General features: G+C 45.5%; 1 protein-coding gene across 2 annotated transcripts; it reads right to left on the bottom strand.

Annotated features, from left to right (window-relative positions):
* Nucleotides 1-59,320: 59,320 nt before the first annotated feature.
* ANGPTL5 (angiopoietin like 5) lies at nucleotides 59,321-139,405 on the bottom strand. Of its 2 annotated transcripts, none has more exons than XM_066586544.1 (8): nucleotides 139,193-139,405; nucleotides 121,969-122,143; nucleotides 120,126-120,229; nucleotides 117,823-117,916; nucleotides 97,426-97,526; nucleotides 90,451-90,571; nucleotides 63,557-63,742; nucleotides 59,321-62,437 (listed from the first exon to the last, which is right to left on the bottom strand). In XM_066586544.1, the coding sequence occupies exons 1-8, from the start codon at nucleotides 139,289-139,291 to the stop codon at nucleotides 62,121-62,123; spliced, it is 1,197 nt and encodes a 398-aa protein (XP_066442641.1). In that variant the 5' UTR covers nucleotides 139,292-139,405; the 3' UTR covers nucleotides 59,321-62,120. The 2 variants fall into 2 exon arrangements, with proteins under 2 accessions (XP_066442641.1, XP_066442648.1); XM_066586551.1 differs by lacking the exon at nucleotides 139,193-139,405 and adding an exon at nucleotides 124,298-124,321.
* Between the last annotated feature and the right edge of the window lie 4,774 nt (nucleotides 139,406-144,179).

The raw sequence follows: 144,179 nt of genomic DNA, 5'->3' as shown, positions 1-144,179 counted from the left end.
ATGGCAGAAAGTGCATCCAGTAATCTATCGACCACCCAGACTTCTGCGCCGTCCACTGCTGCAACTCTGAATCCTCTGGCTGCTGCTCCTCCTTCCTCCCAGCCTCCTCACTCCATTACAATGACACATTCTGAGGAGCAGGCAGACTCCCAGGAACAGTTCTCGGGCCCCTGCCCAGAATGGGCAGCAATGGTTCCGAATCCTCTCCCACCGGAGGAGTTTGTCGTGACCGATGCCCAGCCTTTGGAAAGTTCCCGGGGTCCGGGGGATGAGGCTGGGGACTTCGGCAACTGTCTCAAGAGCTTTCAGTGGGTGAGGAGGACGATGACGATGAGACACAGTTGTCTATCAGTGAGGTAGTAGTAAGGGCAGTAAGTCCGAGGGAGGAGCGCACAGAGGATTCGGAGGAAGAGCAGCAGGATGATGAGGTGACTGACCCCACCTGGCTTGCTACGCCTACTGAGGACAGGTCTTCAGAGGGGGAGGCAAGGGCAGCAGCAGGGCAGGTTGGAAGAGGCAGTGCGGTGGCCAGGGGTAGAGGCAGGGCCAGACCGAATAATCCACCAACTGTTTCACAAAGCGCCCCCTCGCGCCATGCCACCCTGCAGAGGCCGAGGTGCTCAAAGGTCTGGCAGTTTTTCACTGAGAGTGCAGACGACCGACGAACAGTGGTGTGCAACCTGTGTCGCGCCAAGATCAGCCGGGAAACCACCACCACCAGCCTCACCACCACCAGCATGCGCAGACATATGATGGCCAAGCACCCCACAAGGTGGGACGAAGGCCGTTCACCGCCTCCGGTTTGCACCGCTGCCTCTCCCCCTGTGCCTCAACCTAACACTGAGATCCAACCCCCCTCTCAGGACACAGGCACTACCGTCTCCTGGCCTGCACCCACACCCTCACCTCCGCTGTCCTCGGCTCCATCCACCAATGTCTCTCAGTGCACCGTCCAGCCGTCGCTAGTGCAAGTGTTGGAGCGCAAGCGCAAGTACGCCGCCACGCACCCGCACGCTCAAGCGTTAAACGTGCACATAGCCAAATTTATCAGCCTGGAGATGCTGCCGTACAGGGTTGTGGAAACGGAGGCTTTCAAAGGTATGATGGCGGCGGCGGCCCCGCGCTACTCAGTTCCCAGTCGCCACTACTTTTCCCAATGTGCCGTCCCAGCCCTGCACGACCACGTCTCCCGCAACATTGTACGCGCCCTCACCAACGCGGTTACTGCCAAGGTCCACTTAACAATGGACACGACACGTGGACAAGCACAGGCGGGCAGGGCCACTATATCTCCCTGACGGCACATTGGGTGAATTTAGTGGAGGCTGGGACAGAGTCAGAGCCTGGGACCGCTCACGTCCTACCCACCCCCAGAATTGCGGGCCCCAGCTCGGTGGTGGCATCTGCGGCGGTGTATGCTTCCTCCACTAAACCACCCTCCTCCTCCTCCTCCGCAACCTCTGTCTCGCAATCAAGATGTGTCAGCCGCAGCACGTCGGCAGCAGTCGGTGTCGCGCGGCGTGGCAGCACAGCGGTGGGCAAGCGTCAGCAGGACGTGCTAAAACTACTCAGCTTAGGAGATAAGAGGCACACGGCCCATGAACTGCTGCAGGGTCTGACAGAGCAGACCGACCGCTGGCTTGCGCCGCTGAGCCTCGAACCGGGCATGGTCGTGTGTGACAACGGCCGTAACCTGGTGGCGGCTCTGCAGCTCAGCAGCCTCATGCACGTGCCATGCCTGGCCCACGTCTTTAATTTGGTGGTTCAGCGCTTTCTGAAAAGCTACCCACACTTATCAGACCTGCTCAGAAAGGTGCGCCGGCTCTGCGCACATTTCCGCAAGTCCCACACGGACGCTGCCACCCTGCGCACCCTGCAACATCGGTTTAATCTGCCAGTGCACCGACTGCTGTGCGACGTGCCCACACGGTGGAACTCTACGCTCCACATGTTGGCCAGGCTCTATGAGCAGCGTAGAGCTATAGTGGAATTCCAACTCCAACATGGGTGGCGCAGTGGGAGTCAGCCTCCTCAATTCTTTACAGAAGAGTGGGCCTGGTTGGCAGACATCTGCCAGGTCCTTGGAAACTTTGAGGAGTCTACCCAGATGGTGAGCGGGGATGCTGCAATCATTAGCGTCACCATTCCTCTGCTATGCCTCTTGAGAAGTTCCCTGCAAAGCATAAAGGCAGACGCTTTGCACTCGGAAATGGAGGCGTGGGAAGACAGTATGTCGCTGGATAGTCAGAGCACCCTCCTGTCTATATCTCAGCGCGTTGAGGAGGAGGAGGAGGAGCATGAGGAGGATGAGGAGGAGGGGGAAGAGACAGCTTGGCCCACTGCTGAGGGTACCCATGCTGCTTGCCTGTCATCCTTTCAGCATGTATGGCCTGAGGAGGAGGAGGAGGAGGTGGATCCTGAAAGTGATCTTCCTAGTGAGGACAGCCATGTGTTGCGTACAGGTACCCTGGCACACATGGCTGACTTCATGTTAGGATGCCTTTCTCATGACCCTCGCGTTACACGCATTCTGGCCACTACGGATTACTGGGTGTACACACTGCTCGACCCACGGTATAAGGAGAACCTTTCCACTCTCATACCCGAAGAGGAAAGGGGTTCAAGAGTGATGCTATACCACAGGACCCTGGCGGACAAGCTGATGGTAAAATACCCATCCGACAGCGCTAGTGGCAGAAGGCGCAGTTCCGAGGGCCAGGTAGCAGGGGAGGCGTGGAGATCAGGCAGCATGTACAGCACAGGCATTGGAACACTCTCTAAGGCCTTTGACAGCTTTCTGGCTCCCCAGCAAGACTGTGTCACCGCTCCCCAGTCAAGGCTGAGTCGGCGGGAGCACTGTAAAAGGATGGTGAGGGAGTACGTAGCCGATCGCACGACCGTCCTCCGTGACGCCTCTGCCCCCTACAACTACTGGGTGTCGAAGCTGGACACGTGGCCTGAACTCGCGTTGTATGCCCTGGAGGTGCTTGCTTGTCCTGTGGCTAGCGTCTTGTCAGAGAGGGTGTTTAGTGCGGCTGGGGGAATCATCACAGATAAGCGTACCCGCCTGCCAACCGACAGTGCCGACAGGCTTACACTCATCAAGATGAACAAAGCCTGGATTTCCCCAGACTTCTCTTCTCCACCAGCGGACAGCAGCGATACGTAAGCAATATGTAGGCTGCACCCGCGGATGGAAGCATCGTTCTCTATCACCATTAAAAACGGGGACATTTTTGCTTCATCAATCTGTGTATAATATTCATCCTCCTCCTCCTGCTCCTCCTCCTGAAACCTCACGTAATCACGCCGAACGGGCAATTTTTCTTAGGCCCACAAGGCTGTCATATAATTTTTGTAAACAATTTTTATACGTTTCAATGCTCATTAAAGCGTTGAAACTTGCACCTGAACCAATTTTTATTTTAACTGGGCTGCCTCCAGGCCTAGTTACAAATTAAGCCACATTAACCAAAGCGAATAAAGGGGTTGTCCCGTGCCGAAACGTTTTTTTTTTTTTCAATAGCCCCCCCCCCGTTCGGCGCGAGACAAACCCGATGCAGGGGTTAAAAAAAAAACGGGTAGTGCTTACCTGAATCCCCGCGCTCCGGTGACTTCTTACTTACCTTGTGAAGATGGCCGCCGGGATCTTCACCCTCGGTGGACCGCAGGTCTTCTGTGCGGTCCATTGCCGATTCCAGCCTCCTGATTGGCTGGAATCGGCACGTGACGGGGCGGAGCTACGAGGAGCCGCTCTCCGGCACGAGCGGCCCCATTCAGAAAAAAAGAAGACCGGACTGCGCAAGCGCGTCTAATCGGGCGATTAGACGCTGAAAATTAGACGGCACCATGGAGACAAGGACGCTAGCAACGGAACAGGTAAGTGAATAACTTCTGTATGGCTCATAATTAATGCACGATGTACATTACAAAGTGCATTAATATGGCCATACAGAAGTGTATACCCCCACTTGCTTTCGCCGGACAACCCCTTTAATGGGTTTCACCTGCCCTCTTGGTTGGGCATGTACTGTTGGTACACCAATTTTTTGGGGCCCTCGCCTACAGTGTAATCCAATTAATTTTTTGCCCACCTGCATTAAAGCTGACGTTACCTCAGCTGTGCTGGGCACTGCAATGGGATATATTTATGTACCGCCGGTGGGTTCCAGGGAGCCTCCCATGCTGTCGGTCCACACGGAGTTGTAACTGCATGTGTCCACTTCTAAAGAACCCCAGTCTGACTGGGGCATGCAGTGTGGGCCGAAGCCCACCTGCATTAAACATGACATTACCTCAGCTGTGATGGGCAATGCAATGGGATATATTTATGTGCCGCCGGTGGCTTCCTGGCACCCACCCATGCTGTCGGTCCACAGGGCCTTCACAATAGGGAGTTGTACCTGCCTGTGTCTATGAATTAAAAACCACGGTCAGGTTGGGGCATGCAGTGTGGCCCGAAGTCCACCTGCATTTAATCTGACATTAGCTCTGCTGTCCAGGGCACTGCAATGGGATACATTTATGTACAGCCGGTGGGTTCCAGGGAGCCACCCATGCTGTGGGTGCACACGGAATTCCCATTGCGGAGTTGTACCTGCCTGTAACTATTTATAAAAAACCGCGGTCTGACTGGGGCATGCAGACACCTTGACAGAATGAATAGTGTGTGGCACATAGGTTCCCCATTGCTATGCCCACGTGTGCAGCTCCAGATGGCGGTATCACAGGATTATATTTCTCATTGCTTCTGTACAGCATTGTGGACTATCGCCCCGCCCCTTTTAAAGAGGGTCGCTGCCTCGCCGTGCCAACCCTCTGCAGTGTGTGCCTGTGGTTCCTCCTCATGGCAGACGCACTTATAAATAGACATGAGGGTGGCGTGGCATGAGGGCAGCTGAAGGCTGCGCAGGGACAATTTGGTGTGTGCTGTGGACACTGGGTCGTGCGGGGGGGGGGGGGGCAGCATGTAACCCAGGAGAAGTGGCAGCGGAGTGTCATGCAGGCAGTGATTGTGCTTTGTTGGAGGTAGTGTGGTGCTTAGCTAAGGTATGCATTGCTAATGAGGGCTTTTCAGAAGTAAAAATTGTTGGGAGGGGGGGCCCACTCTTGCCACTATTGTGGCTTAATAGTGGGACCTGGGAACTTGAGATGCAGCCCAACATGTAGCCCCTCGCCTGCCCTATCCGTTGCTGTGTCGTTCCCATCACTTTCTTGAATTGCCCAGATTTTCACAAATGGAAACCTTAGCGAGCATCGGCGATATACAAAAATGCTCGGGTCGCCCATTGACTTCAATGGGGTTCGTTATTCGAAACGAACCCTCGAGCATCGCGAAATTTTTGTCCCGAGTAACGAGCACCCAAGCATTTTGGTGCTTGCTCATCTCTAATAGATAGCTATGGGATAGATAGATAGATATGAGATAGATAGATAGGTAGATAGATAGATATGGGATAGATAGATAGATAGATAGATAGATAGATAGATAGATAGATAGATAGATAGATAGATGATAGGTAGATAGATAGGGGATAGGTAGATATGGGATAGATAGATAGGGGATAGGTAGATATGGGATAGATAGATAGATAGATAGATAGATAGATAGATAGATAGATAGATAGATAGATAGATAGATATAGATAGATATGAGATAAATAGATATAGAAATATTGCACGAGATATAAGATACATGCAGTCTCAGTTGCCATAGAATGATATTCTTCATTGCCTTCCCCCTGCCTGTATTTGCTTGTGGTGCCTATTCAGTGGTTCCGGCATACACCCTTGTGTATAACATTGCCTTTACAGTATTTCCCTGTCCAGTATAATATTTCCAGCTTTCTCTGTCGTCCTGTGCGCTATCAGTATCTTTAGCTTTATTTGTTATAATATGTGGCATCGATAATCCAATGTTTCTATTCTATAGACAGCGATGCTTCCTGCACTATTTCAGACCGTTCTCCTTATACTCCTGTTTACATTCAGGAACATAACACTGGCTTTCAGCTTCTTATTTTCGGCTGTCCCTCCATAAGCCACTGAGGTCCCCAGAGAGTTTTCCCACAGGCATCAGCCATTTCCTGTTTAAAGGGACATGACCTTCCCTGTGTGCCGGCAGCATCCACATTGTATCAGTTTTCTATATCCTCTTCTGTCAACTATTATTCTAAGGTTTCTTTGTATGTGAAAATGTTCTTAGTGTCAGCGGTCCATTCCACGAGGCCCCAGACATTGCAGTCACAGACATAGCATTACTCGCATGCTTCATATTCAGGGCTATATCTGGATCTGTGGAGACCCCAGTACAAATGCTCAGTCCGATCTCTCTCATGTACTACTCAAATATAACGCCATTTAGTGCCTAAATAGTGCCGCCTTAGTGTGCCTAATATTATGGCTATACACATATGATGGCGGACTACTGGTGACCATGGAGGAACAAGACTGCGGACAACGAAATATACATATGATGGTGGACTACTGGTGACCATGGAGGAACAGGACTGCGGACAATGGGATACACATATGATGGCGGACTACTGGTGACCGTGGAGGAACAGGACTGCGGACGATGGGATACACATATGATGGTGGACTACTGGTGACCGTGGAGGAACAGGACTGCGGACGATGGGATACACATATGATGGTGGACTACTGGTGACCGTGGAAGAACAGGACTGCGGACGATGGGATACACATATGAGGGCGGGCTACTGGTGATTGTGGAGGAACAGGACTGTGGACAATGAAATACACATATGATGGCGGACTACTGGTGACCGTGGAGGAACAGGACTGTGGACAATGAAATACACATATGATGGTGAACTACTGGTGACCGTGGAGGAACAGGACTGCGGACGATGGGATAAACATATGAGGGCGGACTACTGGTGACCGTGGAGGAACAGGACTGTGGACAATGAAATACACATATGATGGTGGACTTCTGGTGACCATGGAAAAAACAGGACTGCGGACAATGGGATACACATATGATGGCGGACTACTGGTGACCGTGGAGGAACAGGACTGCGGTCGATGGGATACACATATGATGACGGACTACTGGTGACCGTGGAAGAACAGGACTGTGGACGATGGGATACACGTATGATGGCAGACTACTGGTGATCATGGAGAAACAGAACTACAGATGATGGGATATGCATATGATGGCAGACTACTGGTGACCGTGGAGGAACGTGACTATGGACAATGGGATACACATATGATGGCAGACTACTGGTGACCGTGGAAGAACAGGAGTGCGGACAATGGGATAAACATATGATGACGGACTACTGGTGACCGTGGAGGATCAGGACTGCAGACAATGGGATATACATATGATGGTGGACTACTGGTGACCGTGGAGGAACAGGACTGCGGGCGATGGGATACACATATGATGGTGGACTACTGGTGATTGTGGAGGAACAGGACTGCGGACGATGGGATACACATATGATGGTGGACTACTGGTGATTGTGGAGGAACAGGACTGCGGACGATGGGATACACATATGATGGCGGACTACTGGTGACCGTAGAAGAACAGGACTGCGGACAAAGAAATACACATATGATGGCGGACTACTGCTGACCGTGGAAGAACAGGACAGCAGATGATGGGATACACATATGATGGCGGACTACTGGTGACCATGGAGGAACAGGACTGCGGACGATGGGATACACATATGAGGGGGGGATACACATATGAGGGCGGACTACTGGTGACCATGGAGGAACAGGACTGCGGACAATGGGATACACATATGAGGGCGGACTACTGGTGACCATGGAGGAACAGGACTGCGGACGATGGGATACACATATGAGGGCGGACTACTGGTGACCATGGAGGAACAGGACTGCGGACATTGGGACACACATATGATGGCGGACTACTGGTGACCGTGGAGGAACAGGACTGTGGACGATGGGATACACATATGATGGCGGACTACTGGTGACCGTGGAGGAACAGGACTGTGGACGATGGGATACGTATATGATGGAGGAGTACTGTTGGAACATCCAGCGCGAATGTACAGGAACATCTCATTTCAGCAAATCATAGCAATGTAGTTTCATCGACATCTCATTGAAGAAACTCTCGTTATATTTGTGTTTTCGGCTTCTTTGGATTCATCTTTGTACCTTCAGCTTCTGAGCGACGGTCATTATATGCATAATACAATATGTGTACATTTATATGGACATATGTCATAAGCAGACCTGATGGAGAAAACTAATGTCATTTTCAAAATCTATGACCCCAAAAAGTTTTTTTCAGTGAGCACATAAAAGCCAGCGGATTGGCTGTAGAGCTCCCCGTATACAGTTGGCCTGGCTTATGGGGACGAATGATCACACTATCAATCATCTATCCCCAAAGCAGTGATTCTCTGCCCATGTAACAAAAGCAAACATGTGTGGATCATTTACATCAGGACAAGAATCAGCCCATGTAAAAGGACCTTAACCCTCTAAGGACACGGCCTATTTTGGCCATAAGGACACATTGAATTTTGTGAGATTTTCAACTCCACTTTTCATAAGCCATAACTTTTTAATTTTTCCATCGACATGGCCGTATGAGGGCTTGTTTCTTGTGTGGTGAGCTGTAGTTGTTATTGGTACCATTTTTGGGTCCATATAATGTATAGCAAAACTTTTATCCAATTTTTTGGATGGGCAGGGAGAGAAAACAGATCAATATTGGCCTTTTTCCACTTTTGCGCAAAAAAAACCCTTATTTTCGGATATTTCTTTCACATTATTGCATTCAGAGTCCCATAACTTTTTTATTTTTCCATGCACAGATCACTATTATTTTATTAGTTTTTCTGGCAGGCAAAATGAGCAAAATAAGCATTTTGCCTTCTTTTTTTTTAGGTTTTTGCGTTGCAGGATAAATAGTATGTTCAATTTATTGTGTAGGTCATTGCAGATAGGATGACGCCAAATAATGGGTAATTTATTTTTATACAAACAGGGGAAAGTGCCCCAAAAAGTTTTTTAAATTATATTTTACATTTTTTGTACACTTTTTTAAAGAATTTAAACCATAAAAGCATTGATTGTATGATAATGCATTGCATTACCACTCACAATAGCAATCACAGGCCATGGCGGGTTCAGACACCAGTATATGGCGTTTGGTTGTAATGGCAACCCATCGGCCCTCCACTATCCTATTTGTAAACCTTTTACATACCGATATATATTTTGATCGCAGCATGTAAGGGGTTAAAAGCGATGATCGGTGTTCTCAGTGATCCCAACTGTTGCAGCGGAAGGCCAGCTATCAGAAGTGAGCCTGCGCCATCCACAGGATGTTAGTTTACGTACCGTTACATTAACTGCCCCCCACCAAGGATGTAAACTTATGTCCTGTGGTGTTAAGGCGTTAGGATAAATCAGATATTGCTAAACTTTTTAATGGACAGTATCATTGGACTGGCAACTTCATAGAAGGCATTATTATCTCTTCCCGTTTGCATAAACTTAAGCCAACCCATATTAAAATAGAAATGTCAGTATATCTTGTGGGGTTGCGTTACTTATCAGTGACTGTCACTTTAAGGCCTTGTTCAGACGAGCGCTGTTTTAGCACAGTATAGGTGCGTGAAAAGATGGCGGCTACACTGCACTAAGGATCACGAGAATGGGTTAATTCAAGCTATTTGCATTAGCCCATTCACATGATCCGAGGTGCGTGGTGCGTGTTGTCCAGCTCCCATAGGAGTCTATGGAAATCACGCACCAAAGATAGGTCAGGTCCTATCTTTATGCGCACCACAGACCTTAGAAGCGAGCTTTACAGTCTCATATCCTAACTTTGATTGGCGCGAGAATTTAGCGCATCTAAAATTCCTTCATGTGAACGCTTCTATACTATAGGTGACCATTGGTTCTGATAGAAGCACTCTTTTCACGTGCCTCTAATGCATGAAAACAGCGCTCATGTGAATGAGGCCTCACCCCCATACTGATTACCCCAAGCTCTGTTCATTCTGCAGGAAAAGGACATTATAGTTCTGAATAAACAAAGCTTGTTTTACTTCAAACGGCTGTAGTTCCAACAGGCTTTTTCTTGGCTCCAAAATAAGACCAAAAGCTTGTCTGTGTCACCCACATAACTGGAGCTAGAGCCGTTTGAAGTAGGGTTGGGAATACTGAATTTGCAGTTATCATGACTGTGTGCAAAGTAGAGGGGTCAGCGGTGGACAAGCAAGGAATGATCTGTGATTCTCTTGGAGTGTTCTTCATGTTACCATCTCCCTTATCAATCAGAGACCATACTTGCTCTCTGATTGTCACAAATTACGGCCTTTTTTTCCCAGAAAAAGTGTAAGAAGATGAGCTCATTTCATCACTTCTGTACATTTTTTCAACCCACAGATGTCCCTGTTAGTGTTGACTGCGGCATCTAAATGTGTTTTTATAGGAAAAAGTTTTTTTTCACCTTACACAATGTTTTAAATATTTTAAAATTAACAGAACAAAAAAACTACACATCGTTTGTATCGCCACATTTATACCAACACTAGTAAATGTCATATCATTTATCAGGTATGGTAAATTACGTTAAAAAAAGAAATGCCAATATAGCCGTTTTCTGTTTGTCACGCTTTCCCAAAACAAGAGTACAAAATAATCAAAAAGTTGTATATAGCTCAGAATGGTACCGATAAAAGTTATTCATCATCCTGCAATAAATGAGCCGCCTGCAACTCTGCTGATGGAAAAATAAAACTGCCCTGATCCTGCGATGCGGTGCCATTAAAAAGTCATCGTATCAAAAAAAGTGCTTATAGTATGAAAAAACAGTAAAACATAATAAAACCTCTATAAATGTGTGGGGGTGGGGGGGGGCAGCTTGTAATCGTAATGACCTGTAGAATAAAGGTAACGTAATATTCATTCCACAAGGAAAACATTGTAAGAACCAATCCTAAGGGCGATGATGAAATAGCTTTTTTCTTTGCATGTGCCACCCTGCAAAAACTAATAGAAGTTATTCATACGTACCTGAAATTCCTTTCTATAAAAACTGAAACCTGTCACGCAAAATACAAGATGCCATACAGCTACACTGATGAAAAAAGTTTTAAAAAGTTATGACTGATGAAACTCAAAAGGGGAATTGATTTACAAGTTAATGAGGCAAAAATTAGTTATGTCACTAAAGGGTTAAAAATGCACTCAGCTTGTTTACAGGAGCGTATATCAGCCCGGCTTTTTCACGGCCGGCCGCTATACGCTTCCATCTGAGCAGTTCCCCCTTCCCTCCTCCTCACCGGCACTCTGCTTCTCTCCTCCACTCAGACGTTTGCAATGAGAGGGGGCGGAGCTAAGCTGCGTTCTGTATCGCCTACTCCCATTGCTGGCTGTGGAAAAGGGGCGGTAGCTTAGCTCCGCCCTGTCCTGTCCACTCCCATTACAAACAGCCGGAGAGGAGAGAAGCAGAGAGCCAGTAAGGATAAGGGAAAGGGGGGACTGCTCAAATGGAAGCGTATATCGGCCAGCCGTGAAAACGCCAGCCAATATACGCTCGGTCGCCTGTGCGCGCTGTAAAATTGCATGGATGAAGATTAGCCGCGATTAAGTCCCAATCTTTAGCTGCATATTTTCCGCCGTTCACACGGGGTCTGCAGCGTTCGGTAAAAAAATACCTTGCAGCATAGAAATCCCTCGATCGGCAGAAACCATTGGAATGACTGCTAATGCTTAAATAGAGTCAGCTGTCTTCTTTTCCCAGCATTAGATGCAGCTAAACTCCCTCCCCCTCCCTTTTTTTCAGCTCCCATAGTAATTTATGGGAGCCTCCAGCGTATCTCAGCCAAAGACAGGCCAAGACTTATTTTGGACGCAACGTATAAAATCGGTGACAGAAAACAGGCGCTGATGTATGATTTTTCCTGGCGCGATTTTTTTATGCGGCTAAAAACCGGCCATCCGAATGAGTATATTGGAATCCAATGCGTGTATACGGTCGTGTAAATAAGGCCTTAATCGGATTGTTGTGCAGTTTGTTGACTCACAAATGTATATGGTAGATTTTGGCTGATAAATACGTGCAGACACGCTGGGTGTAATATGTCACCCACGATGACACAAGCCTCGAGTAGTTTCTGGGAAATATCTTTTGATCCAAATGAGAAGATCGTCATGACATGAAGCTGGCTGAGCAGGAGATTGGACTGCGACAGAAAAGAGACAGACGGGAGAGTGTAGAGAGCTACATGTAGAGTTATAAACTGAACAGATTTAACACTGATAAATGTAAGGTTCTGCACATGGGCAGAGGAAATACATGTCAGCATTACACACTAAATGGGAAACCACTGGGAAACACTGGCATGGAGAAGGACGTGGGAGATTTAGTTAACTTTAAGCTTAACTGGAGCAACCAGTGTCAGGCAGCTGCTGAAAAGGCAAATAGGATCATCGGGTGCATCAGAAGAGGTCTAGGGGCACATGATGAGAACATTGTTCTTCCTCTTTACAAGTCACTGGTCAGACCACACATGGAATATTGTGGACAGTTTGGGCACCGGTACTCAAGGAGGACATATCAAAGTTTAAGCAGGTACAAAGGTGGCCGACTAAAGTAATAGACGGATTGGGCGGACTACAATACCCAGAGAGGTTATCAAAATTGGGGTTATTTTGTTTAGAAAAAAGACGGCTGAGGGGCGACCGAATAACTATGTATAAATACATCAGAGGACAATACAGAGATCTCTCCCATCATATATTTATACCCAGGACTGTAACAAGGGGCGCCCTCTACGTCTAGAGGAAAGAATGTTTCTACAACGATAAAGAAGGGGGTTCTTTACTGTAAGAGCAGTGAGACTATGGAACTCTCTACCTGAGGACTTGGTGATGGTAAATTCGATAACAGTTCAAGAGGGGTCTGGATGTCTTTCTTGAACAATACAATATATTTCATATTATAGTCATTAATTTCAAAAGGGTCGGTGATCCGGGGATTATTCCGATTGCCAGAATGAATTCAGGAAAGACTTTTTCCCCTAAATGGGGAAAATTGGTTTCTACGTCATTAGTTTTTTTTTTGCCTTTCTCTGGATCAACATTACGGGGGTACTAGGCTGAACTGGATGGACAGATGTCTTTTTTCAGCCTTACATACAATGCCACTATTTTACAATGTGCGCAAAATAATCACATCATTACAGTTGAGCTCTGATTAGCTGCTTCAGGGCAGTACTTCTGTCAGACTGTATTAAAAAATATAGCCCAATGATTTGCATTAATTAATAATAGCGTGTTTTGTTCCTGTGTATTTTGAGAGAGAAGATGGCGAGAATTGCGTATAATTTTTTAAAATGGCACACACCTCAAATTCATTAATTTGAATATTGCTTGAAAGGCTATACCGTACACAGGCCTATGGATGGTGTTGGGAAAAAATCAGACCCTTCTAATGTCATACAGCTATTTTAATTGATCTTATGGGGAAATGTAAAAGAGTTGTACAGAATCACAAAAACATGGCTACTTTCTTGTAAAAACAGTGCCACATCTCTCAACAGGTTGTGTGTGATATTGCAGTGCAGCTTCATTCACTTTCTTGAGTGTAATAATATTACATGTTATAGTCACTAGATGACTTCAGAGGGTTCGGTGATCCAGGGATTTATTCTGACCGACAGATTTGGCATCAGGAAGGAATTGTTTTCTTACAATTATGAAAAATGGCTTCTACCTCATGGGTTTTCTTGCCTTCTCTGTATCAACATTGCAGTATAATAGGCTGAACTGATGGATATGTGTCTTTTATCAGCATTACACGCTATATTACTAGGTTATGTTACTTCAACTCTCATTATTACCCAGATCTAGGATTACCATCAAGAATACTTAAAATCAAACGATCTTTCCTTTGCCCGCATCCTCCACCATTTGTGTTGTTCTCCATGAGTTACATTTGTAAGGCACCTGGATGCTTATGTATAAGGTGATCCTTATGTAGTATAAATATTATTTTATATGCTTCCTGAAAACCTGAGCCCTTGTGGGAGATGGATATAACCTTTATGCACCCTTTTGGCCTATATCGTATATTTGATAGGACCATTGGGGAATGTGCAATAAACAGGTGATAACGCTATCAGGAGACCAAGTAATGGAACACAAAAGGGGGTCCAAACTCATTTGTCAGTTCTCATCATACAGCAGCTGATAGGTGTGTGGGACCCTTTTTTTGAGTTTCTTTGTGTGGCCCCTTTACAGTACCACCCATATTACCCTGAAGCCAGCTCCTGATGGTCAACTCATTATCAGAAGCACTGCACATTCACCAGTACCATTACTAACTATTGCACTGATGCTGCCGCCACCATGTAGCCTCCACCTGATGTCTGTCAGTGTATCATACATAATGCAAGGTGAATGAATACAGCGCCATAGTTCATTCATCCCTGTATAATTAGAAGCAATGCAAGCTCAGGGTAAGTGAATTACTATTAAATGAGTTGAGAAGGAGGGAAATGCAGCAGACTGGATGCTCCCACGAGTACTCGGCACTAACAGAAGTGTGACATCTGGGGCAGCCGTCACTTTTAGCTGTGATGTTTCCTGTCAACTATGGGAAAAAAAATAGCATATAAAAGTGGTACATGAACAGTGTGGGGGATGGTGAGCTGTAAGGGACAATTACACTACTGCTCAATCATTTATCATATTGTCACAACAGCCATTTAGTCACAGCTTTTATGGCCCTTCATGCAGTTCCTAAAATCTAGGTTGCTTCTATAAACATTATGCACTTACATATTATTTTACAGTAAATTAGAAGACATGTAGAAAGGTGCTACATACGGGAGGTATTCTGTTTTTACAACTTTTATTAATGACAGTTCTTTTTAGAAAATATTTTTTGGTTCTTTAAAGCTTTTTTGTAATTTCTTTCTGTAAGTAGAGTGCCTCGGTGTTGCAGGGGCTGTCCGTGGTATTGTCACTCTCTCTGCTAGAAGGCCTATCCGTTTAAGTATGCACACTTGTTGGCTTTTATTGAGGCCAGCCTCACTTACCGTTGATGAGTTTTTAGACATCTTCTTCGGGCTCTGATCCAGTTATCTGGCAGCGTAGTCACATTCTTTCTCAGTACTCCAATCATTTTGCTGCTTTGACTCCCCAGTGGTCTCTCAAACAATGAAGCAGCCACAAGCGGTTCAGTCTCTCTGTCTCTGCAGTCCTTGTGCTTCCAACACACCCTCGCTCTTCGGCTTTGCAGACTAATCAGAAGTAGGGGCACATCCCAATCCAACCCAATCTCTGCTGAGTGCGCTGGGTTCTCCACGAGAACTACTGACTTAAGACATCAGAACTGTTACGTGTGCTGCTGGGATCTGTTGTACTATGTACTCCTAGCAGCACTCTCAGGGTTAATTGAGCTGGCTGGGTGTGGTACTTCCTGCTAGCCAATCTCCTGGATCTGTGCTCACATATAGCCCAGCTCCTGTCAGTCTCTGTGTGGGTTCCCTAGGGTGAGTACTCTTGTTAGTTCTGTGTCCTGTAACTTGTTATCAGTCATGTTCAGCCTGTTCCCACTTGGATCTGTATTTGCAAGTAAGTCTATTGTGTGGCTCTGCCTCCTCAAGATTGTCTGGACACCTGTCGTCCTAGTCTGCAGTACATGCAGCCCCCTTTCCCTTCCCCCTGTTCAGGTGCAGCCTCCAGAAATCTTATGTCTTACTCTGGGTGTCAGTTGGTGTAACTGGACACTCCCTTATGTCAGCTTGTGTAGCTGACTGTCTATTCCCCCCGGTATGAGGACGCATAGACTTGCTGTGTGTACATGTGAGTTCTGAGTGGAGTCTGTCTTGCTGTGTTCCCTGTTCTCTGTCCTGTTCCTGATGCAGCTGGCTGTGTGTCCAGTGCTCTGTTCTGTCCTGTTGCAAGCTTTGCTGAGTGATTCCTGTCTTGCTGGTTCATGTCCGTTTGTACGTTTAAATTCTGTCAGTTTCTTGTCAGTTTGCTGTGTAACCTGCTTTCTGTGTCCTGTCCTGTTCCAGCCTTCTGTGTGAACTCTGTCCGGTTCTGTTGGACTCCTGGTTAGTGTAGGGACTAGCGGTATAACCAGGAGCCGTGAAGTGGCCCGCTAGCTTCCACATATTGTACAACATGTCAACCAATACCTGGTATTTGTATTCAGCTTATCTGTTACTAGTAGTTTCATTTTGGCTGCTGTATGCGGTGTGTTCTGGCTCTGTGCATCCTGTGGTTCTGTCTCTGTCCTGTAGCATGTGTATGCCTCCTGTTGTGTGGCGTGGTTCCTAGGATCAGCTAGGGCCGAGTTCCGAAGACCGCTGGGCTGCCCTTATTGGGGCAATGTTCCCCGCTTAGGTAGGGCCATGCCATCCTCCTGGTAGACAGGGTCAGTTGCCTGAAACCTGTGTGAAACCTGTGTGACCCTGGTGCTACCTGTGTGCATCCATTACATTTCCCATTCTTGGGTGCGATCGTGTGGGCTCCCATGCTTAGGTTGCCCACACGATCGTAACAAAAACTTTCTTACGGAGAAAAGTGAGATGTTTATAAATCACTACCTAGGTTCATGTATGGAGTCTTGAAGCCGCCACGTAGTCTACCTCTCTCCCAGGACAGTGTTCTGTGAAGAATTACAATCTTACGCTGTTTCCTTTGCTTAATTAAAAGATGGTCCTGTTTGAAAGCAGCATCAGTCAAAGCAATGTCCTTGCCGAGGAGAGTTAGGTTGGTTGTAGCCATGCCTACTTCCAGCAGTACCCAGTGAGGGTAGACTCATTCCCACTTCCTCCGAGATCACCAGACCTCCTGCCTCCCACTGCCTCCATACCCTCAGTCAGTTCCCTGTGCCTATCATAGGCACCAGATACCATCTAGGGGATCCTCTTTTCATCTACCCAGTGCGAGGTTCTAAATCCCGGTATGCCCTGTGATTGGGCTTATGCTGACCTGGATACCTGTCCCGGTGATATACCCTCTAGAGACTGTCCAAGAGCCCCGAGTCTTCCCTGGATTTCCCTAACCTGCCCAAGCCCTTATTGCCAGAGGACTCGCTTGCCTTTCTGATGTGCAAATAATTAGGTTCACATACAAAGGCTGAACATAAATGAAGTTTATTAAAGTGCAAAAACTGAAAAAAACATAAAAAATATCAAAAGAGAGATACAAGATAAAAGAATACAAACAGAATATACAACTAGCATACCAACAACATACTGAAAAGCAATACTATATAATAATTAGCATCCATGATATGCAGTTAGCAATCTAGGGAGAACCCTGATGATTTATCCGCCAACTTTTGAGTTAGAGAGCATGACGCTGTCTGTTATTTTACTTGTTACCTCGGACAGGTAAGTCCTGTATATTATAAAGGGCTGTGGACAACCAGGAGGGGGGCTTCCCAAAATAAAGAAAATAACATGGACAACCCTTTTGAGTTTCCTGTCTCAGTACATGATTGGGCTGTCAGTGTGACTGCCCAATCAAGGGGATGGCACTGCCACAATGTCATCATACCCAAGATGTAATTTAAAGTGCTTCTGGCACAGGCAGTAGTCCATTTGTGCGGACGGAAAGGGGTTAACTTACATATTCATTTCCAGTGAGGTTCATCAGTAACAATTACTGAAATTTCTAATTTAATGACTCCCAGCTCATTCCTAGAAATGGGAAATGTCAGATGTAATGAAGGAGAAGTACATGTCAATGCGCAAGGCTCCATGTCAATATAAAAATTGAGTACAGTGAGTATCAATGTGAGAGCTAAATTACATGTATCGTTTGGGTACAGCAACTAATAGACTTGTCCTTGAGGCATTCGAAATTTATCATGACTCAGCAGTAATGAGGAAATGACTAATGGAGGTGGAACAGAATGCTTCGGAGATTAAATGGGATTTAGGTAATTGGACGTGGGTCATTTATGGAACATACGGTTTTTGTGAATCTGCTAACCTCCAAGACCCCCAAATTAGCTATGAGACTCAGTGCTATACAAAATTTAAAGGGACACTGTCATTTTCATTTCACTTTTTTCAAGCATTTTTTTTTTTCGTAGGCAATCACGTCATGGGGCGGATAACCGCAGCAGGAGAGGAGTGGGTTGTTCTTGAGGGAGGCAGTGATCTGTCCATGTTTGTCCTAATGGTAGTGAGAATAGGGCTACATATGACAAGGACAGTGGGGGAGGATAGGATAGCAAGCTGCCAATCAGGTCACAGGAATGATGATAACAGCAGGAGAGAAGCCTACTGATCCTGCTGGAGGAAGTACCCTAACAAATCAGGTGGTTATACACTCATTGTCAAAAAAATCAAGTGCCAAGAAGGAGTTCTGGTTTTGCTGCAAAACTCGTCATGCAATTCCATCTCAGGCGGATATGCAAATGAGGAGAGTTGTGGTGTGATTAGATGGACAGTCTTGCCAACTGAGGCCCTAAAAGTGGTTCTCCCCTTGGCCTATAAGAGGCTCTCGGAGGCTCCTTGTGTGTAGTGACCTCTTCTTCTGCTTGTGTAGAGCTTGCTGACCACCAGACACCTCTACGACGCAGAGAAGAGATTTCACCCGTTACCAGAGTCTGAGAGGGAATGTGAAAACCTAGATAGTTGTTTTGAAAAAATTGCCCAACACCTGGGCTCCTCTCTCCTGACTGTTAGGAGTTGTTGGGACCAGTGGATGCGCGAGGGCATGCAAGGTGACCAGGCTCAGGATGCTCTTGACAGACCAGCAGTAGAGATGATCGTCCAACAAACATGAGCAGCTCCAACTGTTTTCATTGTCCACCATCCAAAGACAGGTGGCTCCATCGTTACGGGCCCCTGTGTCTGTCTGAGCCATTTCCAGGCACTTGGCTGAAGGACATTTGGCCTTATTTCACCCATTACGTGTACTGCCTTTGACATCCACCCACCGTTGCCACCGTTTGCAGTGGTAGCAGAAACCAAAAATGGCAAAAGCAGTCAAAATAGATTTACTATCAGAGGTATACATACCTATAATCAATACTCTAACCACCTTAAATAATGCAAGGTGCTTGGTATATAATATGATCAAATTATATTGGCCCATCTACCAAGGCCCAGGTGACCAAGCTTTCAGATGGGTCCTAACACTAATGCTGGTAATTCTCAACCTGGGAAAGTTGGGTTCCTACCTCTCAGAATGCTCTTCTCTTGGGACTAAGCCTATAAATAAAGCCAGGGAGCATTCTGAGAGGTAGGAACCCAACTTTCCCGACAGAATTCTCCTCCGTAAATATACTGTATAGTAAATCTGACAGGCATGCATGACCTAACCCTACTCTTGACATGCCTTCAAAAAGTTGCAATTTTGGCCCATGCTGCAGAATTTCAGCTTTTTGCGCCACAGTTCTGATATAAGAGATAAATTGAATATGCCACAATATGCGTAAATCAGGACTTAGATTTGTCAAAATTGATTTATGTTTATATTTCTAAGCTGCAAAAAAATATGAATAGGTGCTATGAAAAGTATAGTTTTTTTGAGGAGTGATATAACATCATTTAACATTCACATTCAGCATTAGCATTTATTATTATTAACATTATTTCAGTTAGAGGAGTACAAAATGAGCAGCACATTCCAACTGATGCTGCCAGTAATGTACATTTACTGTAAGTGCTGCAGAATTTGGCTTAATCTGGGATAAATACAGATTATCCGAAGAAAAAAAAATGCAAAAAACAAAAGTTGACCCAAATTTGCCTTTATGACATGAGGGTATGTATTGTCCAGAGGCAGCGCAGCTCATAGATCACTCTTTGTCAAAAAAAATCCAGGCCCTAGAAGAAGTTGTGGCGTGATTAGATGAACGGTCTTGTCACCTGAGGCCCTAGAAGTGGATCCATACTTGGCCTATAAGAGGCTCTCGGAGGCTCCTTGTATGTAGTGGACCTTTTTTTTGCTTGTGTAGAGTTATTGATCACTAGACGTGCCTAAGATCCAACAAGCATGAGCAGCTACAACTGTTTCATTGCCCACCAACCAGAGATAGGTGATGCCATCGTTACCTGTGTCTGTTGGAATCATTTTCAGGTTCATGGTTGAAGGACATTTGGTTCCACCCCACCCATTATATGCATTGCCTTTGACAACCACCCACCTTTGCCTCCATTTGCAGTCGTGTCATGAAGGCTACAATCACACATATAAAGATTCATTCAATTTCGACAATTCCTTCTAGGTGCTTGATTCTTTTGAGTGTAACATGAATACAGTGATGTACATAGAAAAGAGGAGGCCCCAAAGTAAAGATCAAACTATCCCCCCCCCCCCCCCCCCCCAATTACGGTGAGGTTGTGTCCTTCGGTGCTCTGCTTTTAACCCTTTCCAATCCAATTTGTATCCTAGTTTTCCCAGGGGGCTTACTCTTTTTCTGCCATTATACAACAGCGCTATCTGCTGGCTAAAGCCAGTACTGCATGAGGTGACACGTTAGATAGGCTCCGACAGCAGAGAGGCTGGTGATATACAGTAACGGAACCCCAACAGGCGTCTGCCAACATCGGAGCTGTACAGCCTGAAATCCTTATGTCTTCACAGGTCAGACATTGGATTGGAAAGGGTTAAAGCTAAGTATTAGTCTTTTTGTTTATTTCTGCTTTATTGCAAAGTAGTACGTTAGTTGTCTGTTTGTGTTTTCTTTCTGTTAGGTGTAAGAGTCAGTGGCCAAGGCACGGGACATGGGGCCACCTTTTTTTAAGGCGATCCCCTCGCTTTTAGGTAGGGCTATTCCTTCCTAGAAGTCAGGGTGAGGTAATGCCTTCGTTCTTTTGATTCTATTGTTTCTTCACTCCGAGCCGTGGTTTGTCCCCTATGTGAATATAGCCTTGCGTTTCGTCCTGGACATGGAGTGTTTTATGTTCAGGGAGAGACTTTTTGATTACTTTTTATTGCATTTTTTTCTTGGAGACAGAGTGACCAAAAAAGCAAAGAAGTACAATTCCAGTGTGCTTTTTTTCTGATGGCATTCATTGCGTTATTTTAATAGATTTGGGCTTCTACATGCGCAGCAATACTTAATATGTTTATTCTTTTTATATGAAAATAGAAATTTTTTGGGAGCCATTCGGGGAACAAAGAGTGCCCCCTCCCTCTGTTGCGCCATTTAAATGCCACTTCCAGAATTTGCAGCAGCAACACCTAAATTGTTAAAGGGGTTGTCCCGCGCCGAAACGTTTTTTTTTTTTTTTTTTTTAACCCCCCCCCCCCCCCCCGTTCGGCGCGAGACAACCCCGATGCAGGGGTTAAAAAAACCACCCGCACAGCGCTTACCTGAATCCCGGCGGTCCGGCGTCTTCATACTCACCTGCTGAAGATGGCCGCCGGGATCCTCTGTCTTCATGGACCGCAGGGCTTCTGTGCGGTCCATTGCCGATTCCAGCCTCCTGATTGGCTGGAATCGGCACGTGACGGGGCGGAGCTACACGGAGCCCCATTCAGAAAAGAAGAAGACCCGGACTGCGCAAGCGCGGCTAATTTGGCCATCGGAGGCCGAAAATTAGTCGGCACCATGGAGACGAGGACGCCAGCAACGGAGCAGGTAAGTATAAAACTTTTTATAACTTCTGCATGGCTCATAATTAATGCACAATGTACATTACAAAGTGCATTATTATGGCCATGCAGAAGTGTATAGACCCACTTGCTGCCTCGGGACAACCCCTTTAACTGCTGCAATTGGAGTTCTCTCTAATCATGGGTATTGCGGTAGAGTTTCTGCTGTCAAAGATAGCCAACACCCACCATGTATGCAGCAGGATCGCCTCCCGGGTCAGCTCCATACACCTCCCGCCACTCCTGCCTTTATTCACTTCATTGGAACGGAGCTGCAGCACCAGACACAACCCTTGGTCAGGGGTGGTGCTCTTTTTGGAAGAGAGCAGCCATGTTTCTCTAATTCTGTACAACCCCTTTAAGGGAAGATAATAAATACCCGACAAACTGTGAGATGAAAGCAGCTGAGGTGGTGAATCCTTCCCAGAGACACGAGAAGCTGCAGGTGGCGCAGACACTTAGTCATAATTGCAGCTGACTGACTAAATGTGAAGCAGTCAGAATTGAGCAATAAATAGAATCTGCGGCCCCAGAGCGAGATCTGTTACAGAAGATGAGTTCTGACATTGATGCGACGCCATCATGACGATCGGGATGAGCAGTGTGTAAAAAAAGATACACAACTACAAAGACGGAATGCTTTAGTATTCATCATACAAGCGACACGATCAGCTCCTCAGCAATCACAGTGATGTGCAGCGATCCCCAGACCGCTCGCTCCCGCAGTCTATAGGAAACATACAGAGAATCCAGCTTGTGGATGTGAAATGTATTTACCAGGTACCATATAATGACAAAAGCCATGTCACTCCATGGCGGAGAGAGATGAGATGTTTTGCAGTTTTGTAACTGAAAAAAGAAATATGTCCATCCAGTTCAGCCTATTACCCCCCAATGTTGATCCAGAAAAAGGCAAAAAAAAATGAGGTGGAAATCAATTTTCCTCATTTAAGGGAAAAAAATTATTTCCCGACTCCAATCTGGCAATCAGAATAATTGCGGGTTTATCAACTCTTCTAAAGTAATCAGTGACTAGAACATGTAATATTGTATCGCTCAAGAACGGCATCCAGGCCCCTCTTGTACTCTTTTATCGAGTTCTCCATCACCACGTCCGCAGGCAGAGAGGTCCATAGTCTCATTACTCTTAGGCTGCCTGTCCACGGGCGCTGCGGTATCCCACGACGGATCTCCACCAAGGAAGCCACTGCCCAGGAGCAGGAGCCGGCAGACGGATCTCCGCTGGCTGACCGCGGAGGATCGCGGCAATTCGCAGCATGCGATTTGCTGGCCGCGAGCGGAGAATCGCAATGATTCTCCGCTCGTGGACAGGAGGGAAGCGCTCTCCGTAGCAACGCTATGGAGAGCTTTCACTGCGTTCGACACAGCTAGATATCGTCGTGGGGAACGCAATGAAAACCCGCCCGTGGACAGGCAGCCTTACAGTAAGGCCTCCTTCCCACGGACGGATTTCCGCCACGTAATTCGCGGCGGAAATCCGCTGTGTCGCTCGCAGCTATTGGGTTCTATTGAACCTAATAGCTCAGGGCTCACGGTGCGGAATTCCACCCCGTAAAATCTCCCGTCCTCACCCGCGGCATGCTCTATTTGCCGCGGATGTACGTGCGGACGGCTTCCATTGCAGTCAATGGAAGCCGTCCATTCACGCTATCTTCCACTGTAGCACAGCGGAAGATAGCGTGAAATCGTCCCTCTGCCTACCGCCGCCGCGTCATGTGACACGGTGGGCGTGTCATGTGACATGGCCGGCGTGTCACATGACGCTGTGCCGCATCAGGCTGCAGCGTCCTGCGGGAGCGAAGACGCCGCATCCACAGGTAAGTTTGGGGGGCGCCGTGACGGGCTCCACCGCGGAATTCCACAGCGGAGCCCGTCACGGCCGTGTGCAGCCGGCCTAAAGAACCCCCTTCTATGTTGGTTTAAAAACCTTCTTTCCTCTAGATGTAGAGGGCGCCCCCTTGTTACAGTCGCAGTCCTGGGTATAAACAGATCATGGGAGAGATCCTTGCATTGTCCCCTGATGTATTTATACATAGTTATTTGGTCGCCCCTCAGCCATCTTTTTTCTAAACCAAATAACCCCAATTTTGATAACCTCTCTGGGTATTGTAGTCCGCCCATTCCATTTATGACTTTTGTTGCCCACCCTTGTACCCGCTCAAGCTCTGATATGTCCTTCTTGAGTTCTGGTGCCCAAAACTGTCGCAATATTCCATGTGTAGTCTGAGCAGTGACTTGTGCCCCCAGGCTTCTTTTAATGCACTCCATGATCATATTTGCCTTGGCAACAGCTGCCTGACACTGGTTGTTTCAGGGGTTTTGTCATTAGAAAAAAAAATTCAATACTTGCCTATTTATCCCCATCAGTCTTCTTACCACATGTTCAATCTTCTCCTGGCGCCTCTAGTCCTCCGGGTCACCTCACCTCTAGCTGTCCGGATCCTCTTCTTCCTGTTGTGGGGCGTCCATTAGCTGCAGTTCACGTCCTGCAGGGCAGTGAATGCTATGTGTGATGTAGCGTTCACTGCCTAGCAGGGAACAACAAAACATGGTCAGCCTGCTTTAGATTGTATGCTTCGTCACCGGAGGAAGAGGATCTGGCAGGCTGGAGGTGAGGTGACCCAGGGAACTGAAGGAGCAAGGAGAAAATTGGGGAGGAGAAGATCCAGTAAGAAGACTTCCAAGGGAGGAATAGGTACATATAGAATTTTCTTTTTCTTTTTTTTTAATGACAGAACCCCTTTAAGCTTTCAGTTTACTAAGATCCCCAAGTCCTTTTCCATGTCAGTGTTCCCCAGTGGTTTCCCATTTAGGGCTCGGTCGGATGAGCGTGTTTCACACGGTGCTACAGCAGCGTGTAAAACCATGCTTCTATAGCAACTAGTAGGTTCCTATGGGAGCGCTCACATGGACCCTTTTTAGAAGTCCAGAATCTGTGCTTCTAAAAAAGAACAGACAGCGAGTGCCCAATCGCCTGTCAGCTCTGTGGTGCTTGCTGTCCAGGGTGCTTACCATAGGCTCCAATGGGAGCCATGGAAACAGGCAGCCTGCACTATGGACGTGTGACCGGGCTGCTCCACGGAGCCAGAGACAGCCTAGTCACGCGATCTTTTCCTGCATGTCAGGAATGTGATTTTACACATTGCTTAGCAGCTTGTAAACCACGCTCATCTGACCGCGGCCTTAGTGTGTAGTGTGACATGTATTTCCTCTGCCCATGTTTATAACCTTACATTTATCAGTGTTAAACCTCATTTACCACTTTTCTGCCTCCAACTTATCCAGATCAATCTACAATCACATTCTGTCCTCTCTTGTGTTCATTTCTTTACATAGTTTTGTATCCTCTGCAGATAATGATATTTTACTGTATAATTCTTCTACCAGGTCATTAATAAATATATTATAAAGAATAGGGCCCAGTACTGCCCCCTGTGGTACCCCACTAGTACCGGTGACGCAATCAGGTTATGTATCATTTATAACCCCCCTCTGCTTTCTATCACTGAGCAGTTACTTACCCACTTACACACATTCTCGCCCAGACCAAAAATCCTCATTTTATATACCAACCTTTTATGTGGCACAGTATGAAACGCTTTGGAAAAGCCCAGATACACAAGATCCAATGACTCTCCCCGGTCCGGTGTAGTACTTACCTCCTCGTAGAAGCTGTTCAGGTTGGTTTGCCAGGAGCGATCTCTCATAAACCCATGCTGATACGGAGTTATACAGCCATTTTCCTTCTGGTGCTCCAGGATTGCATCTCTTAGAAACCCTTCAAACATTTTACCCACAGCACAAGTCAGACTTACCGGCCCGTGCAATTCTGAAACAGTTTTTGGCGTGCGGAAAACTTAGTAAAGAGAAAAATCAAAACAAGTTAGTTTAACCCCTTAACGACCAGCCCATAGTGTTTTTACGTCCTCCCGAAGTGGGCTCTATTCTCTGAGGACGTAAAAACATGCTTCCTGCAGAGAATAGTGCCCCTCGGGCTGTGGACGTGACAGCTCCATGCTGTCGGTGTCCGCAGGTAGCTGACAGCATGGAGCTGTCATCCCGGGCTGTTCGGAGCCCCCCCCGGCATTGCGATCGGCGCTATGCAATGTATAGCGCCGATCGCAAAAAAAGTAAATAAAAGTACATAAAAGTTAAAGATTCAGCTGCTCTGATGGATCGGATCCATCGGAGCAGCTGAAATTACTCACCCAGGTCCTGCACGCTGCTCCCCGCTCTCCTGCCGCTCCGGGGCCCGAAGCCGGTCTTCTGCGCATGCGCGCCAGGCGGCATTACGTCAGCCGCATGCGCAGAAGGCCCGGCGGCGCGGGAGATTTAAAATCTCCTGGCTCCCGGCTCCTGTAGGTAGCCGGGAGGCAGGAGATGTCAGCGGGGACTGCGGTGAGCGGTCCCCGGTACCGCGATCGCCGTTATCCAATGGTTAGCGGCGATCGCGAAAAAGTTAAAAAAAAGTTTAAAAAAAGTCAGTTTCACCTCCCCTCATGGATCGGATCCATGAGGGGAGGTGAAAATACTCACCCCCAGTCCTCAGCGGTGTCCCGATGTCCCGGGACCCGAATCCCCGTCTGCGCATGCGCGCCCGATGATTGACATCGGGCGCGTGCACAGACGGGCTCGAGCCCCGGGGAATTTAAAATCCCTCTGCTTCTGGCTGCCATGTGTAGCTAGGAGCAGAGAGATTATACCGGGGACATGATCACTGTCATCCAATGGATGACAGTGATCATGTAAAGTGAAAAAAAAGTGTAAAAAAGTAAAAAAAAAAAAAAGTAAAAAAAAGTCTTTAAACGTTTAAAAAGCGTATGTTTCATCTCCCCTCATGGATCATATCCGTGAGGGAGGATGAAAGTACGTACCTAAGGCCCCCAGATTTATCCGCGGACCTTACCACAGCTTCTGCACACGCGCCCGTCGCCAAAATGGCGGGCGCATGCGCAAAAGCTGTGGATTGCCAGGATAATTTAAATTCTCCCTGCTCCTGGCTACAAAACGTAGCCAAGAGCATGGAGATTTAATGGGGGTCCGCGGTGAGCGGTTCCTGGTCACGTGTTCGCCATTATCCAATAATGGCGATCACGTAAAAGTAAAAAAAAAAATTTGAAGTTTCATCTCCCCTCACTGATGCGATCGGTGAGAGGAGATGAATCTTTTTACCGGAGGCCTGCGTATTTGAATCCCGACGCGATCTTCCTCCGTGGACCTTCCAGGATTCTGCACATGCGATTGCCGGCAAAAAGCCGGACACATGCGCAGGAGTCAGGGAGCCCAGGAAACTTAAAATCTCCTTGCTCCCAGCGACCAACGGTCGCCGAGAGTCTGGAGCAGTGACGGGTGGCCTCGTTGAGCGGTCCCCGGTCACGTGATAAAAAGGTAGCGATCTACCATAGGCCGGTCTCACATGACCGGATAGGAATGACGGATTCCGCATGCTTCTGATCCGCGGTAATACGCAGATCAATCGCATTGGATTACACAATTCCGCTCACATTAGTGGGTCAGAATTGCGTAATCCACTCGCAGAAAAGAGAACGCAGCAGGTTCTATTTTACTGCGGAATCGGCAACATGGAGCCCATTGTGCTCCATGGTCGCGGATATACCCGCTGCCCATACGCAACTACATTGTATACGGGCTGCCTGTACCCGCGTCATCGCTAAGCGATGGTGCGGGAAATACAAACAAAGGTGTACTGTGCATGACTGCCTGTGTGAGTAGGCAGTTATGCGCAGTACATTACGCAGCCGTACGCAGGGTCACAGCCGGGCTCACAGATGGGATCCGCTGTGGGCCTCCGCAAGCGGATTCTGCCTGCACCCGCGTGAGCCCGGCGTTATTCAGACCGCTACCTGTGATACGTATTTTACAAGAAGCCCCAAGAACGCTCGCTTTCCTGCAGTTCCAGGAGCACCTTGTTGAGCGCCTTCTGTGTGAGACCGCCGCACCTCATCAAGCTTACGGAGACTCACGGAACGCCACTTTTTACACCCCATACCCGCCACTGAGGTCATGAAATACCCCCAAAAAGCATGAGAGGGGGGGGGGGGATACCCCGTTTTATTGCCCCATGGGCCCATTCCAACCAGCCTCCGTAATTACCCCTGTCTTCGGAAATACTACACAGTTCACATTTTTACTTTTATCTAAGATTTGCGAACGCCAAAAAGGGCGTGGAGGGGGAGGGGGGGAATTTTTAGGGAGTCAATCTTTATTCTGTACAAATAAGCAATGGGGCCTGGAATGTATTCAGTTGTGCCCTAAAATCCAACGGGTGTTCCGTCCTTTATAGGCCTTGCCATGCGTCCTGTAAGTAGATTAGGGCCACAATGGGTATGTTTCTGAACTCGGGACAAACGGGGGTATCCATTTTGGGGTAAACGTCTTCATTCCTATGTACACTGTACAAAAAAACTGTTTTTAAATTGAAAAAATTGCCAAAAAAATTGAAAATCGTAACTTTTTCCTTCTGCTTTGCTTAGATTCATTCAAATACTGTGGGGTCAAAATACGCAGTACACCCCTAGATGAATTCGTTAAGGGGTCTAGTTTTCAAAATGGGGTCATTTGAGGGGGTTCTTTATAGTTTTGGCCGCTCAATGGCTCGATAAGTGGGCAATGGGGCCTGAAATTTATTCAGTGGTACCCTGAAATCCAACGGGTATTCCTTTCATTGTAGGCCTAGCCATGGGTCCTGTAAGTCTATTAGGGCCACAATGGGTATGTTTCTGAACACGGGACAAACAGGGGTATCCATTTTGGGGTGAAAGCCTTCATTTATATGTGTGCTGTACAAAAAAAACTGTTTTTAAATTGACACAATAGCCCAAAAAATGAAAATCCTATTTTTTTCCTTTTGCTTTGCTTGAATTTATTCAAAAACTGTGGGGTCAAAATATGCAGTACATCCCTAGATAAATTCGTTAAGGGGTCTAGTTTTCAAAATGGGGTCATTTGTGGGGGTTCTATATGGTTTTGGGCGCTCAAGAACTCTACAAGTGGGCAATGGGGCCTAAAAGGACTTCAAGCAAAATCTATGTTCTGAAAGCCACCGATTACTCCTTTTATTTTGGGCCCCGTTGTGCATGCGGACATAAGATTAGGGCCACAATGGGTATATTTCTGAAAACAGCACAAACAGGGGTATCCATTTTGGGGTGTAAGTCTTCCTTCATATGTGTGCTGTACAAAAAAAGCTGTTTTTAAAATGACAAAATTGCCAAAAAAACAAAAATCCAAATTTTTTCCTTTTGCTTTGCTTGAATTTATTCAAAAACTGTGGGGTCAAAATATGCAGTACACCCCTAGATAAATTCGTTAAGGAGTCTAGTTTTCAAAATGGGGTCATTTGTGGGGGTTCTCTATGGTTTTGGGCGCTCAAGAACTCTACAAGTGGGCAATGGGGCCTAAAAGGACTTCAAGCAAAATTTGTGTTCCGAAAGCCACCGGTCGCTCCTTTCATTTTGGGCTCCGTTGTGTATCCAGACATAAGATTAGGGCCACAATGGGTATGTCTCTGAACACGGGACAAACAGGGGTATCCATTTTTGGGTGCAAGTCTTCCTTCATATGTGTGCTGTACAAAAAAAGCTGTTTTTAAAATGACAGAATTGCCGAAAAAACGAAAATCACAATTTTTTCCTTTTGCTTGATTTGAATTCATTCAAAAACTGTGGGGTCAAAATATGCAGTACACCCCTAGATAAATTCCTTAAGGGGTCTAGTTTTCAAAATGGGGTCATTTGTGGGGGTTTTCTATGGTTTTGGGCGCTCAAGAACTCTACATGTGTGCTATGGGGCCTAAAAGGACTTCAAGCAAAATTTCTGTTTTGAAAGACACTGACTACTCCTTTCATTTTGGGCCCCGTTGTGGACTCAGATATAACAATAGGGCCACAATGGGTATATTTCTGAACACGGGAGAAATAGGGGTATCCATTTTGGGGTGTAAATCCTGATTTTCATGTAAACTATAGGAAAAAAATATGTCTTTAAAATGACAGATTTGCAAAAATATGAAATTTTACTTTTTCTCCTCTAAATTGAATTAATTCCTGAAAAAAAACTGTGGGGTCAAAATACTCATGACACCCCTCAGTGAATACATTAAGGGGTGTAGTTTTTTAAATGAGGTCATTTGGGGGGGTATCTATTATTCTGACACTCATGAGCCTTTCCAATCTCGGCTTGGTATAGGAAAACAAAGTGTTCCTCAAAATGCTAAAAAGTAATGTTAAATTTGTACGTCTCCTAAATAGTTTAAAAAAAACGAAAGTTTTTCCAATGTGCGCCCAAAATAAAGTAAACGGGTGGAAATATAAATCTTAGCAAAAATTTCTATATTATGTTTGCACATATTTAAGATATTGCAGTTGGAAATGTGAAAAAATGACGATTTTTTCAAAATTTTCCCAATTTTGGCGCTTTTAATAAATAAACACAATTTCTATCGGTCTATTTTTTCCGCCTAAATGAAGCACAACATGTGGCGAAAAAACAATGTCAGAATCGCTTGGATATGCAAAACCTTTCTGGTGTTTTTCCATGTTAAAGTGACACATGTCAGATTTGCAAAATTTGGCCTGGTCATTAAGGCGCAAACAGGCTTGGTCACTAAGGGGTTAAACCAGAAAAGAAAATGTTAAACGCGGATGCAGCTTTGAGGAACAATTGTAGCATATGCCAAAGTAATACTTGGTGTGCAACATCAGTTTATTTAACGCACTGAACAATTCAACAAGTCCCACTATTTGCATAGTCATTGAAATATAATTACTGTCGGGCTACACAAATTTTGTAGGCATGCTATGATAACAATGTAGCGCACAGCAAAATTCAATTTAAGAATTGCTGGATCTGTATGCTCACACAGTGGATTTTGTCATGGATTTCACACCGAATCTGCGTGGATTCCGCACCAATCGCACATCATGCTATGCAGGAAAAAAAATTGCATCATGTTCTATCTTTTTGCAATTTTGCCCATTGTTCGCAATGGGGCCGGTGGCAGCAGCACTGGCCCCATTGAAGACAATGGGAGAACCCTGCGATCCTCTGCCGCTGGGACAGCTGCAGCTGGAGATTCCTTCAGCCCCGCAGTGATGCAAGGCTGTTTTCAGATGAAAATGTCTCACATCCAGGGGTTCACATAGATTGAGAGGATGAGATCGGGCCATGATTCACCGCCCAATATCGCCCTCGCCAGTGTGAAGGAGCCCTAAGGTAGTGAAAGGTTCACTGACTTCAGTGATATGTCTGTCTTATGTATCTGAGAAGTAGTTTGTCAGAATCTTCCATCTTATCAGTAGCAGCACGCATAGAGGACTACAGTAAGTAGTCTTCCATTTTCCTGAGCTGCAGGCTAGCCCTGCCCTCCAGCTGCTAATTGACAGGTTGCTCCCTATTATTATGCATAGTGAGACAGCTGTCAAACAGTGGTTGGAGGGCGGGGGTAGTTGGCAACTCTTGAATATCAGGGACTACTTACTGCAGCCCTCTATGTGTATATGCTACTATTAAAATGGAAGATTCTTGAAAACTACTTCACAGATACATATAATAGACATACAGCTGCAATCAGCATGCCTGTCACTATTTTATGCTGCCCTCAGAGGGGGGAGTTCTTACAGAAAAATCAGGAACGGCGAGGGGGTGCCCCGTCATGCCAGGAGATTTTATACAATCCTAAGGCAAAAAGGGAGAGAGAGACCCCTTACAAAATAGCGCAAGACATAGAGGGCTTCTATGTACCGTGCTCCCATATACAGCGTCAGATAGTGCTGGCATATACTGCGCCACCTACAGCACATTCATTGCGGAATAATTAGTTAGGAATGTATCAAGTTCCCCATGTTAAGCTGCCCTCCAACCTCTTTATTGCTTTGCTTCTCTTGGATCTCCACCACTACGAGCCATGTAAAGCTGCCAACACATTCAACAACTGTTTACCCCAGTTGTCCCATCCATAGGGAGGGTAAGCTGTAGTCAGACAGCTTTGGCGATGGCTTATCTCCTGGGCAACAAAACGATCAGGCGTTGAAATTCAGCTTCCTTGATCCTTTTTTTCCCCAACATCATCTGTTGGGGAAAGTTGAGTCGCCCCATCAGAGAGTCGTCCGGCTCCGCCATTAGGGGCAGGTACAGAAGACTAAAGTCTGGTGTGTATGGGGGCCTTTATACATCTAATCAGCTGGTAAAAATAGGTGAAGACTTTACTTCCGCTCTATTGTTGTTCAGATTTCTTCCTCATTTGTCTATTTAGAGAATGCTTTTCATCTCCAGACACACAATAGCGAGATGATTCAAGATGTGTATATTGGGCACCACTGGCACTCATACAAGCTGCCAAATGTAATTTTAGAAAACACGGGACATAAATCACACTTCTTCCAAAACCCCGGATCTCTATTCAGTTACCCCATTGGCTAAATATTATTATAGATTTGTACTTTATTTCAGTTTCAAAACTCTATAGTATTTCAGAAATTCTTCACTTCAGTATATAACTGTGGCTTATGGGACAGGCAAACCTGGTGTGAACTGAGGATTAGCATTTGGAGAGGAGGGAGTGACTTACCAGAAATCATGTAGTAAGAGGTTTTACTAAAAGTCTGATTTTCGACTAACAAATAATGGCTGAGGCAAAAAAACCCACTGCACCCAAGGCCAGTTTTAGAGTGACAAACCTGCAATTGCTTATGTAAAGGGTTAAATAGCTATGTGTTTGTATATATATATATATATATATATTATTGCTAGACTTTATATATGTACCTTCTAGAACCTTTAGGGAGGTCACATGACTGTGTTTTGTTTATTCTAACTCTGCTGCTGTGGATTAATGGACTGAGATGCCCATTGATTGGTTGATGGGCTAGATATGTAACTTAGCAGTTTTACAGAGAGCCTTGAGAGGAGTGAGCTGCCCCAGTGCTGCTGGAGAGCTGAGTTTCCTATATCACAGAAAGAGAGAGAATTCAACTCAAATTCCTGGAGTGGCATTTCCCTAATGTTGCAATGCGAGTGCCAAAGAGGGAGAGTTATTGTAAGGTACATGCCTTACTGCGAGGCAGAGCATAAGAGAAACAGATAGTGAAATCAAAGTTGAGTGCATGAGGGTCAAGCCTTGGAGACCGCAAGAACGTGTATATGAGAGATGGAGGAACTCTATAAGGCAACACAGGCTGTCTTACCTGGTACACAGGGAGAAAGGAAAGACCAGCATCTTTTGTCAATAAATGTTCCCAAGTTCTTCAGCAAGGATGGAGTCTGAGTCTTCTTCCTGAGGTGCATCCCCTACCAACACTGATGACAACCGGTATGACAACACAGGTGACATTCCAGTCAGTAGTCCAGACAGTGAGTATTTGTCTTGTGGTCCAGCAACTGGATTGGGCAGAGGAGATGGAGCAGGAAGAGTCCTTTGAGAAGGACAGCCATCAGGACTTCAGTAGGCCCCTGTCCCCAGGTCCTAAAGCTCCTGCACAGGATCCCCAGCAGCCAGTGCTTCTGAAACAGGAATAAATCAGGTCATACTAATCGCTCAAATGATTGTTGCAGCCAATCACTGGCGTCATTGATCATGTGCCATTCATATAGGCATGGTGCTATTATTTGTGTATTGGATGAAGATATTGTGTGAGAAATATATTGCAGTGATTACATATTACTACCATACAGTAATTAAATATCACCACCATACTGTTATTAGGTATTACCACCATGCAGTGATTATATATTTCCAACATATAGTGATTATATATTCCCAACATACCGTGATTACATATTCCCACCATGCAGATATTATATATTACCACCATACTGTTATTAGGTATTACCACCATACAGCGATTAAATATTACCACCATACAGTGATTATATATTACCACCACACCGTCAGTATATATTACCACCATACCGTGATTACATATTACCACCATACTGTTGTTGAACAAATAGCACTATATAATGACCAGTATGCCCAGTAATACCACCACACCATGACCATTACCAGTACATAGGGAGTATTATCAGAACATAGGGAGACAAGTGTATGCAAGTGAGGAAAAAGCAGCTTGATCAACTGAAATCTTGAGACCCCTTTACACAGGACAACTGTCGGCCAATGATGCCCGACACTCATCCCCATGTACACTCGCTCCCAGACTGTTACACAGGAGCGAGTATCACTGGATCGCTCACAGTGGGGCCAGCAGGGGGCTGGGGCAGCTGGAGGAAAATTTCTCTCCCCGCCCCTCTTCATTCACACAACAGCCGTTCAGTATTGAGCAGCTGCTGTTTACACTGACCGATCGTCTTTCGGGATTTTAAGCTGCTTAAAACTGAACGACTAAACAACTCTCGTCCAATCATTAGCTTCTGCATGCTTTTACACGGGACAATTATCAGGGTTTTGAACGACCAGAGCGATAATTGTCTCATGTAAAAGGGTCTTTAGGGGTTGTGATGTAAGACAGAGCCTATTAACAATGGGTTGCCCAACACAAGCTATTTATTTATTGGGGAGGGGGGGATTCGGAATAGAAAAAAGATCAAGTATTTTACAGTTGATTTTTTGGGATTTACCTCTGCAGTATAAATGATGTAGTGACTTTATACATTGTTACGATTACACCAAATGTATTTTTTAATGCTGATGTACAATAGAACATTATTTCATAGTTATATTATTATTTCAAGGGTATTTTTGTTATTATGGCACTGGACAATTTTTTTTTTTTTCATTTGCACTAGGGGAATTAAACTTACAATCCTCCAATTGCTCCTATAATAGATCACAAATACTACCAATGCATTTCTGGCAGGGTCTAATAGGTCCAAAGACATGAGAGAACCAAGGGCCTTTGTTAGGCGACCAGCTGCCATTATACCCAATTGGTAGTGGGGATGTTGATGCATCCATGGGGTGAATGAGGGAGCCCTCATCTTCTGTAAAACCACTCAAGTGCTCTGGTTAATAGCAACCGCATCTGTGTGGTTACATGGCTGGGATGAGATTTACAGGATATACAGGAGTGTCAGCTGTATATTAATGCAGCTTAATGGTTCAGTGCAGAAGTCAGGTTATTATTATTAATCCGGGTATATAGATTGTGTGTGATTAGTGGAAGAATGATCAAATATTATTAATGATTGAGATAAATCAATATTCACTAATCAAAAAGTTTACATTGTTAAGATTAGTTAAGCCATTTGCCCTCCGCTGGGTAATTCAGCTCCATATAGTCAGCGAGCCGTAAATTCTGAGCTCATTTCTACAGACAGCATCTTTCCATCACCTGACTGTCTCCACCACATCACCGTCTCATATAACCTTTCACAGTTTCCATAATTATCCAGGTCCCAGCTGAAATACAGGAATGGAAATCGCGCCATAAAGCGGAAAGCAAAGTGTCCATACAAGAAAGTGAGATGCTGATGCTCAACTCAAGGAGGTACGGCACTGACATCTATATCATTCCAGTAACAGCATTCTATACACCCATCATGTCAACAGTCTGCCATGATCCATGGGGTCTAGTGACCAGATTATCCTTAGAGTACGTCCAGTAGAAAATCTGACAATAGACTAATTCGGACGTGTTAGGGTTCTTTCACGTGATATTCTCTGCTCCGTTCCCATCTTCTATGCACAGTGTTCACTGTGTGAGATGAAGACCTCATGCGGTATCATCCTCATTACTTTTCTATCCAGCCACAATGACTAACCGGGATGGAAACCATGTGAAATGGAGATCAAAGAAGTCTCCATCTCACCCATGAAAGCTTATGGTTCCATCGCGGCTCCATCCTGGTTTCTGCCCCTATACTGTTTTTTCCAAAGCTGCAAACTTGAGGTGGAGAGAAGGATATAGCCGTTTATTCTTCACCACCGTAAGATCTATATTATATCTTCTATGATGGCTTCTCTTGGCGTCAGCATCTACATAACGCTGCGTCCGTAGCACATCTCGCCAATGTGACAGTCCCTTAATAGACCGAAGTACCAAGTCCAAAGATGGAATGGATGCCGGCGGACACGGGGAACCTCATCTGTGTGCACTGACTCTGGAGCCTGCGGTGCGAATATAATGGCAGCCATAAGTGATAAATGTCATACAAGGAGTCTGCGCCTAGGAGGCCGACTAGAGGAGCAGCAGCCGTCACGTCTAATATGTCCTGCGCTGCCTGTCAAGTCTGCAATGTATTATGTCTTTTACCACGAGGACCACGGTGACCCCGCTGTATGGTTTCAGGAGGAAAACGCAAAGACTGGCAAATTGTTAATTGTGAGCCTAAGCTGTGAGTGTTCGCAGAGTTACCATGTCTATTTATGGCGCTGTAACCCAGCGATTCATATTATGGAGCACCTAGAAGTCTCATGGAAATTGTGCTTTTCAAGCTTCCTATCGGTATTATTTAAATTTTGCTGCCACCTTGTGGCTACTTTTATAACTGCAGCAAGTACAGCAACATATTTACATAGACGATGCACAAGACTGAATAGGAGGAAAACAAAACATTCCAATCTAGTTTTTTTTTTATTTAGGCTATGTACACCTTTGTACTTATTTTAACCCTATAAGAGCCTTTTTTCCAGTTTTTCCTCCCCACTTTTCAAAAATCATAACTCTTGTGGGATGAGTTGTATTCTTCAATGCTACTATTTAATGTACCACATAATGTACTTTTTATGTACTTTAAAAATGTATTTTTTAAAGAATTCCTAGTGGAGTGAAGTGGAAAAAATTCAGCTATCTTAGAGGGGGGGGGGTCTTGTTTCTATGGTGTACAAGCTGCAGCAAAAGTGACATGATAAGTTTATTCTATGGATCAGTACAAATACTACAATACCAAATTTATAGTGTTTTTTTTTTGTTTTTTTTGCTGTAGTACTCTTAAAATAGAAAATCTCTTTGGAAAAATAATAAAAAAACATTTTGCCGCCATCTTCTAAAAGCCATCCTTTTTTATTGTTCCGTTGACCTAGTTGTTCGAGGGGTTGTTTTCTGCGGGACGTTCTCTAGCTTCTTTTGGTACCATTTTGAAGTACATATAATTTTTGATCGCTTTTTATTACATTTTTTCTTGGACAGGAGGTGACCATAAAAGCACAATTCTGATGTTGTGCATTTTTTTTCCTGACAGTGTTCACTGTGCGGGGTAAATAGTGTTACTTGATAGATCGGACTTTTATGGATGAAGCGATACCCAATATGTTTTAGGAAGTTTCAATTTAGCTTTCTTTATTATAAATATGTGGAAATGTTTAGTATTTTTTATTTTTTGTTAAAAATGTATAATTTTTTGGAACTGATTTTTACTTTTTTTTTAATCCCCAAAGGGGACGAGAACTTGCAATGGTTTGATCACTCCTGTAGTATGATGTAATACAATAGTATTACATTATACTGCAATCAATGGCAGCTCTGGGAGCTTTCAGAAGGCAACTGAGCAGCACCCGGCAACTCCGATCGGGGCATAAACACTGATGTCAGAATTGACAGCAGCATTTAAAGGGTTACCAACCGTGTTCAGTGGTAGCGCTGATCGCAGCTGTTGTGGGCTGGTGTCAGCTGTAAGTAACGGCCATTACCCGCATTGTACAGGGCGGGATCAGCTCCCAATCCTCCTCCATACAGACCCAAACCTTCATGATGTAAGTGTATCATGGAGCGTTACGAGGTTAATGAATTTGTTTTCGGAAATGAAGATTTCCTGTAATTGGTTTTCATTAAAAATTTCTGATTGCTTGATTTTTATGCTTTAATTGTTTTCCAAGGTGCTGCAAACTGGAGGACTGCAATCTTAGCAAGTTCTGTCTTTCTGAGAATACTGACAGCTCCTCCCCGAGCCTGCTCCCCTGTTTTGAATGTGCATTCACTGCCTTTCCACTGAGATGGTGGAGGAGATGAGGAGAACAGAGAGCAGAGAAAGCTACTATTACAGAGGGCTGTAATTCACTCCATGTGAATTTTCTGCTCTTATCAGCAGTAAGGCTGGGTTCACACAGGGCGGATTCCCGTCGGAAATCTCGCGGTTTGGCCGCAGCAAAAACCGCGAGATGTCCACCGGGAGAACCGCCGCGGTTTAAGCCGCGGCGGCTTTGAAGCGGCCCGGCCGCTCGCTCTTTTGCTGCGGCCGGCGCTCCCATAGAGGAGAGCGCGGCCGCAGCGGAATGAAAAAAAGAATGGACATGCTGCCTCTCTTGAAACCGCGGCTGCCGCAGCCGCGGTTTCAACCGGATTTACCGCAGCGGATTAGCCGTCCCGTGTGGACGAGATTTCTGAGAAATCTCATCCACATGGCTGGCTAATCCCGGGATTAGCGGCCCCGGGCGGTTTTGCCGCGGGCGGATCTGCTGCGGCAAAACCACGGCAAATCCGCCCTGTGTGACCCTAGCCTAAAAGCGGTTTAGCCGCCTGCACATGCCTGGGCACCGGAATCCGACCCTGTGCCCGGCCGATGACCCCACATATCTGTCATTTCTTGAATTCTTCTGTACTACGAATGGTCTGTCTGGCTCTCAATCAGACATGCGCAGTACAGACTTTCCTACGCTGTTGCTAGGCAATGATGAGCGTCCCACGACCTTTAGGCTATGTTAATTGCAGAAGGGCTGCAGGTCGGATGGCTTCTATTGACTTCAATGGAAGCCGCCCGTGCGAACACCGCATAAAAATAGAGCATGCTGCAGTTTTTCCTCACCGAACGGAAAATTGCAATTGTTTTCCACCCGTGTGCAGGAAAAAGCGCTTTTTTCATAGCATGCTACGGACAGTATTTGCTGCGGAACCCGGAGGCGGATGCCCGTCCCAGATTCCGCAATGCAAATATGCCCGTATGCAGCCGGCCTTACTCAGAGAGAGGATCAGAGATAGCTGTGTCGTATTCAGTGGGTGTGATTATGCTACGCAGCCTCTGAAAAATGAGAAGGAAAGAGGAGCTAAGCTTGTGCCCATTCATGAGAGAGATTAGCTGATCAGTGCTGGGAACTCTCCTAGGCCAGAAACCTGAATGTAAGAGAGCCTGCAAACCAAGTATGAAGCTTTCTAAATGCATGAGAAGGAAAACTTAATGTAAAATAAACAGATAACTGCATCATTTTTTCTGCAGGGACTTAGTAAGATATGCATGTATTGTTTTTTATTCACAAAGGTTTCCAAAGCTTTTAACCATGTCATTATTGTTATCTAAGAAAATGTTATCTAAAAGACAACTGCAGAGTTTACTGCTCAAAACATTTCAGCCTCTCAATCACTTTTGCTGCCCATCACCACCCTCTACAGCAACGCAAGCATACTTTCCTTTAACACTGCTGTCCTGCTGCTACAACCAATACCCATGTGTCCTATTATTGTATTGCTGTAGTGCTGCTCAATGCCCCCAAATACTGTACTACCAAACTAGTATCGACTGAGAACAAGGATACAGATGGAAGCAGAATCATAATTAAAAGATATAGGTCCCATAGCAAACTTTTAAATACCTCAAAATTAATCTAACCCCAGATGAGATACCTACATAAATTCAGACCCCTAAACTAATTCAAAACTAAGACCAGACTCCAAAATAAATTCAGACCCCAAAAAACTAATTCAGATTTCAGACACTAAAATGAATCAGATCCCAGGTAGGCCCCTAAAGTAATTCAGACCCCAGTGCAGATTTCAAAATGAATAAAAAAAAAACAGTCAAGCCCCCAAATTTAATTAGACAACAGACTAGACCCCTAAATCAATTAGATATCAGAAAATTAAGCAGACCCCAGAATGGATCCCGCAAATTAATTAGACCCAAGCCTCCCTAACTTAATCAGTTAGCATAACAGCCCCCTAAATTAAAGGCTATGGTCACTTTTGCACTAAATCATTTATTTGCTTTCTAAATAGTGTTCATTAAACATATGTTAACATTTTGCTGAATGTGTGTGTAACTCCCTCACCTCGCTAGATGTACGGCTGCATCTGACATACTACTTTACTGGCTCTCTCTACTCGTCCTCCCCCCTCCCCTTCTCTTAGTATTAGAAGTAACTGTAGGGAGAGGGGAGAAGTTGTACATGGCAGATCAGATTTTGGACAAAGGGAAAAGCATCCAAGTTATCAGGGAGGGAAGATCACACAGGCTGTAGACAGGGAGGAAAGCACACACAAGGCAATTTAAAAGGAACAGCATGAGAGTAAATCACTGTGTACAAGTGTAGAGAGAAAGCAGGACACCCAGGGCAAACTCTGTAGGGAAAAGGGGATCCCACACTCCTCAGCATCAGTGTATGTCAGCACAAGAGACAGGCGATCCGTCAAGTGCTGTTTTAGGGCCTAAACAGATGGGCGTGATTTTGTCCCATCATCCGGCCCTGATAATTACAGCTGCATAACAGGACAAAACTTAACCATTGATTGCAGTAGTTTTGTTTTCACTAGCGGTACTCTTGCCCATTAATAGTACAGGTGATAAAAGATAGGACTTGCCCTATCTTTCCTGCATGTAGTTAATACTACAGGGTAGGGCCTATCTTGCCACTTTTTATTTCAAACTCGAGTTTGAAAAGTCCGGGGGAAAAAAAATAAACTGGTCATGCGCAACTAGACTCCGTAGCAGCAAGTTGTGCATACACTCCTCTAAAGAAGCTCGTATGAGGGGAAATCAGTACAGTAATAAAGCTGCCCTGATATCGACAGCCAGAGGTAGCAGCAGCATCCTGGACACACAAACCTCACATTCAGCATGTATTATCGGAAAGGACATACTGTAATTTCAGCAGGCAGTAAAGTGAGCATGATGGAGTCTGAAAATTAATGGAGAAATGAAGATTGCAGCCTGAAACGTAGAGCAGCTTTTTAACTCAATGTAGCCACTAACATATGTAACAGTCATTTTTATTCATGTCAAAAGGTGGTTTCACATCTGTCTGCTGCCCCCATATACGTCATGGAGTCATCCAGCTCCGCCGTTACTGGCAGGTTTGACGGACTAGAGTATAATGTGTATGGGGGCCTCTATACATCTGATGAAATGTTAAAAACAGCTTAAGACTTTACTTCAGCTCTGTTGTTGAGATTTGTTCCTCTTTGTTTCCTGCTTTACATTTGTCTATTTAGAGAACGCTTTCATCTCCAGGCACACAATAGCGAGATTATCCAAGGTGTTTATATTGGGCACCACTGGCACTCATACAAGCTGCCAGGGCGTAGAGTTCACTTCTTACAAACCCCAGGGTCTCTATTCATTTGCCCCATGTGCTAAATATTATTTATATCTATTTATACTTTGTGTTCAGAGATTCTATAGTATTTCAGAAATTACTTACTTCAGTGTATGACGAGGCTCATATGGGGCATGCAGTTCCCAGTGTGAACTGAGGATTAGGATTTAGACATGTGGGAGTGACTTACCAGAGATCATACAGTGAGAGGTTTTACAAGAAGTCTTATTTTCTGCTAACAAAAAAAATCAAAACTCACTAGACCCCCCCCCAAGCCAGTGAGTGGCAAACAGGGAAAGGATCAGAGCCGGCTCCAGGTTTATGTGGACCCTTGGGCAACAGAGTTTCAGTGGGCCCTTTTGCATTGTGTAAAGAACATGCCACAGTAAATCTGCAGCAACGCATACAGCAGCCATATAACAGTAGATACCAGCTCTATACAAGTGTTTTGAAGACCATCTATGTGATTACAGTACTGTTATATCCAATGATTACAGGTGACGTCCTTTCTCTGACTGGAGTCGTTCAGTTCTCCTTTTCTTCTGTATCCATCCCAGATCACCATGACCACTTCTCCAGGCCACAACTTGTCTCTGTGGAATTCAACACACAGACGTCTTTCGCTCCTTGCATTTTATCACCCTCCCTACGTTATCTACACCTTTCCATAATTTCCCCTTCTACAGTACCAAGGATAGTACTAATGCCACCTGTGGTACCCAATGCAGTAGCACTGTCCCTGTTTTGTGCCCCTATAGGCCCTGCACAGTAAATGCTACATATAGTGACTCTTAAACAGTAAAAGTGCCCCCACTTAGCAATAATGCCGTCTTAATGTCCCCACACCGGGCCTGCGGTGGAGGAAAAAGTAAGTGAACTGTAGCCATCACTATTAGCTACAGAAGATAGATAAACAAGTCCAGCAGCACTCACTTGGATATCTCGTTTGTAGGGAGGGATGATAAAGATTTGCAGAGCCACATACCAGGAGTCATGGACCTCCAGCTCCTTCCATAATCCAGAACACACAAATAGTGGCAGCAACAGGGGTGTATTCAATAGATAAAAAGAAGTTTTATTGCTCCATATTAAAAGGCAGGCAACGTTTCGACCCAGGGGCGTAACTATAGGGGATGCAGTTGCACCCGGGCCCAGGAGCCTTAGGGGGCCCATAAGGCCTCTCTTCTCCATATAGGGAACCCAGCACTATGAGTAAAGCATTATAGTTGGGGGCCCTGTTACAAGTTTTGCATCGGGGCCCGAGAGCTTCAAGTTACGCCCCTGTTTCGACCCTTTGGTCTTTCTTAAGCCTATCTACAGAGTGACCCTTAAAGCCCCCATACACCTTCCAAAATGTCGGATCAACAATGGCCCATTAACATGAATGCTCAGCTTGGCCAAACATTTGTATGTTTAGGGAGGTAAAGCTGCAGCCAGACACCACGGCAGCTTATCTCCTGGGTAACAAAAGGAATGAACATTGACATTCAATTTCCCCAAATTTTCTTTCCCCAACATCATCAGTTGGGGTAAAGTAGCACCTCTCCCATATACATTAGAGGGTCTTACAGCCTCGCCCATAATGGCGGGTTGCGATGACTATACTCTAATGGGTATGGGGGCCTTTAGTTATCTGAATCAATCTTTATAATACAGATATAATCCTGCCTCATAATGGTAATGAGATGACTGCCAACCTCCAGGATACACAGAAGAAACTGAAAAGTGACTGTAGTTTTCAGCAGATTGCAGTCATTCAAAGGATAGCGTGAACCCTACAATATATCGAGATTTTAGAGGGAGTATCGGCTATATGTGATTACATTCCGAAGTGCTGACCCCTTTCTTGTTTTTTTCCTCAGTTTCTTCCTGGGGTTGGTGTAATATCAGGTTGGTATTTGAGTATTATAAGGTGACTGCTCTATACAGAGATATACTAGAGCTGAGCCGCTGTACGTAAGCCCACCGTGTATATATATGCTGTCACTAATATGGATTTTTTTTGGTGGGGAGGCCAATTCTTAGTTTTGCTATGGGGCCTCATGAGTTCTATGATACGGTACCCCTTGTTGCTAAGGTGTATTTTAATTTTTCACTGCCAACATAGCCAAAACTCACGGACTACTGGCATTTTACTAACTAAAACCCTGTGTCCACTATTGGAGACATTGTTTATGTATGTTTTCCCACCAGTATTTTCATGCATACATACAAACTAAGTAATGCCACCGCTATAGCTCTTCTAGGCAGAATTATTGGGATGTGTGCGTCCGCTATAAATCAGCGATAAAAGTAACAAAACGAACTGTTGGTACTTCTATAAGTACAATATAGAAACTAAAGTAACAAAAATATTTTTTTTTTATTGTATCCTATGTACAAATATTCAAATATAGGGGTGGGCCCACAAACAACATTTATCACCTATCTATGAGAATCAGAGTCCTGAGTCCATCATTTGAATGGAGCGGTGGTCACACATGCAAACCTCTTTATACACTGTCTATGGGACTGCCAGAAATAGCTACGTATTGTCCAAGTGCTCGGACCCATGCATTCATCATCTATCCTGTGGACAGTCAATAGTGGTGGTAATTATGATAGTGACTTTCTGCAGTGGCGTAGCTATAGGGATCGCAATTGTGACCCGGCCCTTTTACTAGGGAGGCCCAGAGAACACATCTCAGTAGCCAGGAGTGTAGCTAAAGACTCTACGCCCAGGTGCAAAAGTTTATCTTGGGGGCCCCCCCAACTTCTCTTAACCCCTTAACACAGAGCCATAACCTTAAGCTCCTGGGCCCCAATGTAAAACCTGTAACAGGACCCCAACTATAATGCTTTATTCATAGTACTGGGCTCCCTATATGGAGAAGAGAGGCCTTCTGGGCCCCTAAGGCTCCTGGACCCGGGGGCAACCGCATCCCCTGCATCTCCTATAGTTACGCCAGTGGAATTTTCTAATGTTAAAAATGCATCACAAGTTTGTCCTTTGCGTTTTTTTTTTGTTTTGGTTTTTTTTTGCGATTCGTTATCAACATTAGAAAGTCCCATTGACATTTGCGGGGAAAAAACGCAGCGTTGACAAAACGCAAGTGTGTGGGTGTATTTATACAGGCGTTTTGTCCTGCATGAGTTCTGTCCAGTTATGATATGGATTGAATTCACATAAACAGAACCCCTAAACTTCAATGGGTTAAGGGCAAAAACACATGGGCACATGCGCGATCGCCACTACAGAGCGAAGTTGCGCATACACTGGAGGTTTTTTTTTTTATTGGGCCATTCAAACTCTGTGCCATAGCACTCGGGTTTGAAAAAAAAACTGCAGGAAGATAGGCTCCGCTCTATTTTTCCTGCATGTAGTTAATACTAGGACAAGTCCTATCATTTCTGGCCTGTACTATTAACGGGCGAGAACACAGCTAATGGAAACCAAATCATTGAAATCAATGGTCTCATTTTGTCCCATTATGCGACCGTGATTATCACAGCCGCATAACAACACAATACGCAATCCTATGCAGATGGCCGCGGTTTGTCTGCGCGAAATCCCACGCAGAAAACAAACCGCGGCACGTTCTATTTCTGTGCGAGCCCCGCACAGAAACGTCACTCACCCGCCGCCGGCTCCGCTCTGCGCATGTGCCGGCTGCCCGGCAGCCGGCACATGAAAGAGCCGGAGCTGCAGGAGCGGGTGAGTTCCGCACTGCTCTCTGCAGGCGCTCAGGTCGGGTCCTGATGCGAGAATTCTCGCAACCTGATCCGACCCGGCCGTCTGCAGGCGGCCTTAAAGAAACAAAGCACTTGCAAAGAAGCGTGGTTACAGCACAAAGTGGCAAAACATGACTCCACATGGCCAGTTCTAGTTGACAATTGAAGTTAGTTGTTGGCAATAGCATTCAGTTCAGACATGTACTTTATAAGGGGATGCAGGTCATGGCTGCAGGTGGTTTATCTTAAATTCCCTCTTAAAACCTCACTGTTCCCTAAGGACACTCTCATTTGTCTAGAAGCAATCAGACAATGATCTAAAACACAAAATCAAGTCTACCATACATCTAAAAATGAAATAATATTTTTTGGTTTGGCCTAAAAAGCTCTTGACTCCCAACATAAAAGGTTCTTCAGTCTTCTCTCTGAACATGAAAGGTTCTTCAGTCTTGTAGTCACATTACTTTCTTGATAGACAATGTCTATGACAGCTTCCCAGATGTCTTCTGTAGCGTCGCCACGTCAAGGATGAGATCATCTCTGCATATCTCATTCCATTGTTTTGTATCCCGTCTCGAAAAAACTCAACCAGGGCTGGAGGTGCCGTATAGTTCTTTCATTGTGCATTAAAAAACAATCTTGTACAATCTATCTAAAATAAATCACAGCCTGGGAGTCCTAATTTCCCTCGTAGACTTTGTTTTTATATGAGCCACATTTTTGGAAGCAGCCATAGAATAGACTGATAAAATGTTTTATTATTATTGTTTTTGGGATATCAAATCCATATGTGTTGCTGCTATTGAGTTCAGCGCATTTGTGAACGCTCAGATTTTCCCATTGCTTGTCTCAGTAACACACATCCAAAATTATATAATACATGGCACTGCTGGAGGACAAGAGAGGCAAATAATGAACTTGGTTTAGTGGATTCAGTATTCTAAACATCATAAGAAATGTGCCCCTTTGGCATGGAAAAAAGTATCACAAGGTTTGAATATGAGTACATGAAGAGGTTCAAATGGCTGTTCTGTTTCTTCTTTATTTTTTCAAGTCTTGCTCTCCTCGATATTTCTGCTTGTGGAGCTGCAAGTTCAGAGCTCAGTGGGTGTTCCTTTTCCCTATGAAGCTCCTCTCCCCATTTCTTTTCCCAATGCTCTAGTTTGTGTGTGCTTGTGTCTTCATCTCTCTTTCAAACTGAAGCTATGATTGGTGGGTACGGAGTATGCTTCATACTTGGTGGTCATGTCCGGAGGTTGAAAAACTGTGGTCACAAGTTCATAACTTATTAAACCATCTGTTTGCGAGTCCGATACCTAAATCTCCGACAGAGAAGCTCATTCAGTATATCTGTATGACCACAAGGATCCATATCTCTTCTAAATGGAAATCCCCTACTCTTTGCTTCCCTGAGGTGATCAATAGAATATCTATAATTATGTTATACGAGAGGATTCACACGATCAGAACAAATTAACCAATTTCCTAAATATGTGGCAACCCTGGATTAACTACCTAGAAGTCCCAGGGGTACGTTATAATATATAATCTACCTAACTACCTCACCAGAAACCAGCCCTGGTTATTTACTATGCATATACCAGGCAAGAAAATAGCCTCATGTGGCGCAGAGTGTTAAGGAAGTAGAAATGCAGTCCTAAGCTCTCGCTCACAACCTAAAGGTTGCAGGTTTAATCCCTGCTTGGTTCCAGCTCAAGTTTGACTCAGCCTTGCATCCTGGCGAGGTAAGTAAAATGAGTGCCCAACTTGCAGGGGGGTAAAAGATGACTGGGGAAGGCAATGGCAAACCGCCCCTGCCAAAAAAGATCAGTCATGACTCGGTGTTTGAATCAGGTAAAGTCCTTACCTTCCCACCAGGGAAATGATATAGATCCCTGTTTTATTTTATTATCCCTTCCCTGTACTCCATTTCTATGAGTACAATATTATAATAAAATCTATAGTACCAGGGGCGTAACTATAGAAGGTGCAGGGGATGCGGCTGCACCCGGGCCCAGGAGCCTTAGGGGGCCCATAAGGCCCATGAGCCCAGTACTATGAATAAAGCATTATAGTTGGGGGCCCTGATACAGGTTTTGCATTGGGGCCCAGAAGCTTCAAGTTATGTCTCTGTGCAGCATGGTTTAGGTACGGGTACAGATACAGATAGAGAGGGGGCCCCAGCTCACATTTTGCATCAGGGCCCCTGAGCCTTTAGTTACGCCCCTGTATAGTACTCTAAATAAGCAATAATTAGCCTCCTTCGCGGGGACTTCAGAATGTTATACATCACTGCTATATTTCTGGAAATCCTTAATAAAACCCATTGAAACAAGCTATGATTGGTGGACGTAAATGCAGCAAATAAATCCCTTCAGGTATATGCACATGGCCGAGCTGGGCTATGTTCTGCCATTGTCGGGAGAGATCACAGAGCTCTGGGCCACTACACATATATATATATATATATATATATATATATATATATATAAAACATGCGGTGCATGAATAATGCAGACTTGAACTGACCACATACGTGACTACAGGACCTGGGTTTATTCTAGCAAAGAAGAGGAGGAATAGATATAATTGCAAGATTAGACTACCTACTGTTTATAGTTGCTAACCACAGAGCCATCAACCCGTCCGCATAGCTCTACATAGCAGCTGTTTACACCAAACAATGGGAAATTTTAACTTCCTTTAAGTTCATTTTTAAGACTATTTGCAAAGTTGTGTAAGAGTGAAAAAGCCTTCCTTTTGTCCAACTTGGGGGAGATATATAGGAAGTGGATTTATAGACTGTGGCAAGTGATATAGACTGCTTATTATATAATGTGGAGGGAAAGAGAAGGTAGTGTGGTGGGATTTACATAGTGTGGAGGGACACATATGTATTGTGGGGACTAGAGACATATACTGTTTATGCCCCAAAAATTGATAAAAGTTTTGGCAGTAGTAGGAATTGCTATAATGGCTCTGTTGGCATCTTCTAGTATATTGCCTGATGGTACTTTTCTACCAGTCTTGGAAACCAGACTCTACCAGAACATAAACCAATAAACTGGTATATGCTACAGCTGCTGCAATCCTGGAAATGTTTGGATGCACAATCTGGAAGAAGAGTCGTACATACCCCCATGGAAAATGAGATTGGAGGCTAAGATCAAGGCAACCCATAGAGAAGTTAGCCAGCTGGTGGAACTGCAGAAGGATGTGGAAATTAAGGATAAGATTCGGCTACTAGACAAATATAAGGGCCTGACCCCATCTGACGTGCTAGAGACTGCTATACAAAGACTCATGTAGCACTGGCTGCCAGACTAAGGAGATACACTAGAGAAGAAGTCACCAAAAAGATAAATTCTATGTTCTCCAAAGAACCATCCAAGGTATACTCCCAACTGCAATGTAACTATCCAGTGAACTCGGAACCACCAAGAGTAGAAACTAAACAATACTGGAGGAACATATGGGAAAAAGGGAAGATTCATAATGCCCAATGCAAAGAGGCCGCAGAACCTCAGAGCCGAGCACAGCAATCTCCTATAACAGTAAACAGGGACCATCACAGTAGCAGAAGTCCAAGAGCAGATCAAAAACATGAATGGGCAGCATCTGACTCGGACATGATGCACACCTGCTGGCTAAATAAACTAACAGCAGTACAGGAACATCTAGCAGCACAGATGAGCCAGCTGATAGTAGCATGCTCCCAGCCAGCCTGGTTAACACAAGGAAGGACAGTGCTGGTCATGAAAGATCCCCACAAGGGAACAGCAGCATCCAACTACTGGCCATAGCTTGCCTCTACATAACATGGAAACTCCTATCAAGCATCATAGCCGTCAAGTTACAGAATCATATGGGTCAGTACATTAACACAGCTCAGAAGGACATTGGAAACAACACCAGAGGAACCAAACACCAGTGGCTCATAGTTAAAGACTCACATGGATCTGTGAATGCCTGTTGCTCTACAAAGTCAACAGGACACTAAGAACCTACCTCAAAAACTCAATAAGACTGTGCAAGACAACACTGGAAGTCAACTCAAGACAGCTAGCACAAGTGACCATCAAGTGAGGCATATGCCAAGGTGATGCACTGTCTCCGCTGCTGTTCTGCATAAGCTTGAACCGCCTCAGCCAGATAATCACAAGAACTGGATATGGATACAAGTTCAAGAGGGGAACTACCATCGGCCACCTCCTCTACTTGGATGACATCAAGCTGTAGGTTAAGAGCGAACAAGACATCAACTTGCTGATCCACCTGACACAGATTTACAGTGAGGACATTGGAATAACATTCAGACTGGAGAGGTGTGGCCGGATGGTAGTAAAGACAGACAAGACTGTTAAGACTGATGGGGTGGAATTACCAGCAGGGCACATAGCAGACCAGCTACAAGTACCTTGGTATCCCACAAGCTCATGGGAACTATGGTAAAGTGGCAAGGAAGACAGAAACATCCAAGTACCACCAAAGAGTAAGACAGGTCCTAAGGAGCCAGCTCAATAGGAAGAACAAGATCCATGCGATCAACATCTATGCCCTGCCATCTGGACCTTCTGAAGACTTGGTTCTTACTGATAAACATCCACTACAGGAAACTAGCCATGCTTTCTCGAGAAGCTATGTCAGCTAAATGTTGATGACACATGGCTGAGTCGAACAACATCTACAAAAGATAGACATCAGCCTAGAAATAATGATACCATGAAATGAGCAAGAGCTCCCCCGCAGTACAGGGGATTGATGCTGACAGGGACTGAAGCTGTGCTCCATTAAGATCTGTTCCAGTACAACCCTCCCAAAGAACTGGAGAAAGCAGTCTGTAAAGTGTGTGTCTTGGAACGTAGCCACAACTAGATTCCAGCAGCCTGTCACCATTCCACCAAGATGCAGGACAAGGGAGGCACCACTGCCAAGTAGGGTTGTCTGAGCACCAAGTGGTAGCAAGCACAGTAAATGTCACATCTAAGAAGGAATGCTATCTTTTCTCCTTAGGGAGAGCATCTACAAGGTGAGTGAGAAGACTTATAAGGCCATGCATGCTCCTCTGGGTAATATGCAAATAAGGGAGATGGAACAATACCTCTGCAGCACCACCTATTGGAAGACTCTTTATACAAGCCTTGTAACAATGACTGGGAATTGCAGGAATGCTGCCTTCCAATAGGTAGCACTGCAGAGGTATTGTTCTATGTCCCTTATTTGCCTCTAAGAAGGAGTCACAGTCAGGTGTCATCCTTATAACTAAATACAACAGGTGAGCAGGCGCTACTATACATAGGCATTGTCCACCAGGCTTGTATTGGCTTAGATCTTAAATCCTTTATGTTTCTTATGTCGAAGCAACTACTTTCAGTGGAAGCTTCTGTTCCCACCAAGCAGGCAGCAGCAAACTATATGGCGCTCAGAGAGAACACTACATGTGCAAAGTACCAAAGAGTGTTTGGATTTACACCCCAGTAAGTGACACTTATATCTATCAATATTCCACCAATCAATAACTGGATGAAAGGACTTTTACCGTGTACAGTATGTTGGTAATAGAAAAGATATACAGATGTAGAAGAGCTGACTTTAGCATTCTCCTACCAAAGTGAGTTGCAGATCTAGTGAACTTTCAACTGAATGTGAGAGCTTTCTGCAACAAGTTATCTTATCTTAAACAATTGAAAGGTATTGTTATCTTATCAGTCAAGTCATAGAATCGCTATTGAAGGGGCAAATAAACACAGAAAGTTATTGTAAGCAATTGAGAGTTAAGTTAAAATTTGGCTGCATTCATACAACCATATTGGAATTGTGTATTACGCAGGCTCTGTACGCCCGTGATATGTAGTAACTCACAGGCAATCAATTACATTGCCCTTCCTGGCGGCCTCTCCTGGTGGCACCCCATCCAGCACTGCAGCCCCGGTGCCCACCGCACAGAACCCGGAAGAAGTAGCAGGCCCTTATGTGGTGTTTATTGTGCATGTGACTGCTCAGCCAGTCAGCAGGCTCCAGTGAAGCCTGGGGACTGGCAGAATCAGAGGCGTACCTTGAAGCTCCTGGGCCCCGATGCAAAACTTGTAACAGGGCCCTCAACTATAATGCTTTACTCATAGTACTGGGTTCCCTATATGGAGAGGAGAGGCCTTATGGGCCCCCTAAGGCTCCTGGGCCCGGGTGCAACCGCATCCCCTGCATCCTCTATAGTTACGCCTCTGAGCCGAATAGTCACATGCACAATAAATGGCACATGACGGCCTGCTGCTTTTTCCAAGTTCCGTGCGGCGGGCACCAAGGCTGCAGTGCTGGGTGGGGAGCTGCCAGGAGCCTGTATAATTGTTTTTTTTAATGTCTTGGAAAGCCCCTTTTAAATTACAGAATAAATAGGTTTTCTAGGCATTTAAGCCCTTTAATATCCAGGATAGGTCATCAGTAGTTGATCAGTGGGAATGTGCCGTTTAAACCCCGGGCAATCTCAGCCTCTGCGGTCACTGCAGCAGGCCGTTGTGAATAGTTCCATCTGCATTGGGCTCGCAGCAGGAAGTGTAATGGAAGGCTTCTCTTCCTTTAAAATCAAGGAGAACTATACCTCCTATAGGAGTACTGGACAAAACCCCAATGCATATGGAGCCATCAACATCCAGCCCGCTGCAGTGAATACAAGGGTTGAGATCAGGTGATAGCCAGGGGGCCTGAGCGGCGGACTCCCACAAATCAACTACTGATGACCTATCCTGAGGGTTCCAGCTTTGATGCCGGATGCCACCCTACATTGCATGCAGTGCTTTCTGTCCGGTTATGGAAACTGGACTGGAGCACAACGTGCACCAAAAAGCATTGGTTGCATCCAGCTCTAGCATGACGTCACCGGCCAAACACAACTGATATATGGGAACTCGGCCTTCATCTATTTTTACATCGAAAACTTGGAGACATGCTCAAAATTTTCTACAATCTTTTTGTATGCGCAGAACCACCTGGGTTCATATTTTTATATTCCAGACGCACGTATTTTGCTCGTATTTACAGTCGATCAAATATTAATAATGATTGATAATATATTATGCTAGTCTTAGTTAACCATCAATTTTTAATCACGAGGCGCCTGAATCACTGCTGGAGAGGTGACTCCCTTCCTAGCTTAGCTTGCTCTATGCATAATTTATCCGCAGTGTAATGGACTGCGCAAATATTTAAAGTTTTGACGTTGACTTGTGATATTTTTGTAACATTAAAGAGAGAACTCGAATTCTCTAGAGCAACTTCACCTCTGACGTGTTTATACAAGGATGCAATTACCATCCTTGTAGAAATACACCATAAGGCCACTTTCACACGGCCCAGACGCACAAATCTCGTGAGGTTTCCCATTAAAAACAATGGAAGACACTTTCCAATCCTCCCAATAGTGTTGGGACCTTTGCTTTCGGTGCAGTTCTGACACCAGGTCATGTTGTATGGCCCTTCCGTTTTCCATGACGTCATCACAGGAACCTGGCTGTTTAGCTCATTTCAATAACTAAGTCAGCCCCATTCTCTGATTCCACATAGCCCATGAAAAAACAGGGTTAGCTTGGTGATGGAAATGAGCTGAACAGCTAGCCACATGCAATGACATCATGGAAAACAGAAGGGCCATATTACATGATTGAGTGTCACAACTGGGCCACAAGTGGAAGTGTCTACACCATTGGACTGAGTAATATTTCTCCTCACTCATGACCTGAAGGTTGCGGGTTCAAAGCCTGTGTGGTTCAGGTAGCGTAGATCGGTAAAGTGAGCACCCAGCTTGCTGGGGGGTAAAAAGATGACTGGGAAAGGCAATGGCAAACCACCCCACAAAAACAGTCTGCCAAGAAAATGCCCCAATGTGACGTCAACCTAGGAGTCAGTCATGACTCGGTGTTTGCACCAGGGGACTTTACCTTACTGTTACAGGTCCCTACTACTTATCATCACAATGGCACAAAAAGTTGTGCTACTTAGCTACTAGAAGTGCCGAAAGAATACCCTTGATGCTTAGTTTTGAGTTCTGATCATTCCTAAGGATATTAGTGCCTCAGGGCACTAGTTGACAGGCTGCTGCGTATGTACATAGAGGTATGTATTCTATGGATCACAACAATTAAATTGATAGCAAATATTTATACAGTGAAAACTCTTTGAGATGACCGCCCAAAATAGTGTTGGGTAGACATCTCAGTAGGCCATCTCTTCTTCGCAAAGATGACCAGTATGCATATTATACAGTTCAACTGAAAGCCTATCACAGGAAATCTGGTCTGAATGAGAAGGCTGTCTTCTCAGAGATGTGGTCTTTTGAAAAGGTTTCCTTGTAGTTTATTTCATGTTTTAGCACTTGTGCGCAATAAAAGAATGTTCTACGGGGGAAAAAAATTGGACGCCACATTCCAAAAGCCAAAATCTTTTTATTTTTCGATCAGCATAATGACGGTAGAATGAGGAACCAACCGTAGCACCGTTTTGGGGTGCATTATAATTCATTGATTGAACTTTATTATATTTTTTTGGAGGGATGGGAGAAAAATGTAAACTTGCTATCAGTTTTGGGGATTTCTTTACATCATAGGTTGTGCGGTGTGAATACTATGTTAACTTTATTCCAAGGGCCGTTGGGATATTGGTGATGCTTTATAGTATTTTTTATAGCGTACTATTTGTACTAAAACTATTTAATAAAACTCTTCATGTTTCAAAAATTTATTAGTTTTTACAATAAAAGAAGTAGTAAACAATTAGCTTCCTGCAATGTTATGATGTTTATAGGGATCAGAAGATCCGATCTCTGTGATAGGGAATAGTGCAGGTTGGTTCCCCGATCTGCTCCCCTAAGCGTGGGAGACTTCACGCCTGTAGATGCACTAGAGAAGAGCTGGAGCTGCATCTTCATCCAGACGGACAGCAACAGGCAGCAGCACAGAGGCCTAATGCAGCAGAGCTGGTTATGTAGGCCGCAGAGGGGATTGCAGAATTGTGCAGATGGTCATTGTAAGCTGCGTCTGGAGCGCTGCCCCTATGTTGGAGTGCAGTGCATGAAAGACCATTTTAGGGCCTTATGACCAGGGTCGAATACGGACAACCAACAGAGCCTCGATGACTGAAAAGTAGACTGGCATGAGAGATCACTGGGGCAAAGGACCATGCAACGCTTAGGAAGGGAGGGAGTCTCCTTCCCCACATGGGTCTTGGTCCCCTGAAGGAAGGGAAAATGCCATGTCTGGGAAGAACCATTAAGCATCTGAACATGTGAGACCGGTCTTACTAAGAGATTAACTTTGTGGACTATGACGGACGGACGGACGTGACAAGTTGTTATGTATTAAGTTGTACACTAGTAATGTGCGGGTTAAGTATATGTGTGCTGGTTTTTTGGGGTTAATGATGGCAATGTACCGTGATAGCAGGGCACTTCACAGTGGCGCTATGTGCGTAGGGAAGCTACAAAATGGAAAAGATGTACCGCCTTTAGTGCGACTGTACCTTTGGTCAGGCGGTCCGCAAGTAGGCAAAATTCCGAAAATCTATGAGTTTTGGTCTGTATTATGTGCAGACAGCACCTGTGGTTCATTGAGGCCGCGACGCTCGTGTGTGCTGTGGACCTCCAGGAATAAAGTATGCAGAGTACAATGAAAATGAACAGTTTTATGAGAGACTGAAGTGTCTTGCCGGACCGAGATTGATGGGGAAATCGAGCAACTGCTACCAGGATCCTATATAGAAGGCAGCGGATCACTTTACGACCCAACACCAGGTCAACTTGTGGTCTCCTTATCATCTGTAAAAACTAGACACCACCAAAACAGAGAACCCTTTTAACTCGCAGAGTTGTTAAAATGCCAAAATCTGTAAGTGACATGATCAAAAGAAGAAAATGGGTTCAAAGTTATAAGTAGAGCTGACCACAGAATATAGAGGGAAGATCAGAGAAAACCACAGCAGAAGTGTCCGTGTTATTCGACGAACCCTTTAATGCAGGAAGGGCGTCATGTCTCACATCCAACTTGGCCTTCACTCGATTCCCTTTATCTCGATTTCATAGTTGTATCGGAGGAAATATTTGTTTCTCTGGCCAAGTTGTGCTTTAATGTATCAATCATCAGTGGGAAGTTGTGACATAACGAAAGATGGAAATACAAATAAATGTAAAGGAACATAAGGTCCTGCAGACACGGCAGATGCATGACGACATCCGTAGATACATATAGCATTGTTTCCAATTATCCCCTTCCAACATCTGTACACAATTAAGACACAAGAAAAGTAACGCTTGTCCTGAGGCGACACCAAGACATATGACATGAGAAATGAATTACATGTGCTTTTAATAGCTTTTTCTGTGTCTGTTTAGCCTGGATATCAGTGACATCATGTACATATAGGAAGTGGCTGTTGGAGATCACAAGCAGGTCATGTATGACAGATCATGTTGTACAATGTACTATATTTTCTTGCGTACTGCCATGTATCGAAATTGTCCTGTTGTTCACATGAATGTGTTACGGTATACTACCCTTAATACGCCAGCCTGGGTGCCCTAGATCTCACCCACAACCCCTGTCTCTGCCTACTTGCCTCCACTCCTGGCTAACTCCAGGCAGGCAACTGGGGGGCGATCCCGACTCTCACTAGGGACCGAGAAGGGACGCTGGTGTACCTGGATGGAAAGGGTAGAATACCGACAGAAAAGGCAGATGTAAATAACCAACACAAACAATACTAAGCTGAACTGAGGCAGACGGAAAAACCTGGCGGATAATAGCAAAGTATAGCAGACAAGATGACAGAGGCAGGAAACCAACAGAGGTAGACTAGCTAGCACACTGAGGAGGGAAACCAATAACTGGCAGTGATTGCAAGTCTCTACCCGACCTTTAAACAAAAGTCCTACCACCCCGGTAGGACCAACAACCGCCGCATGGTAACAGAATGTCCCTAAGAAAGGAGTGGCACCTATGCAAAGGAGTTCGAAAATTGGCATTTCTGGGTGGTTTTGTGGGTACTACCGGGTAGATCGGGGGGTCCGGCAAATGGTGATTCAAAAGCATGCTAGAGCTACATATAACATGGTACGGTCCTGCTGTAATACCGCAATTCCTATAATACTCAAGTAATTATAGTTAGCAGCTTGTATAACTCGGAGCTTGTATGCAATAAGGCCGTATGCATATGTAAGGAGTCAAGAATGAGAAAATGGTGCCCTTATGCCATGCTATATTTTCTAAGTGCCCTTATGCCATGCCATGCCTGTTTTTCTTTACAGGTGGGGTTGCAGAGAAATAGCCTTTTGACGGCTTTAGGTTAGATGCAACCTGTGCGGAATTTTTCGGGGCGTCCCTGGTAGGCAGTCTGCCTGTATTTTGCTTGTACAGAAACAGCAAGATAGCAGCATACCCACACTGGAACGGTTCAGTGAATAATCACAGTACCAAAACCAAGCTCAATACATAAGTTCAGACCCAGAACTAAGCTTATTATATAAATACAGCACCAGAACCAAGCTCATAACATAAATACAGCCTCAACATCAAGCTTATAATACAAATACCGGAGCAAAACTAAGTGATTGTGTTGCGGGAGTGCCAGTGGGCTGACAATGGTACCTCGTAAAACCAGAAGAGGAGACAGAGCCAGGAGGAGGATGATTCATGTATTTCCACAAGAAGATGCCACATGGGTTAAAGAAGATCATTCAGCCAGGCTGACCTAATGGGAAAAATTTTTATCAGTCTATATCTGCCTAGTGGTCCTCTACAATCTGGTGGCTAGTGCACATAGTATGTAACTAAGGCCAGCCATGAAATAGCCTTGTGTTTTTAACCTGTGTACTCTACTTGTCACAATGTTATTTGACAGAAACCCATGTTGTGTATGTTGTGAGTTGCAGTGGTTCTCGGGTTGCATTGTCAACCATACACTTTCCAGTATGGCACTGAAGAATAACAACTCCAGGCACCATGATTATTGGGGATTTTATGGTAGTTAGCCTCAACCAGCATGAGAACAGAAGGGCGTCAACGCAAAGTGTTGCTCATGTGGAACTGTTTTGAATCTATTTTAAAGAGTCGATTTTCAGCCAAGCCAGTGGAATCTGGAGTGTCAGTAATAGTTGGAGTTAGTGTGAGAACTTCTAATAAACCTGTAGCACAGTAACCCATGAGGGTTAGCTGGTATCGTAGCTATCTTCGGGCATACACCTTTGCTACATGTACCTTCCCTTCTGAAGAGTGGAGCAGCAGACTTGGTCACATAGAAGACTAGGGGCAACAGTTGAGGGCCTACATCAGTCAGGACTGTTACCAGAGCTACTGGCAATGTGTCGAAGAAGGTTTTGGATAGAGAGAGGTCTCCAACTGAGAACCAAGTGATTGGGAAGAACTGTGATCAAGAATAATGAGTTGAGTTACACCCTGAGAACCACAACTTTCATCAGTTTGTCATATCGCAAGTACTGTGCCTCTCCTAATGGAGAAGACTGATCATCTGCTGAATATTTACAGTATAAAGACTGTCCCTGAGTGGCCGGTCCTGGCAATTAACTTCATTTACAACATTGACCATTTTGCTTCATCCAATAAAAAGTTTGAAGACACTTTCCTTTCTTCTTGCACCTTCAGGTGGCTTTACAGAGGATAACTATAATCCAAATAGTTGCTCAATACAGCAAATGTAAGCGACAATTGTTCCATGTATATACGACCACAAACCAGGTGATGAGCGAGAATTTATTCACTAGTTGTAAGTCCCTATGTTTCAGTTCACCTAAAAATAGTCAGTGGTTGATTAATTACTGTCTGATGTAAGCCAGTAATCGTTGTCTTTCCATGACTGGCTAACAACTCTGCAGGGAGGTGTGCCCTTGTTCAGCATGTGCCTCCACCAAATGCTGGTTGCCTCCCACCTTTTTTGAACATTGTCCTCCCACTTGATACATGTTGGTTCCCGAAAACACATAAAAACATACGAGTGATCCTCGATTGAACAGTCCCTTCCAGTCTTTGAAAGAACACTCACTCTTAGAGTCTCTGGCTGGTTTTGGTCTTCAGCCGGAGTGTTTAGTTGAACCAGCGAAAGTCCACAGCAGCAAATGTTCACTTGAAGGCCACTTGCACTACTCTGTTCAGTAGACTTAGCAACCAATGAACGTGGCTGGGGGAGGAGTGGAAATTTTAAATACATGCCCGCCAAAGAATCTCACGACCAGTAACCAGTCAACCAATGATACCTTGGTCTGTGTAAATGCTCCCAACAAGTTATTAAGCGATTGTGAAATTGAACAAGTGAGCAACAATAGTGTAAAAGCTCACAAACTACATATAGTCATTCGCATGCTTTTTAGCGACTTTTTTGAGCGACTGTTCAGATGATAGTTGCCCCGTGTAAAGTCACCCTTACTCCGTCACGATCTGGGGATCCATGCCCCCCCTTCAGAAGTCTGCCTATTACTAGAGATGAGCGAGTATACTCGCTAAAGGCAATTGCTGGAGCGAGCATTGCCTTTAGCGAGTATCTCCCCCGCTCGAGACGGAAGGTTCAGGTGCCGGGGGAGCGGTGAGTAGTGGCAGTCAGCAGGAGGGAGCGGGGGGGGGGGGGAGAGGGAGAGAGAGATCTCCCCTCCTTTCCGCCCCGCTCTCCCCCGCAGCTCCCTGCCCACAGCCGGCACCCAAACCTTCCGTCTCGAGCGGGCAGGTACTCGCTAAAGGCAATGCTCGCTCAAGCAATGGCCTTTAGCGAGTATACTCGCTCATCTCTACCTATAACGCTTTACATATAAGTCCCTACTGTGTAACAATGCCTTATTCTGTTGGATACAGCGATGTACTAAGAGTCACCATATACTATTACATAACTTACAGAGACCTTCTATTTTAGGAGCAGTAAAAATGTGTTTTCGTTTTAGACCAGAAATTGCTGCAATTACCGTTCTATTACTAACAGACCTTGTACAGTAAACCTTCTCAATCTGCAACAGACCCTCTGAAACATGCACTATAATAATGTGATAAATGACAACTGAATCTTCATATGATGGTGTTACATTTCCAACAGTAACTAAAAATGGGAAAAAAATAATTGGGTGATTTACAGTTTCGATTTATTGAATTTAGAAAATGAATAAAACATAAGAAATGTAATTAAAACGATCTTGCAGTTAAATATTTTCGACAGGAGCCGTTAGATTTCATTAAGGGAATGTCGGAAGAGTAAAACAAAATCATTTTTTAGAAACATAAAAGTACATTCAGTTTAATACATACATTACTTTATGATCAATTAGATTGTATTAAGAAAGCAGGAGCTAAAAAAATAGGGCGCGATCAAAAGTATCTAAATCAGAAGAGGATGACCCCACAAGGGTTCAAAGGACATTGATGTGCAAGATTTTGTAAGGTGAGGAATACCTAAGCAAAGATGTAAAGTATAAATCATAATGTACTAATGAGTATGAGGGGACTAGAGATGAGCGAGTATACTCGCTAAGGCACATTACTCAAGCGAGTAGTGCCTTAGCCGAGTATCTCCCAGCTCGTCTCTAAAGATTCGGGGGCCGGCGCGGGTGACAGGTGAGTTGCGGCGGGGAGCAGGGGGGGAGAGAGGGAGAGAGAGATCTCCCCTCCGTTCCTCCCAGCTCTCCCCCGCCGCTCCCCGCCCCCCGCCGGCCCCCGAATCTTTAGAGACGAGCAGGGAGATACTCGGCTAAGGCACTACTCGCTCGAGTAATGTGCCTTAGCGAGTATACTCGCTCATCTCTAGAGGGGACATAGCAAAAGAGGCAAAATCAAAGGTGTACACACTAGGATGCCACAGTAGGGATTAAAATGAGTCCCTCCAGGATGGCACCAGGTTTTCTCCCACTGAACAGAAGGGTAATAATGTACTTGTTTCCCCTCTCCTTGGCATCCCTATACACATTAGACATTAGTCTAAACCCACTGGGGGCGGCTCAACTTTACCCCAACAGATTACATTGGAAAAAAGAAGGATCAGAGCCGTTGAATTTACTGTAAATAGAGTGGACAGCCGGCACAAGATGTTTTCTAACTTCAGCTTACCTCCCAAAACACATGAAAATTCGGATAAGCAAAAAGCTCATATGTATGGGAGAGCTGGTGGAAACAGCTGTTGGACAAACGACTGTTTGTTCAACAGTTGTTAAATACATATGGCAGATTTAATTTTAATTTTCATGACTCTTAGGTCAATTCCCCACCCCTATGTCTGCAAACAGTTTAGTTGAACCAATGTAGAGCCCTGAACAGGTTTTCACCACCCAATAGTACATAGGTGGCTGGGTCCACTCTCTCCAAGGGCTCCGTAGTCACTGCATTGTCTGCCTCTATGCCCTTAAGGACAAGAATACAGAAAATGCCAAAACAAAAGGAAGAACAAAACGGAAAGATAAGAAGTAGATGAGAAATTCAAAGAGGCTGGGTAGGAACTCAAAGAGGCAAAGCAGAACCCAGATGGCATTTGGGTTGGGATACAATGGCCTTAGATAAAACACTCAGGGTAAATTTACTGGCCCTGAGCCCAAGTGACCAAGTTGTGGGAAGGCGCTCCAAGGTTGTCATTGGATCATGAATTCATCTGCATGCTTGTCTTCTGTATGTTCTGTATATCACTGTATGGAGAAACTTCACACTGAGTCTCAATAGGAGATCCATGAGTGAGGCTGGCCTGATCTCTCCTCTCCTGAACGTTCTTATCAGCTAGTTTATGATAAACTTTGTTGTGATCATAAATTAGATAAATTAAACTCTATTGCAAAAATGCTTGTCAGCCCAAAATACATGTATTTAAGTGGAGGAAAAAATGCCCCCAAAGGTGGCCTTTTAACTCTGAATAAAAAAGGCAGGGTGTTATATTTTGCTCCTGGGACCTGTAGTTCTATGGGCTACCAAGAGTCCACAGGTATGGGATGATTGTGTGGATTGCTCCAGACAGCCAATCACCATTGGCCTGTGCAGATAAGTGCCAGCCCCTTTTGCTAGAGGGTGCTGAACATTTATCTATTTGTATCATCCCCTCTCGCTACTTGGTGTTTTGTGTCACGCATGTTGTTTGAGTCGTTTCCCCACCTTCCTTGAAAATGGTCTGAACACCTGATCTCCTTGTCTGTTCTGAGGGCCCCTGATCCCTTTTATTAGGTGTGGCCTCCGGACACCAGATGTCCTGTACATTGTCAGGTGGGTGATATGTGACACTATGTTACTTTTACATCAGATTGGTGTCTGACGCTCTTTCCCCTTTCTCGGTGTGTGGACACCTGAATTATCTCCTGTTTATCTATGCATGCATGAGGTTCTGAGTGGGGTTTCCTTCTGTTTGTGAGTTGAGCAGACTTTAGGTGTGAACAATGACTTGTTCAGTGTATGTCTGAAGGTGTGGTCTACGCTTGGTGTGAACAAGGTCCTGGTCAGAGTATGCCTGAAGGTGTGGACTACATTAGGTATGAACAATGACTTTTTCTGTGTGGTATTCCCTTTATGTTGCAGTCACTTGGTGGGAACAGGGTTGTATTCTGTGTATGTTTGTATGTTTTGACTATACTAGATGTGAACTGTCCTGTTCAGTTTGTATTATGTTGTATTAACCTTGTCTGATAATCCTGCTTATTACCATTTAGGCTGAGACAGTTTGCCCCTAGGTTCCAGTGTGGGGCCGTCCTTATCGGGACAACTGCCCAGCTTGTAGGCAGGATTCCCTTTCCTTTGTTGTAGTTGTCTTGTTAGTGTAGGCACTCACAAGACGAGGAGCCTTGACGTGGGCTTGTGAACTTATGTGTTTTAGCCAAAATACTAACCAATACCTCGTACCTATTTATAGATATTGCCGTGTGTATGGTTCTTTAGTACATTGGTAAGTATGAGGTTGTTCGTGTGTTGTTGGGTCTCATGTCCCTGTTTTCCATGTAGGTCTTTGTATGCACATGTGATTTATGCTTGTTTGATGTTCATGTACAATCGTATATGCATGTCCCAACTCCCCTTTTCCTTTCTAGACCTTATTTAGGTTGCGTTCATGTAGGTTGTTGTTCCCACGGCCTGCATAGACGAAGGAAACCTGTCACATAAAAACAATGTCCTCTTGCATCAGTTCTTCAATGAATGTTGTCCTTCAGAACGGGGTTCATCAACTCTTAACATCAGTATCTGGTTCTTCATGGCATCATTTTAGTCTTCTGTTTTTTAATCCCAATTTCTCATACAATTTCCTTCCTGTTGTGTGAGTGGCCCTGGATTCAATCCTGCGCAGCATGAAGAGGAAGTCTCTTATGTAGAAGGAACTTCCTGTGACCACTTTAGCACATGTAGCTGCAGATACTTAATAGTAGTAGACAGGATGTACACTCATATGCTATTGTAAATTCTAAGTGGGAGCTGCAAGAAGAGTAATAAGCATTGCTGCATCAAAGATATGTAATACTTACTGGACTATGTGTATCATATTATAGTAGAGATGGGGATTTAAATACATTCTATCATTATGTTATTAAAAAAACTAAAAACGCAAATTACAAAACTATTCATTTAAAAGGGTAGTGAGTTCTCTTAATTTTCATAGAAGCCGATTTAATCTTAATCGTTGTATTGTTCTCTTTCCATGTGTCCCACTGGATGCCTGATATGTCCACACCTCTAGTCACCCGGTGAACGCCATTCAGATTGGCTAAACCACATTGGCTGAACCACCAGCCGCTCCTGCTCTTCTCTTGGCTGCAGCTGGTTATTTTGGTGCCATTGAAAGAACAAGCAGGATAACAGTTATCATTGTCCATATCATATGTGCTAAAGGGCAGAGCATTTTGATTGTCCTCTTTCCGGTATCCTCGTATAGCGTCACCTAAACATGAATGGATTATCAGGAACAAATTTTTGCAATGCAATTTTAGTGTATAATACTGTACATGCTTCAGTGAAAAGGAAGGGGTTATGCAAATCACAAAAGGAGAGCAGTTATGCAAATTTTTATTAAGATGGGAATTTTTGAGAAATTTGTGGGCAGCGTTCCAAACAGAAAGGAACATCTGTTATTGATTATTGCAACTAGTTTCTGATCGGCCTCCCCTGCACCAAACTCTACCCCGTCCAATCCATCCTGAATGCGGCAGCCAGGCTCATCTTCCTGTTCAGCCGCTACTTGGACGCCTCTGCCCTGTGCCGGTCACTGCACTGACTGCCCGTTAAATACAGAATTCAACTCACTACCTTCATCCACAAAGCCCTCCATGGCGCAACGCCACCCTAAATTGCCTCCCTCATCTCAATCCATCACCAAGCCCAGGCTCTCCGCTCTGCTAACGAAACTAGACTGCACACCACTCTAATTCGAACTTCTCATTCCCGCCTCCAAGACTTCTCCAGAGCAGCACCGGTCCTCTGGAACAAATTATTAAAGGCTACCCGGGCAATCCAGGACTCGCAGAACTTCAGGTGTGCTCTAAAAATGCACCTCTTCAGGGAGGCATACCCTAAAACTCCTTCGTACCCCCCCTGATAACATGCTCCTTGACCTATTGACTGCAATCCCTGCTAGCCATCATAAACCGCTCCTGCAGTCATATGGCCAAATGTCTGACCATTGTCTATGTGTATAGTATCCCTCACTCTCCACCTCGCCATACCATGCACATCTCCAGCCCTTTACCCTGTGTATCACCCCATTATTTGTAGTATGTAAGCTCGTTGGAGCAGGACCCTCACCCCTATTGTATCAATCAACTGATTACTACATGTAACTGTGGTTCTGTAATGTTTGTATTTTTTGTCTTTCTGTATTCCCCTGTCTATGTAAGCGCTGTGGAATATGTTGGCGCTATACAAATAAAGATTATTATCTTTTTGACCTTCATGGGACATACGGACAGGGTTGACCTTCATGAGACAACCCCTTTTAAAAGTTCTGATTGCCAAGAAGTCTTTGCAAATGCTGAACATAAATCATACCTGATAACTATTTTACCTGCAGTTCCAAAGTAGCGACCGACATGCATTATAAATGCTGTCTTCTCATCTTCAATCCAAAAGTTATCATACGTTGCATATGCTGATGAGCCGTCTTCTGCCTCTAAGGCTATATTCAGCATAAAGCTTGTGTTCTTCTGGTTGAGAATGCAGAATGTTTTCCTCAAACCTAGCCAGAACTCACCTGCAAATATCCAAATAATAGTAAGGAAATACATTTGGATTTGCTTAAATACTTCAAGAGGTTTTCCCAAGACTTAAAATTGCTTTACAACCACTTTGTTCTTCCTGGTTGCTGCTGTCTAGGACATGTGACTGCTGAAGCCAATCGCTGGCCACATCAGTGATCTTCTATAGACAGTGATTGGCTGCAGTTGTCACATGTCCTGGTCAGAAGCAAGCAGAAAGGTCCGAGTCGTTGTGATACATTTTTAAGTCATTTAAACCCCCTCAAAGGCTCTTCTACTTTAGGTAATCCTGTTTTGTTGGAAAAGCCCCTGGAAATAAGTTCATCATAGGGTGTCCCGCTAGTGCTAGGATACCAGGTAGTCAAGAAGGTGTTCAATTTTCCTGCAGCACCTACACTGGGGAAATGAAGCATTACGAGGCAACCATTGAAATCAAAAGGCCATCTGTGTAGGACATTGATAAGCTTGGTCCTACAGTGAAAAATACACTTTTCATCACCACTCTACTCTCTGGCTAATTGGTGGAGGCCATGAGTGAGGAACCTTATTCTATTAACTCAGAATGTCTAAACAAGGTGAATGAAAAACTAGACAAAATCTTAAAATATGGTTTTGGTCCTAAATGAATTAATTGTAATGAATTGTTTGCTCCTCGGGACCTGGACACTTTGTGATCATTGAGGGAACAATGAATTCTAAGGTGTATCAAAACACTTTACAAGACAATGTAAGGGCAACTGTCCATAGCCTCAAGCTGAAGAGGCATTGGGTGATGCGGCAAGACCAGGGGCGTAACTATAGAGGGTGCAGGGGATGCTGTTGCACCCGGGCCCAGGAGCCTTAGGGGGCCCATAAGGCCTCTCTTCTCCATATAGGGAGCCCAGTACTTTGAATAAAGCATTATAGTTGGGGGCCCTGTTACAGGTTTTGCATTGGGGCCCAGAAGCTTCAAGTTACGCCTCTGTGCAGCATGGTTTAGGTATGGGTCCGGGTACGGATACAGATAGAGGGGGGGGGGCAGCTCACCTTTTGCATCAGGGCCCCTGAGCTTTTAGTTACACCCCTGGGCAAGACAATGAGCCAAAGCATACAAGTAAATCAACTAAAGAATGGTTGAAGAAGAAAATTTGTGTAAGGTTAGAGTCCTGACTAGAGATGAGCGAGCACCAAAATGCTCGGGTGCTCGTTACTCGGAACGAACTTTTCGCGATGCTCGAGGGTTCGTTTCGAATAACGAACCCCATTGAAGTCAATGGGCGACCCGAGCATTTTTGTATTTCGCCGATGCTCGCTAAGGTTTTCATGTGTGAAAATCTGGGCAATTCAAGAAAGTGATGGGAACGACACAGCAACGGATAGGGCAGGCGAGGGGCTACGTGTTGGGCTGCATCTCAAGTTCACAGGTCCCACTATTAAGCCACAATAGCGGCAAGAGTGGGCCCCCCCCCTCCCAACAACTTTTACTTCTGAAAAGCCCTCATTAGCAATGCATACCTTAGCTAAGCACCACACTACCTCCAACAAAGCACAATCACTGCCTGCATGACACTCCGCTGCCACTTCTCCTGGGTTACATGCTGACCAACCTCCCCCCCTCCCCCCCACAGCGCACACCAAAATGTCCCTGCGCAGCCTTCAGCTGCCCTCATGCCACACCACCCTCATGTCTATTTAGAAGTGCGTCTGCCATGACGAGGAACCGCAGGCACACACTGCAGAGGGGTTGGCACGTCTAGGCAACGACCCTCTTTAAAAGTGGTGGGGCGATAGCCCACAATGCTGTACAGAAGCAATGAGAAATATAATCCTGTGCCACCGCCATCAGGAGCTGCACACGTGGGCATAGCAATGGGGAACCTATGTGCCACACACTATTCATTCTGTCAAAGTGTCTCTGCATGCCCCAGTCAGACTGGTAATATGTACCTTAACAGTAACCGCGTTGGTGGTAATGTGGTGGTGACTGCGGACCTAGTAGCGCGGTTTTATTTTGTTGGTTTTCGGAATGTGGCCAGGATTAAGTGGGCCGTGGCGGGGGGATGGTGGGGGGGCTCTCTTGTAGTGTCGGTAAAGGTGAAATTCTTGGACTGGCACCAGACGAACCAATGCAAAGGCATTTGCCAAGAATGTTTTCCCTGTTGGAGGAGGAGGGGGATGTTTTTGAGGCACTACGTGTCCTCTCCACGTGTCCGTGGTTATATGCACCTTAACAGTAACCGCGTTGGTGGTAATGTGGTGGTGACTGCGGACCTAGTAGCGCGGTTTTATTTTGTTGGTTTTCGGAATGTGGCCAGGATTAAGTGGGCCGTGGCGGGGGGATGGTGGGGGGGCTCTCTTGTAGTGTCGGTAAAGGTGAAATTCTTGGACTGGCACTAGACGAACTAATGCAAAGGCATTTGCCAAGAATGTTTTCCCTGTTGGAGGAGGAGGGGGATGTTTTTGAGGCACTACGTGTCCTCTCCACGTGTCCGTGGTTATATGCACCTTAACAGTAACCGCCTTGGTGGGAAATGGCCTCGCCGCCATCATGTCTTTGGGAAGCCTCTGTTTCCACACCCCAGAGACATACCATTAGCAGCGGTATAGGCAGAGCCCAGAATTCGTAACATTTCAGCCGTAGCATTAGGACAGGCCCCACTAACATATCACTAGCAGCATTATAGCGGGAGCGCAGTCTTCGTTCCATGTCAGCAATAGTAGCACTCAAGACAGGCCCCAGTAACAATTCCGAAGCAGCAGTATAGCGGGAGCGCAGTCTTCGTTCCATGTCAGCAATAGTAGCACTCAAGACAAGAAAGTGATGGGAACGACACAGAAACGGATAGGGCAGGCAAGGGGCTACATGTTGGGCTGCATCTCAAGTTCCCAGGTCCCACTATTAAGCCACAATAGCGGCAAGAGTGGGCCCCCCCCTCCCAACAATTTTTACTTCTGAAAAGCCCTCATTTGCAATGCATACCTTAGCTAAGCACAACACTACCTCCAACAAAGCACAATCACTGCCTGCATGACAATCCGCTGCCACTTCTCCTGGGTTACATGCTGCCCAACCCCCCCCCCCCCCCCCGCGCACGACCCGGTGTCCACAGCGCACACCAAAGTGTCCCTGCGCAGCCTTCAGCTGTACTCATGCCACACCACCCTCATGTCTATTTATAAGTGCGTCTGCCATGAGGAGGAACCGCAGGCACACACTGCAGAGGGTTGGCACGGCTAGGCAGCGACCCTCTTTAAAAGGGGCAGGGCGATAGCCCACAATGCTGTACAGAAGCAATGAGAAATATAATCCTGTGCCACCGCCATCAGGAGCTGTACACGTGGGCATAGCAATGGGGAACCTATGTGCCACACACTATTCATTCTGTCAAGGTGTCTGCATGCCCCAGTCAGACCGCGTTTTTTTATAAATAGTCACAGGCAGGTACAACTCCGCTATGGGAATTCCGTGTGCACCCACAGCATGGGTGGCTCCCTGGAACCCACCGGCTGTACATAAATGTATCCCATTGCAGTGCCCTGGACAGCAGAGCTAACGTCAGATTAAATGCAGGTGGGCTTCGGCCCACACTGCATGCCCCAACCTGACCGGGGTTTTTAATTCATAGACACAGGCAGGTACAACTCCCTATTGTGAAGTCCCTGTGGACAGACAGCATGGGTGGGTGCCAGGAAGCCACTGGCGGTACATAAATATATCCCATTGCATTGCCCATCACAGCTGAGGTAATGTCATGTTTAATGCAGGTGGGCTTCGGCCCACACTGCATGCCCCAGTCAGACTGGGGTTCTTTATAAGTAGACACAGGCAGGTACAACTCCCTATTGTGAAGTCCGTGTGGACCGACAGCATGGGAGGGTCCCAGGAAGCCACAGGCGGTACATAAATAAATCCCATTGCATTGCCCAGCACAGCTGAGGTAATGTCATGTTTAATGCAGGTGGGCTTCGGCCCACACTGCATGCCCCAGTCAGACTGGGGTTCTTTAGAAGTGGACACATGCAGTTACAACTCCGTGTGGACCGACAGCATGGGTGGCTCCCTGGAACCCACCGGCGGTACATAAATAAATCCCATTGCAGTGCCCAGCACAGCTGAGGTAATGTCATGTTTAATGCAGGTGGGCTTCGGCCCACACTGCATGCCCCAGTCAGACTGGGGTTCTTTAGAAGTGGACACATGCAGTTACAACTCCGTGTGGACCGACAGCATGGGTGGGTGCCAGGAAGCCACCGGCGGTACATAAATATATCCCATTGCAGTGCCCAGCACAGCTGATGTAACGTCAGCTTTAATGCAGGTGGGCAAAAAATTAATTGGATTACACTGTAGGCGAGGGCCCCAAAAAATTGGTGTACCAACAGTACTAATGTACGTCAGAAAAATTGCCCATGCCCAACCAAGAGGGCAGGTGAAACCCATTAATCGCTTTGGTTAATGTGGCTTAATTTGTAACTAGGCCTGGAGGCAGCCCAGTTAAAATAAAAATTGGTTCAGGTGCAAGTTTCAACGCTTTAATGAGCATTGAAACGTATAAAAATTGTTTACAAAAATTATATGACTGAGCCTTGTGGGCCTAAGAAAAATTGCCCGTTCGGCGTGATTACGTCAGGTTTCAGGAGGAGGAGCAGGAGGAGGAGGATGAATATTATACACAGATTGATGAAGCTAAAAGGTCCACGTTTTTGATGGTGATAGAGAACGATGCTTCCATCCGCGGGTGCAGCCTACGTATTGTTTAGTTATCGCTGCTGTCCGCTGGTGGAGAAGAGAAGTCTGGGGAAATCCAGGCTTTGTTCATCTTGACGAGTGTAAGTCTGTCGGCACTGTCGGTTGACAGGCGGGTACGCTTATCTGTGATGATTCCCCCAGCCGCACTAAACACCCTCTCTGACAAGACGCTAGCCGCAGGACAAACAAGCACCTCCAGGGCACACAGCGCAAGTTCAGGCCACGTGTCCAGCTTCGACACCCAGTAGTTGTAGGGGGCAGAGGCGTCACGGAGGACGGTCGTGTGATCGGCTACGTACTCCCTCACCATCCTTTTACAGTGCTCCCGCCGACTCAGCCTTGACTGGGGAGCAGTGACACAGTCTTGCTGGGGAGCCATAAAGCTGTCAAGGGCCTTAGAGAGTGTTCCCCTGCCTGTGCTGTACATGCTGCCTGATCTCCGCGCCTCCCCTGCTACTTGGCCCTCGGAACTGCGCCTTCGGCCACTAGCGCTGTCGGATGGGAATTTTACCATCAGTTTGTCCGCCAGGCTCCTATGGTATAGCATCACTCTCGAACCCCTTTCCTCTTCGGGTATGAGAGTGGAAAGGTTCTCGTTATACCGTGGGTCGAGCAGTGTGTACACCCAATAATCCTTAGTGGCCAGAATGCGTGTAACGCGAGGGTCACGAGAAAGGCATCCTAACATGAAGTCAGCCATGTGTGCCAGGGTACCTGTACGCAACACATGGCTGTCCTCACTAGGAAGATCACTTTCAGGATTATCCTCCTCCTCCTCAGGCCATACACGCTGAAAGGATGACAGGCAAGCAGCATGGGTACCCTCAGCAGTGGGCCAAGCTGTCTCTTCCCCCTCCTCCTCATCCTCCTCATGCTCCTCCTCCTCAACGCGCTGAGATATAGACAGGAGGGTGCTCTGACTATCCAGCGACATACTGTCTTCCCCCGCCTCCGTTTCCGAGCGCAAAGCGTCTGCCTTTATGCTTTGCAGGGAACTTCTCAAGAGGCATAGCAGAGGAATGGTGACGCTAATGATTGCAGCATCGCCGCTCACCATCTGGGTTGACTCCTCAAAGTTTCCAAGGACCTGGCAGATGTCTGCCAACCAGGCCCACTCTTCTGTAAAGAATTGAGGAGGCTGACTCCCACTGCGCCGCCCATGTTGGAGTTGGTATTCCACTATAGCTCTACGCTGCTCATAGAGCCTGGCCAACATGTGGAGCGTAGAGTTCCACCGTGTGGGCACGTCGCACAGCAGTCGGTGCACTGGCAGATTAAACCGATGTTGCAGGGTGCGCAGGGTGGCAGCGTCCGTGTGGGACTTGCGGAAATGTGCGCAGAGCCAGCGCACCTTTCCGAGCAGGTCTGACAAGCGTGGGTAGCTTTTCAGAAAGCGCTGAACCACCAAATTAAAGACGTGGGCCAGGCATGGCACGTGCGTGAGGCTGCCGAGCTGCAGAGCCGCCACCAGGTTATGGCCGTTGTCACACACGACCATGCCCGGTTGGAGGCTCAGTGGCGCAAGCCAGCGGTCGGTCTGCTCTGTCAAACCCTGCAGCAGTTCGTGGGCCGTGTGCCTCTTCTCTCCTAAGCTGAGTAGTTTCAGCACGGCCTGCTGACGCTTGCCAACCGCTGTGCTGCCGTGCCGCGCGACACCGACTGCTGGCGACGTGCTGCTGCTGACACATCTTGATTGCGAGACAGAGGTTGCGTAGGAGGAGGAGGGTGGTTTAGTGGAGGAAGCATACACCGCCGCAGATACCACCACCGAGCTGGGGCCCGCAATTCTGGGGGTGGGTAGGTCCCAGGCTCTGACTCTGTCCCAGCCTCCACTAAATTCACCCAATGTGCCGTCAGGGAGATATACTGGCCCTGCCCGCCTATGCTTGTCCACGTGTCCGTTGTTAAGTGAACCTTGGCAGTAACCGCGTTGGTGAGGGCGCGTACAATGTTGCGGGAGACGTGGTCGTGCAGGGCTGGGACGGCACATCGGGAAAAGTAGTGGCGACTGGGAACTGAGTGGCGCGGGGCCGCCACCGCCATCATACCTTTGAAAGCCCCGTTTCCACAACCCTATACGGCAGCATCTCCAGGCTGATAAATTTGGCTATGTGCATGTTTAACGCTTGAGCGTGCGGGTGCTTTGCGGCGTATATGCACTTGCGCTCCAACACTTGCGCTAGCAACGGCTGGACGGTGTGCTGAGAGACATTGGTGGATGGGGCCGAGGTCAGCGGAGTTGAGGGTGTGGGTGCAGGCCAGGAGACGGTAGTGCCTGTGTCCTGAGAGGGGCGTTGGATCTCAGTGGCAGGTTGGGGCACAGGGGGAGAGGCAGCGGTGCAAACCGGAGGCAGTGAACGGCCTTCATCCCACCTTGTGGGGTGTTTGGCCATCATATGTCTGCGCTTGCTGGTGGTGGTGAGGCTGGTGGTGGTGGCTCCCCGGCTGATCTTGGCGCGACAAAGGTTGCACACCACTGTTCGTCGGTCGTCAGGCGTCTCTGTGAAAAACTGCCAGACCTTTGAGCACCTCGGCCTCTGCAGGGTGGCATGGCGCGAGGGGGCGCTTTGGGAAACAGTTGGTGGATTATTCAGTCTGGCCCTGCCTCTACCCCTGGCCACCGCACTGCCTCTTCCAACCTGCCCTGCTGCTGCACTTGCCTCCCCCTCTGAAGACCTGTCCTCAGTAGGCGTAGCAAACCAGGTGGAGTCAGTCACCTCATCGTCCTGCTGCTCTTCCTCCGAATCCTCTGTGCGCTCCTCCCTCGGACTTACTCCAATTACTACTACCTGAGTGATAGACAACTGTGTCTCATCGTCATCGTCCTCCTCACCCACTGAAAGCTCTTGAGACAGTTGCCGGAAGTCCCCAGCCTCATCCCCCGGACCCCGGGAACTTTCCAAAGGTTGGGCATCGGTCACGACAAACTCCTCCAGTGGGAGAGGATTCGGAACCATTGCTGCCCATTCTGGGCAGGGGTCCGAGAACAGTTCCTGGGAGTCTGCCTGCTCCTCAGAATGTGTCATTGTAATGGAGTGAGGAGGCTGGGAGGAAGGATGAGCAGCAGCCAGAGGATTCAGAGTTACAGCAGTGGACGGCGCAGAACTCTGGGTGGTCGATAGATTGCTGGATGCACTTTCTGCCATCCACGACAGGACCTGCTCACACTGCTCATTTTCTAATAAAGGTCTACCGCGTGGACCCATTAATTGTGAGACGAATGTGGGGACGCCAGAAACGTGCCTCTCTCCTAATCCCGCAGCAGTCGGCTGTGATACACCTGGATCAGGAGCTCAGCCTGTGCCCACACCCTGACTTGGGACTCCGCGTCCTCGCCCGCGTCCACGTCCTCTAGGCCTACCCCTCAGCATGCTGTATTACCAGTAGTGCAGAAACAGAACGCTGTAATTAAATTTGCCGCTTATTGGCCTGTGGTTGGAGGCTGACTTCGCTTAAGGAACGCACAGCAGAGCCAGAAAAGAATTTTGCGCAAGCCTGCTGTAACACTTAGCTGGCTGCGTATGAATTAGGACAACTACCCCCAGCAGAGACGCAGTACAGTCAGGACGGTCACAGGCAGCCCAAATAGATTTTTTTCCCAAAATTTTTTTGGAAAAGCCCACTGCCTATATAGACTGTATATGTCTTTCACTGTCCCTGCCTCACCACCACTACTGGCTGTGGACTATGTAAAATTACTGCAGGATGCAATGCTCTGGACGCAATGCTCTGCACAGCCGATATACAAAAAAAAATGTGCAACACTGCAAAAAGCAGCCTCAACAGTACTGCACACGGTCAGATGTGGCCCTAAGAAGGACCATTGGGGTTCTTGAAGCCTAAAATCAATCCTAACACTCTCCCTATAGCAGCTCCGGCATCAGCAGCACTTTCCCTGATCTCTGTCAGAATGCATCTGTGGCGAGCCGCGGGAGGGGCCGATTTATATACTCGGGTGACACCTGATCTCGCCAGCCACTCACTGCAGGGGGGTGGTATAGGGCTTGAACGTCGCAGGGGGAAGTTGTAATGCCTTCCCTGTCTTTCTATTGGCCAGAAAAGCGTGCTAACGTCTCAGAGATGAAAGTGAAAGTAACTCGAACATCGCGTGGTGCTCGCCTCTAGTAACGTGCATCTCGAACACGCTAATACTCGAACGCGTATCAAGCTCGGATGAGTACGTTCGCTCATCTCTAGTTATTACGTTTAAGGGTTTACTTACTTTATATTCCTGTATGTACAAATGATTACTACATTAAACCACATGGATGGTACAACTGTTTGTGCTTTTTAAGTTAAATTGTGTGTGTCTGTAATTGTGACTGTGATAAGAATCAGTCCACATTATATTACTAATCATTGCAGCAATCCATGGAATTCTAAAGGGTTCACTTACTTTTTCTTGCAACTCTAGCTCCAAATGTGCTGTATATACATGGAGTTCAATGATAAATTGTGCCCATTCAGAGATTATGTGGATTCTGTTTATATGTTGAACTGAATGATAAAACACCATGATGAAATCTCCAATTAGTGGTGACTGCTGGCAGTCAGAGTTTTATCATTTAGCTCAATGTCTAAGCAGAGGATTTTGAAAAACAAAACTCTGAAGATTAATCAGCAAAGAATGTTGGGCCTAAAAGTAACTTGTTAAAGGCATACTCCAGCAAAAAGACATTTTTCCATCCCTGAACCCCTCATCTGATATCTGTCCCACTCTATATGTCTCCTATGTATATTCAACTCACTTCCATGCATTGCAATGTTCTGTTTGGTACTTAAAACAGCATTACATATGCAGCTAGAGCCAGTACCATCTCTTCCTACTGGGAGAACAGTGTGATTATCATTATACTCTATATACTCCTGGAACAGTCCATGTAGTTTCATCATACAGGAAGCTCTGGTAAGTGAGGTTGTTCTCTGCAGGAGTCACACAGAGACAAATAATTTCCAGGTGGTCACAATGAGATCACATGAACTACCTTAAGGCCAGCTGCACACAACCAGATCTGCATTGCGGAATCCGTAGCGGGCGTCCACCTCCGGGGTCTGCAGCGAATACCCTCCATAGCATGTTATGAAAAGTGCTTTTTCCTGCACACGAGTTGAAAAGAATTGTGATTTTCCACTCATGGAGGAAAAATTGCAGTGTGCTCTATTTTTTGAGCGAAGTCAATGGAAGCCGTCCAACCCGTGGTCCTTCCGCAATTGGCATTGCGAAAAGGTCGCGGATTCCGCGCCATCGCTATTTGATGACGTGACAAAACAAGGGTTAAAAAAACATCTGTGATTGTTCTCAGTGAGAGAAACCAAGTAATCTTGTAGATATGATACCTTTTAATGGCTAATAAAAATACATGATGTTACAGCGAGCTTTCGGGTCTTCTATCGACCATTCATCGGGCTAAAATGGAACTGTTTTGGATGGGGCACATATATAATATACAAATGCAGAGAGGACAGCCCTCTTGATTCAAATACAGATGTTCACACACAGAAATTCGAGACTGTTTTGCACTCAAAACTTAAAACAACAGACAAACTGAGCGGAGACATAAATATTTAATGAGTCCATTGAGCTTAGGAACGTGACAGTTTTATGATGTGTCTTATCTTTCCTTCAACCTGCACATGGAAGGAGATGCAGCAGCACCTATTGGATGGCAGCATTATTACAAGTCAAGTTCTGAATTTTTATGAAGTTTAAAAAAAATAATTGGGAAGAGGACATCCCTCTTGACCTCCTTCAGACCTTTCATATTTTCCACTTATGCGAGAATCCCAGGCCGAGGTTCATTCCATTCTTGAGGGTATCAAATATGGCCAATATTTTGTACTTGCAAATTCTTTTGTGACGCTGCATCTTGAAATTGCCCTTCAGTATGATAACTCTCATCTGCTCTATGCTGTATCCCTGACCACAAAAATGTTTTGCCACAGGTAATTCAGTCTTTGCCTCTCTAATTGAGTGGCGATGAGATCTCATCCTGGCTCTCAGTTTTAGCTTGAGGAAGGATCGATAGAAGATCTGAAAGCTTGCTGTAACATCATGTATTTTTGTTAAAAGCTATCATATCTACAAGATTACTCGGTTTCTCTTACTGAGAACAATCACACTTTGCTCTACCGGCTAACACGGTACCAAACCTATTTTCTTTTAAAAAAATCATCTCCACTGCGCATGTCCAACGGTGAGCCATGCAGTACAGGAAAGATGACCTAATGACAGGTACACGTGGACGCCAACCGGGCACAGGGTCTGATTCTGCTTTGGACTCCCAGTCATTTGCAGCCGGTCTAAGAAACTTCCTATTCCAGGAAATTTCCAATAGAAGAGGATAAATTTTAAAAAAAGTTAATACTAGCCTGATTATATATACTGGAGGGCTAGTTCCATTAAAAATGTACTGAAGTGGCCCTTTTAAATAGTGGAAATTCACTTCAAACAATCTATAGTAACTAAATGCTATTTCTGGCAGAATCTGGATAATTAATCACAGCCTGGGAATATCCCTGGTAATTTTTGTGAATTGTATTTAATATGTTTGATAAATGTGAGGCAGCCTGCAAAAAAAGCAAACAGCACTGCCAGTCCATAAGGTACGGGGGTGTAAATCTCATCCTAAACAATGTTTTGCTTATTTTCCATGTGATTATTAAACTGTACTGCATGCGTGTAAACCCATGAGTCACAGGGACCGAATGAGTCAGTGCAAAAGAGTCTGGCCAAAATTTGGCAAGAAGCTTTCTAGTAAAAACTTAATTAGGCATTTTTTTTAAACAAAACCGAGAAAGAGAGGAGATGAAGCTCTCTGTACAGTAAAGTGCCCATTGTGGCATCAAAACAATACTTTAGTATTACCTTTAGGGATTTTTAGGTTTATACAGTACTGTGCAAAAATTTTAGGTAGGTGTGGAAAAAAGTTTGCAGAGTAAGAATGCTTTCAAAAATAGAAGTGTTAATAGTTTATTTATGTCTATTACCAAAATGCAAAGTGAATGAACAAAAGACAGATCCAAACCGCATCAATATTTGCTGTGACCACTCTTTACGTTCAAAATACCATCAGTCCTTCTAGATACACTTGTACATAGTTTTTGAAGGAATTCAGCAGGGAGGTTATCCCAACATCTAGGAGAACTAAGCACAGATCTTCTGCGGATGTCGCTCAAATCCTTCTGTCTCTTCATGTAATCCCAGGCAGACTAGATGATGTTGAGATCAGGACTCTGTGGGGTCATATCATTGTAGTGGCCCAGTACATGCTTTCCTGGCCCCCACCATAATGTCATACATGCCTGTGTTGTGTAGATGCTCTGTGCAAAACTGTCTTGTCATTCTGTTATGTGTATTGCACAGCTGCAGTGTGTGATAGGTGAATGTCTGCAAAGCATGGAGACTGTCTGCTAAATGTAACAATTCTGTCCTGTCACGTGGGGTGAGAGAAGGTATAAATGGGAGTGCATGAGAATGGGAAAAGGTCCATGTCTTCTGGGTTCCTGTTAAAGAGTTCCAGCTACATGAGGGCACCTTCAGCCCTCATGTAGTGAAGAATGGAGGAGGAAGAGAGATTTTGGCACACCAACAGAAATGCAGCTAGAGGAGTGAGACCCACAAAAGAGAGAGAGCATGAGTTGAGCGTGTATGTTCTTGTGGCAAGGCCTAGTGCAGAGGTACTCTTATCTAATTAATTCACACCTGGTCGTCCTACAGTCTGGGATCACTAGGTGGAGGTACTGCAGTTTCATTGTTCACACTCAAGTATCTAAAAGTCGGAGTTCTGCTGAGTGGAGGTACATGTCTATTTAATCACACACGGGCGGCCTAAAGTCTGGGTCTGCCGTGTGGAGGTACTTGGTTTCATCTCATTCCTGCACAATCTAAACTTGTTATCTGTGCCTTGAAGTTTCAAGTAAAAGTTATTCCAGGCCCTAACCATTCCTGGAGACCTGAGGTACTATATAACTGTCTATGGCTCATTTATTTCCTCACCAAAGTTCATGCCGGTGGGAACTGGAATGGTGGCATCACCTCTGACAACCCTTTCACCTCTCCTAATGTTTATTGGGCATCCCCATGTTGGGGGTGTCCAGAAGAGGTCCAGCGTGCCCTGGCCTTGGCTTCGTGCTTCCCTCTGGTAGGGAGTGTGTTAAGTGCTGCCATGACAAGCCAGCATCTTGCCCTCCCAGCTCCTCAGCGTATGCCATGTGTCCGGGGTCACCCTAAGGGATGCTGCATCATCACTTCCAGGACTCCTTGTTCTTCTTTTATGCTGAATTTAGTTGTTAATGACATTGACTGGATGTTTGGAGTCGTTGTCCTGCTGCAGAATAAATCTACAGCTAATCAGATGCCTCCCTGGTTGTATTGCACGGTATTGAAAATCTCCACCATGCTTCAGTGCTGCCTGCAGACATTCATTATTGTACTGCTCTCCATCCCTTCGGTGAACAAACTGCCTTCTGTTACAGACAAATATTTCACATTGTGACTCATCAGTACAGAGCACCTGATGCTATTTTTTTGGACCCCAGTTCGTACATCTTTGTGCATAGTTGAGCTCCTTGGTTTTGTTTTTACATCAAAGGTACTGCTTTTTTCTTCCATGAAGACCACTTCTGGCCAGACTTCTCCGAACAGTAGATGGGTGTACCTGAGTCTCAATGGTTTCTGACAGTTCTGAGCTGATGAGACTGTTGGACATCTTCCAATTTTAGAGAGAAGTATGATGTGTGTATCATCTGCTGCACTAAGTTTCCTTGGCCCACCACTGAGTCTAAAGTCCTCAATGTTTCTTTGTGCTTCTTTAAAAGATCCTAAATACCTTGCTGATACAGTATATCTACCTTGTGTCTTGTTGCTGAGCTCAGTCTTGCCATGGTGTATGACCTGTGACATTAAATGGTCCTCCACAACCTCACCTTTGTAGCAGAGTTTGGCTGTTCCTCGCCCACTTTTAAGCCACCTACAAACCTGTTTCAGTTATTGACTGTATTTCAATCTACATATAAAAATGAGGATCATTATCACTTGTTTGGTATAACTGGTAAATCATACACCTGACTATAACCCTACAAAATCCCTGACTTTCCACAAGTGTGCCTAGAAGAACTGATGCTGTTTTGAGGGCAAAATGTGGTCACACCAAATATTGATTTGATTTACATTTCTCTTTTGTTCATTCGCTTTGCATTTTGTTTAATTGACAAAAAGAAACTATCAACACTTCTATTTTGGAAAGAATTCTTACTTTTTAGCTTTTTTTCCACACCTGTCTAAAACTATTACACAGCACTGTAGATGAGGGTCCACCATTGAGGACCTTCTTCTATTAGCCAGAGTAGAAGGGAGCTACAGCGTCGCTCAGCCTGGAGAACTCGTGACATGCATGTATGACACAGACAGTCCGCCTATGTCAATGGGAGCTGTGTAATTCTTTGTTTCCACTGCAGGGGAACTGAAGACTAGCTGAAGGGTTCCCCCACATACTATAGCAATTACATACTTTATATATATACACCTTCAGAATAATATAGACAGAAGATGTACAGAAGAATAACATAAGTGGAAAACACTGAATGCTCTAGGACACACGTCAAAAACAAGGCCCCATGTTATATGGCCTGCTGGCCGTGCACCGACCTAACAGGTATTTCACATTCCCAGCTTGTAGCTCCGGTCCAGCGGCGGCAGTGCAGAGTCTGTGACTGCTGACCTCTTCCCTCTGTTGTCTGTGTGGGGCTACTATGGGGGACCCTATTAATACTGTTTGCATTGAGGCACAGCTTGCACTAACCAGTCTTTCTTGAGAAGAACAGATTTGTCAAGAACCAGGCATTGCGTGCCTTTAATGTGCAAAGCACCTGTGAAACCGAACTTCCAATCTCATCTCCTTAATTGAAACAATTTTTGACAATTAGCTGTCAGAGAAGCCAGTAACAGAGAGGTTCATTTACTTTTTCTCGCTGTACTGTGGATGATTACTCACGGTGCTCAATAAAAAAGATGAACGGTGCAACTGCTTGTGAATTATTAGTTAGACTGTGTTTGCCTAATTGGACTTAGAAATTGTTATCTAATCAGTGCAGAAATCCAGATAACTCCAAAGGGTTCACTTACTTTCTTTTCAACTGTAAACTCACTTTAAAGAAGCCCATACACATTTGATAACCTTTGACTGAACCTGCCAAATTCAATGGGCCCAGCCAAGAATCATGTACATGGGCTCCTCAACTCATTGTGAATTTCAGCATGCCCAATCTTTTGTTTTCACAAGAGAGTGGCTTATTCCCTTACTGCTATTGAGAATACAGCTGAGCCAAGCATGCATGCATATAGTGTATAGGAAGGAATAGCTCCCTTAATGGGAGACATTTTATCAGATTTTCCTCCACATCAAGATTTTAGTGATCAGTATATAAGTAACTTACCAATTACACCTAATTTTGACTAAAGCTTCTGACTCCCATTTTCGTCAGTGTCATGTGACCCGAAGAGTATGGTAGCTATTGTTGTGTCAGGACATCACATCTGTTGGTCATAAGATCTTCACTGCTCACCCCACCCCTTAGATGAAAAATGACAGCTGCCTGCTCCTTTCTACAAGTGAAGCATATATTGCACCTACATCACCTACAGATGAAATGCCCTGCCACAACAATTACCTCTACACTCTTCAGGACACATGACACTGAGGACAACGGGGTTGGAAGCTTTAGATTAAAGTGCAATTGATAAGTTATGGTATACTGATAATTGAAACATTGGACCAAATTTTTGCTTCACTGGATAATATAAATCAGAAAGGGTCGTTCATATTAGAATCCATTAGTAGCTCAGCCTGAAGTTTTGAGTCTGTTATTTTGATATCATTTCACAGCAGTGAGATATTAAAAACTATTTTTTTCTTTGTAAGTTTTCTTTTTGTAAGACTTCTTTAAGACTTCTAGAAGTTTATCAGATAATGTAAATAGCTCTTATTACAAAACTATTGGTGTGTGAGCTGTGTATCCCATGAGATCCTGAGCAAAATATAAAACAGCTGCACAGGTAAAGCCAGGATAATATAATACAACAATAGAGGGATTATGTATAACGAGTGGAATTTCCTTTTCGTCCAGTTCCCTGTGTGGGACAGTTGATCTTTGCCATTAACTCCACACATCTTCTTTATAAACACAGGATTACACAGTAACTTAAAGAAAACTGGCGGCAGAAAAAGACCACATGGTCCATCTAGTCTGCTGTGATAGTATTTCCTTTTTATTTCTCTTAGGATAGATGTCTGGTTATTCCAGGCAGATTGAATTCATTTATTTTACAAACCACGACTGCTGGAAGTTTGTTCCAAGCATTAACTACTCTTTCAGTAAAATAATTCCCAACATTGCTTCTAATATAACCCAACTAATCTCAGATTGTGCCCCCTTGTTCTAGTGTTTATCTTGCTAATAAAAACTCCTTAAACTTTATTATACGTTAAATAGATATATTAAGGTTTCCATCATGTTCCTCTTTTCCTTTGTCTGCTCCTGCAACATATACGTATAAAGGTTTCCATTATGTTCCCCCTCTCCCTTCTCTGCTTCTGTAAAATATATAAACGTTTCTGTCATGTCCTCCTCTCCCTTCTCTCCTCCGATAACATATATAAAGGTTTCCATCATGACCTCCTCTCCCTTCTCTCCTCCTGTAAGATATATAAAGGTTTCCATCATGTCCCCAATCTCCCTTCTCCCGTCCTGTAACATATATAAAGGTTTCCATCATGTCCTCCTCTCCCTTCTCTCTCCTATAACATATATAAAGGTTTCCATCATGTACCTCCTCTCCCTTTTTTCATCCTGTAACACATATAAAGGTTTCCATCATGTCCTCCTCTCCCTTCCCTCCTCCTGTAACATATATCAAGGTTTCCATCATGTCCTCCTCTCCCTTCTCTCTCCTGTAACATATATAAAGGTTTCCATCATGTCCCTCCTCTCCCTTCCCTCCTCCTGTAACATATATCAAGGTTTCCATCATGTCCTCCTCTCCCTTCTCTCTCCTGTAACATATATAAAGGTTTCCATCATGTACCTCCACTCCCTTCTCTCCTCCTGTAACACATATAAAGGTTTCCATCATGTCCCTCCTCTCCCTTCCCTCCTCCTGTAACATATATCAAGGTTTCCATCATGTCCCTCCTCTCCCTTCTCTCTCCTGTAACATATATAAAGGTTTCCATCATGTCCCTCCTCTCCCTTCCCTCCTCCTGTAACATATATCAAGGTTTCCATCATGTCCCTCCTCTCCCTTCTCTCTCCTGTAACATATATAAAGGTTTCCATCATGTCCTCCTCTCCCTTCTCTCTCCTGTAACATATATAAAGGTTTCCATCATGTACCTCCACTCCCTTTTTCATCCCGTAACACATATAAAGGTTTCCATCATGTCTCCTCTCTCCCTTCTTTCCTCCTGTAACATATATAAAGATTTCCATCATGTCCTCCTCTCCCTTCTCTCCTCTTGTAATATATATGAAGGTTTCAATAATGTACTCCTCTCTCTTCTCTCTCCTGTAACATATATAGAGGTTTCCATCATGTACCTCCTCTCTATTTTCTCATCCTGTAACACATATGCAGGTTTCCATCATGTCTCCTCTCTCCCTTCTTTCCTCCTGTAACACATAAAAAAATTTCCATCATGTCCTCCTCTCCCTTAGCTCCTCCTCCGATGAAATATATAAAAGTTTCCATTATGTCCTCCTCTTCCTTCTCTCCTCTTGTAACATGTATGAAGGTTTCAATCATGTACTCCTCTCCCTTCTTTCCTCCTATAACATATATAAAGATTTCCATCATGTCCCTCCTCTCCCCCTGTAACATATATAAAGGTTTCCATCATGTCCTCCTCTCCCTGCTCTCCTCCTGTAACATATATAAGGGTCTCCATCATGTTTCCCCTCTCCCTTCTCTCCTCCTGTAACATATATAAAGGTTTCCATCATGTCCTCCTCTCCCTGCTCTCCTCCTGTAACATATATAAAGGTTTCCATCATGTCCCTCCTCTCCCTTATCTCCTCCTCCGATGAAATATATAAAAGTTTCCATTATGTCCTCCTCTTCCTTCTCTCCTCTTGTAACATGTATGAAGGTTTCCATCATGTCCCCCCTCTCCCTTCTTTCCTCCGGTAACATATATAAAGATTTCCATCATGTCCCTCCTCTCCCCCTGTAACATATATAAAGGTTTCCATCATGTCCTCCTCTCCCTGCTCTCCTCCTGTAACATATATAAGGGTCTCCATCATGTTTCCCCTCTCCCTTCTCTCCTCCTGTAACATATATAAAGGTTTCCATCATGTCCTCCTCTCCCTGCTCTCCTCCTGTAACATATATAAAGTTTCCATCATGTCCTCCTCTCTGTTCTCTCCTTCTGTAACACATATAAAGTTTCCATCATGTCCTCCTCTCCGTTCTCTCCTCCTGTAACATATATAAAGGTTTCCATCATGTCCTCCTCTCCCTTCTCCCCTCCTGTAACATATATAAAGGTTTCCATCATGTATGCCTCTCTCTTCTCTCCTCCTGTAACAAATGTAAAGGTTTCCATCATGTCCCCCGTCTCCCTTTACTCTCCTGTAACATATATAAAGGTTTCCATCATGTCCTCCTCTCTCTTCTCTCCTCCTGTAACATATATAAAGGTTTCCATCATGTATGCCTCTCCCTTCTCCCCTCCTGTAACATATATAAAGATTTCCATTATGTCCTCCTCTCTCTTTTCCCCTCCTGTAACATATATAAAGGTTTCCATCATGTCCTCCTCTCCCTTCTCTCTCCTGTAACATATATAAAGGTTTCCTTTATGTACCTCCTCTCCCTTTTCTCATCCTGTAACATATATAAAGATTTCCATCATGTCTCCTCTCTCCCTTCTTTCCTCCTGTAACATATATAAAGCTTTCCATCATGTCTCCTCTCTCCCTTCTTTCCTCCTGTAACATATATAAAGATTTCCATCATGTCCCTCCTCTTTCTTCTCGCCTCCTGTAACATATATAAAGTGTCAGGCGACTGGGGTCCGGGCACTGGAAGTCCCTAAAGCTACCCGCAACCCCTGTCCCTACCTACTTGCCCCCCTGGGCTAGGACCCAGGGCGACGGTTCATATACTCACTAGGGAAGCGGGGTAAGGGGTCAGACTAACAAACAAATACAGAGACAAACAGACATAGAGCAAGTCAGGATGTCCGGGTCGGCAACAGGTGAATACGCGGTACCAGGGATCAGGCAAGGACAAAGTCAGGTCCAAAAGCAGAGGGTCACAACGGGAAATCAGATCAACGCGGGTGTTGTCTGGAGACAAACATACACTGGCAATGCTGGAAGGAAACAGGTACGTTTAAATGCTGTCAGAACTCCTGCCCCAGCAGCTGATTGGGGCGGGGAGCCTACCAGCAGCCAGACCCAGACATAAGGCAGCAAGTGCAGAGACCCAGACATCCAGCAACAAGTGCAGAACATGCTATTCAGGATGTCATGGCAACGGGGACGACATCCGCCACATCCCCAACAACTCGATTACCCAGGCACTGCCCCCTGAGCACAGGAGCATGCGCCCGGAGCGATTGTCTGGGACCCCGACGGCCAGGGGAGGTCACCAAGACCAGGGCTCCACTGCGCCGCACCCGACCAGCTCGGGTGATAAGACCAGTGGTGCGGGCACAGAGACCCCAAGAGCCGCTGGTCCTGACAGTACCCCCCCCCCCCCCCTTCTACGGAGGGGCACCGGCACCCCACGACCTGGAGCGGGCTTGAGAGGAAAGGCCATGTGGAATAATCGGACCAGACGTGGGGCATAACTAACCCTGGCAGGGACCCACGCCCGTTCCTCAGGGCCAAACCCTCTCCAGTGGACCAGATACTGTATCGAGCCCCGAACCCGCCTGGAGACAACAATTCTCTCCCCCTCAAATTCTAATTCTCCTTGCAGCAGCGTAGAAGAGGACGGGTCACGGGTGCGCAAAACTGGAGTCACATATCTTTTTAACAAGTCTTTATGGCAGACGTTATGGATCATCCGAGATGCAGGAAGGGATACTTTATATGCCACTGGGTTAACCATCTGAGAGATTGTGAATGGACCAACAAAATGTGGAGCCAGTTTTAAGGACGGAACCTTAAGTTTCAAATTTTTGGAAGATAGTAACACCTGCTCCCCAACCACAAACCGTGCAGAAATAGTGCATCTCTTATTTGACTGCCTAAGTAGTTCCTCCTGGGAACACTGAAGGCTCCTACGAACCTGGGCCCAAACTGTACACAATTAGAGAACCCAAGGAAGCGCTGCAGGGCTTTTAGGGTAACTGGCTGAGCCCATTCCGTGATAGCTTCCACCTTAACTGGATCCATTTGAATATCACATGGTGTAATGCTATACCCCAGGAATGATATTTTTGAACCCCGAAAACACATTTTTCAAATTTCGCTAATAATTTGATAGCCCTAAGGAGAGTCAGCACGGTTCGTACCTGGACACAGTGTGTCTCCCAGTCAGGGAAGAAAATCAGAATGTCATCCAGGTATACCACAACAAACATACCCATGATATCCTGAAAAATCGAATTCATATACCCTTGGAAAATTGCTGGAGCATTACATAACCCAAAAGGCATAAAAAGGTATTCAAAGTGGCCCAGAGTTGTATTAAAAGCCGTATTCCACTCATCCCCTTCCCGAATACGGATGAGATTATAGGCTCCCCTCAGGTCGAGCTTGAAGATCCACTGAGCCCCAGAAACCTGATTGAGGAGGTCGGGGATGAGAGGAAGAGCGTATTGGTTTCTGATGGTTATCTGGTTGAGCTCCCTGTAATCAATACAGGGTCTTAGACCCCCGTCCTTCTTCCCAACGAAGAAAAACCCAGCGCCCACAGGAGACTGCGAGGGTCGAATGTGTCCCTTGGTCAAACTGTCCTGAATATAGTCCTTCATGGACTCCCTCTCAGGAACAGTTACGTTGTAGATCTGACCCTTAGGGAGTTTGGCACCTGGGATCAGATCAATCTTACAATCAAATTCTCTATGGGGAGGCAAAACTTCAGAGAGTTGTTTGGAGAAAACATCAGAAAAGTCAGCGATGTAGTCTGGTAACTTGACCCCCTCCAAAACAGAAGTATCCAAATTCACCGGATTCATGTGATTGGCACAGTGGGACCAATTCCAGCGTGTTCCAATTAATAATGGGATTGTGTTCCCTTAACCAAGGGAGCCCTAAGACTATGTCCACCGACAAGTCTTTCATGACGAGGAAGGCGCAAGTCTCAGTATACAGGGCCCCTACGGTAAATTTTAACTCTGGGGTAAAAAGATTGATGAGACCAGCATGCAATGGAGTGGCGTCTACCCACGAAATTTGAATAGGAGGATCTAAACGTAGCAAGGAACCAAAAATCTGAGCCACAAAATCAAAATTTACAATGTTTGCTGCTGCCCCAGAATCAACAAAGGCTTGCCCTGGACGAGAGAAGGAACGGAACTCTAAGACGCAGAGCAAGAACATTTTAGACACAACAGGGAGTACCTGAGCTCCTAGACAATCCTCCCGACAACTGCCTAGGAGCAGAAATTTTTCCTGTCAAGGTTTCTTCCCGCAGATAGCGATCCGATGACCAGACTCTCCACAATACAAGCAAAGGTTCTTCTTTGACCGATATTCCCTTCGCTGTTTAGGTGACATCGTCCCCAATTCCAGGGGTTCGGCGGAGGGAGGTGAAGTTTTCAGTCTTACAAGGGACTTGGCTGGGGAGGCCGGATGGACCGGACTGGACCGAGCGGATCGTCTGGCCCTCAGGCGCCGGTCTGCTCGGATGGCTAATGACATTGCTTGCTCCAGGGTTCCAGGCTCCGGCTGGGCCACCAGCAGATGCTTTAGGTCTTCAGATAGACTAGTTAAGAACAAGTCCTTGAGAGCCAAGTCATTCCACCCCGACTCAGTGCAGAGCTGTCTGAATTGGGAATAATAGTCTTCTGCCACCTTCCGACCCTGGCGCAAAGACAACAGTTGAGAGACAGCGTAGGCAGCACGGTCAGGTTCGTCAAAGATCTGACCCAGAGCAAAGAAGAACGTGTCAAAAGACTGTCATGTGGGAGAGTCAGAGGGTAAGGAGAATGCCCAGTTTTGGGGTTCTCCTCTTAGTCGGGAAATCATGATGCCCACCCTCTGGTACTCTGTGCCAGACGAGTGGGGTCGCAAATCAAAAAACAGTTTACAGCCTTCCCGGAAAGAGAAGAACTGTTTCCTTTACCCAGAAAAAAAGTCGGGCAGCGTGGCCTGAGGCTCAGAGATAGTCGCCAGAACCGAGGAAGGCTGAACCTGAGCCTTAGAAAACACCTGTTCCTGGTGCATCAAATGGGAAGTCAGGTCCTGTGCCAGGTTAGTCAGGGCCTTAACCTGGTTTGCCAAGGCTGACACGGCCTCCATAGAAGCGATTAACGTAGCCGGTCGGACAAAAAAAATTTGACCCTTTAGGCCAGTGTAACTGTCAGGCGACTGGGGTCCGAGCACTGGAAGTCCCAAAAGCTACCCGCAACCCCTGTCCCTACCTACTTGCTCCCCTGGGCTAGACCCCAGGGCAACAACTGGGCGAAGGTCCCTATACTCACTAGGGAAGCAGGGCAAGGGGTCAGACTTACAAACGAATTCAAAGACAAACAGACACAGAGGCAAGTCAGAAAGTCCGGGTCGGCAACAGGAGGATATGTGGTACCAGGGATCAGGCGAGGTCAAAGTCAGGTCCAAAAGCAGAGGGTCACAACGGGAAATTAGATCAAAATAACGCGGGTGTAGCCTGGAGACAAACATACACTGGCAATGCTGGAAGGAAACAGGCATGTTTAAATGCTGTCAGAACTCCCGCCCCTGCAGCTGATTGGGGCGGGAAGCCTGCCAGCAGCCAGACCCAGACATAAGGCAGCAAGTGCAGAGACCCAGACATCCAGCAACAAGTGCAGAACATGCTATTCAGGATGTCATGGCAACTGGGACGGCATCCACCGCAACCCTCAACAACTCGATTACCCAGGCGCCGCCCCCTGAGCACAGGAGCATGCACCCAGAGCCATTGTCCGGGACCCCAACGGCCATGGGAGGTCACCAAGATCGGGGCTCCCCTGCGCTGCACCCGATCAGCTTGGGCGATAGGACCGGTGGTGCGGGCACGGAGACCACGAGAGCCGCCGGTCCTGACATAAAGGTTTCCATCATGTCCCTCCTCTCCCTTATCTGCTCCTGTAACATATATAAAGATTTCCATCGTGTCCTTCTCTCCCTTCTCTCATCCTGTAACATATATGAAGGTTTCCATCATGTCCCTCCTCTCCCTTCTCTCCTCCTGTAACATATATAAAGATTTCCATCATGTCCCTCATCTGCCTTATCTCCTCTTGTAACATATATAAAGGTTTCCATCATGTCCCCCCTCTTCCTTCTCTCTCCTGTAACATATATAAAGATTTCCATCATGTCCCTCCTCTCTCTTCTCTCCTCCTGTAACATATATAAAGGTTTCCATCATGTCCTCCTCTCTCTTCTCTCCTCCTGTAACATATATAAAGGTTTCCATCATGTCCTCCTCTCCCTTCTTTCCACCTGTAACATATATAAAGGTTTCCATCATGTCCTCCTCTCCCTTCTCTCATCCTTTAACATAGATAAAGGTTTCCATCATGTCTCCTCTCTTCCTGCTCTCCTCCGGTAACATATAAAAAGGGTTTTCCCCATGTCCCCCCTCCTCCTTCTCCTGTAATATATATATAAAGGTTTCCATCATGTCCCCCACTCCCTACTCTCCTCCTGTTGGTATCATGTCCCTCCTCTTCCTTCTCTCCCCATGTAACATATATAACCGTTTCTATCTTGTCCCTCCTCCCCCTAAGTAACATTGAAAAGGTTTCCATCATGTCCCCCTCTCGCTTTTCTCCTCCTGTAACATATATAAAGGTTTCCATCATGTCCCCCCTCTCCCTTCTGTCCTCCTGTAACATATATAAAGGTTTCCATCATGTCCCTCCTCTCCCTTCTTTCCTCCTATAACATATATAAAGGTTTCCATCATGTCTCCCCTCTCCCTTCTGTCCTCCTGTAACATATATAAAGGTTTCCATCATGTCCCCTACTCCCTTCTCTCCTCCTATAACATATATAAAGTTTCCATCATGTCCTCCTCTCTATTCTCTCCTCCTGTAACATATATAAAGGTTTCCATCATGTCCTTCTCTTCCTTCTCTCCTCCTGTAACATATATAAAAGTTTCCATCATGTCCCTACTCTCCTTTCAATCCTCCTGTAACACATATAAAGGTTTCCATCATGTCCCTCTTCTCGCTTTTCTCCTCTCCCTTCTCTCCTTCTGCAACATATATAAAGATTTCCATCATGTCCTCCTCTCCCTTCTCTTCTCCTATAACACATATAAAGGTTTCCATCATGTCCCCCTCTCTCTTCTCTACTTCTATAACATGTATAGAGGTTTTCATCATGTCGCCCTCTCCCTTTTCTCCTCCTGTAACATATATAAAGGTTTCCATCATGTCGCCCTCTCCCTTTTCTTCTCCTGTAACATATATAAAGGTTTCCATCATGTCCCTGCTCTTCCTTCTCTCCTCCTGTAACATATATAAAGGTTTCCATCATGTCCCTCCTCTCCCTTCTCTCCTCCTGTAACACATATAAAGGTTCCCATCATGTCCTCCTCTCCCTTCTCTCTTCCTGTAACATATATAAAGGTTTCCATCATGTCCCTCCTCTCCTCCTGTAACATATATAAAGGTTTCCATCATGTCCTTCTCTTCCTTCTCTCCTCCTGTAACATATATAAAAGTTTCCATCATGTCCCTACTCTCCTTTCAATCCTCCTGTAACACATATAAAGGTTTCCATCATGTCCCTCTTCTCGCTTTTCTCCTCTCCCTTCTCTCCTCCTGCAACATATATAAAGATTTCCATCATGTCCTCCTCTCCCTTCTCTTCTCCTATAACACATATAAAGGTTTCCATCATGCCCCCCTCTCTCTTCTCTACTTCCATAACATGTATAGAGGTTTTCATCATGTCGCCCTCTCCCTTTTCTCCTCCTGTAACATATATAAAGGTTTCCATCATGTCGCCCTCTCCCTTTTCTTCTCCTGTAACATATATAAAGGTTTCCATCATGTCCCTGCTCTTCCTTCTCTCCTCCTGTAACATATATAAAGGTCTCCATCATGTCCCTCCTCTCCCTTCTCTCCTCCTGTAACACATATAAAGGTTCCCATCATGTCCTCCTCTCCCTTCTCTCCTTCTGTAACATATATAAAGGTTTCCATCATGTCCTCCTCTCCCTTCTCTCCTCCTGTAACATATATAAAGGTTTCCATCATGTCCTCCTCTCCCTTCTCTCCTCCTGTAACACATATAAAGGTTTCCATCATGTCCTCCTCCCTCTTCTCTCCTCCTGTAACATATATAAAGGTCTCCATCATGTCCCCCTCTCCCTTCTCTCCTCCTGTAACATATATAAAGGTTTCCATCATGCCCCCTCTCCCTTCTCTTCTCCTGTAACATATATAAAGGTTTCCATCATGTCCTCCTCCCTCTTCTCTCCTCCTGTAACATATATAAAGGTTTCCATCATGTCTACCTCTCCCCTCTCTCCTCCGGTAACATATATAAAGGTTTCCATCATGCCCCCTCTCCCTTCTCTTCTCCTGTAACATATATAAAGGTTTTCATCATGTTCCCCCTTTCCCTTCTCTCCTCCTGTAACATATATAAAGGTTTTCATCATGTCCTCCTCTCCCTTCTCTCCTCCTGTAACATATATAAAGGTTTCTATGATGTTATTTGGGCAAATTAATCAGTGGAAGCCAACCGCGCAGATTTAGCGGCAAAATAGAGCACGCTGCAATTTTTCTTCCGCTTGCGGAATACGCAATTCGTATACGCGAGTGTGAAGGAAAAATTTAACTTGCTGCCATTTTACCCATGTGGTAGGTTTATGGCGACAGTTTGTTGGCATTGGCGGTGGGTTATTTTTTTTATATATATATACATATATATATATTTTTTTAATTTTGTTCTGTAATTTTTTAAACAGATTTTGTAACTATTTTTTTTTTCAACATCAATGTCCCCAATGATATTATATAAGACCTCTGTGGATCATTCACAATGTCATTTTTTTTAAATTTCACATTGTAATTATGCCCCTGCACGGGATTAAAGCCAAGGACCAAGCACTGTATATTTACGGCCTTTGGTGCTTATCGGGTTAAGAACATAGCTAGCCCTTTGCACAATGGCTGCCAGCCTGGGAAGCGGAAGAGGCTAAAAAAAGGACTGTGTCAGTTGTGCAGCAGGGGCACCAAAGGGTATGAACCTACATTTGTAGCACTTTAAGTTACTAGGTGGTAGACCTAGTACCTGGTTAACTGAAGGACACTAATGTAACTCTTTTACATCTATAGTTGCAGGCTAGAAAGAGTGAGCACAGTACGACTTAGGCCGGTCTCACAAAAGCGACCGGCATGTGGGAGCCCGCTGTAGAATCCGTCTCTGACCGCGGCCGGCGACCCTGAGTACTTGTCAGTTCTTTACTGCAGTCACTCGCTGTTGGTCATACATGGTAGAGATTTTTTAAAAAAAAATTTATATTTCCCTCACTGTCCCAATATCAATTGCGGATGGGCCGCGGGACGGACGGCTTCCATTGACTTCAATGGAAGCCATCCATGTGGAGCCCGCACAAAAAAAAGAACATGCTGCGATTTTAAATCTGCTCGCCAAAATCGCCATCTGCTCATCTCGGCAGATATGCAAATGTTCTATTTTTTCAATGTGCATGGAATGCCGCGGATCCTCTGTACGGGTGACGATCATGGATTCCACAATTGAAATCCGGTCATGTGAGACCGACCTTAGATAAAGCTTATTCAAAGAGTTCATCACCTGAAAGTTCTCCAAATCCATCCATATAGTCCAGCCAGGTCCTCTGGAAGTCAATTACACCATCAATTCTCTTCTGAAGAACAGTCCAGCCTCCTCCTCTATAATCCATGTCACAGAATGCCTGCAGAGACACTTCGTTAGAGTACACAGCATAATGAGAAATCACATGTATTCTTTAGATCCTCCATTCTGTGAACTGGTGTATGAGTGGTCTACTTTTTTGAGGCCATGAGCCACCCTTAGACTTACTTTGGATGCGGCTACTTCTTACTACCATGTTGTTTTTACATCCAGATTTCTGTAGAGATTAATCTTCTATATATATAAAATAGGATGTATGTATGTATGTGTGTAAGTGCCACCATAATTCATTTAACCCCTGAAGCAATTTCAACCAAACTTGGTACATAAATAACTCCTCCCATGGGGACAAATTTGGAGTGGGGGGGAGGAGATAAGACAGCCCCTCTACCCCTGGGGGGGAGGGAATGCTGGAATTGCACTTTAGCAGATGTTTTTTATTTCACAGTCTTATCTAACACAGACAACCTCCTCCTCATCATACATAATCTATTACACAGACGACCTCCTCCTCCTCCTCATCATACATAATCTATTACACAGACGACCTGCTCCTCAGATAATATCTCACACAGACAACCTCCTCCTCTGCTCCAACTACCACACAGCTTCCCACCAGCACTAAGCCACTGTGTACCACACAGAAATTAGCCCAGCACCCACACTTATGAAAGCTGGCCAAAAGGAAATCTGCGTTGCCCATAGCAAGCAACCAATCACAGCGCAGCTTTTATTTTACTTCAGCGGTTTAACAAGTGAAAGCTGCGCAGTGATTGATTGCTAGAGCTCAGCTTTCATTTTTACACAGCTGAGGTGAAATGAAAACTGCTGTGCTCTGATTGGTTGCTATTTCTTATACTGCTGAGGTACAATGAAAGCTGCGCTGTGATTGGTTGTACATGTATAATCTCTGGCAGCAATGTTTGTATGGAGCAGGTCCAAGAGCCAAGCCCACACCACACATGGTAGGCGCCAGCTGTTCTGCCAGCTAATATCCATCTGCAACAGCCGTGATGAGCATTTATGCTGTGTGGCTGTTAACCCTTTAAATTCTAACAGCAACATTTAAATGCCCCAATCGGTATTCAGAGATCCCAAAGCCCCCTAAATGAAATTGTAACATGCTGTTTAGTTGTCATGGCAGCTGGGAGCCTTCTGTATAAAAGTGCTCATGGCTGCCATGCATTTTAGCCCACTAAGATGTGCCTGTGGCCTGTCTTAATAAAATGCCAGCAAGGTCAAGTTCCTATGGGGCCTAAAAAAAAGTAACATTTTTAATTTTTGTAAAAAGTTTTGTTTTTTAAAAAACTTTTCCTGTATTTATAATAAGCAAAACAAAAACAAACAAAAATACCAGAACCAGTTGGGTACTGCTATATCCGTAAAAGTCTATTCATTAATTATCCCACATGGTGAATGTTGTCAAGAAAAAAAATACAATGCCAGAATTGCACCTTTTTGGTGACCCCCATCTCCCAGAAAAAAACGTAATAAAAGCAATCAAAAAGTCGTATACAACCAAAATGTACCAACAGAAGCCACTAGTCATCCTGCAAAAACAAGCCCTCACAAAACACCATCGACAATAGCCCCAAAGATGATGAAATTGTATTATTTTTATTTTTTCCCATTTCACTCTAACATTCAAGCTGCCTGCTGCCACCAATAGAAGTAGCTTATTGTATACTGTGCAATTAAAGAATTCAATGTAATTAGTAGGGATGAGCGAGCGTACTCGGAAAAGCACTACTCGCTCGAGTAATTTGCTTTATCCGAGTATCGCTGTGCTCGTCCCTGAAGATTCGGGTGCCGGCACGGAGCAGGGAGCTGCAGGGGAGAGCGGGGAGGAACGGAGGGGAGATCTTTCTCTCCCTCTCTCCCGCCCGCTCTCCCCTGCTCGCCGCTGCGACTCACCTGTCAGCCGCAGCGGCACCCGAATCTTCAGGGACGAGCACAGCGATACTCGGATAAAGCAAATTACTCGAGCGAGTAGTGCTTTTCCGAGTACGCTCGCTCATCTCTAGTAATTAGTGTGCAGTAAGCTCCCTGTTGTGGTGGCTTCAGGTAGCATGTTCTTTTAACTTTGTCTATGCAAAGAAAAAAAACAAGGCTCCTGAGGCTTTGTTCTCACAAGCGTATATCGGCCCGCCGTTTTCACGGCTGGCTGATATACGCTGTGATCTGATGCATTGGATTCCAATCCATCAGATCACATGGCCTAATTCCCATGACATAAAAGTGCCCGTCCGGCCAATATAGCACCGGGCATTTTTATGTCAGGCCCAAAAGATAGTCCTGGAATTATCTTTTAGGCCGGAATACGTCGGCCGCTGAATGGGCTCCTATGGGAGCCAATGACCGCGGCCAGGGAAGGGAGGTGGGAGGAAGTTTAGCAGCATGGCTGCTAAACTCCCTCCCTCTTCTCTCCTCCCCTCCAACCTAGTTGCAATGGGAGGGAGCGAAGCAGGGGTGGAGCCAAGTGCAGCCCCATCCTGCCTCCTCCCATTGCTGGCTGCGAAGAAGGGGCAGGATAGGGGTGGAGCTAAGTTCCCGCCCCTTGTCATAGACAGCAACTGGAGGAGTCAGGATGGGGCGGTGCTTACCCCCGCCCCCTCCCATTGCAATCAGATGGGGGGAGGAGAGAGGAGGTGAGCCATGGGGAAGGGGGAGGGGCATATATGGGCCGAGCCCCATGCTATCTGAACGGGTGCACAAACATTTGATTTGTGCGCCTGTTCATGAGCCTCTACGTCCCAGATGGTAGCGTATATCGGCCGGCTGTGAAAACGGCGGACGATATACACTCGTGGGAATGAAGCCTAAGGCTAACTTCACAATGGCGCCAGGAATCCTGCCCATATATCGTGCTCCCCACCATGTGAATTCTCGTAGATGCGAGGTGTTTTCATGTCAAAACAGCCTTGCATCACCTCAGGGATGTAGGAATCCCTAACAGCTGCGGCGGAGGACCGTTGACCTTCTCCCATTGTCTTCAGTAGGAGACCTCGCATCGCGTACACCTAGCAAGTGGTGCGATGACCGAATAAAATAAAAATATATATAAATAAGAAAATGATCGACACCAACCACAACTATCGCCATAACTATACAAATTACATATCAAAACGTCTGAAAAGGAGAAAACTATTACTATACTTTATTTAAGCGCAAATATCCTAATTTTAAAATAAACAACTCTAAATTTAAAAAAAATCGTTTTTTTTAGCTTTTTACCCCCAATAAAACTAAAAAAAAATCAGTGAAGGAAGATATTTAAAAAATCAGCAAAAATAATTTTGGTAGCTGAAGAAGATAAAAAATAGAGCTGTAAAATCACCACGTGGGTAAAGTCCCTAAAAAGTTTCTGGTCCTTAAGGGGTTAAATGTAGCATTTAGTATTCAGTTGGAAACATGTCTCCATCTGTGTGAATAGATGAGGAGACATCCAGTAACACCAGAAGCATTGCTGCGAGACACCTCCAGATATTCCCGGACACAAACCCCTGATGTCATGTGTTGGCGCGGCTGCTGGAATTTGCAGTGAGAAATGTAACACACATTTACGAGACTGAGAAGGGAACGTATGATTTATTCCTCCAGTATATGAATTATATAACTCACTGTATACCGTGCTCACTCTGCTTCTAATATCTATAACTTACTATGGCCTTTCAAGAGCCATTAGAACTTGAAACCACATGCAACACATAATGCCACAGGCGGTGCCGATATGTAGTGCATGCAATTTTCTGGAAGACCCAGCCAATAGTATCTGCAGTTACAGTAACTGGTAAATGATTGGCCTCAGTGAACAGCCAATCAGAATAAACCATTAAGGGCAAGTACTGTAGATCTATGCCAGGCAGTATGGGCATCCACACAATGGCCACAAGGCTAGAAAAGATCTGTCTTCATCCCTCTACAAACCAATATAAGCTTGTGCGGCACTCAGGAACTCAACTGCACTCCATAGATTGTAGAAGAAAAAGGTAAATGAGGTTTATTTGAACTCCAAATTACATGTGATGTTTCGACACACTCGTCTTTGTCAAGCATATGTATATACAAAATATCCATCTACTAAAGAAAGGCGACTCCCAGAATTGCTCCAACTACTGAACAATAGCCCTCAAGATATAGGCAAGCAAGATCATTCTCAAATTATACAGGAAACACTGAGATCAGTAGTTGAAGCGGCACTCCTTGATGCCTGGGGAGGATTCCGGGGAGGACACGGTACCCCCGACCATATTGCAAACCACCGATGGACCATGGAAAAAGCTCAAGAATACCAAAAGAATATCTACATGAGCTTCGACTATATCAAGGCCTTTGACTGCATTGACAATGACAAACTATGGCGTACCCTACAAGAGCTGGGCATATCGGCACATCTAGTCTACTGATAAAATCTCTTTATAACAATCAAGAAGCCACTGTGCGAACACAGTATGGGGACACAGATTGGTTTGGGATCGGCAAAGGTGTCCGACAGGGCTGCATCCCTTCCTGTTTAACCTATATGCGGAAGTGATCATCTGAAAAATGGACCTAGACGAATTGGAAACCGTGGTGAAAATAGGTGGCAGAAACATCAACAATCTTCGTTATGCGGATGACACAAGTGATTGCAGAAACAGAAGCCGGTCTGAAGCAGCTGAAAAAATGGGCCTTTGCCTAATTTTGAGGAAGAATCTATGCCAGATATAAAACGTAGGATAGCACTGGGACGAAGCGCAGTGCTAAACATGGACAAAATCTGGAAACATAGGGATATCGGCATAGCAACCTAAAGCAGAATAGTGCAAACAACCGTTTGAAAGGATGAAGGCAATCCGCGTTGCGGCTGTCACAGCCGCAGCAAAGGATCGTGGAGTTCTTCTATTGCTTTTAATCGGGCTGCGCGCAAGGTCACACAGCCAGATAGAACAGGCTGTGATTTGTTTCTCGCATAGCATCACATTGCAGTGCTATGCAATAAAAATAAAAATTGCTCATGTGTATGACCGCATTCAAAAAATGGGGCTTATATTTGTGTGAAATTTGAACGTCACAAAAATGCACAAATCTCGTGCAATTTTCTCGCCCGTGTGAAGCCGGCCTTACAGTTGTGAAAAAGTTGCTGATCTACAAGGATGGATTCATAACTAAATGGGTTTAAAGTGCCTTCCAGATGGATGAGCGGCCCAGAAAATGCCACAAAAAACTTCTCAAGACCATAACTCTGCCACCAGCTTATGTTCTTTCAGCAATGGTTGCAGGGTATTTGTTCCCTGATTTTTCTCGCCTGACAAGCCAATGTCCATCCGGTCGATGAAGCAGAAAACTCATCGGAGAAGGCAATCCTTTGACAATCAGTGGTGGTCCAATTCCAATGCAGCCATGCAAATTGAAGCCTTTTCTTCAGATGCACCTTTGTTAGCATAGGTGCAGTGACCATCCATCTGCTTCAGAGTCCCATACGCAGTTGGGTTCGCTAAACTGTTGTTTTAGACACATCTGGTAGCCACCTGGTTCATTTTCATGAGCTTCCTTACTGTAGTGTATTGGAGAAATACCACCATCCTTGGCCCGAAAACCAATAATAATCCCTTTTTGCAACTCTGATAAATCGTCCCTTTTACCCATGACAGCGAGTGATATGTGTGAGCAGACAGCTTCCTGTACACCTTATATACCCACCAAGTCAACCCTTCATAGGACACGCACTGCCAACATCGAAAGTAGGAGGTGGTTATGATAAGCTGAAGATGGGCTCGTAGAAGTCTAAAGAAGAGTATAGGCTTCTATGACTCAAGAATAGACGAAGAGTAATGGACACAACCAAAGAAGCACAGCACTCGAGTAAGCACTGTGGGTCCTTCATTTCAGCGATCAGACCCCACTGACCATACCTTTTGACATGTCAAATGTTTTACGATACATTAGTGCAATTACTCATTAAGCTTTATTAGATTTTTTGACCTTTTTTGAGTTTTGGCAATCCAAATTTCCTCTGTACAAGAGTTTATCCTGTAACACTGTAACATATACACATACACACTATGTACAGTTATGAATTCATAACAGTGGTCAGCTCAAGGGCTGTGATATTTACAGGGGGTGGACAAAAATATGGAAACACCTACAAAATGCATGGGATTTTAATCATTAGCACTGAGCTGCCCTTTTGACCCCTGCTTGACTGAGAGCTTTCCCACCAAATTTGTGTTTACTTCACCTCTTGCCCGGCTCTGGGTGGTTTTGGGAGCCAGCAGGTAACAGGAGTTGAGTGACTCAAACCCCTGACCAATAGAACCTTATTGCTCGGGCAGATGTTTTCTGCCCGGCAGCATCTATGACATATTACCTCAACTTAAGATAGAAGGGATTGTAAATTATATTTCAAGAAGACATGTAGAGACCTATTTTAAGGCATGCATTTTGTTCAGTGTTTCCATATTTTTGTCCATCCCCGAATGTAGGGAAGCTCTGGATATAAATTCATGATTAAAGAGGTCATCTCACATGTAGCTACTGATGACTTATCCTCAAGGAATCAACTGTTTTCCTGAGCTGGTGTCTTATTGTATGGAGCCATTTTGCTGCAGGAAGCAGGCAGCGCTGTTCATTGTGCAGTGGCCTGACTTGGTACTGCAGGTTGAGTCACATTAACTTTAATAGAGCTCAGCCTGCAGTACTAACCCAGACAGCACCCTAACTAATGTATGGTGCTGTCTACTTTCTGCAGCAAAACAGCTCAGAACACCTCAGAACACAAAGACACCAGCTGCTGAGGATAGGACATCAATAGCTAAAAGTGGGACAACTACCTTAATAATGGGAGACCAGAACTATAGTTCTCATACACGTCACATAAGCAGAACATAGAGATATTTTTTCTTAGGTAATTACCTCAAATTGGAAGTGAGTTCCTTCTGGCTGGATAATGTATATTCCACTTGGAGCTTTTGAATTTGTTCCAAAATAGTCCTTAATATCAGTGCAATCAAATCCTGGGCAGAAATAGAAGGGAAAGGTCTCCGCTTTACTAGTACAAGTAGTAAAATAGCCATATAATGTCACAGGACATTCTGTATAAATAGTCAGATGTCTTTAACAGGACCTGATAGGCAACAGATTATCATGTATGTTGAAGTATCAGAAAGTCCAGGAAACTCCAAGAAAAAAGGAAAGACCTAGAAGAAAAGACAAAGCTCCCGAGTGAAGCATCCTCTATAAAATATACTCACCTCTTCCTGCTTCTGCAGTCCTCTTCAATCATAGGCAATGTGCAAAGTCCTGATCCTGGCATCATGATGTTATCAGTAATGGCACTCAGGAGTGAAGAGGACTGCAGGAGATGGGGAGAGGTAAGTATCTGCACAGCTGTTCGGGGGTCTGTACTAATGGAGATCTGGGGTCTGTAGTTATCCAAGAGGTCTGGTCTGAAATCCATTGTATTAAAATTCCCCTCTGGTCTTTGGGATAAAATATTACCTGCGGCTCTCCATTTGCATAATAGGATCACTTTAAAGGGTGTCTGGTGTGGGGTCCGTATTAGAATAGAGGTATGACCCGGGGTACACATCGAGGGAGGCCTGGTCTGGGTGCCAAATTAATTGAAGTCTCTCCACCAGTTCTATAGTAGTGTAACATAGTATAACGTCTAGATTATGCCAGGAATTATTAACTGATTTTCTAGATTATTACCTGGTGCACTCCATTATTATCTACCGTGTTTCCCTGAAAATAAGACAGTGTCTTATATTAATTTTTGTTCAAAAAGGTTTAACTTTTTTACATATATAGCTGCCTGGACACTATTTAAATTGACTTTTTTAATAACTGTTAGCAGGGCTTAATTTTGGAGTAGGGCTTATATTTCAAGCATCCTCAAAGCTTGAAAAATCATTTTGCATCCTCACAAATTCTGGAAAATCATGCTATGTCTTATTTTCAGGGTATGTCTTATTTTCAGGACAACAGGGTAGATTACCTGGCTTCCTCTGTTTGCACCATTCTGCTGTAGATCTGTTGGTTCCCAAGACCCACTTCTGTCTGCCAAGATGGCTATGGTGCGCTTTCAGATTGGCCAGTAATGTTGAAAAGAGCATCATTGGCCAATCAGACAGCAGCATGTAGTATCATAGATCAGCGATGCACTCCCAACACATAGTGTGCATTGGGTAGTCAGAAAAGCACTATGGCCATCTTGGAAGACAGAAGAGGAGCCTGGGAACCTCTGTGGCACAGACAGCCAAGTAATTATATTTCTCCACTAAAACTTGGACCAATTTTATGTCTGGGGTCCAAAATAAAGGAGGTCTTGTATAGTGTCTGTATTGATATATGGAATATGGTCTGGGCGCTATATTAACCCCTTGAGTGGCGGGTTTCCTACCCCCCTGTCATGCCCATCAGGGCAGGTTTTTTAAATGGGCCAATCATTTAATTTCAACTAATTTTGCAGTCGCGTTCCAAGAGCCATAACTTTTTCATTTTTCCATTGACACGGCCATCTGAGGACTACTTTTTTGCTGGAGAAGTTGTACTTTTTGATGGCATCATTTTGGGGTATATATAATGTATTGCATAACTTTTGTGAAAAAATTTGTAGGGAGATTGGGGGAAAAAAGTAATACAAGTTAAATCACCCTCCTTTTGCCATATCTATAATAAAAAAAATCTAAATCATAAAAGAAAAATACATATTTGGTTTCGCCGCGTCCGTAAATGTCTGATCTATCAAAGTAGTGTATTATTTACCGTACATGGTGAATGTAGGCCGAAAAAAAAATAAAGAACGCCAGAAATGCACTTTTTCAGTCACCCTGTCTCCCAGAAAAAATGCAATAAAAAGCGATCAAAGAGTCGCATGTATTCCAAAATGGTACCAACGTTAACTAAAGGACGTCCCGCAAAAAATGTGCCCTTGCTCAAGTACGTCAATGGAAAAATAAATAAGTTATTGCGCGCAGAAGGTGCAGCAGAAAATAATTTTAAAAATTAAATGTCTTTGAAAAAAAAATACAAGTGCTACAGTAAAAAAAAGTATACCCATTTGGTATCGTAGTAATCGCACAGCCCCATAGAATAAAGTTATTAGGTCATTTTGTTGCAGTTTGTGTGCCGTAGAAACAAAACGCACTGAAGGATGGTGGAATGTCATTTTTCTTTCATTTTACTCCACTTAGATTTTTGTAAAAGTTTTTCAGTACATTATATGGTACTTTAAATAGTACCATTGAAAAATATAACTCATTCCGCAAAAAACAAGCCCTCATACAGCGACGTCGATGGATAAATAAAGAAGTTATGATTTTTTAAACGGGGGGAGGGGAAAAAAACGGGGAAAGAAGAAAAAAAGGGACCGTGTCATTAAGGGGTTAAATAATGTACTAACTTCCTTCTCTGGGTCGTTACGATGCAGGGATACCACATGTGTAGTTTTATTTTTAATTTTTCACAAAGTAAAGGGAGACAAGTGTTTTTAATTTTATTAATTTTATTTTTTAAATAATTTTTAACTTTTTTTTACTTTTTTGTTTTACTTTTTTTTTATTTTTGTCCCTTTAGGGGACTTCCACAGAGACCCATCAGGACTCCCTGATCACATTCTGAGGGGAGTCCCATGGTGGCAGCCCTGCAGCATATAAAGGGTTAACACAGCAGAGATCAGAGGTTTTCTCTGATCTCTGCTGTAAGAGCTGGTACCTAGCTGTCCTCTGACAGCCAAGCACCAGCTCTCCCTGCAACAGAGACCATTCGCTTGCTTCTGACAAGCCGATGGTCACATATAGCAACCTGTAAACAAAGCAGGACATTACAAGCAGGAGATTGCCGGCATATCGGCTATATCTTCCTGCTTCTCAATGTCCTGTTAGTTTCCTGTGGGACAGTGCAGGCAGAGAACAATGCCACAGCTTGTGGCATTGTGCTCTGCAGCTCCCATAGTGATACATATCCCGGAAATCTTCCGGGGTATATTACTATGGGCAGTGGAGCTCGTCCCGGAAAATTTCCGGGCGTGCCACTCAAGGGGTTAATGGAGGTCTGGTCTGCGTTCTGTATTAAGGGGGCTCTTTCCACCAGTTCTGTAGTAGTGTTACGTAGAATAACATCTGGATTATGCCATGGATTAGAATACATTTCTCCGAACACAGGCACCAAATAATCTGTACACTGGTTGTGGAATATTTCAGGATGTAAATGCAGACTGTGTCTAGAGCCGTTATATCAGGGCAGCCAGCTGGCCGCCTTATTGAAGGTGGGATCATCAAACAGAACAACTGAGCTGTCCAGGAGAAAAGTAAACCTTAACAGGATGTCTCCTTCTATGCCTCTATGTCTGTAACTGTTGCCTTTCAATAAGTGATTTAGTCATGCATTTTTCCTGATTTTGAGATATTACTCAAAGTCGAGAACTGAATGTAGACATAAATTATTCAAAACTAAGCAAAAAAGTTTTTAAAAATGCAGTGTTAGACCACTCTGCCAACCTCCAAACGGCCCAAAACTTTACATAGTATTACATCCAAGCTGGATGCAAAACACACCTCGTCCGCATCGGACATAATTTATTTCCTTTAAAGAGCATATATATGCACAATATACTAAAATGGAGAGCACAAAATATTTATAACGAAACCAAAAAGTGAAAGAACAGGAAATCTGACCATAACTTCATGATGCGAAGTGACCCTACCAAAAAGTAGAGTACTTGCCCTGATGAGGGCGACCCTATGTCAGGAACCTAGGGAAATCCTGACTCTCCCTAGTTGGATAATGGTTGAAACAATGAATAACAATTTATGTGAAGTCAGATGTAACTCAAACACACAATAATTCAGATGCTTGGCCAATGCATAAATAGCAATTCAGTGACAGATGCTAAAACACCCCAGATAACACTAATGCGGCCGACTTGACCAGAAACACTTTCCGGCTGTAAAACCCTCATAATTCACGTTTAATGACATTCAGATACAGAGATTTGATATCAATGGAAACAGAAACTCAAAAATTTTCATTTAGCAAAACTGTCTAATAGTAAGATGTTCTTGTTGTCCGTAGCTACCAATCACAGCGCAGTTTTCATGTCTCTAGTTGCTGAAGTAAAATGAAAGCTGCATTGCGATTGGTTGCTATGGACAAAGAGGACAGTCTTACTGTAAGACTGTTTTGCTAAATGATGCCCAAAAAGTTGTATTATAGTCATTTCCAGGGAAATATGAGACAAAATTGCCTCTGACTTTCATATCTACCAATTTGTTATTAGTGTGCAACGTCATTTTCGAACAAAGTTTGGTGAAGATTCACCCAGTGGACGCACAATTCGTAACTTGTTCTCCACTTTTACATTTTAAAGGTATTTATTGAGAATTTAACCCAACATGAAGGCAAAATAACCCCTCACAGGAGGACATAACATTAGACAGATATAAACATATAATTAAAGTAGTTGAAGTAATTAAAGTGATTAAAGTGAAAGGGACAAATAATTCAAATAATCAAAATTAAGTCCCTAACAGAACAGAACAACAGGAAGAGGACTATACGGCACAACCTTGTATATTGTAGATAGAAGGTCTGAACCTAAGATAGTCAACAGGGCGGCTCTCCAGTTTCCCGAAGAAGATCCAAAGTTGAGAATAGAATTGCAGGTTGGGTACATTGTTGGACAACCTTTGTTCGCAAATCTTAAGTTTCTCATGTAGCATTATTTTGTTTATGTGATTGATCAATGGCTCAAATGGTAAATGTTGTTGACACCAATGCTGTGCAATATGAATGCGAGTTGCCATTGTAATATATTGTAGCAGTTTGAAGGAGACATTACGGATGCCAGTAGGAGAATAAAAGGGATCTAGTCCATAGGAGCACCCTACAATGGAAGTAATTTAAGGAGCCCCCTTCTTCCAAAAGAATTGAGCAATGGGGCAAGCCCACCATACATGAAGATGTGTGACCAATTCACCACAACCCCGGAAGCAGGAGTCCAGGATCTCGGGGTACATAGCATGAATTTTGGTCAGGACCATATACACTCTGTGGAGTACTTTTAATGATGTTTCAGTCAATGAGACCTGCCAGCTGTTCTTACTTAACAATTCACAGCAATGGTGCCAGCATTCTAGAGTCAACGAGGAACTCAGAAATTCCTCTCATTGAGTCATAAGTAAAAGTTTGGTTTTATTTAAAGTATCATTCAAAATGCTATAAGTGGGCAAGGATACCTGGAGATAAAAGAGAGAATTTGCAGATAGCTTTCATGGGACTTAGCTCTATTTTAGTTGAGGTGTTATTGAGAGAGGAGAGTAAATGAAAGACCTGGATTTTTCTCCACCATTCCTCAGGTGGTGGTTTTTAGTTGGTATTGATAGAACTTTGGGAGATCACTTTATCATATATCAAGAAATCATATAGGGTAGTAAGATTATTAACATTCCACCAATTAAATTGGTTAATATCATCCCCTGGCAGGAATATAAGGTTTAAAAGTAGAGATGAGCGAATGTACTCGTCCGAGCTTGATACTCGTTCGAGTATTAGCGTGTTCGAGATGCTCGTTACTCGTAACGAGTACCACGCGATGTTCGAGTTACTTTCACTTTCATCTCTGAGACGTTAGCGCGCTTTTCTGGCCAATTGAAAGACAGGGAAGGGATTACAACTTCCCCCTGCGACGTTCAAGCCGTGTACCACCCCCCTGCAGTGAGTGGCTGGGGAGATCAGGTGTCACCCAAGTATAAAAATCGGCCCCTCCCGCGGCTCGCCTCAGATGCATTCTGACACAGATCAGGGACAGTGCTATCTTGTTGGAGCTGCTATAGGGAGAGCGTTAGGAGTATTTTAGGCTTCAAGAACCCCAACGGTCCTTCTTAGGGCCACATCTAACCGTGTGCAGTACTGTGGAGTCTGCTTTTTGCAGTGTTGCACATTTTTTTTTTTGGGTATATCGGCCGTGCAGAGCATTGCGCCCTGCAGTAATACTCCAGGGACAGAAGTGCTTAGGCAGGGACAGAAGACATATTATTGATTGAATATAGGCAGTGGGCCTTTGCTAAAAAATTTTGGGCAAAAAATCTATTTGGCCTGCCTGTCACTGTGCTCAGTGTTCTGGGTCTGTCTGTGCTGGGTGTAATAGTTCTACAAAATCATACGCAGCCAGCTAAGTGTTACAGCAGGCTTGCGCCAAATTATTTCCTGGCGTTCCGTAAGCGAAGTCAGCCTCCAACCACAGGCCAATAAGCGGCACATTTAATTACAGCGTTCTGTTTCTGCATTACTGGTAATACAGCATGCTGAGGGGTAGGGGTAGGCCTAGAGGACGTGGACGCGGCCGAGGACGCGGAGGCCCAAGTCAGGGTGTGGGCACAGGCCGAGCTCCTGATCCAGGTGTATCGCAGCCGACTGCTGCGGGATTAGGAGAGAGGCACGTTTCTGGCGTCCCCACATTCATCACACAATTAATGGGTCCACGCGGTAGACCTTTATTAGAAAATGAGAAGTGTGAGCAGGTCCTGTCGTGGATGGCAGAAAGTGCTTCCAGCAATCTATCGTCCACCCACAGTTCTGCGCCGTCCACTGCTGCAACTCAGAATCCTCTGGCTGCTGCTCCTCCTTCCTCCCAGCCTCCTCACTCCATGAAAATGACACATTCTGAGGAGCGGGCAGACTCCCAGGAACTGTTCTCGGGCCCCTGCTCAGATTGGGCAGCAGTGGTTCCTCTCCCACCAGAGGAGTTTATCGTGACTGATGCCGAACCATTGGAAAGTTCCCGGGGTCCAGGGGATGAGGCTGGGGACTTCCGGCAACTGTCTCAAGACCTTTCAGTGGGTGAGGAGGCCGATGACGATGAGACACAGTTGTCTATCAGTGAGGTAGTAGTAAGGGCAGTAAGTCCGAGGGAGGAGCGCACAGAGGATTCAGAGGAAGAGCAGCAGGACGATGAGGTGACTGACCCCACCTGGTTTGCTACGCCTACTGAGGACAGGTCTTCAGAGGGGGAGGCAAGGGCAGCAGCAGGGCAGGTTGCAAGAGGCAGTGCGGTGGCCAGGGGTAGAGGCAGGGCCAGACCGAATAATCCACCAACTGTTTCCTAAAGCGCCCCCTCGCGCCATGCCACCCTGCAGAGGCCGAGGTGCTCAAAGGTCTGGCAGTTTTTCACTGAGAGTGCAGACGACCGACGAACAGTGGTGTGCAACCTTTGTCGCGCCAAGATCAGCCCGGGGAGCCACCACCACCAGCCTCACCACCACCAGCATGCGCAGACATATGATGGCCAAGCACCCCACAAGGTGGGACGAAGGCCGTTCACCGCCTCCGGTTTGCACCGCTGCCTCTCCCCCTGTGCCCCAACCTGCCACTGAGATCCAACCCCGCTCTGAGGACACAGGCACTACCGTCTCCTGGCCTGCACCCACACCCTCACCTCCGCTGTCCTCGGCCCCATCCAGCAATGTCTGTCAGCGCAGCGTCCAGCCGTCGCTAGCGCAAGTGTTTGAGCGCAAGCGCAAGTACGCCGCCACGCACCCGCACGCTCAAGCGTTAAACGTGCACATAGCCAAATTTATCAGCCTGGAGATGCTGCCGTATAGGGTTGTGGAAACGGAGTCCTTCAAAAGTATGATGGCGGCGGCGGCCCCGCGCTACTCAGTTCCCAGTCGCCACTACTTTTCCCGATGTGCCGTCCCAGCCCTGCACGACCACGTCTCCCGCAACATTGTACGCGCCCTCACCAACGCGGTTACTGCCAAGGTCCACTTAACAACGGACACGTGGACAAGCACAGGCGGGCAGGGCCACTATATCTCCCTGACGGCACATTGGGTGAATTTAGTGGAGGCTGGGACAGAGTCAGAGCCTGGGACCGCTCACGTCCTACCCACCCCCAGAATTGCGGGCCCCAGCTCAGTGGTGGTATCTGCGGCGGTGTATGCTTCCTCCACTAAAGCACCATCCTCCTCCTCCTCCTCCTCCAACGCAACTCCTGTCTCGCAATCAAGATGTTTCAGCAGCAGCAGCACGTCGCCAGCAGTCGGTGTCGCGCGTCGTGGCAGCACAGCGGTGGGCAAGCGTCAGCAGGCCATGCTGAAACTACTCAGCTTAGGAGATAAGAGGCACATGGCCCACGAACTGCTGCAGGGTCTGACAGAGCAGACCGATTGCTGGCTTGCGCCACTGAGCCTCCAGCCGGGCATGGTCGTGTGTGACAACGGCCGTAAACTGGTGGCGGCTCTGCAGCTCGGCAGCCTCACGCACGTGCCATGCCTGGCCCACGTCTTTAATTTGGTGGTTCAGCGCTTTCTGAAAAGCTACCCACGCTTGTCAGACCTGCTCGGAAAGGTGCGCCGCCTCTGCGCACATTTCCGCAAGTCCCACACGGACACTGCCACCCTGCGCACCCTGCAACATCGGTTTAATCTGCCAGTGCACCGACTGCTGTGCGACGTGCCCACACGGTGGAACTCTACGCTCCACATGTTGGCCAGGCTCTATGAGCAGCGTAGAGCTATAGTGGAATACCAACTCCAACATGGGCGGCGCAGTGGGAGTCAGCCTCCTCAATTCTTTTCAGAAGAGTGGGCCTGGTTGGCAGACATCTGCCAGGTCCTTGGAAAGTTTGAGGAGTCTACCCAGGTGGTGAGCGGCGATGCTGCAATCATTAGCGTCACCATTCCTCTGCTATGCCTCTTGAGAAGTTCCCTGCAAAGCATAAAGGCAGACGCTTTGCGCTCGGTAACAGAGCCGGGGGAAGACAGTATGTCGCTGGATAGTCAGAGCACCCTCCTGTCTATATCTCAGCGTGGTGAGAAGGAGGAGGAGGAGGAAGATGAGGAGGAGGGGGAAGAGACAGCTTGGCCCACTGCTGAGGGTACACATGCTGCTTGCCTGTCATCCTTTCAGCGTGTATGGCTGGAGGAGGAGGAGGAGGAGGAGGAGGAGGAGGATCCTGAAAGTGATCTTCCTAGTGAGGACAGCCATGTGTTGCGTACAGGTACCGTGGCACACATGGCTGACTTCATGTTAGGATGCCTTTCTCGTGACCCTCGCGTTACACGCATTCTGGCCACTACGAAGAGGAAAGGGGTTCGAGAGTGTTGCTATACCACAGGACCCTGGCGGACAAACTGATGGTAAAATTCCCATACGACAGCGCTAGTGGCAGAAGGCGCAGTTCCGAGGGCCAGGTAGCAGGGGAGGCGCGGAGATCAGGCAGCATGTACAGCACAGGCAGGGCAACACTCTCTAAGGCCCTTGACAGCTTTATGGCTCCCCAGCAAGACTGTGTCACCGCTCCCCAGTCACGGCTGAGTCGGCGGGAGCACTGTAAAAGGATGGTGAGGGAGTACGTAGCCGATCGCACAACCGTCCTCCGTGATGCCTCTGCCCCCTACAACTACTGGGTGTCGAAGCTGGACACGTGGCCTGAACTCACGCTGTATGCCCCGGAGGTGCTTGCTTGTCCTGCGGCTAGCGTCTTGTCAGAGAGGGTGTTTAGTGCGGCTGGGAGAATCATCACAGATAAGCGTACCCGCCTGTCAACCGACAGTGCCGACAGGCTAACACTCATCAAGATGAACAAAGCCTGGATTTCCCCAGCCTTCTCTTCTCCACCAGCGGACAGCAGCGATACCTAAGCAATCCGTAGGCTGCACCCGCGGATGGAAGCATCGTTCTCTATCCCCATCAAAAACGGTTACCTTTTTGCTTCATCAATCTGTGTATAATATTCCTCCTCCTCCTCCTGCTCCTCCTCCTGAAACCTCACATAATCACGCCGAACGGGCAATTTTTCTTAGGGCCACAAGGCTCAGTCATATAATTTTTTTAAACAATTTTTAGACGTTTCAATGCTCATTAAAGCGTTGAAACTTTCACCTCAACCAATTTTTATTTTAACTGGGCTGCCTCCAGGCCTAGTTACCAATTAAGCCACATTAACCAAAGCGATTAATGGGTTTCACCTGCCCTCTTGGTTGGGCATGGGCAATTTTTCTGAGGTACATTAGTACTGTTGGTACACCAATTTTTGGGGGCCCTCGCCTACAGTGTAATCAAATTAATTTTTAGCCCACCTGCATTACAGCTGACGTTACATCAGCTGTGCTGGGCACTGCAATGGGATGTATTTATGTACCGCCGGTGGGTTCCAGGGAGCCACCCATGCTGTGGGTCCACAGGGAGTTGTAACTGCATCTGTCCACTTCTAAAGAACCCCAGTCTGACTGGGGCATGCAGTGTGGGCCGAAGCCCACCTGCATTAAACATGAATTTATTACCTCAGCTGTGATGGGCAATGCAATGGGATATATTTATGTACCGCCGGTGGCTTCCTGGCACCCACCCATGCTGTCGGTCCACACGGAGTTGTAACTACATGTGTCCACTTCTAAAGAACCCCAGTCTGACTGGGGCATGCAGTGTGGGCCGAAGCCCACCTGCATTAAACATGACATTATTACCTCAGCTGTGATGGGCAATGCAATGGGATATATTTATGTACCGCCGGTGGGTTCCAGGGAGCCACCCATGCTGTGGGTCCACAGGGAGTTGTAACTGCATGTGTCCACTTCTAAAGAACCCCAGTCTGACTGGGGCATGCAGTGTGGGCCGAAGCCCACCTGCATTAAACATGAATTTATTACCTCAGCTGTGATGGGCAATGCAATGGAATATATTTATGTACCGCCGGTGGCTTCCTGGCACCCACCCATGTTGTCGGTCCACACGGAGTTGTAACTACATGTGTCCACTTCTAAAGAACCCCAGTCTGACTGGGGCATGCAGTGTGGGCCGAAGCCCACCTGCATTAAACATGACATTATTACCTCAGCTGTGATGGGCAATGCAATGGGATATATTTATGTACCGCCGGTGGCTTCCTGGCACCCACCCATGCTGTGGGTCCACAGGGACTTCACAATAGGGAGTTGTACCTGCCTGTGTCTATGAATTAAAAACCCTGCTCTGGTTGGGGCATGCAGTGTGGGCCGAAGCCCACCTGCATTCAATCTGACGTTAGCTCTGCTGTCCAGGGCACTGCAATGGGATACATTTATGTACAGCCGGTGGGTTCCAGGGAGCCACCCATGCTGTGGGTACACACAGAATTCCCATTGCGGAGTTGTACCTGCCTGTGACTATTTATAAAAAAACGCGGTCTGACTGGGGCATGCAGACACCTTGACAGAATGAATAGTGTGTGGCACATAGGTTCCCCATTGCTATGCCCACATGTGCAGCTCCAGATGGAGGTGGCACAGGATTGGATTTCTCATTGCTTCTGTACAGCATTGTGGACTATCGCCCCGCCCCTTTTAAAGAGGGTCGCTGCCTAGCCGTGCCAACCCTCTGCAGTGTGTGCCTGCGGTTCCTCTGGCAGACGCACTTATAAATAGACATGAGGGTGGCGTGGCATGAGGGCAGCTGAAGGCTGGGCAGGGACAGTTTGGTGTGCGCTGTGGACACTGGGTCATGGGGGGGGGGGTTGGGCAGCATGTTACCCACGAGAAGTGGCAGCGGAGTGTCATGCAGGCAGTGATTGTGCTTTGTTGGAGGTAGTGTTGTGCTTGCTAAGGTATGCATTGCTAATGAGGGCTTTTCAGAAGTAAAAGTTGTTGGGGGGGCCCACTCTTGCCGCTATTGTGGCTTAATAGTGGGACCTGTGAACTTGAGATGCAGCCCAACATGTAGCCCCTCGCCTGCCCTATCCGTTGCTGTGTCGTTCCCATCACTTTCTTGAATTGCCCAGATTTTCACACATGAAAACCTTAGCGAGCATCGGCGATATACAAAAATGCTCGGGTCGCCCATTGACTTCAATGGGGTTCGTTACTCGAAACGAACCCTCGAGCATCGCGAAAAGTTCGTCTCGAGTAACGAGCCCCCGAGCATTTTGGTGCTCGCTCATCTCTATTTAAAAGTAATGGGATGAGGGAAGCAGGATCTGACTGCAGATTGCATGTAAATCTGACCCTACACCACAGTAGGACTGAAAAAAATGTAAACGGGGATTTTTGTTTAATGTTAGCAGGAAGAGGGAACTCGGTCCAAACTAGAGATTGCCAAATAAGTGGATAAATTAGAGAGGCTTCCATAGATACCTATAGAGAGCCTTCTGAGTTGGCCCGGATGTGGAGGCTGTGCTAAGCGGGTGGCCATGTCATGTTTTTTAACATTTGGGAGGGATAGGGTACCATATCTCTTATGCAGGAACATGATATTCCTGGAAATTCGTGAACGTCTGTGAGACCATATAAAAGAAAAAGTTCGTTTTTGTAATGAATGAATAGCTGAAAGGATTCTGAACAAACATAATAACCTGGGGAGCAGCATCATTTTAAAACTATGAACCCTACCTATTCAAAAGAGGTAAGGGCAATCCCATTTCAACTTGTTTAAGTTGTCGGAAAAGAGGTTCATAGCTCCATTTATATATACAGTGCCAATATTTTTGGTAAATTTAATCCCGAGGTATGGGATATTATGGGAACGGACATCAAATCCAAAATTGAGTTCAGTAAGTTTTTGGGTTGAGGAGGGTGTATTGCAAAATAGAATTTCTGATTTGGATGTGTTTACTTGGAGTCTAGGGTCTAGACTAAACTTTTCTAAAACATTAATCAAATTGGGGAGTGAGGTGAGAGGGGTAGTCAGTGGAGATGAGCGAGCACGCTCGTTTAAAGCAGATGCTCGAGCGAGCAGCGGTCTTCTCGAGTAACTGATTACTCGTCCGAGTGGTCGGCACGTGACGCTGGGCGCAAGACGCGTCTCTCCTTCGCCAGCTGCGTCTACCCCGCCGGAGTCGGCGGTAAGTGCGCATGCGTGCCAGGAAGGGGGACAGATGCGCACTCGCCATCGACTCCGAAGGTTAGACGCGGCCGGCGTAAGAGTGAAGAGTCACGTGCCGACCACTGACCCGGGTGGAAATACTTGCCGCCCGTCAGTAACCGAGGCAGTTGCGGAGCTGGAACTTTGCCAGCTTCTGCACTGCCTTATACAGCCTGCAGGACGGACATGGGAAGACGAGGAGGTATCTGGTGAACAGCCCAGTGAGGTACAGGTAAGTATAGAATTTTTATTTTTTTTGCTGACAGAACCCCTCTTAGTGTATGGGATCCCGGCTTGGGGATTAAATATGATTTCTAAGCATACAGCCAGATCAGACCAGGCACAAACCACATTAATATTGTTAATGAGACAGTGTTAGTGAGAATCCAGTCCAACCTGGAGTTGTGCCTATGAGCCGGAGAAAAATAGGTGTAGCCTTTTGTTAAAGGGTTAAATTCCCTCCAAGTGTCAACTAAAGAGAGAGTATAAAATACTTTAGTGATTTTATTAGACTTCTTTTTGTCCCTAAATGGGGCAATAGTGGAAGTAGAGTCAACTAAGGGATTATAGGTAGTTGTAGTCACCACACCATACCAGTCTGGTATTCTAGAGTAATGTGAATATCTCATAGTGAGAGGAAAAAAGTTGTAGGAGACTCATTTGGGGCATATGTATTGACTAAACAAATCTTTTCTTCATAGAGTTCTCCCAATAGTAATTCGTAGCGACCTTGATCATCTGTAATACTTTGCGAAATACAAGCTATTTAAGGGAAAAGAATTGCGGAGAAGTATTGAAACTCCCCTGTTTTTTGAAAAGTTAGATGTAAGATGTGATTCTTCAATACAAATTATGTCAAGTTTATGTCTTTCATATTCCTGGTAGGCTACCTTCCACTTTCGTGAGGAATTAAATCCTCTTACATTATGACTGAAAATACGACACATGGTAATAGGTAGAGAACAGCTAAGGGAAAGCTACTGGCTACAGTTGACCGGTAAGGGAGCGAGAATGTAGCTTAACTAATAATTAGTGAAACTATAATCAGGGGATTATTAAGCAAGGTTGTGTGCTTGTACCAAACATATCTTTTGAAAAACCTGTGACTTAAGCAAAGAAGAACAGACATAACCAAAATTCTTTGAGAAACCATATTGTAGAGATCATCTAACAATATGGTCATTCAAGTCTCCACAAGACTTCCAGATAACATGAGAGTCCAATGGTGACAGTGAGCATACTATATTTGCATGTAACCTATAGCTATAAACAAAACATCCATAAAATACATTGAAATAGGCTAAGTAAAAAGAGTAGTATGCCATAAAATGCCCACAAATAAACTCTACATAACTCAAAATGTAAGGGTTAATTTAAGCCATGTCATGCACTACCTGTTGTATGTCGTAAACACTACCTGTTGTATGTTGGTGTGAACAGTGACTTGTGTTGTATGTCTGTGCTGGTGGCTAGACATGAGGCATGGACAGTCCTGTTCCATGTGGTGTGCATTACCTGTTGTATGTTGGTGTGAACAGCGACATGTTCCGTATGCCTGTACTGGTGGCTAGACTTGAGGTGTGAACTGTCCTGTTCTGGGTTCAGTGTGTGTAAACAGTGTCATGTCCTATGTGTGTTTAGTGCATCTCTTCAGGTTCCTGATCAGGGATAGCTAGGTCCAAGATGAAGACAGTGGAGCCGACCTTATCAGGACGATTATCCCACTTTTAGGCAGGGGTTCCCCACTTTCCCTTATTAGTAAGGGACAGGGGTCCTTCCATCCATTGCCTGGAGAGGTGCAATTGGTCCTTGCAAATACTATACGTGAGTGTTTGCGTTTTTAAAAGGACACACGTGCGTCTGTTCTGAGGAGTGGCTCTTTAGTGCACCGAGTGGACATAACAGCAGTGACTAACAGAATGGTTTTTAACTAGGAGAAATGCAAAGTCCTACATCTGGGCAAGAAAAATGAAGAAAGCACATACAGAATGGGAGGAATTGGGCTAAGCAGCAGCACTTGTGAAAAAGACTTGGGTATAATAATAGATCACAGACTGAACATGAGTCAACAGTGTGATGCAGTAGCCAAAAAGGCAAACAAAATTCTGGGATGTATTAAGAGAAGTATAGAGTTTAGATCACGTGAGGTAATTATTCCCCTCTACTATTCCTTAGTCAGACCTCATCTGGAATACTGTGTGCAGTTCTGGGCACCCCACTTTAAAAATCACATTGACAAACTGGAGCAAGTTCAGAGAAGAGTTACCAAGATGGTGAGTGGTCTGCAAATCATGTCCTATGAGGAACGGTTAAAGGATCTGGGAATGTTTAGCTTGCAAAAAAGAAGGCTGAGAGGAGACTTAATAGCTGTCTACAAATATCTGAAGGGCTGTCACAATGCAGAGGGATCAGCCCTATTTTCATTTGTACAAAGAAAGACTAGAAGCAATGGGATGAAACTGAAAGCGAGAAGACTCAGATTAGATATTAGACCCTGAGGGAGATCAATGAGTGGAACAGGTTACCACAGGAGGTGGTGAGTTCTCCTTCAATTGAAGTGTTTAAACCAAGGCTGGACAAATATCTGTCTGGGATGATGTAGTGATCCTGCACTGAGCAGGGGTTGGACCCGATGACCCTGGAGGTCCCTTCTAACTCTACTATTCTATGATTCTATTCTATGAAAGCTGGGCACTAATCCCAGTGCAAGTTTTAATAAAGGTCATATTCATTGTAACTATGGTTTCCCCAGAAGGTGATGTAACTAAAAAGCCATAACTGAATTTAACAGGATTTTCCAGGACTATAATATTGATGACCTATTATGGACTGAACAACATCTGGGCAAGAAAAATGAGCACATACAGAATGGGAGGAATTGGGCTAAGCAGCACATGTGAAAAAGACTTGGATATACTAATAGATCACAGACTGAACATGAGTCAACAATGTGATGCAGCAGCCAAAAAGGCAAACATAATTCTGGGATGTATTAAGAGAAGCATAGAGTCTAGATCATGTGAGGTCATTATCCCCTACTAATTATCTACTCTTCCTTAGTCAGATCTCATCTGGAATACTGTGTCCAGTTGGGCCCGATGACCCTGGAGGACCTGATGATCGTGGAGTTAACATTTCAGCCAAGGTAGAGGAGTATACTCATCCTCCTGGTGGTCTTTAAACAGGGCATAGGGTAGAAGTATTGTGGTATCGCTGCCGACGAGTCTCCCACAATCTGGAGCTTGAGGACAATGTCTCTGGGAAGGTTTGTATTGCGCAGCTTGGTCAGGGCTCAGTGAATGTGATCCATACAAAAGATTCTAGGGTTGGCCTGAGGGAGTAAGGCTGGGAGATATTCATAGCTACATCTTTAAGTGTGATAAAATGTTCAGGTAGGCCACGTATTCGTAAGTTAGCCCATCTAGAGTGATTTTCTAGATCTTCTAATTTTAACTCAAGTTGCGCAATTTTTACTTCATGATCTTCAATCCTGGTCTTTTCTGCATCTACTGTTTTATTTTCCACTTCGTCGATTCTTAGGTCCAACTCTTGTAAATGTTTCGAAAACTCAAGAGACAGCTGAGTGAAGTTCTTGTTTGAACAGCTGTTGGATATTTTCATAAAGTTCTGCAGTATTGACATTGTGCCGTTAAGATGAATTGAGTGAGGTAGTTGGAGATGAATCTCCATGTTTGGAGGGTGGAGGAAAGAGACTTGGGTCTGGGTTTATCATATTCAGGGAGGATGGTATATCAAATAGATCTGTGATGGTTTGGGAAGAGTTCAATACTTAATGACGTTTCCCGTATTTTGGCATCCCTTTGTTGGAGGGCATTTGGCATTGTATGGTATATTTGAAAATATATCACATGTCACCGTTGGGGCGGATCATAATACCTAGACATTCCGTCCTAGACATAACGCAACTGCACATGTGTTTGCCGTTAATCATATTAAAGGATTAGGTGATTATTTCTTTACATCCATTGCATGCATATCCAGTTGAGGTGAATAGTAGATAGTTAACAGAGATAAGACTACCCAGTGGCACTAGTAGTTTATTGCTATGCAAGGGTAATAAGGGGTCTGTGCGTATCGCATGTCGATGAGCAAATTGAAAGTGATCAAGCAAGGGCAGGAAGGACTTCTGTGTTGCAAAATTGCCTAAGCAGGCTGAAGCGAGTAATTTACTGGAAATATATGTCAATTCCAGCATAATTTTTTTTAATCACCAGTCTCTTGAATTGGTTCAAATCACATCTGTTTCAGGATTGCTTAGAAGGGATCAGAATTGTCCACTTCAAATAAAAACAATGCAGACCTTCAGGACGAAAGTCCTAAAACATTAGGGCTGAGCCCTTATAGCAGGTAATAAAATGAGACCGTGATCCTTATTATTGTGATCTCAGAGGGGGGCGAGGAGCTGCATGGAGGCAGACCCCCAATGTGGTGATTGTATTAAAGTGGGTACCTTAAGTGGGGTATCACTTCCATAGCTCTGCAGTAGGTAAAGGCTGAGAGAGGTAAATGTGTTCCCAGGAGTCATTGCAGATTTTAGGAGCATAATAGCACTGCAGGTTGGGGCCCCCAGTAACAGGCCAACCATACAGGGGCTGCAGGCTGCAGAGTGTTCTGTTTGCTGCTTCTGTTGCAGGTCTAAAATAGCAGCAGCGATGAGATGGGGACTCCTTTAGAGCCACCGAGGGATCCCAGCCGAGAGCTGCATACCCGGGCAGGGAATCCAGGGAAGCCAACTGATAGAGCTGAAAAGAATGGTGGGCACTCGTTGGTGGATTGTGAGCCAGCTAAACCTAGGCGGAGACCAAACCACGTTAGGCGATCAGGAAAGGGCGTGGTTCCAGGTGGTGAGTAGGCCGTGCGTGTCGCACCAGTCCAGGACCCCCAAGCAACTCGAGTAACCCCACACAATGTTCTGCTTCACACTAGGGGGATAGCTAAGGTGGATAGGAATAGTGTAGTCCTTGGAAATTAGGAGCATGGTGAGGGATAAGCAGGCACTTCCTGGAGCTTCTCAGTCAGACGTCCACTCGCTTTATCAGCTAACCACACCCCTCTCGTACTCCAATTTTAAAGGGTGTTGTAAACTATTTATGGCCTTTCGTCAGGAAAAGTAATTAATAGTAGATTGGTGGTGGTCACTTGCCTAGGCGCACTGCCAATCAGCTGTTCACCAGGTCTGTGCACTCATGTACTGAACTGAATTCTGCAGGAAGCAGACCCTTCTGTTCTTAATGTAGTGGCCAGGCTTGGTATTGTAGGCCAAGATCCATTGAAATTAATAGAAACTTAGCCTGCATTACCATGCTTGGCCAATGCAGTAGGAACAGTGCTGTCTGCCTCCTGCAGAAATCATCTCATTCCACAAGCAGGTCAGACTGGCCAACAGCTGATTGGCAGGGGTCACAAGCAGTGGACCCTTCACTAATCTGCTATGAATTCCTTATCCTCAGGAAAGGCCATGAATAGTTTACAACCAGACAACCCCTTTAAGGAGAAAGGTTGCATCTGTAAGCAAAAATCACCCAGCTGTCCTCGAGTAGGAGTGGAAACAGTGGAGCCTGTGCATGCAAATTTCAAACTAAGTTCTCAGAAATGCACTGTCACAAAAAGTAGAGAATTGGGCATCGCACAGTCGGCCGTAGAAGATTCGGCACAAAAGTTTGCACTGTTATTTCTACCTATTGCAATTGTTACAGACCCTGAAACCAGACGACAAAGCGAGGTGATGTTCTTTCTGTGAGAGAATGCAAACTCTAATGAAAACTAATGGTTTCATGGAATCTTTACTGCTTAGTGATGAAGCCGCCTTCATTATCCTGGGTGAAGGATGAACCCACATGTCCATATGGAGCATACGCGCGACTCCCCCAAGGTGAATGCGTTTTGTGTTATAATCTGTTGGAAAGTGTACGGCCCCGTCTTTTTCCATGAGGAAACAATCCCGGGGATTTCTTACCTGGACGTGCTACACACGTTCTACCACAGCTAGAAGAGGAAGGCCCAGATTTCATCTTCCAACAGGATGGGGTACCTTTCCATTTTTAGAATGAAGTCAGAAGTGAGCTGAATAGGCGACTACTAAACAGATGGATTAGCCGGCTGGGTGGTGACGCTAGTGAACTTCTTCCTTAGCCTCCACATTCCCTGGACCTTATGCCTTGTGATTTTTTTTCTCTGGGGGAGTGTTAAAGAAAGTCTACATGCTACCCTTACCACCCACCATGCATGATCTGGAAGTAGGCATCACAGAAGCCACTGCATCAATCAATCATGATATGCTACACCGTGTATGGCAGGAATTCGACTACAGGCTTGATGTGTGTCAAGTGAGAAAGGGGGATCACATTGATCACCTCTGATGTGGAAAACATTTTTGATACTGTACAACAAAACTTTTTGAGTTTCTGTTTCCACAAATATAAAATTTACATATGTAAGTGTAATTAAACGAGATATATGAGTGTTTCAAATCGGGAAGATCATTTGTAATAACCATGTATAACAGGCGTCCTCTTTGAGGAGGAGACAAAATAAATGTGTACGGACAAGCTTTGATTGGCTGGCTGGGATAAATGTCTCCCAGCCAACCAATCAATTCACACACCAGCAGAGAAGCGCTTATGTCAGCGTCCAACACTAAAATGGTATTTTGCATGCTCCGGTGAGTGGATAACGTGGACAAAGCAACATTGAACAGACCCCATAGACTATAGTGGGGTCTGTCCTACTTCCTGCATGCTGAGTGACATTTTCTTGAATAAAATATAGCCTCATTCTGCGTTACTTCATCTGAGCCTCTGATGCAGAGGTGAAAATAGCCGTACAATCGGGTTCATCAGGTTGTGCAAAAATGCCCCATCGAAAATTCAACCCCACTATAACTAAATAGGACCTGTTGGACAGCATTGGCAAGCTCAGGGAGGACAGAAACCTCCTGTGGAGCAGGAGGCAAGTTGTCAAGGTTTCTGTTATGAACATAAGGATGATACATGTGAACATAGTCTAATATACCAGATTCATCCATTGGTCTGATTTAGAATAGTAGTAATCTGATGTAAAGCATCTTACTAAGTCTATTTACATGGGCCAACTCTGACCCTCATGTAAAAGCGCACTGATAAACAAGGATGTCAATTGGCACTCATTTGCTTTTGTTTTACATGGGCTGAGAATCAGTACTATGGGGATGAATGGTTGCTAGTATGATCAGTCATCCCTATAGCCCAACATTCGCTTGTTCATTGGCTGATTATTGGTCTGTTTACATGGCTTGATGGTTGGGTGAAGAACGTTCAGATCAATGTTCGTGCCCAATAATTGGATCATGTAAAACAGCGTTAATATTTTGCTGATTCTCGACTTTTGACTCACCCTTCGACCCTCATAGTCTAGTATTATGTAAGATTATCTTTATATTTATGGATTAACATTCAAAAAAACTAGTATTCTTACCATGTGTCTGAAAGGGTCTATGAAGAAAAGGATCTGTGTGTTTTTTCAAGACTTCCGCATTCAAAAGAAGAACTTTATTGGTTAATTCACTCACCTATAGGTAATAATAAGAGGATTAAGTACATTGCAAGATACAGTATGTTACAATGTAAGTTATATAAAACATCTCTGATATGGGAAAAAGTGATGACTTGTAGCATAATTAGGCAGATTTGCAATTCAGAAATCTGTTGACAACCCCCTTGTGACTTTATGGGCAGTGTACACCTTTGCCCTTTTTCTAATTGTTCATTTGTTTCCTAAATGCAAAATAAACAACTTCCTAAATAGTTTTCATTTAAACTTTCTATTATTTTACGGTACTGTAGAGTCTGTTTAATTCCTGTACAAAGCTGATTGCCCTGCTGCTTCTGAGATATATCCAACAGCACCATGCTCTGAACGGTGTCTATTTTCTCTGCTTGCCCCCTTCCTTCTCTCAGAGTTAAGGCCTCATGTCCACGGGGAAAATCAGATCCGCTGCAGATTCTCAATGGAGAATCTGCAGCGGGTCCCTCCTGCCCCGCGGACATGAGCGCCGAAAATAGCAATTTAAAAGCATTTACCTATCCGGCGCGGGGGCGGGGAAGGTCAGCTGTTCCTCACGGCCGGATCTTCATTTTCGGCCGGCGGATGAATTCCTGACGCCGGCGGCACGTCGCCGGCACGTCGTCGACGTGCCGCGCGCATGCGCCGGGCACATCCGCCGAGCCGAAGCAAGGAAGATGCGGCCGTGAGGAAGAGGAGACCTTCCCGGTCCGCTACGGATGGTAAATACTTTAAATTCCTATTTTAGGTCTCCCGCGGATCCGGACGGCTTCCATAGGCTTCAATAGAAGCCTGCGGGAGCCGTCCCCGCGGGAGACCCGCACGAAAATGGAGCATGGTCCAGATTTTTCCATGCTCCATTTTTTTTTAAATCACTTTTATTGACGATCCGCGGGTATTTATGTACCCGCGGGTGGTCAATGCATCCCTATGGGATGCGGATCCGCATGCGGGAGATCCGCTGCGGATCCTAAATCATATTTTCCCCGTGGACATGAGCCCTTAGAGATAGCTGCAGGGAGAGGAAGGAGGTTGTACATGGTGCATCAGATTGTTAAAAGACAGAAAAGCATCCACGTCTTCAGGGAGAGCAGATCACACAGGTTGTAATATGTCACAGTATAGATATGGAGAAAAGCACACATGGCAGTTTGCAGTGTGAGAATGGCGGATGGCAGAGGCTGTGTAACAGAGTACAAAGGGTGGAGAGAACCCATAGCAGTCTCTGCAGGGGGAAATAACACTCTTCTCAGCATCAGTTGATGAAGATTGCAGAGTGAAACTTAGCATGAATTTTTTAACACAATGTAGCCACTACGATATGTAATTTTTTATTACATGTCAAAGGTATCCATAGGCATATCCACAACTGAAAATTCCTTTTTGTTATATGTCAACCAAAGATAGTTTTTCATATACTTGCTAGGACCCCAGTGGTCAGCTGTAATCTGCAAGGAAACCTTGGAGAAAGTGCTCAATTTCCCTGCAGAACCACCGCAGAGAAAATAAAACATTACATAGTGCCTATTTAAATGCCTTGCTTGTGCAGCTTTAGGGCTTTTCACATGGGCGTATATCGGCCGGCTGTGAAAAAGGTCGGCTGATATATGCTACCGTGTGATGCACGGGGCAGTGTATACGCCATCGGGCTGTCTTCCCCTTCCTTCCCCCTCGCCGGGTCTCTGCAAGGGAAGGAGGCGAGACGGGTGGGAGCTAGTGTGCTGAGCTCCCGCCCCTCTCTGCTGTTTGCAATAGGAGGGGCTTAGTTTCACCCCCGTCCCGCCCCTCCTATTGCAAACAGCAGTGAGGAGCGGAGAGGAGAAGAGAAGGGGGACAGAGTTTAGCAGTCATGCTGCTAAACTCCCTCCCGCCTCCCTTCTCCTGTAGCTGTCATTGGCTCCCATAGGAGTCAATGCAGCTGCCGACGACGACGTAGAGGGGCCCAAATGGGCTCTTTTACACTGCGGAGATACGCCCCTGTGCACTGATGCATTGTAAACCAATACAAGAGAGGGGCAGCGTATATCGACCCGACGTGAAAACTCTCAGAACTATTGCTGTAGTATGTAATGTTTGTGATCCCTAACATGAGCAACACACCCTTTTTTTGGGTAGAAGATCCAAGATGGCAGACTAACCAAGCATGGGGTTTCAATGAATTGAATAGCATGCTGAAAAATTGCAACTGAAAAGTCATAAGATAGAAGTATTTGCACCTGATTTGACAGGAAATCCAGAGACTTTTGGTGATCCTCCATCATGTTCTTCAACATCTTCTTAGTACTTCTTGCGTAAGTAATAAGAGAGTTTTGCAGATTTTCTGAAGTGGAATAGCATTTGGTTACATAGATTTTGTTTTAAATATAGTAGTGATTTACATAGTTTATGAACACTTCCTAAAATATTTAATTCCTTATAGCAACGTTTTGCCTGAAAGTAAAAACATACTGCTGGTCCCCTGAAAATATATCATGGAAAGAAATAAAAGATGCAGAGTCAGGATGGACGACTTTGAGCCCCACAGAGGAGCTATGACTGGGAGTCCACCATCCATCTAACATAGAAAAGACACTTGTCCCCATCATATACTCTGCTGGACCTCATGAGTCCAATTTCTGTTGGGGCCCATTGCCCCATCAAGGCCTAATAGAAGCATATTGTAGCTAGGCTTTCCTTCAACTAAGACAAATATTAGGTGTCTGCGATAGCTCTCACCAAGGATCCTCTTACATGGACCTGTCTGGGCGTTTGATGATCAGCAGTAGAGATGAGCGAGTATACTCGCTAAAGGCAATTGCTCGAGCGAGCATTGCCCTTAGCGAGTACCTGCCCGCTAGAGACGGAAGGTTCGGGTGTCAGCGCGGGGGAGCGGTGAGTAGCGGCAGTCAGCAGGAGGGAGCGGGGGGGAGAGAGGGAGAGAGAGATCTCCCCTCCGTTATGCCCCGCTCTCCCCCGCAGCTCCCTGCCCGCCTCCGGCACCCGAACCTGCAGTCTCGAGCGGGAAGATACTCGCTAAAGGCAATGCTCGCTCGAGCAATTGCCTTTAGGGAGTATACTCGCTCATCTCTAGTCATTTACCTGGCCCTGTAGTCAAGCCAATCCAAACTCTATGGGGGATGAAAAATTGTTCATATGATTGTTCATCTCCCTTTTAAATCCATCCATTAGCTCCACATTCCTCATTCACACAGGGGTGCTGCCGAGAGCGATGGATTTTTGTCACTGCACAAAACATACGATCAGCCAACAAATAAGCATTGCTTCACCCACCTTCATTCATTCCGACAATTGTTTTATATTTATGCCTGCAGAAGCTGAGTGACCGACGAATTATCGTTTGTCATTCAGTCGCTGCCGGCATATATACAGAAGGATTCATTCAGATTCCGAAGATTCATCAATAAGATGAAGGATAATCATTCAGTGTAAAAGGCTCTTAGTGGGTACATATATCAGAGGGACCATAGTGAGAGACCAATATGAAGAATAACAAAGGCAATAACAATGCATTATAATACAACAGGGAGAAAGAGAATCTGAAAATATCATGAGAACAGAAAATTATTGGGCCAAGAAAACAATGGGGATGGACAGGGAAGGAAAGTGCCAAGAGAGACTTGCGGTCCGAAGTTTTCTGAGCTATGATGTAATGGGTAGACATGGGTGGGGGGTATGGAAAAAAGAAATGGAAGTTGAGGAAAAATCAGCCATTCTTTTGTTAAAGGGATTCTGTCTGCCACCAGGTTCATGCTGCGATAGGGGCAGCATGAATCCGAGACAGGTATGTTTTATTCTGGCGTTTCAGAATAAATACACTTTGAAGTTTGACTCGGAGCTGAGCTTTGAGTCATGGTGGCGAGCCACACGGTCTTCTTCCTGCTGGCAGCTTGAAGAATGACAGTTCTTTCCCTTTATGTGTATAGGGAGAGAGTTGACATTCTGCATGATGTCGCAGGGAGAGGCCGATGCGGCCCACCTCCGTGACTCAAAGTTCAGCTTTCTATCTATGAGCAGTGATTTGTATATTCTTCAGGACGCAGCAAGGCTAAGTTTACTTACTGCACATGTTGAATTTTTGCTCTCGTGCTAGTAGAGACATTTCTCTGCATGTCTGAAAACATTTGTCATGACTTGTTGGTGTTGTATTTGTAGGTTTGCTTTCCTTCTTGATTGATGAGGTGACATTTTTGAGAGTTTTCTCCCCAACATTGACTGATCCTGACCTGACATTAGCCTGCAATGAAAAGAAGGTGATGTAGACAGGAGGCTCCCAACACTGTACACAATATGTGTTTATAACACGCCGGCTAAAGATTTAGATGTAGAACCCCATAGCGGTTGCATCTCTACATATGAGGAGCCCAACGTCATTGATGTCCATTTACCAATTTAGCTTAGGTCTAACCCCAGATAGCCACTTGAGGTGACTTGTTGCACCATCACATATGTCATAAACATTATATTCTGGTCAACAGTTGTTGGTCCGTCACATTTACAATTCTCATCCAGTAGCAGTAAGCTATCTGTAAAAACTCAGGCCTTGCACCCAAAACCTGCTCACATACTTTATATTACTTTCTCTCTCTTTCCCTCTCTATATGGAGAACTTGTTATCATGTAACATTCTAGATACTGTACATCATTATTCTTCATACCAGCACCATACAAATCAGAATACAGTTTAAATATTTTGACAATTAAGAAATACCTTCTGCACAAATGTCTGCAGCTGATAACATCCATTGCATACATCTGAACAAGGTTGTTTCTAAGACATGTGCTAGGATTTCTGCAAGTGCCATGCACATGAAGGGAATGGTTGCAGAAATGTAATACATTTTATTGAATTGAAATGACAAAACAGTAAATAAAACCGATCCCGCCTCTGTGGCCAATTTGATTCGGACCGACTACTCCAAGCGCTGTTGCCGCTATGACCGCTTCTCAAGGCAGAGTCTCGATCGATCACTCTAGCGGGGTTGCAAGTGCAGAGTCGTTAGAATATAAGTAGAGTTGTACCTAGTTTTCCCAGGCTCCTGCACGCATGCAGAACGAAAGCTCAAATCAACCCCTGGTCGGTCTAACATCTCCAGCACTCTATAATACCCGCATTCACTCGATGTCACCACCAGCTTGTATGTCACCAGTAAGGTGGAACACAAACTATTTATTTTAAACACACTTTTGAAGTTATGGTTCGTTTTAAAACAAACAAGGCTTGACTAATAAATTGCAGATTTATTCTAAAAAAGACTAGCAGTGTTAAATATCTATATGTATACAAAAATATACAGAAAAGGAAGTTACAATGGAGATACGGTTTACAGGCATACACAACAGACAGTATTTTAAAATAAAGCAAGGAGATTTGGGATATTTGCCAAGGTTCGGATTCGTGCGGAGTCTCTGAAGCAAATGGGAAAGCCTTAAGCAGAAGCGTATCTCTGAAGTCTGACGATAGGGGATCATTGAGTCCCGAGTTATAAAGGATTTTACCGGCCCCCAAGTCCCACCCACCTGTAACTAGACCACTTTGCAGCCTGGTTCCCCCATTTCCTATCCTGTGAAATCCTAACCCTCATCCTTGGTGCTTTCAACATCCCTACTAACGACCCCAGCTCCTCATCTGCCTCCCGGCTATTACCGCTTACCTCCTCCCTCAGCCTGTCACAAATCTCTGACTCCCCTGCTCACAGAGATGGCAACACTCTCAATTTAATCTTCCTCCATCTTTGCTCTGCCTCTCACTTTATTAACTCTCCCCTTCCACTCTCAGACCACAACCTTCTCTCTTTCTGCATTATGCAACCTAGCATCTCCTGTAACCCTCCTATCTAACACACCTCTAGGAACCTCCAGTCCGTCTGCACCAAACAGTTCGCCGAGACCATCCTGTTCTCTCTGTCCCCTATCTCTCTCCTCTCCTGCCGAACACTACCACACCAGCCTCAGCCATGCCCTGGATGAAGCTGCACCGCCCATGACCCAAGCTGTTAACTGCAGACCACGGCAACCTTGGCTCACGTCCCAAATGCACTTCATCCGGTGGTGCTCTAGGTGCGCCGAGCGGCTGTGGAGAAAATCAAAGCTGCCCACAGACTTCCTCCACTTCAAATTCATGCTTAAAACTTATAGCCTAGCCCTTCACCACGCCAAACAAGTTTACTTCGCATCCCTTATTTCCTCACCATCCCACAACCCCAAACAACTGTTCAACACCTTCCACTCCCTCCTCAGCCCCAAAGAACAGACTACTGTGACGGATCTCAGTAAGCAGAACTAGCCACCTATTTCAAAGAAAAAAATCGACAACATCTGAAAAGAAATCTCCAAAAACTGCATAGCTCTGATCCCAGTCTCCTCAGCACTGCATCCAGCACACACTCACTTTCTATGTTAGAACCAACGACAGAGGAAGAAGTCTCCAGGCTGTTTTCTGCTGCTCTCCCCACCACCTGTGCTAGTGACGCTCTCACCTCCTCCGCTCCCTTTTCCCAGCTCTCATTACCCACCTCACCACATTCTGCAACCTCTCCCTAACCTCTGGCCCTTCCCCTCCTCATTTAAACAGTCCATCATACCCCTGCTGCTTAAAAAAAACAACCCTTGACCCGACTGATGCTGCCAACTACCGATCCATCTCAAACCTCCCCTTCATCTCCAAATTACTAGAACGCCTGGTCTACTCCCGCCTCACACGCTTTCTGTCTGACAGCTCTCTCCTCTACACCCTCCAGTCTGGATTCCGCTCTCTACACTCGACCAAAACTGCCCTCACAAAAGTATCAAATGCCCTGATGACGGCAAAATCGACAGGTGACTACTCCCTACTAATCCTCCTTGACCTCTCTGCTGCATTTGACACTGTTGACCATGACCTCCTTCTCACTATAATCCGCTCTATGGGCCTAAAGGACACTGCTCTCTCCTGGTTCTCCTCCTACCTCTATGACCGCTCTTTCAGCGTCTCCTTCGCTGGCTCTATCACCTATCTACTTCCTCTTGCTGTCAGGGTACCGCAGGGCTTGTCCCTTGGTCCCCTTCTCTTCTCCCCCAATTGGACAAACCATCCTCAAATTCGCCTCCAATACCATCATCATGCTGACGACACCCAACTATACACTTCTTCCCGTGAAATCCCTGAACCATTCCTCGAAAATATTACCAACTGTCTGGTCGCTGTCTCCTCTATGTCCTCCTTTTTTCTCAAACTTAACCTCTCTAAAACTGACCTTCTCGTCTTTACGGTTTCCAACTGACCTCCCCTTAACATCTCCATTCCAGTGTCTGGCACCATCATAACGCCCAGACAGCATGCCCACTGCCTTGGGGTCACACTGGACTAAGACCTCTGCTTTACCCCCCACATCCAATCTCTGGCCCAAACATGCCACATGCACCTCAGAAATATTGCTAAAATCCGGCCATTCCTCACCACGAACACACTAAAGACACTCATGGTTGCCCTCATCCACCCTCAACTCGACTACTGCAACTTGCTATTCATTGGCCTTCCCCACACCAGACTCGCTCCACTCCGATCCATGCTAAATGCGGCAGCTAGGCTCATTTTTCTATCCAGCCATTAATCAGACACCTCTGCACTATGCCAGTCACTGCATTGGCTGCCCATCCACTGCAGAACAGCTACACAAAGCTCTCCATAGCGCCACGCCACCATACATCGCCTTCTCCTGTCTGTACACCACCCAGCCCGCACACTCCGATCCGCTAACACACTCAGACTAAACACCCCTCTAATACGAATCTCACATGCTTGCATACAGGACTTCACCAGAGCAGCACCCATCTTCTGGAATGCTCTACCCCAAGGCATCCGGACAACTCCCGATGCACGAAATTTCAGATACCCCTTAAAAACTCACCTCTTCAGGGAGGCATACCACATCCCCTGACATAGTCCCCCTGCCCCTCCCTATGGCTCCCCACCCCTTCCACCCTGCCTATTGCACACGACCTCTACCCCTGCTCCTTCTTACCGCCTGTACCCATTTGCTTTCTAATAACTGATTTCCACATGTAATTTTCGTATTGCTTGTGTTCCCCCATGCCTCATCCCCCCCCCCACTTTTCACCTCCTGTACCACCCCTACCTCGTTTGTGTCAAACTGATAGTATATCACATCTAATTGTTGTATTGTCTGTTTTTCTCCCATGCTTGAAAGTGCTACGTAATAAGTTGGCGCTATACAAATAAATATTATTATTATTCCCTAGAACACACCTCTCTCCCCGCCCCCTGAGATGGTCATTTAGAAAGGGGTGGGTAGATGCGGACAACCTCTGAAAAACCATAATTCCCCAGTTTGGCCATATTTCTGCAGGAGATCCTCCGATCAAGAATATAGGCCCAGCATATTTCTGGTCATGATTTTATCTATTCAGCAATGTCAAGCATGACACATAAATTATAACCAGGTACGCGGATACACCATTTGGGGGTGTTATGGGGCCCATACTGCAACATGTGTAGATGCGTTGCATTCAGCTGGCCCGTCCGATTCCAAAAATATAATTTATAATAACCCTTAAGATGTTTTCCCTCAATAAAAATTTTGGAGCCAGAAGGTCTCTGTGAACCATCTGAGGTGTCACACCTCACCGGTACGGGGGGGGGGGGGGGGGGGTTAATTAACATCCCTTTCTCACTGCCTTAACTTTATTGCCATCCAAACAAAACCCTGCTTAAGGCCACATGGTCATCAAAGGCCTGGCAGTTGTGAGAAAGAGGGACGAGACGAGAGGGGAGGATGTCAGCTCAGCCTTACTAGTGTCCTGAATGGTAGCTGATGATATTACTTCAATCCTTATACCACACTTTTAGAGTGGGTCTAGTAGGTTGATCCCCCAGATCACCTACTAAGCCCATGTCAGCTGCCCCCCCTTTGATGGGACAATAATAATAATAATAATAATCTTTATTTGTATAGCGCCAACATATTCCGCAGCACTTACATGGACAGGGGGGATACAGAAAGACAAAAAGTACAAACATTACAGAACCGCGGTTACATGTAGTAATCAATTGATGGAAACAATAGGGGTGCGGGTCCTGCTCCAACGAGCTTACATACTAAGAATAGTGGGGTGATACAGAAGGTAAAGGGGCTGGAGATGTGCACGGTATGGCGAGGTGGAGAGTGAGCAACCCATCGGCATTATTAAGCTCACTGCCCTTTTTGTGCTAGATTGTGAAATTCTACTGCTGCAGTGCCAAGTTCCAGCGGAGAAGTTACCATTGACGCCTGCGGCACTATGCAGCCAACTCAGTAGGTCGTGATCCGTCACGATGGTGAAATTCTGTCCATAGAGATACGGTTGCCGCTTCTGCAGGACCCAGACGATGGCTAAGCACTCTTTTTCTATGGTGGCGTATGCTACCTTTCTGGGCAAAAGCTTGCGACTCATATATAACCCTGGCAGGAAGGTGCTCTTCCCCAGCAGAGTTTACTTGGCTTAGAACAGCATCTAGGCCATATATGCTAGCATCGGTCTGCACTGCAAACCTTCTAGTGAAGTCTAATGCATGCAGAACTGGAGCACTGGACAGAGCAGCCTTCAGGGATGCGATGAGAAGGAACGTTCAAAATCAGTGGTCCAGTTCACTACCTGAGACAGTTTTTTCTTGGTCAGGTCGGTGAGAGGCTTGGCCAGGGGCACTGTATTGGGGAACGTATTTGTGGTGGTTCCCAGCAGTACTCAAGAAGGACATAACCCGTTTCTTAGTTTTGGGAGTGGGCCGGGCCATGATGGTGTCCGTCTTCCCGGACTCTGGCTTTGGCATTCCCTCTCCTATTCGGTCCCCTAGGTACTGCACCTCCAGCATGCCTATCTGGCACTTTCCAGGCTTGATGGTCAGGCCTGTGCCCTGGATCCACCTCAGCACCTGTGGCAGGTGCTTCGGGTGTTCCTCCAAAGTGGGGCTGAAGATGGCAATATCATCCATGTATGCAAGCGCTGGAAAGTGGCTGGAGCATTTGTCGTGCCAAAGGGCATCACCTTAGACTCGTAGAGTCCAAACTGGATGATGAAGGCAGAACTCTCCTGTGCTTCTGGGGTCATGGGTATCTGCCAATACCCCCGACTCAGATCCATAATAGTAATGTACTGGGCCCCTGCCAGCCGGGCCAATAGCTCATCGATGCGGGGCATCGGATAAGCATAGGACACTGTGATGGCATTCAACCTCCTGTAGTCCACGCATAACTGGGCCGTCCGGTCCTTCTTTGGTACCAGGACTACAGGGGAGGCCCGTGCACTCTGGCACTTCTGGATGACACCCAGATGCAACATCTCCTCAATCTCCTGTTTCATATCTGCCTGCACCTTTAGGGAAACTTGTTAGGTGGGCTGCCTCACAGGGGGTTGGTCCCCAGAGAGCTGCAGGTTAAAATCTGTGTCCTTGATGGATTCACCCACCTGAGCTGTGGCTAGTTCCATTAGGAACTCTTCTTCGCTTCTTCAGGGAGGCAGCACATTGGCAAGGCGCATACCCCCCTTCATGATGAGCCTTCAACATATTTATGTAGAAGACTCTCTGCTTCTTCCGGGTGTGACCAATCATGACCACGTAGTTCACCTCGTTGAATAGCTGGTGTATGGGATTTGGGCCTTCCTAAGCAGCATGGAGCTTGTTTTGGGTCAGTGGGACTAGGACTCGCACCTTCTGACCCACCTTAAAAGCTCTGACGTTCCGGTCATACCACTGTTTTTGGCTTGGGCCTGCACCACATTCTCGTGCACCTGCTGGGTTAATGTCTGCATTTTGTCATGGAACCGCATGACATAGTCAATGACCAACACTTGAGAGGTGACCAGTTCTCCTTCCCTGGATTCCCTTACCAGAGCCAGCGGTCCCCATACCCGCCTTCCATACAGCAACTCGAACCCCGCTGAGGCCTGAGTTACCTCTCAGTACGCAAACAACAGGTGTGGCAGGTACCGCTCCTAGTCGCATCTGTGGGACTCAACCAACATTTTGAGCATTTGCTTCAGGGTGCCATTGAACCGTTCACACAGACCATTAGTCTGGGGATGATACGGGCTGGCCACTTGATGTTGTACCTGCATCTTCTTACAGAGGCAGTTCATTAGGCTGGACATCAACTGGGGCCCCTGATTGGTAAGTATCTCCCTGGAAAATCTTACACGAGAGAATACGGTTATCAGGGCATCGGCCACCTTCTTGGCCTTCATGGAAGACAAGGCTATGGCCTCAGGGTAGCGCGTGGCCACGGTGTAGTCAACTATGGTCAGGATGTTGCGTTATTGCGATTTCACGCAGCGTTTTCGAACGCATGTTACAGCATTTTTAATACACTCCATCACTGTGATGGGTGATGAGGTGCATTAAAAAGTGCGAAAATAGAGCAGACAGTGCTCGAAAACATGATCTGCAAAGCCCCATTGAAATCAATGGAGGCGTTGTACCACGCATTTCAAACACAGCACTAATTGCAGTGAAAAGTGGGCTGTATGAGAGCAGACTTAATGAATGCCAGAGGTGTTCTTTTCCTGCGCAAATGTACAAAAAAATTAAGCATGCAGTGGGTTTTTTTTTTGCGTGACACAATTGCCGACTCAAAATGCACTCTCGTGAATGATACCATTGTAATCAATGGGTTCTATTTTCTGTGTGTTGAGCATGCGAATACACCCCTGTGGAGGGGCACTTAGGCTGGGTTCCCATGGGTCATATTCTCGTCGGAAATCTTGCAGTTTTGCCACAGCGAAAAACTGCGGGATTTCCCCTGGGAAGGCGCAGCTTCAAGACCCACGACACTAAGCTGTCGGTTTTGGAGTGGCTGCGCTGCATGCTTTTCTATTGCAGCCGCCTCTCCCATAGAGGAGAGCGCGGCCGCAGCAGAAAAAAGAATGGACATGCTGCGTTCCGGGAATCTGCGCCGCAGTGGTGGCTTCTGCCGGCTTTGCCGCAACAGATTCACCACCCCGTGTGGATGAAATTTTTGACAAATCTCGTCCACATGGCTGGCTAATGCCGGAAATAGCGTTCGCAGACGCATTTGCAGCAGCGAAATTCTGCGGCAAATCCGCCTTGTGTGAACCCAGCCTTACACTCCTCTTTTGTTCATTCACTTTGCTTTTTGTTAATTGACAAATAAATTAATAACACTTCTATTTTTGAAAGCATTCTTACGCTGCGCTATTTTTTCCACACCTGCCTAAAACTTTTGCACAGTGCTGTATATATATATTTGGTGTTAACACGACTGTAAAACTCAATTGCTCATAATCAGTGAAAGGCAGAAAAAATATATTTAGCCCAAAACTATGCCTAAAAAAACAGCTAATTCAGCATAAAGATAAAAAGTTATAACGGTTACAACGCGAGGAGACAAAAGACAGAAGATTTGGGTTCATATAAGGCCAAAACTTGTCTGGGTCTTCAAAGGGTTAACAGTCCCAAGCTATCTATACATTGCTCATATACAGACATTTGTGCAAACTAAACAGAAACTTGAGCCAAAAAACACCTTCTCCAACATAGTCAGAAGTATAAGATGTCAACAAAAAGCTCGGAACACAATTGGCAACTAAATGCTAAGGCTTCTTAAGAAGAAATACAAGCCAGATCTGGGAGCAGCTGTCAGAGGGCAAGTCACGCAAGGCCACGTCCAACATGTTCTCCCACAGCATAAAGCAAGCACATCTGAAGAATGCCCTGAAACCGCAGAAAGAGATGAAAGATTGTTCTCACTGCTCTGCAACCAGCGCTGCGCATCACTGAACCAGGAAATATGATATATATATATATATATTAGCTGGAAGGATGAAACCCCTATGTACATGCACTTAAAGGGGCAATGCCCGTTCTATCATCATGGCCCCGCTCAGTCGCCCTGGTGCATGATGAGACCCAAAGACCTCTCTACCACATGAGAAGTCACTGCTATTACAAAACGGCACAGGGAAAGGGAGGGCCTGTTTCACATTTTTTATTGGTGCCCATGAGCTTCAAGTTATGTCTCTAATTAGGACATAAAAAGTGTGTGATTGCTTTGGCGCTGATTTGGTCCCGTGCATCTTCTCCTCCTATCCTTTGGTTGCCCAGTGATCTGTATTCACTCTCCTGGATAGGGCTCTTTCACACGGGCGCTGTCCGCCCACATGACAGGTGTGCACAGAAACGCGCTTCTATAGGAACCTATAGTCAAGATGCGCTCCTTCAGTTACTGGGCCTTCTGGTGGTTCTGTGCATGGGCAGCGTCCCATAGGGACACCCAGGACACCTGATATATGTGGGGAGCTGGAGGGGTTAAGTGATGGCTTGGCACGGCTGCACTTACCAGATTCCTTTTCCCGGAGGGATCACATGCAGCCAAGGCCAGAGTATAACTGCAGGCCACCGAAGACACCCCTAGGATAGGGAATGCCAATAAACATGAGGATGGGGGTAGTAGTTGTCACGGGTGACGCCACCGTTCCTACACACCGGTATGATACACGGCGGAGAATAATCACAGACACAGTCTTGTAGTACCTCGGGTCCCCAGGAACGGTTAGGGCCGGTATGAACTTTACTTGAATCAACTTGAAGCAAACAATTATCACAAGGCAATTTAGGTATAGTATTCACAGTGCAGGCAAGAAAAGAGATCAGAGGCCAGGGAGGAGACACAGGATGACAGCGGTCCTGCAATCTACGTTACCGTCAGGAACTGCTCCTGGAAGGGGAGCACTCCGGAGGAGGATAGGGGTAGGGTCATTCCACAGACACTCTGGCGACAATTATTGACTTTCAGTATTTGCACCCCGCTCTGGAGACACGAGGATGTGACAATTAAAGAGAGTACTTCTACATGGGGATCCCGACTCTGAACAGCCATGTAGGAAAACTTGAAGAGTAATTACTTAGTACCTCTGCGCTGGCCTTGTCAGGGAAAGTGTTGACTTACGGTTGCTCTCTCTCTGATTTGGGGCTCACTCCACTCACATTCACAATACATTCGCTATGGGATATCTCTCCCCCTCTTCCATCTTCACCACAAGGAAGCTGAAGGTGCTTACATGTGGTTTTGTGTTAGACTCTCAGATTGAGGACAAGATGGAAGCTCCTTTCCCGCTCTAAATCACTCCTATTCATACCCTCTCTCATACTACATGACATGACAAACTGATACATTTACATGCAGACTCTGATTTTATTAAAGTTAACCCTTCAAGCGCTGCAGCTGTGCAACACACATACTAGAAATAACAAGACAGGCTTTGCACAGTGCATCTACATAAGACAAACATGTATGACAATTATGGAGGGAACCAGGATGATGTACTGGGTCACTACACATGGACCAGACTAAATATGGGACCATATGTCAAGTGACCACATTTCGCTAAAAAGCAGAACAATAAAGTTTTGACTACTAGTAGATACCACTAGGGTATACACCACTAGACTATATAACAATTGTCATGGCAGGGCATGTGGATCCACTGTGCCTCAGAACTGATTTGACTGGGGATAGATAAAAGGGCAGCACATAGGCTTCCCTAGCTTTGACCCTTTCACCCCAGCAATTGGAATTTGGATTCGGACCAAAAGTCCGCAAATCAAATCTGCATGCTTTATTTCACTTTATTTTCCCATGTATCCCTAAGTGCAGCTTGATTTGCGGATCTTCTGCATGGGTCACCCGCATGGATTCCGCAAATCAGATCCGCTCATGGACATTGGGCCTTAGGGTTTATTTACACGAGCATATATCGGCTGGCGTTTTCACGGCCAGCCGATATACGCTTCCATGTGAGCAGTCCCCCCGCACTGTCTCTCTGCTTCTCTCCTCCCCTCTGAGCAGTTTGCAATGGAAGTGGGCGGGACAGGGGTTAGCTAAGCTCCCACCCCTTGTCCATAGCCAGCAATGGGAGTGGGCGGGACATAGCAGAGCTTAGCTCCGCCTCACCCCTCCCATTGCAAAGGTCGGAGTGGAGGAGAGAGGCAGAGAGCCGGTGATAGGGAGGGAACTGCTTAGATGGAAGCGCATATCGGCCGGCCGTGAAAACCTGACCGATATACGCTCGTGTAAATCAGCCGTACTTTGATAGATCGTACTTTTATGAACGCGGCATACACCAAATATGTTTTTATGTATTTATTATTAATATAGAAAAAGCTTGTTTTTTTTAAACTTCTACCTCCATTATTTTTTTTTTTCAATAAAGAAGTTTCTTAAAACTTTTTTTTACATTTTTTTAGACCCAAAAAGCGACTTGAAGTTGCGATCATTTGATTGCTCATACAATATAATGTAATACCACAGTATTACATTATACCGCATTTACACAGGCACACCTTTATAAGCAGTTATGCCTGGCAGCCCTGGGGGCCTTCAAAAGGCCCCTGACTGCCATGAAAATCGAACGGCACCCCATGATCGCATCGCAGGGGGGCACAACAATCGGGGAATTTAAATGCCACTGTCAGAATTGACAACGGTAATAAAAGGGCTAACAGTTGTGATCAGTGTTCACTCTGATTGAGGCTGTCACACGCCTTGCATGGAGTGGGATTGGCTCTCGGTTCTGGTCTACATAAACCCTGCACACCCAGTACATAAATGTACACCCTATGGTGCTAAGGGGTTAAAGGGTCGTTGTTATTTCACTGACGTCCCCCACCTCCACAATCTACCACTTTTGCCTTTTGCCTTCCTGTCCCGCACCTGCTGCACTACCCTGACCCTGGGGTAGTTGGTTTTGCTGGGTATTCCAGGTTGATTAACACTAAAATAACGAGGTGAGCCTAAATATCGCAACCATGTAGGCTGCAGATTCACCCGCAGCGGCGTCTGCACTTACCAGCTTTAGTGACTTCTTTTCTGCGTCGCACAAGCGCAGTACAGATTTTTTTTTAACATTTTTTCCCTGCACTGTTGCTAGGCAATGCCACGGATCGGATGGCTTCCATTGATTTCAATGGGAACGGTCCACGCGGAATCCGCTCAAAAAGGGAGCATGCTGCGATTTTTCCTCCACTTGCGGAAACCGCAATTGGTTTCCAGAAGTGTGCAGGAAGAATCGATTTCCCATAGCATGCTATTGCGGTATTTGCTGCGAATCTGCGGTGCAGACGCCCGCCGCGGTTTCCGCAGCAAATATCCACCCGTGAGCAGGAGGCCTTAGTACAGTGACAGTTGTAGATACAGCGCAGCTTCCATTACTCCCTGTGGACATTACAGAAAGCCGTCTTGTTTGATTTCTGTGTCCATCTATGAACCGGATGCAGGCAGGATCCCTAATAGACAAGCACTATGTCCGAACTCCAACCAGTAGCTTCAAGCATCAAAATGTTCCAGCTTGTGAGTTAATGGATTTAGCAGCCCGTTAGCGAGTCGGGGAGGTCGTCATCGCGCAGCACTTGTGTACTTCAGCTGTTCTGCGTTTCCATGGTAGAGCACCAATATAAAAAGGTCATTGTGTAAAGAATTTGCAGGTCGCTTCCTTTCCTGATGGGACCCTGAGTTTATATGACATCACCCACCTCTTCCCTTATGTAAATAAAAAGAGCACACATTTATTAACCCCTTAAGGATGTGGCCCCTTTTTTTTCCCGGGTTTTCCTCCCCACTGAAATCCTATCTCTTTTATTTATGCATCATCATAGATGTCTGAGGACTTATTATTTGCGGAGCGATTTCTATTTTTCAATGGTATTATTTAGGGCTTATTTACACAAGCGTATATTGATCGGGTTTTCACAACTGACCGATATACGCTTCCATCTAAGCAGTTCCCACCTTCCCTCCTACTCTCCAGCTTTCTGCCTCTCTCCTCCGGTCCGGCGTTTGCAATGGGAGGAGCTGTGATGGGGCGGAGCTAAGCTCTGCTCTGTCCCACTCACTCTCATTGCTGGCTATGGACAAGGGGCAGGCAGGGGGCGGGAGCTTAGCTCCACCCCTGTCCCGCCCACTCCCATTGCAAACCGCTCAGAGGGGAGGTGAGAGACAGAGAGATGATGATGGAAGCCTGCTTAGCCGGTGATAGGGGAACTGCTTAGATGGAAGTGTACATCGGCCAGCCATGAAAACGCCGGCTGATTTACGCTCATGTAAATAAGAGCTAAATGTTACATATAATGTACTGAAAAACTTTTAAAAATTTTTAAGTAGAGTGAAATGAAAAAAAACGCAATTCCAACATCTTTTGGGGGGTCTTGTTTCTACGGCATACACACCGCAGCAACAATGACCTGATGACGTTATTCTCTGTCAGTACGCTGACTACGATACCAAATTCATATCAGCTTTTTTTTTTTGCTGTACTACTTTTGACAAATAAAATATCTTTGGAAAAAAATACAATTATTTTCTGCTGCCATCTTCTGAGTTATAACTCTTTTAGTTTTTTGTCAGCACAGTTGTGCAAGGGCTGATTTCTTTCAGGTTGTCCCATAATTTCTATTGGTAGCATTTTAGAGTGAATATGACTTTTTGGGCTTATTCACGGCGGCCGATATACAGCGTCCCTCTCTGCAGGGGGAGGAGGCTGGAAGAGCTGAGAGCAGCGCACTGAGCTCCCGCCCCCTCTCTGCCTCCTCTCCGCCCATATGCACTATTTGCAATGAGAGGGGGCAGAATGGGGCAGAGCTTAACTCAGGGACTTAGCTCCATCCCCTCCTTTTGCAAATAGTGCCGAGGGCCGGAGAGAGGGTGAAGAGGGGGAGGGAGCTCAGAGCACTGCTCCCGGCTCTTCCAGCCTCCTCCCCCTGCAGAGAGGGACGCTGTATATCGGCCGGGCGTGAATACCCGGCCGATATACGGTTGTCTGAATAAGCCCTTTGATTGCTTTCTATTAGATTTTTTCTTGGAAAAAACTAAAAAAGCACAATTCAGACTTTTGTTTCTGACAAAATTCATCGTGCGGTACTCTGTACGCACCAGAAAATCATCCAACTGAACAACCATACTGGAATCCAATGCTTCAGATGGTCGCAATGTTTGGCTGACATTTTATTGCGGCCACATAGCCGCGATAAAACACTCGTGTGAAGAGGCCTAAATGCTGCTGCCAGAATTGACAGTAGCATTTAAAGGCTTAACAGCTGTGATCAGTGGACGTGCTGATCCCAGCTGTTGTGGGCGGGTGTCAGCTGTAAGAAACAGCTGGCACTCGCATTATGTGGAGCGGAATTCGCCCTTGATCACATACAAACCCTAAGGCCTCCCTCACACAGGGCGTTTGCAGAAATGCAGCGTTTTTCAACGCTGCATTACTGCAGATTCCGCCCCGTTTCAGCAGCGCTGGCATACTAGCCGAGCTGAACACGCTGCCAAGAATGCTGAAAAGAAAAAAAAAAAGCAATACTCACCTAGCCGCTGCAGTCCGTGTCACAGCCCTTCATTGACTGTCTCAGCGAATCAGAGCTTGCCGGCGCTGATTGGCTGAGACAGTCAATAAAGGGCTGTGATTGGGCATCGAACAAGCGCCGACAACCAATCACAGCACTTTATTGCTGGAGGCGGGGTTCGCAAACCTGGCCTACGGCAATAGACTTGTGAATGCAGGGGAAGCCCGGATCAGCGGCAGAGACCAGCAGCCTCGACCCGGACTGCAGCGGCTAGGTGAGTATTACTTTCTTTTTTTTCCTCTAGCCTAGCTGGGACTGATTTTCGGGGTAGGGCTTCTACTGCAAGCCCTCACCCTGAAAATCGGCGAGCGGTTAACGCTGCCAAAAACGCGGCACCAAGTGTTGGCGCGTTTTCAGCCGTGCTAAAACCGCTGCCCATTCATTTCAATGGGCGATGCAGGGCTGAAAACGCCCCAAAATAGAACTTGCATCGCTGTCAAAGCGCAGCGTTGGAAGGCGCTGCATTTTCAGCCCTGTGTGAGCAGCCCCATCGAAATGAATGGGAGTGTTGTACAGCGTTTAGCGCTGGGCTGAAAAGGCAGCGCTAAACGCTGTATAAAACGCCCTGTGTGAGGGAGGCCTAACTCTATGATGTAACTGTACGTCATGGAGCGTTAAGGGGTTAAAGAGTCGATAGGGTCCCCGGACAATTACCAGATCACAAGTTGTAGGGCTCCACAGCTATCAGCTGTAATCAGTGGAAAAATATGGCAGGAAGTGTTCACTTTCCCAGCAGCGCCATCACAGCTTAAATTAATTATTACGCAGTTTCCACTAAAATCAATAGAATGTTTAGATAATGCAAAGACCTGAGGGGTCTCCGGAACACGGTCCCCACTTTGTAGATTCTCTTTACGCTGGATAACAGAGAGGGATCTTAAATGGGGAACCCCACTTGTATTAACTCAGGTCTCCCTGTGATGTCATTGTGCATGCTTAGCCCACCTACAAACAAGCTGCAGCAGCCAATGACAGGGCTCAGCCATCATGGCTGAGGGCTGTCATTGGCTGCTTCAGCAGGTTTACGGGACGTCACAGCTGCCTGTAAACAGACAGTGAAAAGTGGTGCTGGTGGTGGGGGGTGAACGGGAGAGCGGGGAGAGGGGACTAATTGCCGATTTTTTCTTTTTTAAGTGCGTTGCACAAAACCCGCACAGATAAGTACCCCATTCTTTTGAATGGACTTATTCGCAGCATGTTCCATCTTTTAGCGTTCTCTCGGAACGCCTCGTCCATTGTTTCCAATGGGACCTTAAAAGACATTGCGTGGCACTCGCATTCCGTGCGATTTGTGTGCGAGTGCGATGTGTTCTTTCCCATTGAAATCCTCTGATGCGCCTGAAACACTGCAGCAAAAATAGTACCAATGAAAACTACAGTTTGCCACACAAAAAACAAGCTGTCATATGGCCACGTTGACGGGAAAATTAAAACGCTATGACTTTCAAAAAGTGGAGATGAAAATTCCCCAAAAATCATTGTGTTCTTTGGGCTAAAATAGGCCTTGTCCTTAAGGGGTTAACTAATTGAAACCTCCTATGAAGTGAGTAATGTTTCGTTTTAAGTAAAGTTTATTTAAAAAAAAAAAAAGTATAGTACTTCTACCTCGTATGTCACCATCGCGCCATATAGCACCACCCACCTGCACCATTTAGCCCGCACCTCCACTGCACTGTCTGATTACAGCCTTACAAGAATATGCCTAAAATAACATTGCTCAATGAATGCCCTGAATATCATACTAGACTATGGGAGAACATTGGATCTTTAACCCCAACTGTATGCTTAAGGAAAGGGGTTCCAAGTAGACAGGGGAGGGGATTGGCTTATCAGAGCATGTTGGGAGTTGTAGTTTCAAAACAGCAAAAAGTCACAACTTGTGGCGTCCTCCTATGGAAAATGAAAGGGTCAGAAACGCTATTGGCGCATATTACTACCAGGACAGGTTCATAGATTGTGGGAGAAGAAAAACTTTTAGCAAGAGGGGAGGGGTAAATGAGTCAGACATAAATACAAAACTGCATAGACCCATTATGTTACAAAATGACATACAACAGCACAAACAGAAACGTTTTTCCTAAACTACCTTAAAGTGCACAAACCACCATATTACCTGTGTCTATGCAAAAATCATCACCCTATATGACCACAATGTCCAAATACCTATAACTACCATGTTTTCCCGAAAATAAGACAGTGTCTTATATTAATTTTTGTTCAAAAAGGTTTAACTTTTTTACATGTATAGCTGCCTGGACACTATTTAAATTGACATGTTTTAAAATTAACTGTTAGCAGGGCTTAATTTTGGAGTAGGGCTTATATTTCAAGCATCCTCAAAAAGCCTGACAAATCATTTTGCATCCTCAAAAATTCAGAAAAATCGTGCTATGTCTTATTTTGAGGGTATGTCTTATTTTCAGGGAAACAGTGTATATAGTGCCAAAATAATAGAGGGCACTACTAATACTGCCACATAGTGTCAATATAACAGTGCTCAAGTCCTGGATTATCAGAACGTAGTAGACAGCTCTTGCCCTAAAGTATCCGGAGGCATGTCATGGGCATTAACCCCTTTTGCCCTCCACTGATTAGCAGCATCACTAGCCATTCTGCACTGCTGGGTGCCCAGAGGTGTGTGAATACATTTACTTCTATGTACTTTGTGAATGTGTCTCTATATAGTAGTGCCACTGAGATCTCAGCACTGGAGCCCACAGTATACTACATAAGTTTCTATAACTTTCTATGCTTATTTCTTAAGGCACATACCCCTTTAAGCCACATCTATAAGAGCAGAGACCCCTTTGGATATTATCTGCACATATCTATGATGAGTTCCATCCTGATATGTTAATCATTCTTGCCATAGGCGTACAGGATATTAGATGGTCTTACCTTTGCGGAGGGGATGGAATGTTCATTGGTCATCGTGCTTTCTCCTCTATAAAAAACAATGTGGCAGAAGATCAGTGCAGCAGCACAGAGGCGCATCATCTTTTATTTGAAGAAATGCAAACACTTGAGGAACCTTCAGATTTCCTTCTGAAAACACAGCAGACCGCAGATGCTGGAGATGAAGGTTGCTGGATGAAGAACTGAATAAGCGACGCCAGCACTACCGCCTGGATCTAATCATGACAAAGAAAAAAAAAAAGGTTCACAAGCGGAGCGCAAAGCTAATTTGAAATCTGAAAAGAATTCACTTGTTCTTAATTAGCGCAATTCATTAAATTACAGAGCAGCCGCAATCATTTTTCATTTCCCCCCATAAAATTAAAAAAATGATGATAATAATAAAAAATAATTATATCATTGATTCTGCTCGTAAAAAGTATATTAAATTGTTTTATACTTATATGTGCTTGAGTAAAAACCGTTGTAGCTGCCGTTGTCTCCTCACACAGTATTTCAAACTATTCAATAGCAAATATGCCTAGTTACTCTACTGCCGTGCAGAAGCCTGGGAAAGCTGGGTGACAATCATTATGGCTATAATAATGCCAAACACATGGCTCGTCAGACACAAATGATTTAAAGGGGTTTGCCAGGACTTGACATTATTGACCAATTTTTTAAATACAGTGATGTCATAGATGATGTGTGTGCAAAGATAATATAGGCAGAGTGGAGAGATAATAAACACAGTAATGTCACAGTACAGGGATAGCAAACACAATGATGTCAAAGAACAGGGATAATACATACTGTGATGTCACAGTACATGGATGATAAACAGTGATGTCATAGTACAGAAATATTAAACAGTGATGTGGCAGTACAGGGATAATACATACAATTATGTCACAGTAGAAAGAAAATACACTCAGTGATGTCACAATACAGAGATAATAAACACAGTGATGTCAGAGAACAGGGATAATAAACATAATGATGTCACAGTACAGAGATAATGAATCCAGCGATGTCATAGTACAGAAATAATATATACAGTTATGTCACAGTACAGGGATAATAAACATAGTGATGTTATAGCACAGGGATAATAAATACAGTGACGTCATAGTACACAGATAATAAACACAGTGATGTCATAGTGCAGAGATAAAAAACAGTGATGCCATAGTACAGAGATAATCAACAAAGTGATGTCATTGTGCAGAGATGAGAAACACAGTGATGTCACAGAACAGTGATAATAAACACAGTGATGTCACAGTACAGGGATAATAAACACAGTGATGTCACAGTACAGGGATAATAAACACAGTGATGTCAGAGAACAGGGATAATAAACATAATGATGTCACAGTACAGATATAATGAATCCAGCGATTACATAGTACAGAAATAATATATACAGTTATGTCACAGTAGAGGGATAATAAATACAGTGATGTCAGAGTACATAAATAATAAACACAGTGATTCTACAGCAAAGAAATGACAAACACAGTGATGTCATAGTACAAGGATGATAAACACAGTGCTGTCATAGTACAGAGATAATAAATGCAGTGATGTCACAGAACAGTGATAATAAACACAGTGATGTCACAGTACAGGGATGATAAACACAATGATGTCACAGTACAGGGATAATATATAGTGGTCTTACAGCACAGAGATCATAAATACAGTGATAAGGTGTGTGGTCAGGAGGCGAGGCTTATCACAACGTATGATTTTCACCTTCGTCGTTATAAAATGTACAAGGCCGTTTAAAATAAGGTGCAGCAAATTCCACAGCATTTCTACATCCAAAAAACTGTCGAAATCTGTACCATTGGGGTGGATTTTGATTTGAAATCAACTTCCGATTCCGAGCGACCTGTAGTGGCCTCACCTGACCAGCGGTGCTGGGAACTAGAAGGCACCGCATAGTATGAAATCATCGCATACTATAAAATCAGCTTTCTTTGGATGCAGAAATGCTGCGGAATTGGCAGTGGAAATTTCTATTGTGAACATTCCGTAGCATTTCCGCCATGTGTAAACATACCGTAAGTCAAATTGAGGTACAATGCCACATGCAGAGCGGCCTCAGTAGTAACAGTGTACCCTTCAATGTCCTCAGTAGTAATAGTGTCACCCACAGTGGCCCCATTAGTAATAGTGTCCCCTAAATCATCCCTAGTAATAATCGTGTCCCCACAGTGGCCTCAGTGGTAATAGTGACCCACACAGTGGCCTGAGTAGTAATAGTGTTCCCTATATTGGTCTCAGTAGTAATAGTGTCCCTCACAGTGGACCCAGTAGTAATAGTGACTCCCACAGTGGCCTCAGTAGTAATAGTGACTCCCACAATGGCGCCAGTAGTAATAGTGACCCTCCCCCAGTGGTGCCAGCAGTAATAGTGACCCCCACAGTGGCACCAGTAGTAATAGTGACCCCCACAATGGCACCAGTTGTAATAGTGACCCCCCACAGTGGTGCCAGTAGTAATAGTGACCTCCACAGTGGCGCCAGTAGTAATAGTGACCCCAACAGTGGCCCTAATAGTAATAGTGACCCCCACAGTGACCTTAGTAGGTCACTATTACTACTAGGGCTGATGTCACAGGAGTGGGGTAATAAACATAGTGATGTCACAGTACACAGATAATAAATACAGTGATGTCACAGTACAGGGATAATATATATATAGTTATGTCCCAGTACAGGGATAATAAACACAGTGATGTCACAGTACAAGGATAATATATACAGTGATGTCACAGTACATAAATAAGAAATACAGTGTTGTCACAGTGATGGGGAAAATGAATACAGTGATATCACTGTATACGGATAATAAACACAGTGATGTCAAAGTACAGGGATAATACATGCAGTGATGTCGCAGTACAGAGATAATTAACAAAACAATGTCACAGGAGAAGGGTAATAAACACAATGATGTCACTGTATAGGGATGATAAACACAGTGATGTCACAGTACAGGGATAATAAATGCAGTGATGTCACAGTACAGAGATAATAAACAAAATTATGTCACAGGAGAAGGGTAATAAACACAGTGATAGCACAGTACACAGGTAAATACAGTGATGTCAAAGTACAGTGGTAATAAACACAGTAATGTAACAGTACAAAAATAATAAATGCAGTGATGTCACAGTACAGGGATAATATATACAGTGATGTCACAGTACAGAAAAAATAAATGTAGTGTCGTCAGTGCAGGGATAATAAACATGGTGATATCACAGTACAGGGATAATAAATACACTGATGTCACTATACAGAGATAACAAACAGTGATTTCACAGCACAGGGATAATAAACACAATGATGTCACAGTACAGGGATAATAAACACAATGATGTCACAGTACAGGGATAATAAATACAGTGATGTCACAGTACAGGGATAATAAACACAATGATGTCACAGTACAGGGATAATAAACACAGTGATGGCACAGTACACGGATAGTAAATGCAGTGATGTCACAGTACATAAATAATAAACACAGTGATGTCATAGTACAGCAATAATAAATACAGTGATGTCACAGTACATAAATAATAAACACAGTGACATCGTAGCACAGCGATAATAAATACAGTGATGTCACAGTACATAAATAATAAACACAGTGATGTCATAGTACAGCAATAATAAATATAGTGATGTTACAGTGCAGGGATAATACGCAGTCATGTCACAGTACAGGAATAACATACACAATAATGTCACAATACAGTGCTATCAAGCATAGCGATGTTACAGTACAGCGATAATATAGTGATGTCAGAGTACAGGATAATAAACACAGTGATGTCTCAATACAGGGATAATAAATACAGTGATGTCACAGTACAGGGGTAATAAATACAGTGATGTCACAGTGTAAAGCTAATAAACACAGCGATGTCACAGTACAGGTATGATAAACACAGTGATGTCACATTACAGAGATACCAAACACAATGATGCAAAGGGATAATACATACAGTGATGTTACAGTACATGGATAATAAACATGTTGAGTTCATAGTACAAAATAAATGACAGGCGAGAGCTGCCTGTGATTGGCTGATTGCTTCAGTCAATCGGAAGCAGCTCTTTCAGCAGGCGGGGATTTTAATTCCCCGGCTGCTGAAAGAACTTCAGCGCAGAGCCGGGGACAGCAGAGACAGGACGCGGCTGTGTCCCGGCAGCTGAAGAAATGAGAGTATGATTTTTTTTTTATTTTTTACACCAGTTTGGGTTGTTTTTCTGGGAAGGGTTTATATTTAAAGCACTTCCCTGAAAAACAATTAAGGGGTGCCGGCAGCTGGATTCTCTACCGCAGCTGTCATCTGTGACAGGGGGCCACTGTAGGATGTCACCATTACTACAGGGGGCCGCTGTGGGATGTGACCATTACTACAGGGGGGCGCTGTGGGGTGTCACTATTAATGCTGGGGCCGCTCTGGGGGATGTCACTATTACCACTGGGGCCGCTTTGTGTGATGTTACTATTACCACTAGGGTTGCTCTGTGGGGTGTCACTATTAACGCTGCGGCCGCTCTGTGGGGTGTCACTATGACCACTGGGGCCGCTCTGTGGCATGTCACTATTAACGCTGGGGACGCTCTAGTGGATATCACTATTAACGCTGGGGCCGATCTAGGGGATGTCACTATTACTACTGGGGCCACTCTGTGAGGATGTCACTATTACCACTGGTGCCGCTCTGTGGGATGTCACTATTAATGCTGGGGCCGCTCTATGGGGTGTCACTATTACTATTGGGGCCGCTTTGGGGGATGTCACTATAACCACTAGGGCTGCTCTGTAGGGTGTCACTATTACCACTGGGGCCACTCTGTGGGATGTTACTATTAATGCTGGTGCCGCTCTAGGGGATGTCACTATTACCACTGCTGCCGCTTTGTGAGGAGGTCACTATTAATGCTGGGGCTGCTCTGGTGG

This window comes from Eleutherodactylus coqui, chromosome 1 (assembly GCF_035609145.1).
Source record: "Eleutherodactylus coqui strain aEleCoq1 chromosome 1, aEleCoq1.hap1, whole genome shotgun sequence".
Classification (NCBI taxonomy): Eukaryota; Metazoa; Chordata; class Amphibia; order Anura; family Eleutherodactylidae; genus Eleutherodactylus; species Eleutherodactylus coqui.
Note: the sequence above shows the minus strand (reverse complement) of the source record. Positions and strands in the feature narration are given on the sequence as shown.

Bases quoted from the DNA above. Each gene is read 5' to 3' on its own strand.
- ANGPTL5 (XM_066586544.1), bottom strand. From the start codon at position 139,291: ATGATGCGCCTCTGTGCTGCTGCACTGATCTTCTGCCACATTGTTTTT. The intron at 120,230-121,968 runs GTAAGTAAACTT...ATTCCACTTCAG, and splicing joins GCAAAAATTCAACATGTGCA to AAAATCTGCAAAACTCTCTT. The intron at 62,438-63,556 runs GTAAAATAGTTA...ATTCATGTTTAG, and splicing joins TCGCTACTTTGGAACTGCAG to GTGACGCTATACGAGGATAC.